We start from the raw sequence: 144,179 nt of genomic DNA, 5'->3' as shown, positions 1-144,179 counted from the left end.
GTACTGCAACTGAACTGTAACTGTACTGAAACGTAGCTGTACTGAAACGTAGCTGCACTGAAACTTAGCTGTACTGAAAAGTAGCTGTACTGAAACGTAGCTGCACTGTAACGTAGCTGCACTGTAACGTAGCTGCACTGTAACGTAGCTGCACTGAAACGTAGCTGTACTGAAACGTAGCTGTACTGAAACGTAGCTGTACTGAAACGTAGCTGTACCATAGCTGTACTGAAAAGTAGCTGTACTGTAACGTAGCTGTACTGTAACTGAACTGTAGCTGTACTGTAACGTAGCTGTACTGAAAAGTAGCTGTACTGTAACGTAGCTGTACTGTAACTGAACTGTAGCTGTACTGTACCATAGCTGTACTGAAAAGTAGCTGTACTGTAACGTAGCTGTACTGTAACTGAACTGTAGCTGTACTGTAACGTAGCTGTACTGTAACTGAACTGTAGCTGTACTGTACCGTAGCTGTACTGTAACGTAGCTGTACTGTAACGTAGCTGTACTGTAACGTAGCTGTACCGTAATTTTACTGTATCTGTACAGTAGCGGAGAGCCGGGGGGAAACAGGAAGACACTACTGTAATAAACATTTTATAGAGCATCTGAACAGTCCGCCCACACAGGTCTCTCTTGCATGGAGAGGTATACATCCCTCTCTGTGTGTGTGTGTGTGTGTGTGTGTGTGTGTGTGTGTGTGTGTGTGTGTGTGTGTGTGTGTGTGTGTGTGTGTGTGTGTGTGTGTGTGTGTGTGTGTGTGTGTGTGTGTGTGGTGCCTGCGAGCCAGTGGCAGCAGCAGCCTGTTTCACCATGACTAAACACAGAGCTGTGCAGTGGGAGAGGGAGAGAGATGTGAGTAGTGAATAATTCACTCTAGTCCTGTGGAATAATTCACTCTAGTCCTGTGGACACAAACCCATATGGCAGGCCGTGGAGTCACACACGGTCAGTGTCATTATGTTTTATAGTATGTGTCCTCATTCAAAGACCATTTACATACAAATGTATGGTGCCAGCTAACAGTTGATAAATGAGGCGTGGGTACGTCTCTCTCTCCCTCCCTCCGTCCGTCTCTCTCTCCCCCTGTCTGTCTGTCCGTCCGTGTCTCTCTCCCCCCCCCCCCCCCCGTCTGTCCGTCCGTCCGTCTCTCTCCCCCCCGTCCGTCCGTCTCTCTCTCTAGGACACACTCGGCAAGAAATTCCTTCATATCACACACACACACACACACACACACACACACACACACACACACACACACACACACACACACACACACACACACACACACACACACACACACACAGCAGAAGAAGTTAATTAACAGTTGAGGTTAAATAGACGTGTCTGAAATGTGTCTACTCTAGTAAGAAGCATGTTAATCCTGGGAGAGAACAATTACCTGCAACGGCTGAGGGGAATCTCAAACATAAAATACATTTAGATTTTTTTTACACTTTTTTGGTTACTACATGATTCAATATGTGTTATTTCATAGGTTTGATGTCTTCACTATTATTCTACAATGTGGAAAACAGTAAAAATAAAAGAAAAACCCTTGAATAAGTAGGTGTCCAAACTTCTGTAATAAGTATTCAGACCCTTTACTCAGTACTTTGTTGAGGAACATTTGGCAGCGATTACAGCCTCGAGTCTTCTTGGGTATGACGCTACAAGCTTGGCACACCTGTATTTGGGGCAATGCACAGCTATTTTTAGGTCTCTCCAGAGATGTTTGATCAGGTTCAAGTCCGGGCTCTGGCTTGGCCACTCAGGACATTCAGAGACTTGTCCCAAAGGCCATTCCTGTGTTGTCTTGGCTGTATGCTTAGGGGCGTTGTCGTGTTGGAAGGTGAACCTTCACCCCAGTCTGAGGTCGTGAGCACTCTGGAGAAGGTTTTCATCAAAGATCTCTCTGTACTTTGCTCCATCCATCTTTCCCTCAAGCTTGACTAGCCTCCCAGTCCCTGCTGCTGAAAAACATCCCCACAGCATGATGCTGCCACCACCACCATGCTTCACCATAAAGATGGTGCCAGGTTTCCTCCAGACTGAATCTTGGTCACCTCCCTGACCAAGGCCCTTCTCTTCTCCCCCGATTGCTCAGTTTGGCCAAGCGGCAAGCTCTAGGAAGAGTCTTGGTGGTTCCAAACTTCTTCCATTTAAGAATGATGTTCTTGGGGACCTTCAATGCTGCAGACATTTTTTGGTACCCTTCCCCAGATCTGTGGCTCGACACAATCCTGTCTTGGAATTCTACGGACAATTCCTTTGACCTTGTGGCTTGGTTTTTGTTCTGACATGCACTGTCAACTGTAGGAACTTATATAGACATGTGTGTGCCTTTCCAAATCACGTCCAATCAATAGAATTGACCAAAGGTGGACTCCAATGCAGAAACATCTCAAGGACGATCAATGGAAACAGGATACACCTTTTCTCAATTTCAAGTCTCATAGCAAAGGGTCTGCATACTTATGTAAATAAGGTATTTCTGTTAAAAGATTTGAATACATTTGCAAACATTTCTAAAAACCTGTTTTCGCTTTTTCATTATGGGGAATTGTGTGTAGATTGTAAATTTTTTTAAATATCCATTTTAGAATAAGGCTTTAACTTATCAAAATGTGGAAAAAGGGAAGGCGTCTGAATACTTTCAGTTCAAAAGTTTGTGGTCACTTAGAAATTTCCTTGCTTCTGAAAGAAAAGCAAATTTTTGGGCCATTAAAATAACATAAAATTGATCAGAAATACAGTGTAGACATTGTTAATGTTGTAAATGACTATTGTGACTGGAAACGTCTCATTATCAGCAACCATCACTCCTGTGTTCCAATGGCACGTTGTGTTGGCTAATCCAAGTTTATAATTTTAAAAAGGCTAATTGATCATTAGAAAACCCTTTTGCAATTATTTAGCACAGCTGAAAACTGTTGTACTGATTAAAGAAGCAATAAAACTGGCCTTCTTTACATGCTGACCAGACCGGACACGTCGCGTGCATCGCAAAATACATTTAGAAATCCATGTTATTCAATTATTGCACCAACGAGCGTCTGCGTTGCCAAGGGCTAAAATAGAACCTCTTTCTATTTCTGACAGATCACGCTAAAACTGCCTCTCCCATCTCCTCATTGGTTTATAGATGCAGGTACCCACGTGCCATCTCCTCATTGGTTATACCCACGTGGGTGATTGAAAGACGAACTGTTTTGCCGGTAGACGTGGTAATACAATGAAAGTTTAGATGCCGATCACCATATAAGTTCAACGATGAAAAAGCCTGGAAAGAGGAGAGATGACTAGAAACGATTTGGTTGGCCATTTTGTGTGTGGATTAATTTGTCGGAGTAGAGGACCTTGTGCAGTTCAGGTAAAATAACAACTCAATGTTTATATCCCAGGACAAATTAGCTAGCAACAACAAGCAAGCTAAATAGGACAAATTAGCTAGCAAGTGCAAGCTAACTAGCTAAATTGCCATACATGTTTAATGCTTTTCGACCTGTCCCCAAATTAACATCATTGGTTCAGAGTTTGTTTTGATATTTTAACCTGCGTATCGTGATCGCGTTTGGTGTGGGGGGACAAAATGAATTTATGCACGATGGCGCACGAGCACAGCCGGTTTGGGTTCCGTGTCAGACTAGTTGAGTATCTGGAGCATCAGCATTTGTGAGCGGCAGGTAGTCTAGTGGTTAGAGTGTTGGGCCAATAACCGAAAGGTTGCTAGACCGAATCCCCGAGCTGCTAAGGTAAAAATATGCCGTTCTGCCCCTGAACAAGGCAGCTAACCCACTGTTCCTAGGCTGTCATTGTAAATAAGAATTTGTTCTTAACTGACTTTCCTAGTTACATAACAAACAAAAAAAACATTTGTGGGTTCAATTACAGGCTGAAAATGGCCAGAAACAAAGAACTTTCTTCTGAAACTCATCAGTCTATTCTTGTTCTGAGAAATTAAGGCTATTCCATGCGAGAAATAGCCAAGAAACTGAAGATCTCGTACAACGCTGTGTACTACTCCCTTCACAGAACAGTGTAAACTGGCTCTAACCAGAATAGAAAGAGGAGTGGGAGGCCCCGATGCACAACTGAGCAAGAAGACAAGTACATTAGTGTCTAGTTTGAGAAACAGACGCCTCACAAGTCCTCAACTGGCAGCTTCATTAAATAGTACCCGCAAAACATCCGTCTCAACGTCAACAATGAAGAGGCGACTCCGGGATGCTGGCCTTCTAGGCAGAGTTGCAAAGAAAAATCCATATCTCAGACTGGCCAATAAAAATAAAATATGAAGATGGGCAAAAGAACACAGTCACTGGATAGAGGAACTCTGCCTAGAAGGCCAGCATCCCAGAGTCGCCTCTTCACTGTTGACGTGATTAACACGATGCATGCTTTGGAATCTTTTTATTCTGTGCAGGCTTCCTTTTTTCACTCTGTCATTTAGGTTAGTATTGTGGAGTAACTACAATTTTGTTGATCCATCCTCAGTTGTTTTCTCGTATCACAGCCATTTAAATCTGTAACTGGTTTAAAATCACCACTGGCCTCATGGTGAAATCCAGAGCAGTTTCCTTCCTCTCCGTCAACTGAGTTAGGAAGGATGCCTGTATCTTTGTAGTGACTGGGGTGTATTGATACACCATCCAAAGTGTAATTAATAACTTCACCATGCTCAAAGTGAAATTCAATGTCTACCAACAGGTGCCCTTCTTTACGAGGCATTAGAAAACCTCCCTGGTCTTTGTCATTGAATCTGTTCTTGAAATTCACTGCTCGGCTGAGGGACCTTAAAGATAATTGTATGTGTGGGTTACAGAGATTGGGTAGTCATTCAAACATAATTTCAAACACCATTATTGTGCAGAGTTAGTACATGGAACTTATCTGACTTGTTAAGGACATTTTTACTCCTGAACTTAATTATGCTTGCCATAACAAAGGGGTTGAATACTTATTGACTGAAGACATTTCAACTTTACATTTTTTATATTAAATTTGTAAAAAATAAAAAATAAATTCTAAAAAAATAATTCCAGTTTGACATTATGGGGTGTAATTCAGGCAGTAACAACAAAATGTGAAAAAATTCAATGGGGGTGTGAATACTTTCTGAAGACACTGTGTGTTCCAGAGACAGTGGTTTAGAACGCTGGACCAACCCATGCCACATTCTGTTGGTAGTCTTATCAGTTGGTGTTGTGTTAGGCAGGCAGGTTGTTTGTGCACAGTAGCTAGGCCTTAATTTCACTCCTAGCTGGCCCTCAGGCCACAGGCAGATTAACATATACTCCGCTGGCCCTCAGGCCACAGGCAAATTAACATATACTCCGCTGGCCCTGGAGCAATAACGCCGCCGGTCACCACCTGCGCACTGACCTCACTCACTCACACACGTGCACATACACTTGCAGACACAGTTGTCGGATGGAAAATAATCCTGCAGCATGAGGATCTGAATTAATATTTAGAATCGCCACCAGGGTGCAGCTGGAAGCAGTGTTTGTAGGCTATATTAGACTGCAGGTCCACTGGGCATCAGTTTAAGTAGCCTATGTAGCGCGTCTTGTGTGAATCCTTATGTGGATTATAATAAATGAACAGGGGGTAGATCAATTGTTTTACTACATGTTCAAAGCAATTGTCAGAGTAAATGCATGGCTACCTCAGTGCCTGTGTGGTCCAGTGGATACAGCCGCGGACCCCGGCACATGCATCCCAAAGTCGTCATTGGTTGGAATCCGGCCCACTATTGCCCTTTGAATTTTTAGGAGGAATTAATACTTTTCTAGTTCCTCTCTGTTGGTAATTTCTGAAGGAATTAACTTAAGTTTTACTCCGTTACATTTTACATTTTTACATGAATCAATACTATTGGTTCCCTTTAAAACGCCTGTATGAACATTTCACAACACCTTGCCCAATTAAACGTATTCAGAATAGCTTGTCATCAACACTTAAGTCCATTGGCTCTCAAAGTTGTCCCTCAAATCCTGTGTCTCCACCACAGCTCATGAAGTGAAGCTCATATCTTCACTCCTGAGGATATTTTTGTTTGTGGGTTCTTAGCTAGACGCAAGAGGTAAGGAGCACTAATTACCTTCTGCCTATGTAATATTATATATTTCTGGAGTCAGAAAGTGCAAAGCAAAGCAAATGGCTAGGTAGCTAATTAGATGGCTATTTAGCCAGCTTTGGCTAACCCAGAATCAGACAAAGTATAATCTCGTTTTTAGCTCCCAATATGATTTCTGCTTGTTTGTCCCATAGGAGTGGTGCACAATTGGCCCAGTGTTGTCCGAGTTAGGGGAGGGTCTGGCCGGGGTAGGCCATCATTGTAAATAATAATTAGTTCTTAACTGACTTGCCTAGTTAAATAAAATAATATGAAAAAAAGCTATTAGGTTGCCACTAGATAAGCTAGCTAGTGTCAACCATGTGTATGTGTGTATGTGTGTGTGTGTATATGTGTGTGTGTGTGTGTGTGTGTGTGTGTGTGTGTGTGTGTGTGTGTGTGTGTGTGTGTGTGTGTGTGTGTGTGTGTGTGTGTGTGTGTGTGTGTGTGTGTGTGTATATTCAGAAGAGGAAGGTAAATCCGGTTGTCTATAAGGGATACAGCTTTTGTCAAAAATGTACTTTTCATAGCAGGTTATAAAAACTTAAAAATCAGCAGTGGGTGGGGAGTGGCTCAAGGTTAGGAAAATGGTTAGCTAAAATACCCCCCAAAAATCTACTTAACAAAAGCTGCATCCCATCTAGACATGACTGGTAAATCCTACTTTAGCAGGAAAAAGATGATTGAGTTGACTATGGCAATTGATATCTGCACTGTTTGAATATTTATTACTTATATGATTCTTACCTGAATACCTACCTTGATGTTTAATTCCATGCTGAAATGTATCTGATTTGCATATTAGATAGTGAAATGTCGATATTGATTGTTGTTTGACTGTTGTAACACTTACAGTGGCTTGCGAAAGTATTCACCCCCCTTGGCATTTTTCCTATTTTGTTGCCTTACAACCTGGAATTAAAATAGTATTTTGGGGGGCTTGTATCATTTGATTTACACAACATGCCTACCACTTTGAAGATGCAAAATATTTTTTGTGAAACAAACAAGAAATAAGACAAAAAAAAGCATCACTTGAGCGTGCATAACTATTCACCCCCCCAATGTCAATACTTTGTAGAGCGACCTTTTGCAGCAATTACAGCCGCAAGTCTCTTGGGGTATGTCTCTATAAGCTTGGCATATCTAGCCACTGGGATTTTCGCCCATTCTTCAAGGCAAAACTGCTCCAGCTCCTTCAAGATGGATGGGCTCCGCTGATGTACAGCAATCTTTAAGTCATACCACAGATTCTCAATTGGATTGAAGTCTGGACTTTGACTAGGCCATTCAAAGACATTTAAATGTTTCCCCTTAAACCACTCGAGTGTTGCTTTAGCAGTATGCTCAGTATGCTCATTGTCCTGCTGGCAGGTGAACCTCCGTCCCAGTCTCAAATCTCTGGAAGACAAACAGGTTTCCCTCAAGAATTTTCCTGTATTTAGCGCCATCCATCATTCCTTCAATTCTGACCAGTTTCCCAGTCCCTGTCGATGAAAAACATCCCCACAGCATGATGCTGCCACCACCATGCTTCACTGTGGGGTTCGTGTTCTCGGGGTGATGAGAGGTGTTGGATTTACGCCAGACATAGTGTTTTCCTTGATGGCCAAAAAGCTACATTTTAGACTCATCTGACCAGAGTACCTTCTTCCATATGTTTAGGGAGTCTCCCACATGCCTTTTGGCAAACACGTTTGCTTATTTTTTTCTGGCCACTCTTCCGTAAAGCCCAGCTCTGTGAAGTGTACGGCTTAAAGTGGTCCTATGGACAGATACTCCAATCTCCGCTGTGGAGCTTTGCAGCTCCTTCAGGGTTATCTTTGGTCTCTTTGTTACCTCTCTGATTAGTGCCCTCCTTTCCTGGTCTGTGAGTTTTGGTGTGCAGTCCTCTCTTGGCAGGTTTGTTGTGGTGAAATATTCTTTCCATTTTTTAGTAATGGATATAAATGGTGCTCTGTGGGATGTTCAAAGTTTTGTATATCTTTTGATAACCCAACCCTGATCTGTAATTCTCCACAACTTTGTCCCTGACCTGTTTGGAGAGATCCTTGGTCTTCATAGTGCCGCTTGCTTGGTGGTTCCCCTTGCTTAGTGGTGTTGCAGACCCTGGAGCCTTTCAGAACAGGTGTATATATACTGAGATCATGTGACACTTAAATAAAGTCCACCTGTGTGCAAGCTAACGAATTATGTAACTTCTGAAGGTAATTGGATGCACCAGATCTTAATTAGAGGCTTCATAGCAAAGGGGGTAAATACATATGCACGCACCACTTTTCCGTTTTATATTTTTGGGGAATATTTTGAAACAAGTCATTTTTTTCATTTCACTTCACCAATTTTGACTTTTGTTTATGTTCATTACATGAAATCCAAATAAAAACCCATTTAAAAACTACAGGTTGTAATGCAACAAAATAGGAAAAACGCCAAGGGGGTGAATACTGTTGCAAGGCACTGTACCTGATCCTCCTTGATATTTCATTCTGAGTAAAAAAAAAAAAAAGAATCATCACACTTGGTGTAAATCTTTTTAGTACGCATTCTCAATCACATGTACTTGAAATGATATAGTGAAATTAAAATGTTCTTTAACGCTATTGAAATTGTAAAATTATTCCAATGTTTCGATTACCATTTTGTCCATCTACGTAACATTGCAAAAATCAGAAACTTTGCCCAAAAATGCAGAAAAATTCATCCATGCTTTTGTCACTTCTAGGTTAGATTACTGCAATGCTCTACTTTCCGGCTAAAGCACTAAATAAACTTCAGTTAGTGCTAAATATGGCTGCTAGAATCTTGACTAGAACCCAAAATTTTTATCATATTACTCCATTGCTAGCCTCTCTACACTGGCTTCCCGTTAAGGCAAAGGCTGATTTCAAGGTTTTACTGCTAACTTACAAAGCATTACATGAGCTTGCTCCTACCTATCTTTCCGATTTGGTTCTGCCGTACATACCTACATGTACGCTACGGTCACAAGACGCAGGCCTCCTTACTGTCCCTAGAATTTCTAAGCAAACAGCTGGAGGCAAGGCTTTCCCCTATAGAGCAAAATTTTTATGGAAAGGTCTGCCTACCCATGTGAGAGACGCAGACTCGGTCTCAACCTTTTAAGTCTTTACTGAAGACTCATCTCTTCAGTAGGTCCTATGATTGAGTGTAGTCTGGCCCAGGAGTGTGAAGGTGAACGGAAAGGCACTGGAGCAACGAACCGCCCTTGCCGTCTCTGCCTGGCCGGTTCCCCTCTCCACTGGGATTCACTGCCTCTAACCCTATTACAGGGGCTGAGTCACTGGCTTACTGGTGCTCTTCCATGCCGTCCCTAGGAGGGGTGCGTCACTTGAGTGGGTTGAGTCACTGGCGTGATCTTCCTGTCCGGGTTGGCGCCGCCCCTTGGGTTGTGCCGTGGCGGAGATCTTTGTGGGCTATACTCGGCCTTGTCTCAGGATGGTAAGTTGGTGGTTGAAGATATCCCTCTAGTGGTGTGGGGGCTGTGCTTTGGCCCACAGCAAAGTGGGTGGGGTTATACCCTGCCTGTTTGGCCTTGTCCGGGTGTATCGTCGGACGGGGCCACAGTGTCTCCCGACCTCTCCTGTCTCAGCCTCCAGTATTTATGCTGCAGTAGTTTGTGTCGGGGGCTAGGGTCAGTCTGTTATATCTGGAGTATTTCTCCTGTCTTATCTGGTGTCCTGTGTGAATTTAAGTATGCTCTCTCTAGTTCTCTCTTTCTCTCTTTCTTTCTCTCTCTCAGGACCTGAGCCATAGGACCATGCCTCAGGACTACCTGGCCTGATGACTCCTTGCTGTCCCCAGTCCACCTGGCCGTGCTGCTGCTCCAGTTTCAACTGTTCTGCCTGTGGATATGGAACCCTGACCTGTTCACCGGACGTGCTACCTGTCCCAGACCTGCTGTTTTCAACTCTCTAGAGACAGCAGGAGCAGTAGAGATACTCTCAATGATCAGCTATGAAAAGCCAACTGACATTTACTCCTGAGGTGCTGACCTGTTGCACCCTCGACAACCACTGTGATTATTATTATTTGACCCTGCTGGTCATTTATGAACATTTGAACATCTTGGTCATGTTCTGTGATAATCTCCACCCGGCACAGCGAGAAGAGGACTGGCCATCCCTCATAGCCTGGTTCCTCCCTAGGTTCTGGCCTTTCTAGGGAGTTTTTCCTAGCCACCGTGCTTCTACACCTGCATTGCTTGCTGTTTGGGGTTTTTAGGCTGGGTTTCTGTACAGCACTTTGTGACATCAGCTGATGTAAGAAGGGCTTTATAAATAAATTTGATTGATAGATATTAAGTAGACTTTGAATAAGACCGTAATTGAAAATGTACAGCCTACAGACTTTGTTTGATGCCAGTCTTCATTGGAGAATACCTTTGCAAGATGGTGCAGACAGGCTTAAATAATAAGTGAATGTAAAATCAAGTTATTTTTTTATTTTTTTGCCGTCACAGTTTACCATAAGGTGTAAAACAAATTAACTAAATTTGTAACTTGTACTTAAGTAGTTTTCTAAAATCTGATACTTTTTTTACTCCTACTTTAGTAGTTCCTTAAGAGGGCTACTTCTACTCGAGTAAATTATAATCTAAGTAACAGTATTTGTACCTAAGTACTGATTTTCAGTACACTACCCACCTCTGCAAACTACACATAGCCTAACTATAAAACAACTAATGAAAAACATATGGAAATGTCTGCTCTACCCAAAAGTATAACCAACTAATTGGGGCATTACAGCAAAAATGGAAAAGGAAGGTGGAATGGGGAAAAGGTAAGGAAGTTGTCTGTCGGCCCTGCATTAGACCATATTTGGTTAAAGAAAATTGTGATAAATAAAAAAGTATACCAGTTTCATTTAAGGACCAAATGTTTTTTTACAGCCATGCCATATAGATTGCAAAATAGTTGGGCAGAGATATTTGACGTACCGATTCCATGGCACATGGTTTATGAACTGATACGCAAAACGACGCCGGATTCAAAATCTTTGAATTATTCGATTTAAATTATTATACAAAATTCTTGCAACCAAATAGAATGTTATTTATATGGGGGGTGAAACCTTCCCAGTTCTGCAGAATTTGCTGCGAAGAGACAGAATTTGATTTGATCCTGTCCATATGTAGCTTGTTTTTGGTCACAGATCCAGGAATGGCTGAAGAATTGCAACCTTTACCTGGAGCTAACCCTGCAAAAAGCACTACTGGGTGATCTGAAAAGTCATAGTCAAATCGATCAATAATCTAATAATACTATTAGCAAAAAATATATATATTTTCAATTTACAATCTGTAGAAACAAATGAGAATAGAAAGGTTCAGAACTTTAGTGAAGCATCACAGCACAGTGGAAATATATATATATACGGATGGTGTTAAGAGATATATGAGAAGGGTTGAATGGAGCTGAATGTTGGGACTAATGACAAGATAACTAATGTAAAACGGATATGGGCTAAGAACTTTTGTGAAAGAGCACAGTTTGAAGGATATGGCAAATAGAAATCAAACCGGATGGACATCAGAAATAGATGGGATAGGTTGAGGGTAGAGGAAGGACAGGAGTAAAAACAAACAAAATATAACTATTGTAAAATAGATTGTGTGCATAAAATATAGTATGTATAAGCAGGAAGTAGAGGCCTAAGCGTTGTTTACTAGTTTACTCCAACACACACAGTAACAGTTCAGACACCTACTCATTCAAGGGTTTTTCTTTATTTTTACTATTTTCTACATTATAGAATAATAGTGAAGACATCAAAACTATGAAATAACACATATGGAATCATGTAGTACCCCAAAAAAAGTGTTAAACAAATCAAAATATATTTTATATTTGAGATTCTTCAAAGTAGCCACCCTTTGCCTTGATGAAAGAGAACTGCTCATTTTGAATTTCCTGATCCAGCAGGAATATTCTCCACGACAAATGAGTGATCAAGTTAAGATCCGACATCTGTACACTCAAATGTGTGTACACAAACACTTGCAGAAACATTCAGACCTTTACATATGCATGCACGCATACACTCACAGGTACACACACGTGGAGTTGAGTCAGTATGTTAAACAGCCACCACTAACATTTAGTGGCCGCTGCCAACATACTGACTCAACTCCAGCCACTTTAATAATGGGAATTGATGGAAATTATGTAAAAATGTATCACTAGCCACTTTAAACAATGCCACTTAATATAATGTTGACATACCCTACATTACTCATCTCATATGTATATGTATATACTGTACTCTATATCATCTACTGCATCTTGCCATCTTTATGTAATACATGTATCACTAGCCACTTTAAACTATACCACTTTATGTTTACATACCCTACATTACTCATCTCATATGTATATACTGTACACTATACCATCTACTGCATCTTGCCTATGCCGTTCTGTACCATCACTCATTCATATATCTTTATGTACATATTCTTTATCCCTTTACACTTGTGTGTATAAGGTAGTAGTTGTGGAATTGTTAGGTTAGATTACTCGTTGGTTATTACTGCATTGTCGGAACTAGAAGCATAAGCATTTCGCTACACTCGCATTAACATCTGCTAATCATGTGTATGTGACAAATAAAAATTTGATTTGATTTGATTTGTCTCTGTCCATCATAACTAGTAGCATGACACCTGATCTAGCTGTACTCAGTCAGTAGTCAACATGACTTGTCCTGTATGGGTTAAGATGTCTAAAGACAACTGCTGTGAGTGGATCGGCAGCTGTGCTGTCCAATGCAATGACCTGTCCCAAATTGAAAATGGGTTTTGTCCCAGGTTGTCTTTTTTGCAGTCAAGCTATGCATCTCTAAAAAGATAACTAGATCATATTTATGGGGTTCCTGAGACATAATAATCAGTGCAGCAAGACAACAACCTGGAACAGGTGAGAAGTTGAAAATGGACCCTTCTAATGGACTAATATGGTGACTGTGTCACGAACCATAAACGTGGACAAGATGTCACCGCAGCGGTTTGGCCTTGCACTTTCACTGCTTACCGTCTTGAGGGTTTGGCTTGAAACCAACCACACAGTTCAGGACAGTTCAATTTGACTTTCTCTTATTGGATTGACACTGGCAATAGCTGGCTGGGGTTTCAGTTGTTGAAACTAGTGATGCACCGATATGACATTATTTGGCCGATACCGATATTCAATATTTTCCTTGCCAAAAAAAACGAAATAAATTGTGGCCTTAAGCATTCTAGTACAGTTATAGAGCTAACACACACACAGCGGTCTAAGGCACTGCATCTCAGTGCAAGAGGTGTCACTACAGTCCCTGGTTCGAATCCAGGCTGTATCACATCCGGCCGTGATTGGGAGTCCCATAGGGCGACGCACGTTTGGCCCAGTATCTTCCGGGTTTGGCCAGTAAAAGCCGTCACTGTAAATAAGAATTTGTTCTCAACTGACTTGCCTAGTTAAATAAAGGTTACATACATTTTTTAAATTATAAAACACATAAGTGCAGTCTGTGGTCCAACAGTAACACTCCCAGTTCTAGACACAGAACACACTATGAGGCTTCAATCCTTGTTCACCCTTACTTGCCCGTCTCATTTCATATCCGTCTAAATAAAGTGTTAAAAAATCCTGAGGGAACCTAGCATTTGTTCCACCACGGTATATTACCAGCACCATACATAAAATATAAAGTTCAGCTGAACTCATTTACCTAGTTTATTTGGGCTACTACCAGCTTTATTTTGGTCTGAATTGGGCGTCTGTTGGTCGAGATGCTGGTGTTTTCTAGTGTCACCCCTCTGGTTTGAAGTGGCCTAGCTTCAGTGGGAAATAACAAGATCCTAGGGAAATATGACTACCGTCGAGCACATCACAAATATCTCCACATGCCAGGGAGGTGGCCCTAAGGACAATGTAATAAAAGGAAAAATAAAAACATTTGGGTATTGTTTTAGTCAGATTGCTCATATGAATCCTAGCAGGCAATTCATTTCAGTGAGGCGGGTATAGTCACACAACCCCCTGAAATTAGCTTATTCCAGGCCATCCTCGGGTATGGATGATAAACGCCCTTAGCGCCGGGTGGTGACTCATCGCTTCACAAACAGGGCCCGGGAGGAAGGAAGCAGGCTGGCTCGGTGGTGTGGGTGTGGGAGCGAGGATTGCCTGGGTCTGCCTGGGGTCATGAAGGGACAGGTTGCTGGAGAGATTTAACACAGCCACAGCCCCGCCCTCAGCCTCTGACCATTGCCTGGCCCCTCAAATACGACCTAGACATGAGCATCTGAGGTCAAATGTATGACAGAGAATTATGAGGAAAGAAGATAATATGTGCAGTGCGACAGCCACTCTGCCGTGCCAACCAAAAAATAAAACAAAAGGACTCCCATTACAATACGGAGTACTGCCTGGAAAGCTGCGGTGATGACGGGACGGCATGTCCAGTATTTCGGGATTGCGTAAACAGTGCAAAAGGTTCCGCGAGGTGGTTTGAGAGGAAGGACCAGGGTTCGTATTCTAACGCTGCACTATGGAGTGGAAATGGGGAGAATAAAAAAAATATATATATATATATATATATTGCACAGGGAAAACAAATCTCACTCTCCTGGAGAAAGAAAAGCAGAAATAAATGTTCCAGAAACATTTGATGGCAGTGTGCCTCTAGAGTACCAGAGAGGGAGAGTCCAGGCCGAGAGGAATCACTTACGGTTCCCCCATGGAGGGCGTGTCCCCCTGTATCCTCCACAACAACAAGGTCTGGGGGAGTAGACATCAGCTGAGGCAGACTAATGCCCTGCAGCGACGTTTACATCCATAGGGGTTGAAGTCTCAGTGTCTCGTGACTCTAACCAGGACTGAACTCCACATCAGCCAACACATTTAGGACTAGTTATTTCCTTTCACAGTCATTCAAAGCTATTAAAACAGAATTGGTGAATTTTGTGTCTGGGGGGAAAAAAAATGTTTTTGGTGTGCCCCAAAATCAGTTCTCTCTCCACCTCTACTCCTCTAGCACGTGCCCTCCCGATAGAAGAACACTCTGCAGCCCACACCGTGATACATAACGCCTGGTGACTCGGTCTGCAGAAGACATCGGCAAGGAACACAGAGGAAATGTAGTAATGGTGGGGATACAAAGAGTCAGACAATCAATCTTCCCAGAGGCCGTGGATGATGGGCGTCTGTGATCTCTTAAAGATAAAGGGTGTGAGGGATGTCATACGACACATCACTGTAGACACTTGTTTCTTTATAAAATGGTAGCAGAGGTGTATAGTTCATTTGGTTGGCTCCTCATCCTAACATCCTATGAAAGCATTCCTTATTTTGAATCTGAATGACCCCCCCAACCCACAAAATAGAGTGTGCTATGCAAAAGCCAGACAGCCCCCTCAGACGTTATGAAAAATCAGGTCGAGCCCAGACACAATAGCTCAACAGATGAGTAAACAAATGGAGCGGCACAGACATAACAGCAACAGTCCCTTTCTGCTACTGATGTCGACGCCAATGAATGAGGTCACTGCTTTGCCAGAAGCAAAAAAAGGGGACTGGCCAACATAGCTAAGGGCCACCAGACAACCCTGATTGCTCCGGCGCACACATTCCTGAGGCGTCGCTAACTGTAGTCCCAGTCCCAAAACTGTGAGTTACACCTACAAAAACACATAGTACCTGCTCACCCTTCTGCTTCCACAATAAGGTCATTGCTATATGAGGAGGAGTTAGAAACTCAATGTTGTTATTCAATCAAAAGCGGTAACTGGAAGTTTCCCCGAGTCTTCCCCTACTGTGAGAAAGATGAATGACCACCATAATTGGGGATCTTTTTTTCCCCTCACACATGAATCATTCTCTTCCTGATTATATTCATCCAAACATGCAGCACAATACAGGCAGACCATTGTTTCGTCTTTCCCCAGAAATTCACTGTGGCCAGCTTGGATTGAATATGGCCTCAGACTAGTGGAATAATAGAGATTATTGTGTAGACACTCATTTCAATCCATAAACACAAAAGTGTGAAAACATTTCGAATGTGAAATCGCTATGTTGATACAGAGCCGACAAAATACAACGATAGCCATGAGAATACAAAAGTGTGTGTATGGCACTAACATTTAGAGGTAAAAATCAACTGATGTCATCTAACAAAGCTGAAAACTATTCTCCTGCTCTACATCTCACCTCCTCCTTCCAACCCCACACATCCTATGGCTGACTAGCATGGCTCACGACGCCCAGGTAAAGGTGACGTCACCTCTAGCAGAGCCATTGATGTGTTTGAAGGGTTTTAATAGTATACTTCAGACTCATCCTCCGCTACTTGTATTCACATCCCGGTGCCCTGACCTCGGGTCTTAATAAATCCACTCGCTTCTAAAAGCAGGAAGATTGACTCGACAGTGGGGCTCTCCTCCCACTCCCACCAATTACATAAGAGGTCACACGTCACACCACAGCAAATAAAAATAGCTGCAGCGAACGAGTCTGTGAAAACAAACCGATGAGCGCAAGAGGGGATGTAAAGAAGGCTGGAGGGATGAAAAATGTTTTAGCTGTACAAAAGGTGCCCATTGTCTGAATGAGGTCCTGAGATGTGTTGGTGGGCCAGTGTATTTTAAATCTAAGATGCCCTGATGGGCTTTAAACAAAAAATAAAATAATAGAAAACAAAATGTAAAATTAAAAAAGTCCGGTGGTCATACTCTTCAACTGTGATGTTCTCAGACGTCATGTGTTGTTTTGCTCACTACTTCTGAGCATAATCCATCTCATCATTGGGTGGCTTTAAAAAAAAATCCACACATCCAAAATAAAAACTTTCCACCTAAATTAGGTCATGTTTAAAGATGACATGAGAGTGAATGACAGATACATTTAACAGCAGGGAAGATAGACCACTTGAATATAGTTCCCATTAGGGGTATTCCGATGAGTTTAACATTCAAAACGATTTACCACTACAGCATTTCCTGTCTGTGTTACCATTCATATCCTTCAAGTCAAGATCAACTAACTTCGTCCCAAAGCTGCCATAGTAATTCAGTTGAACAGACTGAGCAGACCTTTCAACATGGACCCAGAGGTCTTACAGATAAAAATTCCTCAGTGACCAGTAATGGGTTGAAGGGTCAGACAATAGAGACTATGACTTAACAAACAATAAAGCGCTGTGTGGACAATAAAGCGCTGTGAGGAGGTAAAGCGCTGTGAGGAGGTAAAGCGCTGTGTGGAGGTAAAGCGCTGTGAGGAGGTAAAGCGCTGTGAGGAGGTAAAGCGCTGTGTGGAGGTAAAGCGCTGTGTGGAGGTAAAGCGCTGTGAGGAGGTAAAGCGCTGTGAGGAGGTAAAGCGCTGTGAGGAGGTAAAGCGCTGTGAGGAGGTAAAGCGCTGTGAGGAGGTAAAGCGCTGTGAGGAGGTAAAGCGCTGTGAGGAGGTAAAGCGCTGTGAGGAGGTAAAGCGCTGTGTGGAGGTAAAGCGCTGTGAGGAGGTAAAGCGCTGTGTGGAGGTAAAGCGCTGTGTGGAGGTAAAGCGCTGTGTGGAAGTAAAGCGCTGTGAGGAGGTAAAGCGCTGTGAGGAGGTAAAGCGCTGTGAGGAGGTAAAGCGCTGTGTGGAGGTAAAGCGCTGTGAGGAGGTAAAGCGCTGTGAGGAGGTAAAGCGCTGTGAGGAGGTAAAGCGCTGTGAGGAGGTAAAGCGCTGTGTGGAGGTAAAGCGCTGTGAGGAGGTAAAGCGCTGTGTGGAGGTAAAGCGCTGTGTGGAGGTAAAGCGCTGTGAGGAGGTAAAGCGCTGTGAGGAGGTAAAGCGCTGTGAGGAGGTAAAGCGCTGTGAGGAGGTAAAGCGCTGTGTGGAGGTAAAGCCTGTGTGGAGGTAAAGCGCTGTGAGGACACATCAAGCTTGTTCAAGCTATCCGGCTCTGTTGGACGCCCACTGGAGGCTCAGTTACGCAATGGCGCAGAACCAGGAGTTGTTTTAGACCACTTCATCATGCAGATGCCTGTTGGCTTTGCCTGCCGACCCAGAAAGCAGTGGGCTCCTGGTGAAGAGCTAAGCACCTGGGTGGAGAGTGAGACGCGAGAGAGAGAGCAAATAGAGAGAGCAGCATGACGCTCGCCCGCTCTCCTCTCCTTCATCGTCCTTGTGTCCATCCCCTCCTCTCCTCCCTCTCTCTCTCTCTCTCTCTCTCTACCTACCTACCACCAACCATCCTGTATATCCACAGTTCAAGCCATGGGCTGTCGATTGGCCAGCGAATGGAAAGCAAACCGAATCGATGGCCTGGAAAAACAAGTGCTGGCTAATTATAGGAGTTGGTGGGGTGGAGGGGGGGGATGAACATCATCAGTCTCCACCGACCCCAATGTGACAGTCTGATCTATATAGCTAAAGGAAGGGGGGCAGACAGGACAGGGCAGTAGCCGCAGTCTGGTAAATTGCCACCCTGGTCAATTGCACCGTAGCAACGTCTACTACAGTTTCAAGTGGGTCTCAGAAAATATTGGGGGGGTTGGTGAAATATAAATATATGATATTACTAGTTGGCACGTGTCCTAATTTTAGGTTAGGGTTACTCTGCCACAAAACATTATTGGTGGAAAAGGTCCTAATGTCCAAGTTACGGCACTCAAAATGGTATTTCAAATAAAAAGTCCAGAAAGACATCACCTCATTTGTTACCTTTAACTATATTTGGGCCAGCTGGCATGTTTAAGCGTCGGATCATTTCAGCTTTCATCAGAGCATAATAATAAACAGGCCTTGGAAGAAGACAGTCTAGATCCTCTGTACTTCAACCCTCCAACGGGTCAATGGCCCCCTCTCCCCGTCCTTTTCCCCACTACAGCCCAAACCCCAGTTGCTGCATCTCTTTCCTTGTTGGCAGGGCCAGCGCTGTTCTTTCACCAGCCTCCCATTCTGATATCTCCTCCGAGGGTATTATTAGCAGCCTCTGAAATCCAAGTCCGCTGAGGTTTCCTCTACCAGCCGCCACTTTACCCCATGCCTCCCGCCATGCAGTGCAGTAAAATGACTTAGACCTTTAAGGGAGTCTGGACTCTGCGCCTCTGCTCAAACTAATGCTGAGTCTGCTGTGAAGTTAGTGAGTTACACACACTGAAATTAAGCTAGTTGTGCTTCCAAGACACGTACTGAAGCACCCAGAATCACAGCATGTCAAAATCCCATGGGGGAATCGTATTAGTTAGCTATAATTGTGCAATTCGGTACAAAACTAGTTTCAAGAGCTACTTGATGAAGGGAAGTCCCATACACTCACAGGCCACCTCCATCAAAATAAAAAAAGACAGATTTTATAATACATCATGGAAATAGGGCATGAAGTGTTACTAATGTACTAACACTTTTCACCGCATACAGCTTTCAAAGTAGGAATATTATATACAGTTGAGGTCGGAAGTTTACATACACTTAGGTTGGAGTCATTAAAACTCGTTTTTAAACCACTCTACAAATTTCTTGTTAACAAACTATAGTTTTGGCAAGTCAGTTAGGACATCTACTTTGTGCATGACACAAGTAATTTTTCCAACAATTGTTTACAGACAGATTATTTCACTTATGATTCACTGTATCACAAATCCAGTGGGTCAGAAGTTTACATACACTAAGTTGACTGTGCCTTTAAACAGCTTGGAAAATTCCAGAAAATGATGTCATGGCTTTAGAAGCTTCTGATAGGCTAATTGACATAATTTGAGTCAATTAGAGGTGTACCTGTGGATGTATTTCAAGGCCTACCTTCAAACTCAGTGCTTTTTTTGCTTGACATCATGGGGAAATCAAAAGAAATCAACCAAGACTTCAGAAAATAAATGTAGACCTCCACAAGTCGGGTTCATCCTTGGGAGCAATTTTCAAACTCCTGAAGGTACCACGTTCATCTGTACAAACGGTAGTACGCAAGTATAAACACCATGGGACCACGCAGCCATCATACTGCTCAGGAAGGAGACGTGTTCTGTCTCCTAGAGATGCACGTACTTTGTTGCGAAAAGTGAAAATCAAACAGCAAAGGACCTTGTGATGATGCTGGAGGAAACAGGTACAAAAGTATCTATATCCACAGTAAAACGAGTCCTATATCAACATAACCTGAACGGCCGCTCAGCAAGGAAGAAGTAACTGCTCCAAAACCGCCATAAAAAAGCCAGACTACGGTTTGCAACTGCACATGGGGACAAAGATCGTACATTTTGCAGAAATGTCCTCTCGTCTGATGAAACAAAAATAGAACTGTTTGGCCATAATGACCATCGTTATGTTTGGAGGAAAAAGGAGGAGGCTTGCAAGCCGAAAAACACCATCCCAACCGTGAAGCACGGGGTGGCAGCATCATGTTGTGGGGGTACTTTGCTGCAGGAGGGACTGGTGCACTTCACAAAATAGATGGCATCATGAGGGAGGAAAATGATGTGGATATATTGAAGCGACATCTCAAGACATCAGTCAGGAAGTTAAAGCTTGGTCGCAAATGGGTCTTCCAAATGGACAACGACCCCAAGCATACTTCCAAAGTTGTGGCAAAATGGCTTAAGGACATCAAAGTCAAGGTATTGGAATGGCCATCACAAAGCCCGGACCTTAAAACTATTGAAAATGTGTGGGCAGAACAGAAAAAGCGTGTGCGAGCAAGGAGGCCTACAAACCGGACTCAGTTACACCAGCTGTCAGGAGGAATGGGCCAAAATTCCCCCAACTTATTGTGGGAAGCTTGTGGAAGGCTACCCAAAACGTTTGACCCAAGTTAAACAATTCAAAGGCAATGCTACCAAATACTAATTGAGTGTATGTAAACTTCTTTCCCACTGGGAATGTGATGAAAGAAATAAATCATTTTCTCCAATATTATTCTGACATTTCACATTCTTAAAATAAAGTGGTGATCCTAAGTGACCTAAAACAGGAAATTTTTACTAGGATTAAACGTCAGGAATTGTGAAAAACTGAGTTTAAATCTATTTGGCTAAGGTGTATGTAAACTTCTGACTTCAACTGTACACTGCAGTGCAGGCCTAATGATATCCCAGTCCTCTACAACCAGAGAATGCACATGGAAAAGGATGTGCAGTGTCCAATAGGGAGACAAGACAGGTTTTTCTTTTACCTTTTGAAGACTGGTAGGATTCAGCTGTGTCTTGTCAATGATTTTGATGGCAACCTGTCAAGAGAGTAAAGGGGGGAAGAAAAGAAAAAAAATCACTTCCTGCTGAAACTACTCCTAACAACTCAACATAGGAATTGGCATGCCTATCAGCTGGCCACTCAATAATAACAAACTTGTTTCTCAGATTGCCAAGGTGCCATTTTAGAGTGTGTAAAGCACTGCTGCCTCTCGGAGAACTGAGGGCTAGAGGGGGTCTCAATACAATTAGCCTCTAGTTTGTTGCTTCAGTAAGTTTAGTACATTTAATACAATTTCCCCAAATTGCATTTTGTTTGTTTCGCCAACAAACAAAATGCAATTACAGTGACTATTGTTACGATTGGTGCAGCGCGTTGCCCCTTGACTTGTCAAGTACAGCAAGGGTGAGGTGGCTGGCATCAGCTAAATCTACTAACAAACATTTGTTAAAAAATATATATATATTTTGAGTACAAACAATTATTGTAATATTTTCTACTTTAGTCTATTCTACTCTAGTCAAACAAATGAGAAAATGTTCCTGCTGTGTCTCACCTCTCGGCCCGTGAGGATGTGGCGCGCCAGCTTGACCTTGGCGAAGTTGCCCTTTCCGATGGTCTTGAGCAGCCGGTAGTTGCCGATGTGCGGCTGCTCGTCGGCGCATGAGGCAATGGAGTTCCGGCAGCGAGCGCCTGAGCGGACGGGCCGCGTGGTGACCTCGTTGCGCCCATCGGTGTGCGAGGTGTGCTGTGGGGAGGAAATTAGAAGAATGGCAAAAGTCATTTGAAGTTGCATGTCAGAGAATATTGACTAAAAAGGACATTGATCTTGTGTAGACACGCAGCATCATGGCACCTAATAGCTTGACAATCAAAAGCCAATGCTAGAAAAGGTACATTTCCTGAAGAATATTTGTGAGCTTGCTTCAGCAGTCTAAAAGTATGTTTTATGGTAGTGGAAGAAGCACACCAGCACAATAACTCGATTCTTGGGACATATAAATTTTGTCTCACAACACGTGAAAAGCAAAGACTAGACAAATAATGAGGTAAATCATTGATTTGAGTTTAATCCTGATTTAATGGAACCGGTTGAAACAAATGACCGGTTTATAAAAGGTTAATGGAGCTACGGCCTTTCCTAAACTCTTTCCAAGAAGGAACAAGACTGTCTCTCCTACTGGGATAACCAATGTTCCTGGCCTGGAGGGCATCGATCAGAGCTCAACTTGTCAATAGACATTAAAACAATCACCGGGGACTGGGGTTCAATCCCCGTGACCAACCTCGCCAATTTCTCCCCCACTTGCCTGTCTTGCCATCTCATTTCCTAACTGTTTGAATAAAGTGTCAAAACAATTGCCCGTCTTGTTCATCGAGCTGATGTTTTGGGGAAAAATGTCCTGGTGGCATTATATCACCATTGGTAAAGATGGGAAAGGATACAAACGATTGGTGAATGTTTGACAAATGTTGTACAGCCATTAGCATGAGTTGATGTTCTGAGGGGAATAAAGTGCTGGTCATGAATAATGATATCAGCACTGCCTGGTAATGAGAGGGTATAGTAGAGATTGCTAAATGTTTGAACAACGCTGTAAAGTCATTAGCATTAGGTGAAAAGATTGAGCAAAGCACTTGAGTGAGCGTGCGGCTTCACTCAGACAAACCTTCCACCGGTGTAATAACTCAACTGGAACAGACACTTCTTTTAGAATGTAGACCTTGAACAGACTCAAAATAGCTTAAGAGCCAATGTCTTTAAAAATGGGACACTTGTTTCAACCGGTTTGTTTCAACCGGTCCCAATTGACTGTATAAATATATTTCAGTAAAACATACAGTTGAAGTCGGAAGTTTACATACACTTAGGTTGGAGTCATTAAAAAACTCGTTTTTAAACCGCTCCACAAATTTTTTGTTAACAAACTATAGTTTTGGCAAGTCGGTTAGGACATCTACTTTGTGGATGACAAGTAATTTTTCCAAAATTTGTTTACAGACAGATTATTTCACTGTATCACAGTTCCAGTGTCAGAAGTTTACATACACTAAGTTGACTGTGCCTTTAAACAGCTTGGAAAATTCCAGAAAATGATGTCATGGCTTTAGAAGCTTCTGATAGGCTAATTGACATAATTTGAGTCAATTGAAGTTGTACCTGTGGATGTATTTCAAGGCCTACCTTCAAACTCAATGCCTCTTTGCTTGACATCATGGGAAAATCAAAAGAAATCAGCCAAGACCTCAGAAAAATAATTGTAGACCTCCACAAGTCGGGTTCATCCGTGGGAGCAATTTCCAAACACCTGAAGGTACCACGTTCATCTGTACAAACAATAGTACGCAAGTATAAACACCATGGGACCGCAGAGCCATCATACTGCTCAGGAAGGAGACGTGTTCTGTCTCCTAGAGATGCATGTACTTTGTTGCGAAAAGTGAAAATCAAACAGCAAAGGACCTTGTGATGATGCTGGAGGAAACAGGTACAAAAGTATCTATATCCACAGTAAAACGAGTCCTATATCAACATAACCTGAACGGCCGCTCAGCAAGGAAGAAGTAACTGCTCCAAAACCGCCATAAAAAAGCCAGACTACGGTTTGCAACTGCACATGGGGACAAAGATCGTACATTTTGGAGAAATGTCCTCTGGTCTGATGAAACAAAAATATAACTGTTTGGCCATAACGACCATCGTTATGTTTGGAGGAAAAAGGGGGATGCTTGAAAGCCGAAGAACACCATCCCAACCGTGAAGCACGGGGTGACAGCATCATGTTGTGGGGGTGCTTTGCTGCAGGAGGGACTGGTGCACTTCACAAACTAGATGGCATCATGAGGGAGGAAAATTATGTCGATATATTGAAGCAACATCTCAAGACATCAGTCAGGAAGTTAAAGCTTGGTCGCAAATGGGTCTTCCAAATGGACAATGACCCCAAGCATACTTCCCAAGTTGTTGCAAAATGGCTTAAGGTCAACAAAGTCAAGGTATTGGAGTGGCCATCACAAAGCCCCGACCCCCATCCTATAGAAAATGTGTGGGCAGAACTGAAAAAGCAAGGAGACCTACAAACCTGACTCTGTCAGGAGGAATGGGCCAAAATTCACCCAACTTATTGTGGGAAGCTTGTGGAAGGCTACCGAAACAATTGACCCAAATTAAACAATTCAAAGGCAATGCTACCAAATACACTCAATTAGTATGTAAACTTCTGACCCACTGGGAATGTGATGAAAGAAATAAAAGCTGAAGTAAATCCTTCTCTACTATTATTCTGACATTTCACATTCTTAAAATAAAGTGGTGATCCTAACTGACCTAATACAGGGATTTTACTAGGATTAAATGTCAGGAATTGTGAAAAACTGAGTTTAAATGTATTTGGCTAAGGTGTATGTAAACTTCCGACTTCAACTTATATATATATATTTTTTTAAGACCAGGTTAAAATACTGTATCATGAAGTAAGGAATGTATAGATGTGGATACCTATACCATCACCCAACAACAGTCTCAGAATCAATTCCATTTTCACAGCAATCAATCCAGGTATACATTGTCTTTCAAATGAGTTGTATCTTCACATACGCTCAAAATCAATCCATTTATAGACTGACTGACTAACTACTGTGCTGTTTTGCACTGCTATCAACGATAAGGTCCTGATACAAAGATAAGCTTCAAACACAATGAATGTAAGATTGAGCCTCACTGTGATGTTAAATTTTTCTCAGAAAGTCATAATTACAGCCATTTCTAACTGAAAAGTTGTTACAGAAATCCCTCACTTGTTTAGGAAAAACATTCCCTATTCCCTCAACCCTTGTTCTCTTTACGTGACACATGTATCCATCGCATGCACGTGACCAATAGGGCCTGACCTATAGCATATCATAATCATATCAATAAATTGATTATAACATACTCCAAATGCCTTAACACGTGACAGCAAAATGGATGCAGAGGATGTGACAAATGAACTTGAAACGGGGGAATGTTTTCTGGTTGCTCAGGAGGTAAGGGGAAGTCAGATGTGTGGAATACATTTGTCTAGTTGTGGAAAATACTGGGAGATCAAGAAAAAGACAGTAAGTAGCAAGCGCTGCGTGGATATTGTGTTTGTCAAACAGGTGCTGTTAAATTACAATTTCTGAGCATTTGGAACAATGTAAACAACACTAAATAATTAAAAGCGTACCAGAGAGTCAATTGTCTTCTTTTTTTTTCTTCTTTTTTTTCATTTTTGTAAAGCCTTTATCACAGCAAAGACTAAAAACAGTCACATTTATTTGTGAATGCAATTGCCGAAATGGAACGATTTATTTATTGTTTACGCTAATTATTTAAGGCTTGCTGTGTTATTTTAAAACTAAAATGCTTGATTGTATTTCAAATGATGAAGGACTCGTATGCTGTGTGATGACATGAACAAATGAATGATACAGTAGCCTATATAAATATTGAAAAATAGGCTAAAGTAAGTTATGGTATTAAGACTAAACAGCATAAGCTCTTAGGCCTACAGCTCAATGGGAGTTATACAAGGCTGCTATAGGCTACTAAGTTTACTAATGATAATGATATTACTTATTATAATGATGATAGTAATAATAACAATAAGAAAGAGATCAAGAATAAGGAGGGTTATTTTTATTAGAAATATTATTTGACAATTTGGAACAGCATAAATAACACTAAATAAATAAGCAATACCAGAGGCTGTTCTAATGAAAAGATAAAGTGTAAAGCTTTTATTACAGCATAGCAAAGATTAAAAACATGTTTATCCGACATGAGTTGCGTGAGGCTTGCTGCTCACGGAATCAGTAGGCTATTTAACAAACACTCAAGCAAGCAGGATCCGTCTAATTTATGTAGATATACAGTGCATTCGGAAAAGTTTTCAAACCCCTTGACTTAACCACAATTTGTTACATTACAGCCTTATTCTAAAATTGTTTTTTTCCCCCTCATCAATCTACACACAATAACACATAGTGACAAAGGAAAAACAGGTTTTTAAATTTTTTGCATAATAATATCACATTTACATTAGTATTCAGACACTACTCAGTACTTTGTTGAAGCCCCTTTGGCAGCGATTACAGCCTCAAGTCTTCCTGGGTATGACGCTAAAAGCTTGGCACACCTGTATTTGGGGAGTTATTCCTATTCTTCTCTGCAGATCCTCTCAAGAGCCTCACTGCACAGCTATTTTCAGGTCTCTCCAGAGATGTTCGATCGGGTTCAAGTCCGGGCTCTGGCTGGGCCACTCAAGGACATTCAGAGACTTGGCTGTGTGCTTAGGGTTGTTGTCCTGTTGGAAGGTGAACCTTTGCGCTGAGGCCCTGAGCACTCTGGAGCAGGTTATCATCAAGGATCTATCGTTCCCTCGATCCTGACTAGTCTCCCAGTCCCTGCCACCAAAAAACAACCCCAAAGCATGATGCTGCCACCACCATGTTTCACCGTAGGGATGGTGCCAGGTTTCCTCCAGAAGGTGACGCTTGGCATTCAGGCTAAACAGTTCAATATTGATTTCATCAGAGCAGAGAATCTTGTTTCTCATGGTCTGAGAGTCTTTAGGTGCCTTTTGGCAAACTCATAGTGGCTACCGTCTGGCCACTCTACCATAAAGGCCTGATTGGTGGAGTGCTGCAGAGATGGTTGTCCTTCTGGAAGGTTCTCCCATCTTCACAGAGGAACTGTAGAGCTCTGTCAGAGTGACCATCAGGTTCTTGGTCACCTCCCTGACCAAGGCCCTTCTCCCACGATTGTCTTGGTGGTTCCAAACTTCTTCTATTTAAGAATGATGGAGGCCACTGTGTTCTTGGGGACCTTGAATGCTGCAGACATTTGTTGGTACCCTTCCACAGATCTGTGCCTCGACACCATTCTGTCTGAGCTCTAGGGACAATTCCTTCGACCTCATGGCTTGGTTTTTCTCTGATATGCACTGTCAACTGTCGGACCATATTTAGACAGGTGTGTGCCTTTCCAAATCATGCCATTCAATTGAATTTACCACAGGTGGACTCCAAGTTGTAGAAACATGATCGATGATCAATGGAAACAGGTGCACCTGAGCTCAATTGTGTCTCATAGCAAAGGGTCTGAATACTTATTTAAATAAGTTATTTCTGTGTTTTTTATACATTTGCAAAAATGTCTAAAAACCTGTTTTTGCTTCATTTTTATAGGGTATGGTGTGTAAATTGATTTAAAATTATTATTTTTTTAATTCATTTTAGAATGAGGCTGTAACGTAACAAAATGTATAAAAAGTGAAGGGGTCTGAGAACTTTCCGAAGGCGCTGTATATGGATGATTTATGAAGACGGGCACATTTAACAGTTACAGACATAATTAAGTTTGGGTTTCCTCACTTTTCTTAGACAATTAAGGCAAGGGCTGTTTTCTCATCTCTTAACTCCGCTGCTGCCTCCGCTGCATTGTTCTCAACACCAATACGCTGGTTAACGTGGCTATTATGCACATAGCAACATGGTCTAGGAAAAGGCGTCAATTCAACAGAGCACTGATGTTTGAGAACCATGACCACTATCACATCTGGGAGAAAGAGCATTTGATATAAAATATTTTTTTAGTGTTGCACAATTGTCCTTAACCTTATACAATTTCAGCAGCACATGCTTTTGAGTGATGGACTGTCCCCACAGCCTTCATAATGGATTAGTCCACTCAGACAGGCGCGAATCAGACAGGTGTCTTGTACACCATGAATAATATAAAAAAAATGTTGCTACTGATCAACTAAAGAAATCTCAGTCGACCAACAGCCTATCGACCAAACAATCGACCATTCTACTAAATGAGGTCAGCCCTACAAACAATAAAAGGGAAGGGGTTAATGACCTGAATAGCAATAGTGTGTGTATGGTGAGAGGAGGGTTGGTAGTGGAGTGGTATCTATCCAACATCGATGTCCTAGCCTGGCAAAGTATCCATCAGCCCGAAGGGCTGTGACGCAGGTCCAGTTAGTCAAATGGGGCACAGCTGTACTATCCTGACAAGCACTTGAGATGGGTCAACCAAAACCAAGCACCTTTCTCAACCTCAACGTCCGTCAACAGTTAATGAATTCTTGCAGGGTAACTCTATATACCCATATACGCATGTACCTAAACAGTATTAACTATGGTAACATTGACATTTCCCATGTAACCACATGTTAATACAATCTGTTTAGTTCGGAGATACAGACATACAATTGGTTTCCAAGTTGTCATTGGTTTCAGTGAGTGAGATTAGCACGATCATTGGAACAAAATAAGATAATGCAACAACAAAAAACGTCACTTCAGTGTCGGTCTACATTTAAGGAAACACGTCTAGAAACCATCGCAATTGTCTAAAGGGCATTACTGTAACATTGTGCCAACGTTTTAGACACATTGCTGGGATGTTACCACAACGCTGTGAAAACACCCCCTCAGTTTGTGGTGTCTTCTTTACAGTGAGCACTTTCTATTTGTCTATAGCCAAGAGTTTCATAAGACACAGTGACTGTTCAAAAAAAAAAATCTAACAAAACACTTTGTTCATGGAGGAGCATTTTTTGCTACTAGCGTGCACAGCAAGTTCTGTTTCTACAACTACAGTGTTGAACAATTTGCTTGTTTTTACCCCTCCCCCCCTTCACAGACTAGCTTAAACGCAAAGGACACCAACAAACTGGTCTACCTTTTATAGACGCTAGTTCCAAAAGCCCTGAAGCTCAAACTGACAGCAAACTTGATTATTCAAACCTTTCAAAAGATCATCCAAAAGGCAACTATGAAATATAATCCTACAAATGTGCAGTACAATGAGACCATAACAATTGACCTCTATGGAATAAGACCCCAAGAATCGAAGCGTACTAATTTCTAAGGACCATTATAGCATGTAAACCCAGTATTGAGATGGACACAGTAGCAAACTTGATAAATATGCTGATCCCTCTTTGATAGCGTCAGAAGGCCCATCTGTGGGTTTATCATCCTGTCTAACCACTCACAGTTCCAAGCCTTTAACGGTAAAGCACACAGACAATGACACTTACTGTATTTCATCAGCATGCTGCCTAGAGCTGTTACTGTATTTCATCAGCGTGCTGTCTATCGCTGTTACTGTATTTCATCAGCGTGCTGTCTATCGCTGAATCAACAATGTGTCCCAAAATAACAGACCAAGGTTGCAATCGTAGAGTGTCAAAGACTTGGTCAGGGATGGAATCGGATTGTGTCACGTAATGTCTCCATTGTGAAAGGTGCTTCAACTCATGTCGTCATGGGTCAGATGTAGCCTAATTATGTGCCGTGTGATCAAGGGGACTAATTTGAAATCACCACAGCACCAGTTTATCAACCCAAACTTGAATGTGACAACAGTTTGAGTAGCAGAATACAGGTTGTTTCTGTTAGTTGCTTACTCTCTAAAAGTGAGAGAGTAGGACCATTGACCATAAACGTGTCATCAAGGTTGGCATACAGTGGCCACTACGGGAAAAACATTCCTAAGCCTTGTGACCCCTCGACACAAATTACTGATAAGGCACAATGGAGGTCTTTATAAAATAGGACGCACAGAAATTCACAAAAATAGCCAATTTGCACACATAATTCGTATGTCTCCAAACACCAAAACCTTACAGCAAAACTAGTACAAACTCGGAGACACTTAAATAACCCTATTGATACTTTTGCAATTGAGTTCAATTGAATAACTTTGTTATCTTCGCCTTGACTAGAAAAATGCTCTCTCGCATACTGTGGCGCATATTGAAAACTTCAAAATACAATCAAATGGGTCACTTCAGGAAGAAAACTAATACTTACTATGGTGATGCGGTGCCTTTTTACAGAGTGTGAGCCCTTCATCCTAGCATTGGCGATCTGAATGGCATCGGAACAGACTGCCTGTCCGGTTTTGTGCTGGTGACAGTTCATTGATCCAAATTGCGCTCACTGATGCTCAGAGGCGTGTGAGCACATTTTGGGCACCTGTCGCTCAACTCCAAGGGGGTGGGCACACAGAGCTTGTCCTAATTATAGTGTGTGCTGGTTGACCTATATACCCCAGAATGCCATGCCAACCAGTAACAAAGCAGGCATCTTTGTAATGTAAAGATTCCACCTTGCGCTAGCAGGTAAGCTCACCTGTAGTTTCCATGCTTAAAAGTTATGACGTGATGTATATAAATGATGACAGGTGTGTGTCTTTCCAAATCATGTCCAATCAATTGAATTTACCACAGGTGGACTCCCAACAAGTTGTAGAAACACCTCAAGGATAATCAATGCAAACAGGATGCACCTGAGTTCAATTACGAGTCTCATAGCAAAGGGTCTGAATACTTATGTAAATATGGTATGTTTGTTTTTTATGAATTTGCTCAAATTTATAAAAACCTGTTTTTGCTTTGTCATTCTGGGGTATTGTGATGTCATTATTGGGTATTGTGAGTAGATTGCTGATGATTTTTTATTTTTATTTAATCAATTTTAGAATAAGGCTGTAACGTAACAACATTTGGAAAAAGTCAAGGGGTCTGAATACTTTCCGAGCGCACTGTATATTAGAGCTTTCTGGCCTGACTGGTGTCGCGTTCAAAACAACGGGGAACTTGAAAATCTCGGACTTCCGAGGGTTCAAAACAACTGGGAACTCAGAGCTCAGAAATCTGACTTCAGTGTGTTCAAGAAACCTGGAAACTCTAGAGAAAATTCAAACGAGCTTCTACTGGGAAAAATCATTTTTTACAGTCAACCAACCTGGAATTCCAAGATGGAAACTGAGGCATCTTTCTAGAGCTCCAACGATGAGACAGCCTACAGGGATGCGGTCAGAGACCTGGCAGTGTGGTGCTAGGACAGCAACCTCTCCCTCAATATCAGCAAGACAAGGAGCTGATCATGGACTACAGGAAACAGAGGGCAGAGCACAGGGATGTTGTGGAGCAGGTCGAGAGCTTCAAGTTCTTCGGTGTCCACATTACTAAGGAACTATCATGGTCCACACACACCAACAGTCGTAAAGAAGGCACGACAACGCCTCTTCCTCTTCAGGAGGCTGAAAAGACTTGGCATGGGCCTTCAGATCTTCAAAACGTTCTACAGCGGCACCATTGAGAGCATCTTGACTGGCTGCATCATCTTGGTATAGCAACTGCTTGGCATCCGACCACAAGGCACTGCAGAGGGTAGTGCGTATGGCCCAGCACATCACTGGGCCGAGCTCCCTGCCTTCCAGGACCTCTATACCAGGATGTGTAAGAGGAAGGTTCTAAATATGTTTTGAAAGACTCCAGCCTCCCAAGTCATTGACTGTTCTCTCTGCTATCACTCGGCAAGCAATTCCGATGCACCAAGTCAGGAACCAACAGGACCCTAAACAGCTTCTACCCCCAAGCTATATGACTGCTAAATAGTGAAATAAATAGTTAACCAATAGCTACCCAGAATATCTGCATGACCCTTTTTACACTAACTCTTGACTCATCACATACACTGCTGTTACTCTTTATTATCTATCCTGTTGCATAGTCATTTTATCCCTACCTATATGTACATACTCGATCTACCTCAATCACCTCGTACCCCTCCCTGCACATCGACTCGGTACTGGTACACCGTGTATATAGACAAGTTATCATTAATTAATTGTGTTATTATTTTTCTAAATATTTCTGGTGTTATTATTTTTCTACCATTTCACTTTTTTCCCCCTTTCTGCATTGTTTGGGTGGGCCGGTAAGCAAGCATTTCGCTGTTGTTTACGAAGCAGATGACAAATAATAATTTATTTGACTTTCCGACCTGAAGTTCACTGACGTCATGTTTTGACCTCTTTTTTTCTCAATTCCCAGTTGTCTTGAAAGTACCATAACATGTAGACTATGACACCAAAATTGGCACAAACATAATTCTTTAAAAAAAGTTGGTCAATACCAATTTTAGAGCTGAAAGGATTAACGTTAAAGCCTAACTTACTTGAACAAATACTTACATTTTCAGTATCACGCTCATTGACAGTAGGTAGTGGCGTTCTGGTTGACATTTTAATGTCTTGTTCGGCGTTCTGGGTCTCCTTTTTTATTTTGTTGCACCTTAGCCCAACAGGAGGAATGCAGGTCTACAAATGTTATTGAAGAACATGGATTTAACGCAACGCCGAAATTCCAGCAAACACACGCTGGAAGATGTCTAGACCACAGATTAATTAGGTAAATTGTCGAACCGCATTACTGTACAGAGGTGGGACAGATTGCGAAAAACACAACAACCCACAAAAGGTTGTCCAACAACAAACCATAACCCCGAGCTCCAAAATGTTCCAATACGTTTTTAGGGAACTAAAACTCAATAAACTGTATTCCAATAGTTCACGGGCTCTCTACAAATGCACAGAATGTCTAGTCAAGGAAAAAGGGGAGGGGAAGGGAAGTTAACGTAAAACCGGTCTCAGAATTTGCAGCCAGTTTTGGCGGCTTGGGTTACTATTGATTTTCAGCTTCCGACGCGCGCTGCCCCGCTTTCCGATGGTGCTGGTACCCTGAAAGACCCAAGTTCGGTTAAAGTCCTCCCCATCCCAAAAGTAAGGGTAGTTTGCTTGATTGCTATATCCAAGATGGCCGCCTGCTAACTGGAGAGTGCCAAACCAAACCCAATGCGTTGAGAGGAAGTGAGGAAAGACATGGCTTTAAAGCTTATTGGAGCTTCGGTTGGGGCAGAGCTGTTTGTTGTTGCTAGGGTGATTACTGGAGAGAAAAATCTACCTGCTGCACAATACATTAAATACCCTGCCTACCGTGCCTAAAGGCATTTAGGTTGCCCCTACTGTCCCGTGCATGCATTGTCAGTGAAACAACTGAAAGCACAGATTGATTTGACTTTTTATTTTTAGTGCCACTCCATCTCTCTGATTCTGAACTCTCAAATCTATTCTCCTAAACAAAAAACTTTTAAAAAACAACTAAAAAACACATTTTCAGTTAATTGCTTGCTGGATGGAGATTGGGGGTCTAATCTGAGACAAGTTCCATCTATATTGTAACAACAGTCATTCGGTCTCACATGCTTACACACACACACACACACTGCATCCTGTCTTGTGTTTCTCACATGAGCCGCACCTCTAGCAGTGCACTTCCTGTGTGGCCAGCACACACCATCAAAGGGTCTATTCACAGAGAGACACAGAGAAAATTAAGAAACACAGAGAGAGAGAGAAAACAGTCTGCGTGACAAAGTGGTGGAGGCGGAGCAAACAAGAAAGACAGGAAAAGATATTGGGAAAAAAACAATTCTAAAGGAAGACTGATTTATTTCTAAAACACAGTTGGATATTGGCTTGAAATCCAAGTCTCTCTCTTTCTCTCTTCTCCCTTTCTCTCTCTCTCTCGCCCTCTCTCTCTCACGTGAGAAAAACAGCTGTCTTCTTCTCTCACCATGAGATGGTCTCCAGGGCAACAACGTGCAGTTTCACCATGGCTGTCACAGAGAGGGTACGCGACCAGCAGAGAGGAGCCTGGGAGTTCACTCACATGTCACACTGACCCTACCTCATTAGCACAAAGGTATCTTTGTACGTTCCCAGGGTGATCACACAGACACTTGCACACACAATATCATATTGTCTCTCTGTCTCACACACACACACAAACACAGAGACACACACACACACACAACAAGCCTATCGAAAAGTTTAAGGAACATTTGACAGCAAAACACATGTATCACTCACCATGTTGCGTCATTGTGAATCAATCAATCACACTGACTCTGGTCCTGCATCTCATGTGAGTAGATTATAACATTCAAGGCCCTGTCAACCTGAATAGGATTTAAAAAGCCTAAGATTAGTATGATCCAAGTTACATTTCATTCAAGTTAGATTTCTATAAATCTACAAGTGTAAAGTGGTTTCTATCCACCAGTGTTGAAGGACTCCAACCTACTGTATAGTACAACCATTTCTCTTGACAAAGTGTATTCTAGACAATGAAAAGCATTCCTTTTGGTAAGTATGTATTGTTGATGTCCACAATCTCTGTACATTGCATGGGTAAGACATATCTACCAATACTGGTATTAAATACATATCTACTGATTTGAAGTATGCAAAACCCCTTATATATGTCGAGGGCATAACCTTCAGGTGTTTAACAACTTCTTTAATATCAAATGACAGCTACAGTATTATTATTATTTAAAAAAAATATTTAACATTTATTTAACTAGGCAAGCAAATTAAGAACAAATTCTTATTTACAAAAAATGGCCTACACCGGTCAAACCCGGACGACGCTGGGCCAATTGTGCGCCGCACTATGGGACTCCCAATCACGTCCGGTTGTGATACAGCCTAGATTGTTCCATTTAGTCTGACGGTAATGTTGCCATACCTCCAAAATCACGTCATTGTGCCTGGTTCGCGACGAGGCTAGTCTGGCGGTAACATCAATTTTGACATTCAGTTCTCTATTTGCACTCAGGCATTGATTAATAAATTATTTTGAGCTGTCATTCTTATTGTCATAGGATAGTAGAATGTCTAACTATGTTGAGTATAATGACTTACTTGAGTCGAGTACTGACCTACTATGTATTTACATCTGTGCTTGATAAAATCTTAAAATGTCTAATTTGTAGTCTTTTTGTTGTTGTTGCTGGATTAAAGTTGAAATTGTAGGTAATATCGCCCTCTAGTGGTTTACGTTGGAACATGACAACTGGTATGCACTTATTAGCCTTGTTGTACGAACCATCGTGTTTCGCTACACGGATAGAAAATACTTTTCAATAACTACAAACAAGGAGGTGGGCAGAGCCACGAGCTAGTGAGAGCCTATTGGCGCATTCTAACACGCCTACTCTGTGAGGTGCGCGTGTGCAATAACTAAATTGCGCTACACATTTTAATATCTATGCACTACATTTTTTTTTTTTTTACTTTGGCAAAGGATAAAGTCTACAAAACTTTGTCCACTCTGTTCGTAACAGATTCTTGTTTTGGAAACATAAAACTGTATTAAGAACAAATGTTTAATCGACGAGAAACTTAGCAATGTCGCCCAAAGTCGATCTCCCTCTATCTTCTCCCACTCCCATATTTGGTAGTGAGTGGAAACGCCAACCGGATGCTTCACATTTATACATCCGGTGAAATATTTATACATCTGGTGAGATCAATATTTATAGATCATGGTTCGTAGGCTATGCACTTTTAGTACAGATAGAACAATGAGACAGATATTTCCCCGGATAAATGTCATGCATCCGGTTAGTGTTGCCACTCAATACCAAATATGGCGATGAGAGGAAGCTCAGTGGCCGGCAGTGGGAGAAGTTGGAGCGAGATGGATTTTGGCAGACATTCTGTAAATTTTCTCATTGATGAAACATTTGATCTCCATACAGTTTTCAATTTCCAATGCTACAATCTGTAACAAATAGAGTGGACTGCGTTTTTGTAGACTTTACCCTTTGCCAAAGTTTCTTTTTTTTTAAATGTCTAGAAGGAGTGCAAGGGCGAATTGAGTTATTGCACAGCGCACTTCACAGAGTAGGCGTCCCCTAAGTGAAATATGCAAATTATTGCCCATTATGATTAACTTTCTCCCAATGGAAACGACAGGCTCTGGTCTATCTTGGGTTAGTTATACAAATCTTTGCTTTTAGCAGGTCATGAAATCTTCCTTTCAATAGCAGTCAATGGCGCCATCTTGTGGATATAGTTGAAACCTGTTTATTCCATAGTCCATGACATCAAACCTTGTCCTAAAATTGCAATTGTCAGCCTGCTTAATTAGCGTGGTCATTTACTCATAATCCCTTTGTTCTCATAAACGAAAACACATACTCAAACCCACATGATGTAGGAACCAAGCACCGTACCGAAAGCTAAACATGTTTTTGATCAGATAAGAGCATGAGAAAATTCTTTGATTTTATCTTCAGGAAATATCATCTATACTTCCTGATGGAATCATGTGATCACAGATGAGCAGTTCTGTGAAATCACTGCTGTTTTGTAGATTTAGGGGCGGTTTCCCAGACAGATTTTAATTTAAATCAGGACTAGGTTTATTATACTTAAATGAATCCAGATTTAAAACATTTATTTCTGAGACGTTGCTTAACTTCAGATTAATTAGTTCTAGACTAGGGAGTTCCATGCTAAAGTAAGTAAGTGTAACCGATGTGAAATGGCTATCTAGTTAGCGGTGGTGCGCGCTAATAGCCTTTCAATCGGTGACGTCACTTGCTCTGAGACCTTGAAGTAGTGGTTCCCCTTGCTCTGCAAGGGCCAAGGCTTTTGTGGAGCGATGGGTAACGATGCTTCGTGGGTGACTGTTGTTGATGTGTGCAGAGGGTCCCTGGTTCGCGCCCGGGTCGGGGCGAGGGACGGACTAAAGTTAAACTGTTACATAAAATGTTACTGGTGTAAACTGTTACACCAGTTCATCTTTGTGTAGCCTAATTAGATTAATGATGTGCACTTGGTGCTGACCTGAGGATGCTCCCAAAACCAGGGATGGGACACCAATACATAAGCATTGTGTGGAATTGGAGCAAGTTACCTAAACCAAACAATGTAAACATTTTCTCGAGGCAGATGATCACCATAGCTTGGAGGGGATAAGACAGGATGAAGGTCAGCCCGCTAGATCTGCAGCAGCCAGGAGCGAAGACTGTGTCACTAAGCCAGCTTGGAGGGGGCTGGAGGACAAAGACAAAGCATTTTCCCATCCTGGAGTCAGAGACCATTTTGGAGATCTCTGAGACCTTATAGGAGGTCTCTGACTCCAGGGTGTGAAAATTCTTAACAAGAGAGAAACAGATGAAGACACAGAAGGGGACCATGAGACCCTATGTTGTATTTTAAATAGTTAATCTGTTGTCAATTTCTATTCTGACTTGTAATGTTAAAAAGGGGAGAAAAATACCCCCCCCCCCCTGCGCTTTTTATGTGAATAAGCTAGCCTACCCACTATACCAATGATAGGCTACAGATTTGAGTCACTGCAATTAAAATTAAATTGCTTTACCAATGTATCTTTCTATTAAATTGCATGTCCCTTACTATGTATTGCATATTTGAGGAGATTATATGCTTTTATAAATGTTTGCATCTCATGAATAAATGGCAAGAAGTTTTCCACTTTCTTTTAAGGTACAGTATATTTTGATAAGTTATATTGGTAGGCCTAACTCATTAGTAAATGGTCAGTAGGTTTCCACTGTCTTGAAAGGTATCTTTTCAGCAGTTATAAATGTTGGTAACTCATTTGTTAATGGTTAGTGGATTGCCACTTTAAAATAATGTATAATTTTAGCAGTTATAAATGTGGGTAAATCATTTTATAGATGATTTGGGAGTTCACTCAAAGTTTAGACATACTTATAGGCAGTGGTGGAAAAAGTACTTAATTGTCATACTTGACTAAAAGTAAAGATACCTGAATAGAAATTGGCTTAAGTAAAAGTGAAAGTAATACAGTAAAATCCTACTTGAGTAAAAGTCTAAAAGTATTTAGTTTTAAATATACGTAAGTATCAAAGTAAATGTAATTGCTCAAATATATTTAAGTTTCAAAAGTATACATCATTTCAAATTCCTTATATTATTAAGTAAAACAGACGGCACCATTTTCTTGTTTTTTTTATTTACTGATAGCAAGGGCACGCTCCAACACTCAGACATCATTTACAAGCAAAGCAAGTGTTTAGTGAGTCCACTAGATCAGAGGAAGTAGAGATGACCAGGGATGTTCTCTTGATAAGTGTGTGAATTAGACCATTTTCCTGTCATGCATTCAAAATGTAATGAGTACTTTTGGGTGTCAAGAAAAATGTATGGAATAAAAAGTACATCATTTTCTTTAGGAATGGAGTGAAGTAAAAGTACTCAAAAATATAAATAGTAAAGTACAGATACACCAAAAAACTACTTTAATACTTTCAAGTATTTTTACTTAATTACTTTACACCCCTGCTTATAGGCAGTACTAGGTACTCATCACTACATACATGAGAGAAGATTCAACACTTTGTTAAACATGTTCAGTCAGTGAATGTTGTGTATGAAGACCAAAACATTCAACATTGTGAGAGGAAACCTCCTCTACTGCTTCACCAACCAAAGATTTTACAGTTACCATTTCACACCAGAGCATTTTACCATACTTGGACTATCACAGAGAAGTGGTAAGTGTGTTGATATAATCTGGTAAGGAGTAATATGTTAGGAATGATGATTGAATAATGTCCTGCATGGAAATTTGTCCAGGGCATCAGGGTTAGAAAGGTGGGTCAAGACACATCATGGAAACCAACCTCTACTGTTCCTGGGGCAGGGCACCAACGCATCACACCCAAAAGTGAGGAAATAACTATTGCTCAACTGTGCAACTATTTGAAAATAAGGTTGCATGATTATACATAAAGGGTCATCTTATAAGCATTTGTAAGTGCATTTATAAATGGTTAATAACTGGAGGTAAATATTGGCTCACTATTTGGCAAACACTGACATTGCACTATTTTGACCAATGCGATATAACCATTTATAAATGGTTTACAATGCATTTACAAATGATTAAATAATCATTATTATTGTAATTATAACCCCTTTATAAACACTTTACAAAAGGAACCTTATTGTAAAGTGTTACCTCTTTTTGTTATCAATCCATGGCTATTGTTCGCTTCAATCACTTGAGCTACAGTATCTTTGTAAGAAGTGCTGCAGAGCAAAATAATCTCTTCAGGCTAGTCCATTTCTGTCATTGTCTGCCTCAACCATGGGAACATCCGGGTACTCATCTTCAAATCTTCAATGTGAGGATCTGGGCAGCCATGCTGTTTGAGGTCATTGTGAAGCACTACTGTTACAATTATTGCAATGCAGCATCTTCTTGGTTGAAAGCGCAATGTGGAAACGACTCTTCCATAAACCAAACATGCACTACACTACACCTTTGGTGTGGATATGTGCTGGGTCGTACTGTTGTTGCTCACGTCCTATTGCATGAAGATGGGGGGAGGGGGGGGGGGGGGGGGTGAACAAGAAGTTGGTCTGTGCATACCCACTGTCACCAGGTATGATTCCACTATGTTGTCCTCCTTGAAGCTGAGCAGGCAAAGAGGAGTTTTGGAAGAATCCTTGAGTCTTGAGATGCATCTTTCCAACCTACAACAATGTTGGAGTCTTGGAGAACTGAAAATTGGGAGTGCAATCACTTTGTACATTTATTGAAAGCCATTTTTTCAAGATTCCTGTACTCCTTAGCATCTGCTGTACAGGGAGACTCAATGGGAATATGACATCCATCTATACAACCAATGACTCCAGGGAAGCTCCCATATTCATAGAACTCAACCTTGTAGTTGGCTTGGGCAGCAGCATCAAGGAACTTGATGTACACTGAACACAAACATAAAACGCAACATGTAAAGCGTTAAAAGATCCCAAAAATATTCCATATGCACAAAAAGCTTATTTCTCTCAATTTGTTTGCACAAATTTGTTTATATCCCTGTAAGTGAGAATTTCTCCTTTGCCAAGATAATCCACACACAGGTGTGGCATATCAAGAAGCTAATTAAACAGCATGATCATTACACAGGTCCACCTGGTGCTGAGGACAATAAAAGGCCACTAAAATGTGCAGATTTATCACACAACACAATGCCGCAGATATCTCAAATTGAGGGAGCGTACAATTGGCATGCAGACTGCAGGAATGTCCACCAGAGCTGTTGCCAGAGAATTGAAAGTTAATTTCTCTACCTTAAGCCACCTCCAACATTGTTTTAGAGAATTTGGCCGTACTTTCAACTGGCCTCAACAGCAGACCACATTTTATTTATTTATTTTATTTCACCTTTATTTAACCAGGTAGGCAAGTTGAGAACAAATTCTCATTTACAATTGCGACCTGGCCAAGATAAAGCAAAGCAGTTCGACACATACAACAACACAGAGTTACACATGGAGTAAAACAAACATACAGTCAATAATACAGTAGAAAAATAAGTCTATATACAATGTGAGCAAGTGAGGTGAGATAAGGGAGGTGAAGGCATAAAAAAAATATACATAGCAAGTAAAACACTGGAATGGTAGATTTGCAGTGGAGGAATGTGCAAAGTAGAGAGAGAAATAATGGGCTGTACATACAGTGCCGTCGGAAAGTATTCAGACCCCTTGACTTTTTCTACATTTTGTTACATTACAGCCATATTCTAAAATTGCTTAAATCATTTTTCCCCCATCATCAATCTACACATAATACTCCATAACGACAAAGCAAAAACGGTTTTTTATACATTTTAAAACATTTATATTTAACAAAAACTGAAATAATACATTTACATAAGTATTCAGACCCTTTACTCAGTACTTTGTTGAAGCACCTTTGGCAGCGATTACAGCCTTGAGTCTTCTTGGGTATGACGCTACAAGCTTGGCACACCTGTATTTGGGGAGTTTCTCCCATTCTTCTCTGCAGATCCTCTCAAGCTCTGTCAGGTTAGATGGGGAGCATCGCTGCACAGCTATTTTCAGGTCTCGCCAGAGATGTTCGATCGGGTTCAAGTCCATGCTCTGGCTGGGCCACTCAAGGACATTCAAAGACCTGTCCCGAAGCCACTCCTGCGTTGTCTTGGCTGTGTGCTTATGCTTTGATCACACCGACAGCATCGTTACGCAAAATAGTACGCAGCCTCATCTGCATATGTATGTAACAAAAGTTCAACATTCACCTTCTGCTATCATTTCTGTCAAGCCGTCTACGCATACAGTTTGATGTATAGGTTCTATAAAACCAACGTTCTATAAATCCTACGTTCTCTAAATCCAACGTTCTATAAATCCAACGTTCTATAAATCCAACGTTCTATAAATCCAACGTATGCACCACACCGAAGGCACTGCCACTGCCTCAGTAATGCAATGCTGCAAGGAAAACACAGGGTTCCATTGGAAATTAATGTAATTCTGGTGTACCAAAATGCAATGACGCTGTCGGTGTGATAGAAGCGTCAGGGTTGTTGTCCTGTTGGAAGATGAAACTTCTCCCCAGTCTGAGGTCCAGAGCACTCTGGAGCAGGTTTTCATCAAGGATCTCGCTGTACTCTGCTCCGTTCATCTTTGCCTCGATCCTGACAAGTCTGAGAGTCCGTGCCACAAAAAAAACATGACCACAGCATGATGCTGCAACCACCATGCTTCAACGTAGGGATGGTGCCAGGTTTCCTCCAGACGTGACGCTTTGCATTCAGGCCAAAGAGTTCAATCTTGATTTCATAAGACCAGAGAATCTTGTTTCTCATGGTGAGAGTCTTTAGGTGCCTTTTGGCAAACTCATAGTGGCTACCGTCTGGCCACTCTACCATACAGGCCTGATTGGTGGAGTTCTGCAGAGATGGTTGTCTTTCTGGAAGGTTCTCCCATCTCCACAAAGGAACTCTAGAGCTCTGTCAGAGTGACCATCGGGTTCTTGGTCACCTCCCTGACCAAGGCCCTTCTCCCCCGCTTGCTCAGTTTTGCCTGGGCGCCCAGCTCTACAGTCGTGGCCAAAAGTTTTGAGAATGACAAAAATATTAATTATCACAAAGTCTGCTGGCTCAGTTTGTATGATGGCAATTTGCATTTTTCCAGAATGTTACGAAGAGTGATCAGATGAATTGCAATTAATTGCAAAGTCCCTCTTTGCCATGCAAATGAAGTGAATCCCCAAAAAACATTTCCACTGCATTTCAGCCTTGCCACAAAAGGACCAGCTGACATCATGTCAGCAATTCTCTCGTTAACACAGGTGTGAGTGTTGACGAGGACAAGGCTGGAGATCACTCTGTCATGCTGATTGAGTTTGAATAACAGACTGGAAGCTGCAAAAGGAGGGTGGTGCTTGGAATCATTGTTCTTCCTCTGTCAACCTTTGTTACCTGCAAGGAAATACATGCCGTCATCATTGCTTTGCACAGAAAGGGCTTCACAGGCAAGGATATTGCTGCCAGTAAGATTGTACCTAAATCAACCATTTATCAGATCATCAAGAACTTCAAGGAACCTGCAAGGAAATACATGCCGTCATCATTGCTTTGCACAGAAAGGGCTTCACAGGCAAGGATATTGCTGCCAGTAAGATTGTACCTAAATCAACCATTTATCAGATCATCAAGAACTTCAAGGAGAGCGGTTCAATTGTTTTGAAGAAGGCTTGGGGTGAAGTCATTTTCTCTGATGAATCCCCTTTCCGATTGTTTGGGGCATCCGGAAAAAAGCTTGTCCGGAGAAGACAAGGTGAGCGCTACCATCAGTCCTGTGTTATGCCAACAGTGAAGTATCCTGAGACCATTCATGTGTGGGGTTGCTTCTCAGCCAAGGGAGTGGGCTCACTCACAATTTTTCCTAAGAACACAGCCATGAATAAAGAATGGTACCAACACATCCTCCGAGAGCAACTTCTCCCAACCATCCAGGAACAGTTTGGTGACGAACAATACCTTTTCCAGCATGATGGAGAACCTTGCCATAAGGCAAAAGTAAAAGCTAAATGGCTCAGGGAACAAAACATCAATATTTTGGGTCCATGGCCAGGAAACTCCCCAGACCTTAATCCCATTGAGAACTTGTGGTCAATCCTCAAGAGGCGGTGGACAAACAAATACCCACAAATTCTGACAAACTCCAAGCATTGATTATGCAAGAATGGGCTGTCATCAGTCAGGATGTGCCCAGAAGTTAATTGACAGCATGCCAGGGCAGATTGCAGAGGTCTTGAAAAAGAAGGGTCAACACTGCAAATATTGACTCTTTGCATCAACTTCATGTAATTGTCAATTAAAGCCTTTGACACTTATGAAATGCTTGTAATTATACTTCAGTATTCCATAGTAACATCTGACAAAAATATCTAAAGACACTGAGGCAGCAGACTTTGTGAAAATTTATATTTGTGTCATTCTCAAAACTTTTGGCCACGACTGTAGAGTCTTGGTGGTTCCAAACTTCTTCCATTTAAGAATAATGGAGGCCACTGTGTTCTTGGGGACCTTCAACGCTGCAGAAAAGTTTTGCTTTTCTTTCCAGATCTGTGCCTCAACACAATCCTGTCTTGGAGCTCTACGGACAATTCCTTCGACCTCATGGCTTGGTTTATTTTTCTCTGACATGCACTGTCAACTGTGGGACCTTATATAGACAGGTGTGTGCCTTTCCAAATCATGTCCCATCAATTGAATTTACCACAGGTGGACTGCAATCAAGTTGTAGGAACATCCCAAGGATGATCAATGGAAACAGGATGCACCTGAGCTCAATTTCAAGTCTCATAGCAAAGGGTCTGAATACTTAGGTAAATAAGGTTTTTGTTTTTAAATTTACAAGCATTTCCGAAAAACCTGTTTTCATTTTGTTATGGGGTATTGTGTGTAGATTGCTGAGGAAGTTGTATAATTTAATCAATTTTAGAATAAGGATTTAACATAACATGTGGAAAATGTCAAGTGGTCTAAATATTGTCTTAAGTCACTGTCTGCAGACATCACGTTTCTGCATGAAAATGCACTGCCCCATGTCACAACGATCTGTACACAATTCCTGGAAGCTGAAAACGTCCGTTTTTTTTCATGGCCTGCATACTCACCAGACATGTCACCCGTTGAGCATGTTTGGGATGCTCTGGATCGACATGTACGGCAGCATGTTCCAGTTCCTGCCAATACCCAGCAACTTCGTGTGGGACAACATTCCACAGCCTGATCTACTCTATGCGAAGGAGAGGTTGCGCTGCATGAGGCAAACGGTAGACGCACCAGAAGATCAGAAAACCAGTGAGTCATGCCCCTACCTTAAGGTATCTGTGACCAACAGTTGCATATCTGTATTACCAGTCAATTGACTGATTTCCTTACATGAACTGTAACTCCGTAAAATCCTTGAAATTGTTGCACACATTCTTTTTGTTCAGTATAACTCTCAGTACACATACAGCATTGCAGACTTTGTGGACTATTATGCACAGTCGGCTCACTTATACAAATATCCTGTTTCACGAAGGTTCCAGATGCCAAAAACTTCAAGGTGATCAGTACATGTAGGGAAGGAGGGATCCGCTAAGAGTCAGATGAAAGCCTTGGCTCGAGCAAAACAATGGTCAGCTCCATTTTCTTTGTAGTCACAGAAATTAATGTACTAAAAAAAATCTGTGGGTTGCTCCTGTCTGGTCTTGGTGGTTCTCTTTGGTCATCATTGAAATAGTCCAGGTTATCAATTTGTCCATCGTCAAGGTCAACATCCATTAATCTAGTTAAACCTGCCTTTGGCCAGGTTATTTAAACTGTCACTTCTTAAATCTAGATTATCATCCTCCTGGAAATCACTTCTTAAATCTAGATTTAGGCAAATCCAAGACTATTTTAAACCATGTCTGAGAAATGCCATTTCAGTTAAAAATATAAAAAGTGCAATTTAGTCTAGGATTAATCTGTGTCCATGAAACCTCCCCTTAGAGCCTAGTTCCATTGTCATTTATGTTCCATTTTCATTCTCACATTGCCTAAGAATATCCAAGACGGTTTAGAGACTTTACAGCTCAAGATCATAACCTGAACTGTAAACTACAGTAGCAGCCATTTTATGCCACTATGCCCATACTCATCATATTGGTGTGATAACTACAGGCCTTGAAGAGGAAATGGCACCAGTCAAATTCATGGTCAGCTTTGGTCCTAAATTCAGTACGCCAACACCATACTGTTTAACTTCAGAAATGACAATCTATATGCAGCAAACATTCTTTAATTGATTGGAGGCAAAATACACAGAAAACAAATGCAGTGCATTTAGTGCTCTAGTATAAACCACAAAATACTCTCCACCCATATAGAAACATCACTCCATCTAGCGATCTTGATAAAACAGGTGCAAAGTAAATAGATTCATCTGGTAAAGCTGGAAGGTAGTGGGAGGGGGGGGCATGCAAAATTGATGCTCCAAAACTGGTTGGTGGAGGCTTGTCTTGTTTCTAGATGGCGTCGATGTCAAGGTCGTCCTCTTCCTCAGCGGGCTTCTCTGGTGTCACAGTCTCCACTTTCAGCTCACGGGCTGAGGGCGAGTAGACCACCTGGGAAAGCGACGTGGGGGGGGGGAGGGGTTGAGGGAAATGTTAATTGGGTGAAATCAAAACACTCCAGCACCACTCATTTCTCACCAGGATGCACAATAAACAGAACGGTTAGATGGAAATGTATTGAGTAGAAAAGACAAGTGCTCTGCCATGCAGAGTAGGGCATCGTGTCAGCTCTACACCTTTCTATCTGAATAGATCCATGCAGAGTAGGGCATCGTGTCAGCTCTACACCTTTCTATCTGAATAGATCCATGCAGAGTAGGGCATCGTGTCAGCTCTACACCTTTCTATCTGAATAGATCCATGCAGAGTAGGGCATCGTGTCAGCTCTACACCTTTCTATCTGAATAGATCCATGCAGAGTAGGGCATCGTGTCAGCTCTACACCTTTCTATCTGAATAGATCCATGGAGAGTAGGGCATCGTGTCAGCTCTACACCTTTCTATCTGAATAGATCCATGGAGAGTAGGGCATCGTGTCAGCTCTACACCTTTCTATCTGAATAGATCCATGCAGAGTAGGGCATCGTGTCAGCTCTACACCTTTCTATCTGAATAGATCCATGCAGAGTAGGGCATCGTGTCAGCTCTACACCTTTCTATCTGAATAGATCCATGCAGAGTAGGGCATCGTGTCAGCTCTACACCTTTCTATCTGAATAGATCCATGCAGAGTAGGGCATCGTGTCAGCTCTACACCTTTCTATCTGAATAGATCCATGGAGAGTAGGGCATCGTGTCAGCTCTACACCTTTCTATCTGAATAGATCCATGGAGAGCTGAACGCTTGTGACAGGGATCATTTGCATTTCAAACCTATGTCTTTGTGTATGACGGGGAATGACTGTCTTCAGGTAAATCAGCTGTAGCAATAAGTCATTACCTCCACGTTATCATCTTCCTCCTCATCTGCGCCGCTGCCCTCGCTCTCCTCTTCCGCCTCCTTAAGCCACTTGACGAAGGGCGCAGCCTTGGCGTGGATCTCTTTGGCCAGCTCTTTGGACACGTACTTCTTGGACACCTGACACACAGGGTTGATGTGTTAGAGGTAGCATGTGAGATTACTTGTAAGTCTCAGGTTCTAGTGTAGATTACCGGCTTTAAAAATATTGGTTTAATATGTAAAATATCTTGGATGAGGCTTGTCTAACAAAATACATTCTCTCAAATGACACTGACCTAAATGAATAACAAAATGTGTCATCCTATTCTCAGTTACCCCCTTTAACCCGGATGGTCATCCCAGTTACCTTCTCAGCCCAGGCCAGGATGACGTCCTCCTCCAGCAGGTCGGCGTCGTACAGGTCTTTGAGGACGATGGGCACGCGGGGCAGAAGCTGGGCCTGGTGCAGTTTCACCAGACACTCAAAGCCCCCCAGGAGGTACTTCTGGGCCTTCTTGTTGTTGTGGGTAAACTGGACACCAGAGAGGAAAAATACTGGAGATTGAGCAAAAATCTATTGCCACAATCATTTTTGTTGAGGTTACGCCAAACAATTAGTGTGACAGCACTGACCGTCATGACCAGTTTGGGTTACGGCACAGAGCTAAGAGAATAAGGAGCCAAAACGGACACAGTAAAGCGAAGTGGGACTCACTCTGAGGAAGTGGCGTTTGTACTTCTTGATCTGGTCACGGATGTTCTCGTCCATCAGCAGCTCTGTCAGGATCAGCGGGGCCGTGTCCTTCACGTCCAGACGCTCAGCCTCCGCAAGGATCTCTTTATCCGAGGAGTCGACGGCACCGTCCTCCTTCTTTTGCTGTGGAGGGAGTGATAGAGGTGAGAACCATCCAGAGACATCTCACACAAACAGTTACGTGGACCTCTTCATTTCCCCCTCATTTTCTTTATTCATTCTTATACAACTGATGAGTCAAATCTATTTTTAATCAACAGAGACTTGTCCAAAGGCAGTAACAGTGCATTTGCACTCTACTTAGTGCATGTGTATTTCCTTGTGGAGTCTATCAAACCCATTTGGATACATCAATAAATTATTTTCACTCATGTAAGCGAGCAATAAGCAAAGCAGTGCGTTGTGTAGTTGACATGGCCCAGGCAAAACAAAATGGCCATAATACCTGGACATAGCAAAAAGTATTTGGGATGAGAATAGTCTCCAGTTTATAGGTGGAACACAAGACTTGGGTGAGCAAGGCATCCGTCACCTTCGTAACACTCCTAAGGTCACTACTGTGACCGCAGTAAGTAGAATTGGTATGACGCGAGCAGAGGAAAATCTGAACTTCGGCAGTGGGGGTTGTTTCCATTGCAAGGCCCAGGGTCCTCAAATACGCAAGCGAGCAATAAGCAAGGCAGAGCGTGTTGACAGGGCCCAGGTAAAACAGAAATGGGGTTGTTTCTGTACAGGGTCCTCCTGAGTCTGACCTTGACAAAGTTGTAGAAGAGGTTGACCCTCTCCTCCAGGGGTTTCTCCAGGTCCTCGCTGAGGGTGAGGTTCTTAGCATGCGCGCTGATCTCCTCCATCCGACGCTGCTGGGCCTCCTCTGTCGTCTCCTCCCCCCAGTCCTGGTCATCATCGTCACCGTCCTACAGCAAATCCATCACATTTAATTTATACAAGTGCTTTTGAAAATAAGACAGTCAGCGCTACAAAGTGGAAACTATTCCCATGAGGCTGTACGCTACAGAGAAACAAGAACAAAGAGATAGAATGGAGAATGGAGACTGGTTGCGTTTCATTCCAGAAAGCTGTCCATTCAATACCCTTCATGGATCAAAGACAACTGGGTAAGAAAGAAATAGCTCTACCTAGACATAGCTCTACCTAGACATAGCTCTACCTAGACATACTACCTAGACATAGCTCTACCTAGACATAGCTCTACCTAGACATAGCTCTACCTAGACATAGCTCTACCTAGACATAGCTCTACCTAGACATAGCTCTACCTAGACATAGCTCTACCTAGACATAGCTCTACCTAGACATAGCTCTACCTAGATAGCTCTACCTAGACATAGCTCTACCTAGACATAGCTCTACCTAGACCCTGCTTTCACCTATCCAGTTCATTCAGAAGTGTGAAGGATGATACTGAAACTTCTCCAGGTCAAGGTAACCGTCACGTCGGTCAAGGTAAATCAAGCACCCCTCAGGTTCCTGCCGATGCTTTTGACCGAGGTCTGGCTGGCCACTGGGGCGATGAAGTGCTGGTACTCACCACAGCATCGGGGGCGTCTATGTCATTGTGGTTGGAGGCTTCTCCATCACTGGAGCCGTTCTCCTTGTCCTTCTTCTTGCTTTTCTTCTCCTTCTTCTTGACAGACCCAGTGTCCTCTATGTGCAGAGAGAGAAAGAGGTGGTAAGTTATTACAGACAACTTGACATTACACTCGCAATCATTTCTTGATGCCTTGTGTTTCTGACATTTACCCGACTGGAGAAGAATGGTTCTTTAGTGTAATAAATTCAACAACAAAAAAAATCACTGACTTGAGACAGTGCCAAGAACTGCTGTGAGAACAGGTGCCACAGCAGACACTGCCCTCTGAGGATACCGCAATGATCACTGCTGCTCATCTTTGACTCATGACGATGACTCACGTTTAAAAAGGTGCATTGCGTAAGATTTCAGCAGCAAAACACCACCCAACATGACTCATCTAGTGCTCTAAGTTACTTGTGACCCACCAGACAAACAAATCCTGTGTCTAGTAGCAAAATAATGGCTGTGTTCACATGGGTTTCAAAAATGAAGGACATAGCATGTCTGGCATTGTTTTTAAACCAAGCCCACATTGAACAAGCCTCAGCCTGAACAACCCTGTACAGTACATTCTGAAATTCCCAGATTTTCAAAGAACAAATTAAATGAATGGAATTTCCAGAATGGCAATGCTGGGAAAGTATGCATGTCTGACAAAGCAGTGTTCCTGAAAGCGCTAAATAAGAGTGAATAAGAGTTGTAGCTTCCGTCAGGATGCATTGGAACACGTCTGGCTCACCTGGTGGGTTCCTGAGGATGAACGTGCAGAGCTTGTGTCGCGTGTCCAGCATACCCCTGTAGCCGCAGGCCTTGCAGGAGTTCCCGATGGTTTGTTTCTTGGCGTTGATGTGCTGAGGGACAGAGAGAGAAAGAATTCAATCTTCAGTATGGCCTTATTAGTGCTCAAGTCTCATATCCTAAGCGGTAGCCAAAGCAACAATTAGCTACGGGGGGAAAAATGGCAATCTTGTGAAGTTGGGTAGCAAAACATATGCAGATGTGTGCATAACGAACGCAGGATGGCCAGTTTGAGAAGCTAATTGTGTTCTTGCTGTTAACACCTTTATGACCCAATATTCTGTTTAATATCATCCCTGAAAAAGAATGGTGCTCAAGTACCCTTGCTCTATGGGCCAGCTGCACAGACCTAGATCAAGCATGGCCTGGGACAAAAAGAAAAAGGAAGCTCAATGGAGTCTTGTCTTAATCTAGGTCTATGCAACCACCCCAAAATATACCAAGATTTTTTTTTCGGACTTGATAATTGAGCAGACAGTTAACGACATTGTTCTAGACAGTGTAATACAGTATGATGTCTTGGTCGGCAAACACTGTCCTCTACTATAGTGCTTGAGGGCAAGGCCTACTGTAGAAAACCAATGAATAATGCAAGCGGTTCGTTCCTGTTCTTAGAATAGACTGCATTCACTCCATTCCAAAGGGACACGGCCAGTCTGCGACAGGCGTATGAATAAGCCCAGTGTGGCCAGGAAAGATGTTGCACGGATCCTGTGTCAGTTCATGATTGGTTTAGTGGGATGGATACTTCGCTAGTCGCGTTATTCTCAACATCTGAACCTAATCGAGCATCTGACGCAAGATTTTACTTCTAGGTTTTCGAGGTGAATCAAAGTTCAACTGACCTATTCTATACATTGGGATTGTTTCAGACCCTGATGAACAAGCACCTTGCCGCCTCCACAGATACGTAAGGTGTCAGCAGGCACCAGACTGACTGCAGCATCCTGAGCCCCACGGAGAGATCACGTGACACCTTCAGGAAGTGCCTGGATCGCTGCAGTGCAGGGGAATAGGGGATGAAAAAAAAAAAAACCTGCACCGCCGCTTTGAAGGAGAAACACTGATTTTCTATCAAATTAGGGCCATCCATAGACAAGCTATACTAGTCAATCTAATTCTGTGCTAATCCTCTATGCGGACAACTTAAACATATTATAGGAGATATGCATGTATCAAACAGCAATACCCCTCATTGCAAGGTTTAGAACCTGACAATTCGATATCAATACATTGGATTTCTATTCAGCTCTGACATAAGAACCCCTGCCAACGAAACAGTGTCAACCAGCCACAGTTAACCACTGAAAGCTGTGGAATGAGTCACTGTGCACATTCCATCCGGTCATCTGTAACAGCACTGGAGTTCTCTCGGAAAGCATCCGTGCATCGACACGTGATGCAGGCCCTGCCTAGACATGCCTCGCTGCAGAACAGAACCCCCATGGCTGCGCAGACTGGTGACAGTGCTGACCTAATTACAATAGAAACCTGTCCTGTCAGCAAAAACACAGCACAGAGGCGTGTGGTGGGACCATCGAGTTCACCCCTCCCTCCTTGTTGGGACAACACAGCACAGAGGGTTGTGGTGGGACCATCGAGTTCACCCCTCCTCCTTGTTGGGACAACACAGCAGAGAGGATACCAAGTCTAGCAGACAAGGCTGTTTGGATAAAAAAAAAAAAAAATGCAAATACCAAAAAGGAAGCTCCAGCATGTCACACTCCACCTGCAAAACCGCAGATTTGGTATCAAAAAGGAAGGGAGCCCGTTCGGTCCTGGTTGGATCTAGGAAAAGAGTACTGTCAAAAGCTAAAATGGAGTGATAGTGAAGTGGCGGGTGTGCCACCCCCCCTTCCTTCATTCGATAGCAGAGGGCCGGTCAGTTTCAATGAGTTCTTTTCCAGGATCTGACAAATGCGAGGAAATGGAAAAGCTTTCTGGACTATTTACCAGGTCGGTTTCAGGATTGTCACATTCGGGACACAGCACAAACTTGCGGATGAATCCGTCCAGCATGTCCTGCAGCTTGTTCGCTTCGTGCGACCCGTTAACGATGAAGCGGTCATTCTTGGCGTCAAACTGGGTCTGGGCACCCAACTCACAACCAAAGAACTTGGTGGGATCTGGACAGGGAGAACAAGAAATAAATGTCAGTTTACTTTGTCCAAATATTATCAGATTAAAGCTTTACCTTCCCTCCTCATAGGTTGGAGAGCTTGGCTTATTGTATTTTGTGCTGACGTTCATAGCCTCACTCTTTCCTACAGATGAAAGGGGTTCCACCATATTGCCATGTCAAAATGAGTCCACATTCCACAACATCAGTTGTGTAGATCTGGCCACATTCCACAATCCAAAATGAATGGAAAAGATAAGCAGCATATAACTTCCAGATTTGCTGTGCTCATCTTCCCCATTCATTTTGTGTTGATGCATAGGCCTATAGCCCAATCTATCGAACACCATATTGTGGGACGTGGACTCATGTTGATGTCATGACTACATCCAAAAAACATCCAACAAACTTTAAAATGTGGAGTGCGATGTCCCCTTTTAACCTATCGTTACAAATGACTGGGCACAATGGAGGGAACAGAGAGAGGCATTTACAACAACAAACTGTTCACAACCTTGTGAAATAGATGTCAATCTAGTGGGTCAGACCAGTGCCCAAAAGGCTGGGGTGTGTTCAGCAGGACAATGTTGTGGAACATTCAGATAGAAAATGGCCTGTTATAAATAAACATGCCTCTACACATGGCATTTCTACCTGCAAAGTTGGACAACATTTGGCTACTGAAGGTGTCCCTGGGAACAAAGGTGGTGGGGATTATACTTACAGGTGGGAGGCCTATTCAGAGACTTGGCAACGTCAGTCATGTTGACTATAACAGTCTTTATACCATTCCCCTTGCCTTCCACCTGGAGGATGAGACATGAGAAACAACGTTTGTTGAAGACATTTTTTTATTTTACCTTTAACTAGGCAAGTCAGTTAAGAACAAATTCTTATTTTCAATGGCCTAGGAACAGTGGGTTAACTGCCTTGTTCAGAGGCAGAACGACATATTTTTACCTTGTCAGCTCAGGGATTCGATCTTGCAACTTTCCGGTTACTAGATCAACGCTCTAACCACTAGGCTACCTGCCGCCCCTTCCAACTGGATCACATTCTAACAGCGTAAAATACCTTTGAACTTGCACCACCAATCAAGATGCTCCTCACGTGCGAGGGGACATTTAAGTAACATTTTGTAAATGTAACCGTTTTACTTAACTAGGCAAGTCACTTAAGAACAAATTCTTATTAACAATGACGGCCTACACTGGCCAAACCCAGACGACGCTGGGCCAATTAAGTGTCACCCTACGGGACTCCCAATCATGGCCGAATGTGATGCAGCCTGAAATGCTGTCTTTCAGAGGAAACATCTCCTGTGTCTTAAGAACAAGTTAACCCGCAGTTAAGCTATGTGTGGCCTTATGCTCTTGCCTCGAGCACTAAAATGGATTGGTTAGGTTTCCACCATATTGATTTCCTTTATTTCATTGCGGGAAACAAGGGAATTAAGCTTTGACTATTGGGAACATCCCTAGGTCACTGGACTAGTTGTGCTCTGGTCACTGACCAAACCGTCATGGGAACAACTAAGCTGTTCAAGGTAGACATTTCCCCTAACCACAGGTCTAGAATCAGATCCTGACCTCCAAACCATTAGGGATGACAGTGACTTCAGTCAACTATGACCCCGTACTCACCTTGGCGATTATACGGGGCATCTTGTATCGGTAGAACTGATCCAACACGCTGCGGTTGACGTTGACGGACATGATGGCTGGCCGCAGGCTTTATCAGTATGATAGAAAGATCTTGGACTGCAAATTTTTGGTATCCTCTGTCTGGCGAAGATGGGATGACATAAACAACTGGAAGAGGGATCGGGCTCGGACATGAAAAAGGTCTTGCCAATGAGGCTGCAAGCTCCGCGCTTGTAGGTTAAGTTCACCCCACACAGGTTCCAACAGCTGCGCAACAGCTCTGAGAAGAAAGGGGGAAGACTGTTGATCGATGGAAGACATCACAGCAAAGAATGATTGTTAGTATAAAGTATGAATGTACCCTGCTATCTTGTGTGAGACTGGTACAAGACATGATCCCCTATTGGCTTCCCACCCTTGCCCAAGTTCACTTATCTGTGGTGAACACCTGCCAAAAGGCGTACCCAATGCATTTGCTCATATTAGGGCTGGGTGATATCAAATTAATTCAACCATGTTTCTGCGCGATATTCCAAATGTCTGTATCGCAAGAATAATTTTTATATATGAGCGTTCAGGTCCGCTTGTTTCCCTGTCTTTTTGGTCTCGTCTCCTTTGCTCCTTCCCATTTACACCAGAGATCTGTATATAATGACGAGATGCTCATGTCTCCGCCCTAACAATTGGAGTCATTGTCCCAAAGGCAAGCGACAATAGAAACACATTGGGGCTTATTTAGGACAGACTTCAAGCGAGTGAAACCTCTTGCGTCGCATCTTCTTCCACACACTAACACAACAAAAATATATCACTTCCACCTCACCCTTTGCATTTGAGGTTTGGTCCAACAGAGACAAAAACAGAAATAAAGATTTGTCAAAATGGACACATTTTACTGTAAAAGAGAAGTTAACCTTCCTTCTAACAATACTCTTATTGTGTCTCAACTCTTCAATTAGTGCACAGAGCAGACACTACAAAAAAATGAACATTGATTCTGGAAAATGCCGTTTGTCACACCTGGCATTGTGGTACCACATACTACTAAGCAGCATTTTAACCCAAAACCATTATTCTAGCGGTCTAGTCAGTGATTTATAAAAATATGTCCAATAAGCATAAAAAAAAACAAGGAACTTTCAACTTCTTATTCTGAGAAATGTAGGCCACTTGATTTCAACATCTGAACAAAGTGGAGAGGCTGTTCAAACAGTTGGAGACAGAAGGGAGCGTTGACAACAATTCCACAGTTCTTCCTTGTTAGCTAGCTAATAGATCCAACTTGGTTAATCTTGAAATATAAAAGATTAGCTGGCTACTCACTAGCATGTAGGCTTGTGCTGAGTGTTTATGAGACCAGTGCTCATGTTATATAAGTGCACAGTACAAAAGGTTATTAATTAGTTCTGGTTAAATTAACAAAATAAGCATTTTAATAGACAGACTTGAATGCCAGATCTGTTTTTTGCCATCACTGGTTACACTTTGGATAAAATAGTTAAATTAGTGAGTCTTGATGTGGAAGGCTTATATTTATCCATGGTATAATTTCACAAGCCCTGAATTCATTAGACTATTGCTGACTGTTTGTAATTAAGTTTAATAGTACAACGCTTATTTAGAGAAATAAATACATTGTGAATCGCCCTGAAGTTTGAAAAAAAAACGAGTAGATTTTTAGGCCATATCGCCCGCCGTAGGTTATATCCCATCATTTTGGATAGTCCTGAAGTAGCCATTCTTTTTTTTACATGAAAAGTACGAATATAGCTTATTTTTCTTATCTTCTTGGAAAGGAAAAACTGGCCTACAAACAGTAGTATCATATGGTTAGCTATGCCATTGCAGCTTGCTAACTATAACACTAACCATAGGAAAATGCACACAACTATTACTCAAACATATGGCATATGAATCATATAACGTATAGCTCGTGCACTACAGTGGGTTTCAATATAAACCTAACATGTCAATTCCACTATTGGTACGAAAAGATCAAATTGCCAATATAGCTAACGTTATCACTACTAATCATGGCACATGTAACAGGCTAAATGGGGTTTGAGAAGCACGCCAGGCCTCGATTGAGCAATGTGCTGCAGAGTGCGTCATTCAGAGGAACAGTACGCGAGGGAAGAAAGGCGCCATCTTGGTCCACCTAGGAGGCGCATTCACCATACGAACATGCTGTAAATAAATGCAATACGAAATGCCACACAGTAATTAAAGTATAATTGAGTTAAAAATACCTTTCCCATCCGTCGCTCCTGTCGTCCGGGTACTCACCGTTTTCGCAAAACAAAGACATAAACACACCGCTGGTCGCCCAGAGACGCAATAAAGTGTTGTGTGGATGAGCAGTAACGTTAGGGTTGTGGAGACCAAGCGGCACTGCAACAGTGCCGAAAGAGCAGTCCGACCTTACGGTGGAGGGTACTAGAGCCCGCAGAGAAAACTCGAGACGCCCAAAAATGGGGTATCTGGAATAAACCAAAGGGGACACTCAAATCAGTACAGTATGACAGGTGTCAGCTTATAGTAATAACTAGTTAACATTAGCCAATGACTATGATGACATATGGAAGCCACAGAAACGCTAGCTAACCTAGTTATAGTGTTGGCCTAATTTTTTTTTAATACAAGTTGATCTGCTCTGTTACCCTTGAATATTTGCTGAATAATTAACATGAATAATAAAAAATAAAACGATCCTTTAGCTTAGTCACCATTGCTCGTCAAACTTGCTTCGACTCACCTCCAGAACGTTCTCACTAGGTTCTTGCAACGCCACTGTAATGTAGCTGTCAACGTGCTGTCAATCTACACCAGCTCCGTCACTACTTACGCCCATTTGAATGACGTCACGCAAATGGCAACTTCTTACTCGTTTATTTTGGTGCCAATCATTGTTGGCTGAGAAGCAATCTCACGAGCTCGTGACTGTAACATTTATGGGGAAAAAATATGAATGAAAAATGAGGACACTGTTCAATTCGATGAGATCCCTACATTTTGAGGACAGGTTCATTTCTATTATGCGGTAGCTTTTCTGTCTCCAGGAAATATCAGTTCTTATTAAGTGTAAAATGTGGATTCCAACAGGCTTTACATATAATGTCAGGTGTCCTTTACCTTAACAACATCAAAATATGGATACTGAAAAGGAATTTTATGCATTTTAAACACTTTTTGTCACTGGATGTAGGCGTTTTTGCCATGACCCCAGGTGTTATTTATCAACTTCCACAATAAATATACAATTAAATAATCAAAGTTTAAAAATATTTCTTAATTGTTTTTAGTCCTATTTAAAGTATATTTCATAAATTACGTTTTTTTCTCATCATTATTGTGTTTTTTATTTTTATTTAAGATGTTCTGTGTGTCCCTGATATCCCTTTCCACCTTGTTAGCTTGTTGTAATTCTCCATTTAATAAGAAAACAACCTCTTGCTGCAATGACAGCACATTCAGGAAGTGTCATAATGTCTTTGGTGGGAAAGCTATGGTGCTAAGCTAAATACATATAAACACTCAGTTGTATCTATTTGTCATGTTGTTAGTCTGTATGTCCCACTCATAAATGTCCATCCTGTTAGGCTAAATTATATATACAATAAAAAATCTAGATGTTAAAATATGTTTGATAGAGAAGTTAAAATCCTGTTCCAAGTGTTCACCGTTTTACTAGGTCAGTCTTGCTCACTCACAGAGCTATGGCTAATTTATGCTCAAAATGTCCACCCTGTTAGGTTCCACCCTCTTAGGGTTATGCACCTAACAAATTGGAAAATGCACCCAAAATGTGTTTATAGTGCCTGAGCTTGACCAATATGTTTTTCTGAAAATCAAGCATGTCCTTTTTCTGATAGAATACTAAAAAAAGACATTACCATTCATTCCTACAGAAATACTTTGGTAGAGAACTAGCTTTGATGCACCTAAGTGCACCTTGTGCTGAACTCTGTAAAAAAAAAACACTGTAAAAACTCTCTTGGTTGCTTTGAAGCTAGGAGAGAGCATGCACATGTTAAAGTATAACATATGAGAGAGTGCTTACGCGGTGGCTCAGTTACTTCTTTTAAACTGTATGTAAACTGCAATACATCTCTTTGTGGTGGCACGTATAATGCTCAGTTGGCCTGGGCAGAGAGGGCTGCATACAGGCCGAAGTCTCTGGACGTGTTTTCAGTCACTGTAGTAAAAAACAAATACAGCTCTGGCAGGGTGTGAGGCCAGTGGACGGATTGCTAAAGCATGTGGAATGCTGGTATGAATAGAGTGGGCCACTGGCAACCTTCCTGGATTACCTGTGGAATTATTGTTGGGGGTGGAGAGTGGAGGCTGAGGGGGGAGTTGTTGTTGACCACTGAAATCTGGGGCAACCTAGTTAAGCATTTAACCCTTACTGACCACCAAATTAAGATTATAGCCCCCCTCAAGTGTAGTGTATATAAGAATAATATGCTATGCTTCATAGTTACAATTCATCTTACTTCCTTTTCAGGGTACAGTATACCCACAGGCACAGTCCACACCACAGCTTTGTTGACAGGACCTGGTTCACTTTGAAAATATGAATTTACTGAGTGTGGTGCTCAGTTATGCCATTGTGCACTTTAACAAAAATATTGCCTGTTCAACAACATGTTGACGGAATAGTCCGGCGGACACTCCACCAAGTCAAGCATTCACACTGTGCCATCATGTGAGCTTCATTGAAATTTCAAACTGTTCCACAATCCACAGTGGTTGGGTTCAGCAACTTCACTAAAAAGCAAACTGGGGTCATTCATTTGATTGCATGCTGCTACTGGCTCTATGAAAAAAGCTGACTTGACTACTTTTAAAACCTGCCAGACTTACAGTTCATCTACTCTATGCCAATCAGATCCTCCCTTCAGGGTTGGAATTGGTGTGACCTCAGTTTAACCTTTCACCTCACCTCATGTCAGAAATAGACTTGCAACCCAAAATGGAAACTCAAGAGTGTGAAGGCAAAGCTACACTCAAAAGATGAACAGCTGGGACAATCAAATGAGATTTCAATTAACATGACAAAATCAAACTGTGAATAGTAATAAACACATTTTATTTGGCTAATGGATTGAAAACAATGAAGAAAGTCAGTCTTTCCAACTGATAGCTATATAGTTACATGTCAAATCTGTCTGATTTACAAGAATACATTTGTCAGGCCACACCTCTATGCACATTAATTGGTTCGTAGTGGCCACGTTCGAGCTTAAAATCTTATCATATTTATCTACTCCTTGGACCATAGATGCTATTGTCTACCAGCTACAACAACAACATCTTCTTTCACTAAAATGAAAAATACTTTTACTAACATAGCTTACATACATTTGACTTATATAGTCTACTAAAGAAATCAGACCTATCCATACTAGGCTATTATTACACTGCTTCAGTTTCTGTTTATCTTAAATTCTACATCTAAACACATCTCCCACTTCCATAAAAACATATTTTTAGACGGCTGAAGCAAGCACACACATTTTCTTTAGGACATTTAACCTTTCTAGTTGTAAAGTATATATTTTTTCAGATCATTACATATGTAGGATCTTAATTTGATCCCTCTGTTGCAGGATAACTTTCCTGCAATGGCGGCAATTTAACTTGCATTGTACTTGAGGTTTAAAAAAGGCTTCTGAAGTTTGAAATTTCCATTTACAAATTTCAGACTTGATTTTCCCTTACGAAAAATTGATCAACCCGAACAAAAATCTCCATTATTTAATCCACATAAAAATTCAAATTTCCTGTTGCTGCAGGTTTTTCCTGGTGTAGCAAACTGGGCTCAAATTAAGATCTTACATCTGTATGCAATTACTGTAATCATGTCTACATATATTCATATCAAAGTTCCTTTCTGTGTCAATGAAAGTATCTTAACAGATGGTCCAAAACCAAAATGGATCCCATGCTGAAATCCAAGCCCAGGATAGAGGGGCTTTGTGAATTTGGTCTGGACTCTGTGGAGGAGGATCATTGTATCAGAGACGTTGTAAAAGGACAGAGTCCCTGCCTTGTGGTCTAGGTACACTCCTACTCTGGAGGAGTAGGGGACACGTATGGCAGTCTTTTTATCATTGTGGTAGAAAGAACAGCCCAAGTGAGAGCAGATTAAACACCAGGATTGATCATTCTGTCCAAACAAACACTCCTCTCTGCATTTCCTGCTGATGCCTTTATATGAGACAGCTATATAAACCCCAAACCCTCTCCACTCAACCTCCCAGTAGCAGGCTCCAGACAGACCCTTGCTACATAGCACCTGTGGGTGTGAGGTAAACCTGTCTGGATGGTCAGGATAGGACTGGAACCTAGAGCTCCATGTCACCTTTCTATTCCCCTCAGATAGACACAGACGGTTATGTACTGTGTTGGGATCCAATGTAAGCTGATCCAGTCCAGGTACCTTGGTCATTTCCTTCTTAAATAGATCTTCTAGTTGCTTTTTCAGCCCAGAGAGTAATTTCTTTACACCCTCAAAGGAGATGCATTGGTTGACGGTGATGACGGTCTCAGATCGAGGAGGGACAGAGAGAGACTGGAAACACTGGAGGAAATGGATATTATCCTCTGTGTTTGAGAGCTGCTCAAATTCAGCTTCTCTCCTCCTCAACTCAGCGACCTCCTGCTTCAATTGCTCCATGAGTTCTTCAGCCAGAATCACTTCAATCTTCTCCTGGGCTCTGATCAGCTCCTTCACCTCAGAGCAACTTCGTTCAATGGAGCGCATCAGCTCAGTAAAGATCCTCTCAGTGTCCTCCATCGCTGCCTGAACAGAGAGCTTGAGTGACTTCATAGACTGTCTTACCTCCTGCATCTCCCTCTCTCTCTTCTGGATTCTCTGCTGAGATTTCTGCCTTTTGTTCTCCAACTGCCTTTGTTTCTCAGTCCTTTCTGCTGCAACTGAGACTGTATCATGGCCTTTATGTTCATCTAATAAACACTGATAACAGATCAACTGCTGATCGGTGCGGCAGTAAACCTCTAACAGTTTGTCATGACGAGAGCAGATCTTCTCTTGTAGTTGTGTGGAGGCTTTGATCAGCTTGTGCTTCTTGAAAGCAGGAGATTCATGGTGAGGCTGAAGGTGAGTCTCACAGTAAGAGGCCAGACACCCCAGACAGGACATGACGGCTTTGAGTTTTCTCCCAGTGCAGAAGTCACACTCCACATCTCCAGATCCAGCATAATAGTGAGCTGGAGAAGAAACTACAAGTCCTTCCTTAAGTTTTTCCATTAATTCAGCCAGCAGAGTGTTTTTCTTCAGAACTGGCCGAGGAATAAAGCTTTCCTTGCACAGTGGGCAGCTGTAGACACCCTTCTGATTATCCTGATCCCAGTAACCCTTCATACAGCCCATACAGTAGCTGTGCCCACAGGGAATAGTCACTGGATCCTTCTGTGTATCCAGACAAATCGAACAACTGATCGAGTCCATAGCTTCTGCCATTTTGCCACACTCACTTCCTGGTTCTGTGTGTGAGCATGTGCACTCTGAACCTCTAGAGGGTGTGGTGTTGGATAGAGGCCAAGAAGAGATTAGCTCTGATTGGAGAGACAAAATTCCACACCCCTTATAATACATTCAAAATTGCATCTTCTTATCTATGGTAACAGAATATTTTTTTTATTATTTTAAGCAAATACGGTACATCTTAGTTAGGGTGCTGAGTCAAGGCCTCAGGCCTAAGTCAATTAATGTCCCTGGAATGTAAGCTACTTTTCAGCTGACTTGGGGATTCAGCTGAGGTCTAGAACCTAGGGAATGATTTGTATCAAATACAGAGATGTTTATGACCAGTTTATTACTGGCCACCCATTCCAAAAAAGACAGCAACTCTTAAGGGATTCAGCGACTTCATTAGCTGTGGTTGCTGACACGTATATGGTTGAATCATCAGCATACATGGACACACAGGCTTTGTTTAATGCCAGTGACAGGTCATAGGTAAAAATAGAAAAGAGTATGTATTTGTATACATAAAAGCCCCGCAAACAATTTGATGACATTCGGATGTTATAACATTATAATCAATAGACATTTTATCATAGTTCCAATAAATTCCAAAAGAACAACAAAAAATACCGTACTATAACATCCCAAATAACATTATGCAAATAGATTTTGTTATTGGTCAACATGGCATGTTCACAATAGAATTGAAGGCTATTTGTAGAATAATTTTACAAGAAATCAAAATGATTACACTCAAAATATAAGCCTACTCCTTTTCAAATTATAACCACTAGGGGGGAGCAGAGTTTAAAATATGAAATTTATGAATGTGTCTCGGAATGATCTGTTCACTAAGAACACCTTTGAACAAAGCAATGTAAATGAAATTATAATTTGACATTTCTTTTTCATATAGTCATTTTCTATACATATCTGTCACAATCCATCCTCTGCTGTTGCTAAATCCATCTATCAAGAGAAAGCCTTTAATGAACATTTAGAGAAATACTAATTTGACATGTTATTCATTAGGGTTAGTCTGGAAACGCTTGAGCTGAGGTAATGGAAATGTCAGCATTGCTGTACAAAAATCACGTAAATAATTCTGCCAGTCCTTTCTCCTCAAATAAGTAGACGAATACGTTTTATCCCCAGAATTGACCAACAACTTCACAGAGGAAGGAGATTGGCCTGTACTCTGTTTCCTATTATTCTAATGGTATGTATTGAAATGTTGTGATACAAAGTCACTATGGCATTTTGGCTTGACCATTATCAAGGTTTCCCAAACTCGGTCCTGCGGCTCCACCTGGGTGCATATTTTTGTTTTTGCCCTAGCACACCACAGCTGATTCAAATAATCAAAGCTTAATGAGTTATTTGAATCAGCTGTGTAGTGCTAGGGCAAAAACCAAAATGTGAGCCACAGGTCAGAGTTTTGGAAACCCCGCCCTCTTCCTGAGGTGTGGCACGGTGAGAACAGATCATTGGCACCGGTTTGTAAATGTTGGTCCCACGTTAATCTAATGTTGGATTATGATCTAATGGTAATCAGTCACTTTGGAGGGAGAAATGTATATGATTGCAAAGGTGGGGGGGGGGTTAAGCCAGACTGTGACTCTCAACCCTAGCGAAATGTAGTTTCAATTTGATCACAGCTTAGTCCGATTTTTTTCTAGAACACTCATGACATGTTATGACATTGGCTCCATAACCAAGGAGCATCCTTCATTGATTTTGATGGGTTTCATCATTCTACAGTAGTTGACCCCAACCCATAAAAAAAAAATAAGAATACAAGCGTTTTAAGTAAGAATACAAAATAAAATACTTTAGGCCGGTTTCCCACACAGATTCATTCTAGTCCTGGACTAAACATTATTCTAAAAGGAGAATCTCCATTAAACATGTTTTTTAGTGCACGACTAGGCCTAATCTGTGTCTGAGGAAACTGGCACTTTTTTTGTCTGATCTGATAATACAAGCTAGTTATCTCAAAGCAAAACTTCTCTCCGCACTTCTCTCCGCAATCAAATATAATCAAATAAAATAAAATGTTATTAGTCACATGCGTCGAATACAACAGGTGTAGACCTTACAGTAAAATGCTTACTTACGAACCCCTAACCAATAATGCAGTTAAAAAAAATATGGATAAGAATAAGAAATAAAAGTAACACGTAATTAAAGAGCAGCAGTAAAATAACAATAACGAGACTATATACAGGGGGATACCGGTACAGGGCACCGGTTAGTTGAGGTAATATGTACATGTAGGTAGAGTTATTAACTATGCATAGATGATAACAACAGAGTGCAGCAGTGGTGTAAAAGGGGGGGGGGGGGCAATGTACATAGTCTGGGAAGCCATTTGATTAGATGTTCAGGAGTCTCATGGCTTGGGGGTAGAAACTGTTTAGAAGCCTCTTGGACCTAGACTTGGCGCTCCGGTACTGCTTGCCATGCGGTAGTAGAGAGAACAGCCTATGACTAGGGTGGCTGGAGTCTTTGACAATTTTTTGGGCCTTCCTCTGACACCGCCTGGTATAGAGGTCCTGGATGGCAGGAAGCTTGGCCCCTGTGATGTACTGGGCTGTACGGACTACCCTCTGTAGTGCCTTGTGGTCGGAGGCCGAGCAGTTGCCATACCAGGTAGTGATGCAACCCGCCAGGATGCTCTCGATGTTGCAGCTGCAGAACCTTTTGAGGATCTGAGGACCCATGCCAAATCTTTTCAGTCTCCTGAGGGGGAATAGGTTTTGTCATGCCCTCTTCACGACTGTCTTGGTGTGCTTGGACCATGTTAGTTTGTTGGTGATGTGGATACCAAGGAACTTGAAGCTCTCAACCTGCTCCACTACAGCCCCGTCGATGAGAATGGGGGCGTGCTCGCTCCTCCTTTTCCTGTAGCCCACAATCATCTCATCTTATTGATGGTGTTGGAGTTGTGCCTGGCCGTGCAGTCATGAGTGAACAGGGAGTACCGGAAGGGACTGAGAACGCACCCCTGAGGGGCCCCTGTGTTGAGGATCAGCGTGGCAGATGTGTTAGTTACCTACCCTTACCACCTGGGGGCAGCCCGTCAGGAAGTACAGGGTCCAGTTGCGGAGGGAGGTGTTTAGTCCCAGGGTCCTTAGCTTATTGGTCACATACACGTGTTTAGCAGATATTATTGCGGGTGTAGCGAAATGATTGTGTTTCTAGCTCCGACAGTGCAGTAATATCTCCCAATTTCACAACATATACCCAATACACACAAATCTAAATAAAGGAATGGAATTAAGAATATATAAATATATGGACGAGCAATGTCAGAGTGGCATAGACTGAGATATAGTAGAATAGAATAGAATACAGTATATACATATGAGATGAGTAATGTAAAATATGTAAACATTATTAAAGTGACTAGTGTTCCATTTATTAAAGTGGCCAGTGATTTAAAGTATATGTATATAGGCAGCAGCCTCTAATGTACTGGTGGTTATTAAACAATCTGATGGCCTTGAGATAGAAGCTGTTTTTCAGTCTCTCGGTCCCAGCTTTGATGCACCTGTACTGACCTCACCTTCTGAATGATAGCGGGGTGAACAGGCAGTGGCTCCGGTGGTTGTTGCCCTTGATGATCTTTTTGGCCTTTCTCTGACATCGGGTGATGTAGGTGTCCTGGAAGGCTGGTATTTCCCCCCGGTGATGCGTTGGGCAGACTGCACCACCTGTCGGGCTGTATCTGGAGAGCAGGGGGGGGGGGTGCAGTTGCCGTACCAGGCGGTGATACAGCCCGACAGGATGCTCTCAATTGTGCATCTGTAAAAGTATGTGAGGGTTTTAGGTGCCAAGCCAAATTTCTTCAGCCTCCTGAGGTTGAAGAGCTGCTGTTGCACACTGTGTGTTGGTGGACCAATTCAGATTGCCAGCGATTAGTACACCGAGGAACTTGAAGCTTTCCACCTTCTCCACTGCGGTCCCATCGATGTGGATAGGGGTTTTCTCCCTCTACTGTTTCCTGAAGTCCACGATCAGCTCCTTCGTTATGTTGAAATTGAGAGAGAGGTTATTTTCCTGGCACAACTCCGCCAGGACCCTCACCTCCTCCCTTTAGGCTGTCTCGTCATTGTTGGTAATCAGGCCTATTACTGTTGTGTCGTCTGCAAACTTGATGATTGAGTTGGAGGCGTGCGTGGCCACACAGTCATGGGTGAACAGGGGGTACAAGGAGGGGGCTGAGCACGCACCCTTGTGGGGCCAATGTGTTGAGGATCAGCAAAGTGGAGGTGTTGTTTCCTAACTTTACAACCTGGGGGCAGACCGTCAAGAAGTCCTGGACCCAGTTGCACAGGGCGGGGTTTAGACCCAGGGCCCCGAGTTTAATGATGTGCTTGGAGGGTACTATGGTGTTGAGGGCTGAGCTATAGTCAATGAACAGCATTCTGACGTAGGTATTCCTCTTGTCCAGATGGGATAGGGTAGTTTTCAGTGCGATTGCATCGTCTGTGGATCTATTGTGGCGGTAAGCAAATTTAAGTGGGTCTAGGGTGTCGGTAAGGTAGAGGTGATATGATCCTTGACTCGCCTCTCAAAGCACTTCTTGATGACAGAAGTGAGTGCTACGGGGCGATAGTCATTTTCTTCAGTTACCTTTGCTTTCTTGGGTACAGGAACAATGGTGGACATCTTGAAACAAGTGGGGACAGCAGACTGGTATAGGGAGAGATTGAATATGTCCGTAAACCAGCCAGCTGGTCTGCGCATGCTCTGAGGACGCGGCTATGGATGCCGTCTGGGCAGGCAGCCTTACGAGGGTTAACACACTTAAATGTCTTACTCACGTTGGCTATGGAGAACGAGAGCCCACAGTCCTTGGGAACGGGCCGCGTCGGTGGCACTGTGTTATCCTCAAAGCGGGAGAACGTGTTGGGAGCAAGACGTCGGTGTCCACGACGTGGTTGGTTTTCCCTTTGTAACCGTGATTGTCTGTAGACCCTGCCACATACATCTCGTGTCTGAGCCGTTGAATTGCGACTCCACTTTGTCTCTGTACTGACGTTTTACGTTTGATTGCTTTACGGAGGGAATAACTACACTGTTTGTATTTAACCATATTCCCAGTCACCTTTCCATGGTTAAATGCGCTGGGGTGAGCTTTCAATTTTTTGTGAATTCTGACATCTATCCACGGTTTCTGGTTTGGGAAGGTTTTAGTCACCATGGGAACAACATCCCCTATACACTTCCTGATTAACTCATTCACCGTGTCCATGTAAGCGTAAATTTTATTCTCAGAAGCTATCTGGAACATATCCCAGTCTGCGTGATCAAAACAATCTTGAAGCATGGATTCCGATTGGTCAGACCAGTGTTGAATAGACCTTAGCATGGGTACTTTCTGTTTGAGTTCCTGCCTACAGGAAGGGAGGAGCAAAATGGAGTTGTGATCTGAATTGCCGAAGGGAGGGTGGGGAAGGGTCTTGTAGGCATTTCGAAAAGGCGAGTAGCAGTGATCTAGTGTTTTTCCTAAGCGAGAACAGTACTTCGGTTGCATTTTCCTCAAATTTGCTTTGTTAAAATCCACAGCTACAATAAATGCGGCCTCAGGATATGTCGTTTCCAGTTTGCATAAAGTCTAGTGGGCTGTTGTGGTATCGGCTTGAGGGGGAATATAAATGTCTGTGACTATAACCAAAGTTCATTTTCTTGGGAGGTAATACGGTCGGCATTTGATTGTGAGGTATTCTAGGTCGGGTGAACAAAAGGACTTGAGTTTCTGTATGTTATCACAATCCTACCATGAGTGGTTAATCATGAAGCATACACCCCCGCCTTTCTTCTTCCCGGAGACTTCTTTATTCCAGTCTGCGCGATGAACTGAGAACCCAGCTGGCTGTATGGACGGGGACAGTATATCCCGAGAGAGCCATGAATCTGTGAAACAGAGTATGTTACAGTCCCTGATGCCTCGTTGGAAAGAGATCCTCGCTCTGAGCTCGTCCACTTTACTGTCCAGAGAATGAACATTAGCGAGTAATATACTCGGAAGCGGTTGATGGTGTGCCCGCCTCCTGATATGGACTAGAAGTCCACTCCGAATACCTTTTCTTCGCCGGCAGCATCTTGGAGCAGCTTCTTGGATAAGTTAAATTGCCCTAGGGCCTCCCGGGTGGCGCAGTGGTCTAGAGCACTGCATCGCAGTGCTATGCTGCGCCACCAGAGTCTGGGTTCGCGCCCAGGCTCTGTCGCAGCCGGCCGCGACCGGGAGGTCCGTGGGGCGACGCACAATTGGCTTAGCGTCGTCCGGGTTAGGGAGGGTTTGGCCGGTAGGGATATCCTTGTCTCATCGCGCTCCAGCGACTCCTGTGGCGGGCCGGGCGCAGTGCGCGCTAACCGAGGGGGCGGGTGCACGGTGTTTCCTCCGACACATTGGTGCGGCTGGCTTCCGGGTTGGAGGCGCGCTGTGTTAAGAAGCAGTGCGGCTAGGTTGGGTTGTGCTTCGGAGGACGCATGACTTTCGACCTTCGTCTCTCCCGAGCCCGTACGGGAGTTGTAGCGATGAGACAAGATAGTAATTACTAGCGATTGGATACCACGAAAAATTGGGGAGAAAAGGGGATAAAATTTAAAAAAAAAAAAAAAAGTTAAATTGCCCTGGGGGGTAATGGCGGACTGAAGGAAGTTATGTAGAGCACCTCAAGATAAAACATAATATTCGAAATATCTGCTAAATTAGACTAAAATATTAGCACTACATAATCTTCAATCTGGATAATAACACAAAACAAATCCTAAAACTAGAGACATTTATCGACAAATATTACGAAAACAGGCAACAACCAAACATGACAGAGTAAGACAGGGGAACCGATTCCAAAACGAAAACGTGACTCTTCTACAGACACTGATGATTTAATATTCTCACCACCGGGAATGGTAAAGGTCGAAACCGATCTGTTAAAATCAATAAATGACAAACTGGGTATACTTGAATTAGTTAGTAAGGATATAAAAGAGTTGAAGGCAAGCCTAGAGATGAGTGATGAAAAAGCTGCGACATTGGAGAAGGAAACACACAAGCTAAAAGGGACAGTCAATAAGATTGAAACCGAAATGAATGAAATGAAAAAGGAGAACACCGTTCTGAAGGAAGCCTTACTGGACATACAAACTAGATCCATGAGAGAGAATTTGGTACTTACAGGTATCCAAGAAAAAGAAGGAGAAGTTCCTGAATCTATAGTTAGAGAGTTCCTCCTTACAGCGCTTCAGATTCCACGCGAAGTTATCGACAAAATCCAACTTGAACGTGTACACCGCTTCGGGCAGAGAGGGCAGAGGTACGAACGCGTGGGGACATGGTCATGACGGGTGGCCGTTTTGTGGGTGTTTCAGGAATAAGGTGTACATTTGACCTCCATCATCTAGGATGTGACAATGGTAAATAAATCTCTAAATTTTTGCTCATTTTTTTAGCGGTCTTGCAGGCCTTCTCATGCAGCTGCAACTGCGAGTGCATTTGTAAATTGTGACCCATCTTGAGTTGGGCTCTGGGATGGTGCAATTGTTGAGAAAGTGAGCTTATGGTTGTGTGGGGGTAAGGGCTGAGTGTGTGTGGGTGTATGTGTGTATCCCACAACTGTTGCGAAGGAAGAAGTAAAAGATGTTAGGGACAATAGAGGATGATCCACAGCTATATATAATACAAATCGAGGTGAGGGCGATGGAAATGCATATGGCAATTGATCTACTTCAATTCGGTAAATAGCACTGTGTGCTCTTTTCAAAGAATGGATCCCAGTCGGTTCAGGGCTATGGGATACAGGGGGTCGAGGGTGGTCTGCCGGGCATTGGGATGAGGTGAGGGCTTTTAGCGGGTGGAATAGCAGGGACCAATTGGAGGTTTACTTAGTAGAAATGCAAATATCATGGTACAACTATATAGACACTCAATCATTATTACTTTTTAATAGTACGTTTACAAAAATATATTTTGATAAAAAGAATTGAAAGGTGTGTCTCATTATGGTAAGTGGTGAAATAAGTATAGCCAGTTACAATTGTAATGGCTTAGCAGATAATAAGAAAAGACGATCAGTATTTACCTGGCTAAAAGAGAAGGATTATAATATCTATTGTTTACAGGAAACCCATTCAACAGTTGAAGTTTTGTGGAAAAAGAACTGGGGAGGCAAAATATATTTCTCCCATGGGCAAAGAAATTCAAAAGGGGTGATGGTTTTAATTAACAATAATTTTGATCCAAATGTGCAAATTGTCCAAACAGATCCTCAAGGTAGATGGATTATTTTAAATATGTTATTGGACAATAAACAGATATGGCTTATTAACCTATACGGTCCGAATAATGATGATCCAAGCTTCTTTGAAAATATATATAAGAATTTATCAACTCTACAAGCAACACTAGACTCTATTATTATAGTGGGAGATTTTAATACCTCTATGGACCGGAAAGGAAATCACACTACAAACTATCACCCTCAGGCACTTAAGGAAATCATGAATGTCATGGATATATTGGAATTAGTGGATATATGGAGACTTAAATACCCTGACTTAGTGAGATATACATGGCGGAGGCTTAATCAAGCTAGACGTCTTGACTACTTTCTTATACCATTCTCTCTGGCACCAAAAGTTTAAAAAGTGTTGATAGGTGACAGAATGCGGTCGGATCATCACATAATTGGCATATATATTTCTCTTACAGAATTTCCACGTGGGCGAGGATATTGGAAATTTAATCAAAGTCTACTAGATGATAAATTGTTTAAAACTAGGACAGAAGATTTTATAACTGACTTTTTCAGACATAACATAGGTACAGCAGATCCCCTTATTGTATGGGACACACTTAAGTGTGCCTTTAGAGGCCATGCAATTCAGTACTCATCTATAAAACAAAAGCAATTTAGATCAAAAGAGTCCATATTAAAACTTCTTGGAACTATAGGGGGTGCTGTTCCGCATTAGCATATTTTGGTCTCCAAATTAAACTGCCTCGTGCTAAATTCTTGATCGTACAATATGCATATTATTGTTATTATTGGATAGAAAACACTTTCTAGTTTCTATAGCCGTTGGAATTTTGTCTCTGAGTGGTACAGAACTATATCTACAGCACTTTTCATGACAGGGGTCAGATTTCAGAAATTTTTACCCCTGATCTGGAGTCTGTTTTTAAGGTGACAGTGAATGCTATGAAGAAACCGACACTGCCTACGTCTTCCTCTGGGTGTCTGTACGTCATCACGTTTTGAATGGAATCGATTGCACAATCACAGCCACTATAAAAGAACAAAACGTAGAGGTACCTCCCTTTCTCGTTGCGCGCCTGAAGCGTGAAGGACATCGGACTTGCCTCATTCCAAATCGTTGTCTAACCAGCAATATTTCTCTGGTCATGTTTTTACTCGTTATAGTTGTTAAAAACATCATAATGTAGTTAATTTGAACCGTTTTATAGCAATTTATATCCGTTTAGTGCGATTCTGAGGAATTTATTTGTCGTGCACTTTCTAGCTTTGGGAACGTTTCAGGGTCTCGGTCGTTGTTAGTGGACATTTCGAAGGACAGAGGACATCTATCGACCAAAAGAAGATTACAACATAGAAAGGATACATTGCCCAAGAATCTGATGGAAGAACAGCTCAAAGTAAGCAATATTTAATATGATAAATCGTTGTTCTGTCGAAATATTTTAAACGCATATTTCGCCATTTTGTTTGTTATCGCGTCACTTGGCGAACCCTGTATTGAAAAGTAAGGATAATTTTAAAAATGTAAGTCAGCGGTTGCATTAAGAACTAATTTGTCTTTCGATTCCTGTCAACCCTGTATTTTTTAGTCAAGTATATGATTAGCTTTCAATTAAACTAGATCACTCTGAAAGATGACGTCAGACATTTTGAGGCTTGATTTCCTAGTATTTTCATTGTGTAACCACGGTTTTGTATGGCTAAATATGCACCTTTTCGAACAAACTGTATATGTATGTTGTAAAATGATGTTACAGGAGTGTCATCGGAAGAATTCTGAGAAGGTTAGTGAAAAAATTAATATATTTTGGCGGTGATTACGTTATAGCGCTCTTTGGCTGGAATCGATGCTCTGGTAACGTTTTCACATGTGGTATGCTAACTTATCGATTTATTGTGTTTTCGCTGTAAAACGCTTAGAAAATCTGAAATATTGTCTGGAATCACAAGATCTGGGTCTTTCCATTGCTATGCTTTGTCTATTCTTATGAAATGTTTTATTAAGAGTAAATTTGTCATACACGTTGCTCTCTATAGTAATTCTAGTCGTCTTGTGATGGTCGGTGCAATTGTAAACTGTGATTTCTACCTGAAATATGCACTTTTTTCTAACAAAACCTATCCTATACCATAAATATGTTATCAGACTGTCATCTGATGAGGTTTTTTATAGGTTATTGGCTATCAATATCTTAGTTTAGCCGAATTGGTGATAGCTACTGGTGGAGAGAAAAAATGGTGGACAAAGAAATTGTGTATTTTGCTAACGTGTTTAGCTAATAGATTTACATATTTTGTCTTCCCTGTAAAACATTTTAAAAATCTGAAATGGTGGCTTTATTCACAAGATCTGTATCTTTCATCTGGTGTCTTGGACTTGTGATTTAATGATATTTAGATGCTACTATCTACTTGTGAAGCTATGCTAGCTATGCTAATCAGTGTGTGGGGGGATGGGGGGTGATCCCGGACCCGGGGTAGAGGCTCGTTATTAACAAAGGAAATTGAAGGACTAACAGTACAGTTAGATAGCAATAAAAACGGTACCATAGAGGCACAGAATAAGTTAGAGGAAAAACAAAAAGAAATGGAGGAACTTATTCAAGAAAGATCCAGTGTAATATATTATAAAAATAAAGCGAACTGGATGGAATATGGGGAAAAATGCACCAAATTCTTTTTCAATCTTCAATATAGAAATGCTACCAAAAAAAATGTATTAAAACTTGTTACAAATGATGGAGTCACGCATGATTCACCAAATGATATTTTGAAAGAGGAAGTAAAGTACTTTAAGAATATGTTTTCGTTTCAGGCTCCTCCAGCTCCACTAACTGAAACTAATTGTATGGATTTTTTTCCTATTAATAATGTAAAATTAACATCTGTACAGAAAGACTCATGTGAAGGCCAAATTACAGAGGAGGAACTGCTTGATGCAATTGGGGCCTTTAAGGATGGGGAAACTCCAGGGCTGGATGGCATACCAGTGGAAGTATACAAAACTTTTTTTGATATACTCAAAGGACCATTATTAGCTTGTTTTAACCACTCCTATATAAATGGTAGATTATCAGACACGCAACAAGAAGGTCTGATATCATTATTACTGAAACAGGACCCAAGTGGTATATATAAAGATCCAGTCCATTTAAAAAAATTGGAGACCTCTTACACTTCAGTGTTGTGATGCAAAAATCCTAGCAAAATGCTTGGTGCATAGAATAAAAAAAGTTGTCTCAGATATTATTCATCCTAATCAGACAGGTTTTTTACATGGACGTTACATTGGAGATAATATAAGGCAAGTACTGGAAACAATAGAACACTATGAAATATCGGGGACACCAGGCCTGGTTTTCATAGCTGATTTTGAGAAGGCTTTTGATAAAGTACGACTGGAGTTTATATATAAATGTAACGTCCTGACCAGAGTTCTTATGTGTTTTGCTTGTTTAGTGTTGGTCAGGACGTGAGCTGGGTGGGAATTCTATGTTGTGTGTCTAGTTCGTCTGTTTCTGTGTCCAGCCTAATATGGTTCTCAATCAGAGGCAGCTGTCAATCGTTGTCCCTGATTGAGAATCATATATAGGTGGCTTGTTTTGTGTTGGGGATGGTGGGTGGTTGTTTCCTGTCTCTGTGTTTGTGTTCTGCACCAGATAGGACTGTCTCGGTTTTCACGTTTGTTGTTTTGTATTGTTGTAAGTGTTCACAGTTCGTTAAATTATACACTAACTGCGCTGCATTTTGGTCCTCTCCTTCATCCCAGGAAGAAAGCCGTTACAATAAATGCATAGAATATTTCAATTTTGGGGAATCTCTTATAAAATGGGTTAAAATTATGTATAGTAACCTTAGGTGTAAAATAGTAAATAATGGCTACATCTCAGAAAGTTTTAAACTATCTAGAGGAGTAAAACAAGGTTGTCCACTATCGGCATATCTATTTATTATTGCCATCGAAATGTTAGCTGTTAAAATTAGATCAAACATTAATATTAAGGGATTAGAAATCCGTGGCTTAAAAACTAAGGTGTCATTGTACGCTGATGATTCATGTTTTCTTTTAAAACCACAACTAGAGTCTCTCCACAGCCTCTTAGAGGATCTAGATACCTTTGCTATCCTCTCTGGATTAAAACCAAATTATGATAAATGTACCATATTACGTATTGGATCACTAAAAAATACACATTTTATATTGCCATGTAGTTTACCAATTAAATGGTCTGGCGGAGATGTGGACATACTCGGTATAAAAATCCCAAAAGAAAGAAATGATCTCACTCCAATAAATTTTTATAGAAAGTTAGCAAAAATAGATAAGATCTTGCTACCATGGAAAGGAAAATACCTGTCTATTTGTGGAAAAATCACCCTGATTAACTCTTTAGTCATATCACAGTTTACCTATTTGCTTATGGTTTTGCCTACACCTAGTGACCTGCTTTTTAAATTATATGAACAAAAAATATTCCATTTTATTTGGAACGGCAAGCCAGATAAAATTAAAAGGGCCTATTTATATAACGAATATGAATTCGGAGGGCAGAAATGATTAAATATTAAAGCATTAGACCTCTCACTAAAGGCATCAGTCATACAAAAGTTATACTTAAATCCAAACTGGTTCTCTAGTAAATTGGTACGAATGTCTCATCCTATGTTCAAGAAGGGCCTTTTTCCCTTTATTCAGATTACACCTCCTCACTTTCGGTTGTTTGAAAAGGAAATAATCTCCAAAATATCCTTATTTTTTAAACAAGCCTTAGAAAGTTGGTTGCAATTTCAGTTTAATCCACCTGAAAGGACGGAACAAATAGTACAACAAATATTGTGGTTAAATTCAAATATAGTAATTGATAAAAAAAAAATATTTATCGAAGAAATGTTTAAAAAATGTATAATTTTGGGCCTCCCGGGTGGCGCAGTGGTCTAGGGCTGCGCCACCAGAGTCTCTGGGTTCGCGCCCAGGCTCTGTCGCAGCCGGCCGCGACCGGGAGGTCCGTGGGGTGACGCACAATTGGCATAGCTTCGTCCGGGATAGGGAGGGTTTGGCCGGTAGGGATATCCTTGTCTCATCGCGCTCCAGCGACTCCAGTGGCAGGCCGGGCGCAGTGCGCGCTAACCAAGGGGACCAGGTACACGGTGTTTCCTCCGACACATTGGTGCGGCTGGCTTCTGGGTTGGAGTCGCGCTGTGTTAAGAAGCAGTGCGGCTTGGTTGGGTTGTGCTTCGGAGGACGCATGGCTTTCGACCTTCGTCTCTCCCGAGCCCGAATGGGAGTTGTAGCGATGAGACAAGATAGTAATTACTAGCGATTGGATACCACGAAAATTGGGGAGAAAATGGGATAAAAATATAAATAAAAAAAAAGGTATAATTTTTGTGAATGATATCATAAATAGGACTGGTGGAGTTGTCATACATGCAGCTAACACAGACATATGGAAATGTCTGCTCTACCCAAAATTACAACCAATTAATTGCAGCATTACCACAAAAATGGAAGAGGCAAGCAGAAGGGGAAAAAAAGTAAGGAACTTGTATGTCGGCCCTATATTAAAGAACATAATTGGTTAAAGAAAAGTGTGATAAATAAAAACATATACCAATTTCATTTAAGGACCAAAAAACTGACAGCTGTGCCATATAAATTGCAAAATAGTTGAAGAGATTTTCGATGTACCCATTCCATGGCACATGGTTTATGAATTGATACGCAAAACAACGCCGGATTCAAAACTTCGAATTTTTCAATTTAAATTACTGTACAAAATTCTTGCAACTAATAGAATGTTATATATATGGGGGATACAATCTTCCCAGCTCTGCAGATTCTGCTGTGAGGAGGCAGAGTCATTAGATCATTTATTTTGGTATTGTCCATATGTAGCTCGTTTTTGGTCACAGGTCCAGGAATGGCTGAAGAATTGCAACATTTGCCTAGAACTAACGCTACAGATAGCAATACTGGGGGATTTGAAAAGCCATAGTCAATCAATCAATAATATAATAATTATTTTAGCAAAAATGTTTATTTTTAATTTACAATCTGTAGAAGCTATGAGAATAGGAAGGTTCAAATCTTTTGTGAAGCATCACAGCACAGTTGAAAAATATATGGCAAATAAAAATCCGAAATGGATGATGTTGGAAGATAGATGGGAAGGGTTGAGTGGAACTGAAGGGTGGGACTAATAACAAGATAAACAATGTAGGGCATATGGGATCTGTGAAATGTGTATAAGTGCGGAGCTTTTGTGAAATAGCACAGTTACAAGTGGAAATAAAACTGGATGGACAACAGAAATAGAGGAAGGACTAAGAACAAACAAGAGAGAACTATTATAAAGTAGACTGTGTCTGTAAAATGGGTATAAGATGTATAAATTGAAGGTAAAAGCAGAAGTGTTTATCAGTTTACTCCAATTGGGGGATCGGTGGTAGGGTTGCGGGGAATAATAATAAAGGTATATTCTTTAAAAAAGTATGTATGTCTATATAGGTATGTGTATGTATATATGTGTATATGTATGCATGCGTGTATGGATATATATATTTACCCCAAAAAATATGGGGGATTGGAAATGATGCAGACAATTACATTGGAAGCAACATTCTTTCCGCAATATTAAGCTGATCCACCCCTAAAGAAAAAATAAATAATAATTGCCCTGGGGGGTGCGAACAAAGGATCCAATTTGAGAAAGTCGTATTCCTGGTCATAATGCTGGTGAATTACTGCCGCTCTGATATCCAAAAGTTATTTCCGGCTGTATGTAATAACACAAAAAACGTTCTGGCCTAATAATGTAAGAAATAACACACACAAAAACAAAATACTGCAAAGTTGCTTATGAGCTAGAAGCAAAGCTGCCATGTCTGTCAGCGCCATTTTACATGTGAGACGTGGTGCCATAAAAAATGTATCATATCTTAGCTAGCTATAAATATATAGCTAGCTAAGATATGATTTATATTTTAGGGCACCATGTCTCATCTCACGAACAATTGCTAAGGCAAACAGCAAATTCCACTATTGTGGCTAATCCGTATTGTGGCTAGCTTGACATAGGTGACTTATTCCATCATGACAACATGCTCCTCCTTATTTGACTGTAGTTAGCTAGCTGCTAGCCTATTAATTCAGTATCCACTCTATTGCTTGATAAGTGGTCTATTTAACATGAGCTAGCCAAAATGCATTGCTTCTGACATGCCACGATCCTGCTTGCTTTACATCTGACAGATATTTACCTACCGTAGCTAGCTAGATAATAATGGTTTATGACAATTGCAGTTTAGTTCATTATCTAGCTAGCTAGGTAAGTGTAAAACTGAGAGTTTGACTGTAAAACGCAGCAAGCTGGCCAACTCAACTTTATCAGGTGTAGCCAAGCTAGCTAGTTTGACACTCAGAAACATTAGCTTACAATGATTTTCTGGCAAATGACTTGAAACAAACCTTCACTGAGCTTCTTCTGACTGGAATTATCCTTAGAATTAAATTTTCCCTAAATGGCAGCAAAAAATGTAAACCTTTTTTATTTTACCAATACAATACAATATATATATATATATATATACACACACATTGCGAAATATTTGACAAAATATACCAGCATATGATGATGACAACAGAGTACGCTGCCCAGCTTTACATAATTAGAAAGCGGAGATTATCCTGATTAAAATGGTGTCTGACTTGAAAAAAATCTAAATATACACATTGCGAGATATTTTGTGAAATTAACAGACATACCTATATTTCCCCTATAGGAAACAATGGGACGAACTCAGAGTTCCATGAGTATTATTATATTTTTTTTAACATTTTAACTACCAGCAATTGGTAACAGCATTGTAAGCTGCCCAAATTTACATCATTAGAAATAATAGATTATCCCGATTAAAATCATGTAGAACTTCAAACCATTAAAATAATACATTTTGAGATATTTGTCGAAATAGACAGACATGTCCCCATTTCCCCAAAACAATGGCAGTCTGAAAGTTATAACAGCAGTCTTTCATTTAACCAGTTTACCATTTATAAACTACCATTTTGTGTTGAACTTTTTGTTGGTTGTAATCTAGCGGTTAAGAGCGTTGGGCAATAACTGAAAGGTGGCTGGTTCGAATCCCCGAACCGACTAGGTGAAAAATCTGATGATGTGCCCTTGAGCAAGGCATTTACTCTAGTCGATCTGGATAAGAGTGTCTGCTAAATGACTAAAATGTAAACTAGGCCTCTTTGTGAAAGCGTGGCAATAACGTATTCACTTTTCATTATTCAAATATCTACCTCTGATGACAGGCAGGCAGCACATTCCTGAAAACAAACTGCTCAGCAAATTAAAGGCTCTTTTGAGAGCTACCAGATTTATATATTTTTAAAAAGCTACTTTTCAGTGTGCATGTTATTATGTTAAGTGGGTGTTACTTTGGCAGAAAATATCACCCATCTAAATAAATATTTTTTTATTTTGAATTAACTAACTGTATGTCAGATTCATTGTTATGCTATAAATTGTTATTTTAGTGATAAAATGAACTAGACAATTTTAAATGGTGCAATTCTGAGTAATTACTACTTTAGTAAGGATATACACTTTATTCAGTACTGCTGCAGTTGCTAAACAATTCCAATATATGGCAGCATATGACCACGAATGGCATTTCAGAAGATTAGTTTTCTCCCTGGATACACCACTCCCCCTCAAAGGAAAACTCCTGCGCGATCTGTCCCTTTCCACACTGCAAATGCAAGAGGAAGGACTGAAAAGGCATCTAACATATTACTGTGAAGTAATATAATGAGGATTCATGTTTATTACCTGTTTTTATGCTCATGTTTTGAAATTATACTTCGTTACTATAACGATTATCAAAAAGTCTGAATATTAATTCAGTCACCTCTGGTCGACAAAAACATAATTTCCTAGTACATTCATTGTCAAAATCTTCAACCAGTCACAACTCTCTGCCTTCTCGCAAAAGTAGTCAACTCAACAAGCCCGCCAAAAGCTTGTGTAGTAAGCAGCAGCGAGCACTCTGCCTTCCCACGAGGTAAATTTGCTAACCTCGAAGGTTGCATGATGTAACTTATTGGCGGGCTGGAAGATGTGCTCTTTGTCTTTTCTATTCCGAGGCTGTTTACTCCCAATTTGGTATGCAGAGTTTTTTTTATTATGCATGTCTACTAGGGTTGAGGTTGAGTGCATCTGATTAGTGATTATTTTTGCCGGGGTTCAATACCTACTCACAATTTCTTTGCTCTCCCAAAAGCAACACAGGCCTAAAAAGAGATAACCCTAAAGTAATGAGTGACCATTTTAGAAAATTGTTGGACATATACTCTTTGGTTGCATGCTATTTTATGTCAATCATATTGCTTCTATAGCCTATAACTGATACTCCGTGGTCTTATGCTGCCGTCTATTGGAAATATTAATTAATATTGGAAATATTAATGAATGAATTAATTCACATTACAACATCGGTGAGGCAGCTGAGAAATAAAGTGTATGTTTCTTACTAATTCTTGAGATCAGTCTCAAACACACCTATCGCAGCCAATTGCTGGACTTTCACAGAGGTTATTAGGGATGTATTTGTAAATTCCCTCTGGCTATCTACTCCGATTTCAGAGCACTCTAGTCTGAGTGTGCCAGAGTGCAGAATAACTCAATAATGTTTTACGCTCAACACCCGTTGAATATGGCCGGTGTCAGTAAACATCAGCAAAAAAAGTGTAATTCAATTGTTGCCAGCAGCACAGTTAGTCACCAATGCTCTGGATAACATACAAACAGCCTAACCAGCTCTGCTAGGGCGAGTAAAATGGTCAGAGTGAGGTGTTCTCTCATTTGTGTCTGGAAGTAGCTAGCAAGCTAGCCAATGTTAGCCACTTAGCTTGGGTGCTTGACTGCCGTTGTGACGTCAGAACGCTCTGGTCAACCCTACTCCTCTGCCAGAGCATCCAGTGTGCGCTCTGAACCTGACCTGTTCACCGGACAAGCTACCTGTCCCAAACCTGCTGTTTTCAACTCTCTAGAGACAGCAGGAGAGGCTATGAAAAGCCAACTGACATTTACTCCTGAAGTGCTGACCTGTTGCACCCTCTACAACCACTGTGATTATTATTATTTGACCCTGCTGGTCATCTATGAACATTTGAACATCTTGGCCATGTTCTGTTATCTCCACCTAGCACAGCCAAAACAGGACTGGCCACCCTTCGTAGCCTGGTTCCTCTCTAGTTTTCTTCCTAGGTTCTGGCCTTTCTAGGGAGTTTTTCCTAGCCACCGTGCTTCTACACCTGCATTGCTTGCTGTTTCGGGTTTTGGGCTGGGTTTCTGTACAGCACTTTGATATATCAGCTGATGTAAGACGGGCTTTATAAATGCATTTGATTGATTGAACACTCCAAGAGCGAAACGCTCTGAATTTAAGAACGGACAATCTGACAAAGCTCTGAGTTTACGAACGCCCAGAGCAAACTGAGCGCTCTCTGGCACTCCAGAGTGAATTTACGTCTCTGGCACTCCAGAGTGAATTAAGGTCACACCCAATTCAAACTACATGTGGCTTGTTTAGCAAGTGTTCTGCCTTGCAATAATAAATATGATATTAGATAAAATAACTAATAATAACAACAAAAAAACAGCAAAATGCTTACATAGCATTTAGGGGGGAAAAAATCAAAAGCTATTTAGTACTATAATGGTATTTACTAACATAATATTATTACTAAAATAGTTTCTAAAAGTGTTCTAGGCTACCCTACCCAAGAATTAGGGTTAGGGTTAAGGCTAAAATAGGTTATACCTATTGTTAGGGGTTAGGGCTAAAATAGGTTATATGTCAGTTTAGGGTTTTTAAGGCAAAAAGCAGTATGGGTTTATAGATCTCTTGCCCCATCCTGTGGGTATGACATAACTCATTCGTGACACTATTGGCCTTCCTAGTGTTTAAATATATTTTTAAATATATATTTTTTTATCTATTCATTTGTTCACAGTGCGGACCGAACCGAGGTCTCCGAACCGTTCTGTACGAATACGTGTACCGTTACACCCCTACACAGTACAGTATGGCACAGTAAAGTAACATACGGTACATACAGGACAGCAGAGTTTTATTCAGTAGAGTACAGTAGACTACAGTATGGCATGCTACAGTATAGTAGAGTTTAATACAGTAGAGTACAGAACAGTCAAGTTTAATTCAGCAGCGTAGAGTATAGTTTAATTAATATGAACACTGACATTGAGTCACCAACCACTCCTGGACATGATTCCAAAACCAAGCCACCGAAGGAGAGTACCAAAAGAGATGATCTATTGATTCTGTTTCTTTGTTGCAGTCCGCACATGCAGGGCTGACTGTTCAACACCCCATATATTGAGGATTCTTTTTTTATTGGCAAGAATTTTATATAATAGTTCAAACTGAAAATAACAGAATGATGTGTCTTGTTGATTTGCATATCAGTTCATAATCCCGATGCCATGGTATTGGGACATCAAAAATCAGCGGTATAGTTCTCAAAGCTCTCAACCTTTTATACAAGTTATTTTAAGCTATGCATGCTTTTGGATTGGCTGCAGACAAACTAATTAATTTCTTTCTCTTTTGAGTATTTGCCTCTTCCATTTTTGTGGCAGAGTTGTGATTGAGTTGGTTATATTTTTGTATTGAGCATACATCTCCATACACCTTTGTCAATTGCTTGGGTGACACCATTTTGGCGTCCTTGTTTACAATGTCATTCATAAACATGATACCGTCCTTATATATTTGAAATTTTATTAATTTTCATTTAACCTTTTTAACTAGAAAAGTCAGTTAAGAACAGGTTCTTGTTTACAATGAGGGCCTAGATGCGCTACATCGATTCATCATCAAGTAGTATATTCAAGGCAATCCAGCTTCCTAGAGGATCTATTTTAACAGATTGCAACTAAAGATCTAGATTGTTTTTTAGTAGGATCATAACACCTTTTGACTTCCTTAGCCTATGACAGAAATAGATTTTTACCATCCTACCCATTTTCCCAGGCTACTTTATCAGAAGATATTGAAAGTGTTTCCTGTAAACAATAAATATGGTAATCCTTTTCCTTTAGCCATGTAAACACTGCCCTTCTTTAGCTTATTATCAGCCAAACCACTGCTATTATAGTCAGCTATATTCAATTCACCAATTACCATGATAAGGTTGAAGTCGGAAGTTTACATACACTTAGGTTGGAGTCATTAAAACTCGTTTTTCAAACACTCCACAAATTTCTTGTTAACAAACTATAGTTTTGGCTAGTCGGTTAGGACATCTACTTTGTGGACGACACAAGGATTTTTCCAACAACTGTTTACAGAGATTATTTCACTGTATCACAATCCCAGTGAGTCAGAAGTTTACATACACTAAGTTGACTGTGCCTTTAAACAGCTTGGAAAATTCCAGAAAAATATGTCATGGCTTTAGAAGCTTCTGATAGGCTAATTGACATCATTTGAGGTGTACCTGTGGATGTATTTCAAGGCCTACCTTCAAACTCAGTGCCTCTTTGCTTGACATCATGGGAAAATCGAAAGAAATCAGCCAAGACCTCGGAAAAATAATTGTAGAGCTCCACAAGTCTGGTTCATCCTTGGGAGCAATTTCCAAACGCCTGAAGGTACCACGTTCATCTGTACAAACAATAGTACTCAAGTATAAACACCATGGGACCACGCAGCCATCACACTGCTCAGGAAGGAGTCGTGTTGTCTCCTAGAGATGAACGTACTTTGGTGCGAAAAGTGCAAATCAATCCCAGAACAGCAGCAAAGGACCTTGTGAAGATGCTGGAGGAAACAGGTACAAAAGTATCTATATCCACAGTAAAATGAGTCCTTTATTGACATAACCTGAAAGGCCGCTCAGCATGGAAAAAGCCACTGCTCCAAAACCGCCATAAAAAAGCCAGACTACGGTTTGCAACTGCACATGGGGACAAAGATCATACTTTTTGGAGAAATGTCTTCTGGTCTGATGAAACAAAAATAGAACTGTTTGGCCATAATGACCATCGTTATGTTTGGAGGAAAAAGGGGGAGGCTTGCAAGCCGTAGAACACCATCCCAACCGTGAAGCACGGGGGTGGCAGCATCATGTTGTGGCGGTGCTTTGCTGCAGGAGGGACTGGTGCACTTCACAAAATAGATGGCATCATGAGGGAGGAAAATTATGTCGATATATTGAAGCAACATCTCAAGACATCAGTCAGGAAGTTAAAGCTTGGTCGCAAATGGGACTTCCAAATGGACAATGACCCCAAGCATACTTCCAAAGTTGTGGCAAAATGGCTTAAGGACAACAAAGTCAAGGTATTGGAGTGGCCATCACAAAGCACTGACCTCAATCCTATAGAAAATTTGTGGGCAGAACTGAAAAAGCGTGTGCGAGCAAGGAGGCCTACAAACCTGACTCAGTTACACCAGCTCTGTCAGAAGGAATGGGCCAAAATTCACCCAACTTATTGTGGGAAGCTTGTGGAAGGCTACCTGAAACCTTTGACTGAAGTTAAACAATTTAAATGCTACCAAATACTAATTGAGTGTATGCAAAATTCTGACCCACTGGGAATGTGATGAAAGAAATAAAAGCTGAAATAAATCATTCTCTACTATTATTCTGACTTTTCACATTCTTAAAATTAAAGTGGTGATCCTAACGGACCTAAGACAGGGAATTTTCTACTAGGATTAAATGTCAGGAATTGTGAAAAACTGAGTTTAAATGTATTTGGCTAAGATGTACATAAACTTCCGACTTCAACTGTAGGTTATATTTTGAGACACCACTATCCTTACCACCATTTTGACATACTTACCAGTACCACCATAATCAATGCCTGTCCATTATCCACGTAGATGTACCATGATAGATACCCTGCTACACATACTGCTCCATCTCCCTCTAAGTAGATCTCCAGTTGTCTTCCATTTTTCCTCCCGGGAAAAAAACATCCCCATCCCAGGTAGGGAAATTTTCCCTGTCACTAGAAGACCACCCCCGTACACATGGATCCATACGAAGTTGGGACCTGTCCATTGAGGAGCATAAAGTGTCACTTGCAGCAGGAAATTATTTCCACATGTTGTTACCTTCCAGCCGTATTCTAAAATGGATTCAATTGTTTTTTCCCCTCTCATCAGTCTACACACAATACCCCATAATGACAAAGGAAAAACAGGTTTTAATCAATTTTAGCAAATGTATAAAAAACTAAAACAGAAATATCACATTTACATAAGTATTAAGACCCTTTACTAAGTACTTTGTTGAAGCACCTTTGGCAGTGATTACAACCTCAGGTCCTTTTTGGTTATTGAGTTCAATCTTGTTTCTCATGGTCTGAGAGTCTTTAGGTGCCTTTTGGCAAACTCCAAGCAGGCTGTCATGTGTCTTTTACTGAGGATTGAATTCTGTCTGGCCACTCTACCATAAAGGCCTGATTGGTGGAGTGCTGCAGAGATGGTTGTCCTTCTGGAAGGTTCTCCCATCTCCACAGAGGAACTCTAGAGCTCTGACAGAATGACCATTGGGTTCTTGGTCACCTCCCAGACCAAGCCCCTTCTCCCCTGATTGCTCAGTTTGGCCGGGTGGTCAGCTCTAGGAAGAGTCTTGGTGGTTCCAAACTTCTTCCATTTAAGAATCATGGCCACTGTGTTGTTGGGGACCTTCAACGCTGCAGAATGTTTTTGGTACCCTTCCCCAGGTCTGTGCCTCGACACAATCCTGTCTCGGAGCTCTACCAACAATTGCTTCGACCTCATGGCTTGGTTTTTGCTCTGACATGAACTGTCAACTGTGGCACCTTATATAGACAGGTGTGTGCCTTTCCAAATCATGTCCAATCAATTGGATTTACCACAGGTGGACTCCAATCAAGTTGTAGAAACATCTCGAGGATGATCAATGGAAACAGGATGCACCCGAATTCAATTTTGAGTCTCATAGCAAAGGGTCTGAATAGTTACGTAAATAAGCTATTTCTGTTTTTATTTTTAATACATTTGCAAAAATGTCTGAACCTGTTTTCGTTTTGTCATTATAGGGTATTGTGTGTGATGAGGAAAACATTTAATTCAATCAATTTTAGAGTAAGGCTGTAACGTAACAAAATTTAGAAAAAGTCAAGGGGTCTGAATACTTTCCGAAGGCACTGTATATATATTTTATCTAATGCCTTAATTCCTTTCACATTAGATTGATAGAACTTCCTCCAAAAGGATAGCGACCTTTGACAAAGGAACCGCTAATAGAGAACCAACATTTAGGCAAGCAGATATTATTTCATCACAATTGTGGGATGCACATGTCCCCACCCACACAGACATCTATCCCCTTCCACTTGTACACTCACCTACACAAGAGTAGACTTGCTAAGTGAATGTGCATACAGTACCATTGTAGCCATTCGAGAGGAGCGCCAAAATGGGTAGATTGCCCAATGTCTAATCTTGGCTTGAAAACCCCCTTCCCCCATAACAGATGCACGCTGGTCTGCACATGTACCAAGTTTTGCCCGCTGGGACCTTGGAGAAGAATGGTGGGATGGTATTGAAGGTGGTGACCGTGGGCCGGTTCTCTACCAGGCTCTCTTTGATACCTCGGACATCAGCCGGGGATAGGTTGGCTTTGAGGGAAAGCAGAGCCGAAATATGTCTCCAACTGAGAAAGATGGAAGAGCAAAAAAACACAGTCATCAACAGAGTTCAAAACACTCAATTTTAGTCCATTATAGTTCATCAACATACAGTCATGTGAAAAAGTAAGCACAACTCCTGGAAAGTGGTATTTTTTTGTAAATATTTGGACAGATGGATATGTAATCTTCACTTCAACACTGACAGATGAAGGTAACCTAATTTTTAACAAATGAAACTTTAAGATTATACTTTGTAATAATTTATTCATCAAAAAGTAACAAAAATGCAATTACATAGTGCACCCCTAGCTTCAATAGCTGGTGTTGCCCCCTTTGGCTGAAATAACTTAATGCAGTCGTTTCTAGTAACTGTCTATCGACTGGGAGGAATTTTTCCCACGCTTCTTTATAGTACTGCTTCAACTGTGTCATGTTCGAGGGATTTCTTGCATGCACGACCCGCTTCAAGTCCCCCCACAGCATTGACAGGATTCAGATCTGGGCTTTGACTCGGCCATTCCATAACCCTCCATTTCTTCTTATTGAGCCATTCTGTTATAGCTTTGCTTGTGTGTTTTGGATCATTGTCCCGTTGCAAGATCCATGTTCGGTTTAGCTTCAGCTTTTTGACAGATGGCCTCACATTCTCCTCAAGAATTCTCTGGTACCATATGGAATTCATTGCTGACTAAATGATGGCAAGTTGGCCCTCAGGCAGCAAAGCAGCCCCAAACCATGCTTTACGGTTGGTATGAGGTTCTTCTGTTCAACAGCAGTTTCGTTTTTGCCAAAGAATGGCATCTGGCATTGCGGCCAAATAACTCCACCTTTGACTCATCTGTCCAGAGCACATTGTTCCAGTAGTTTTGGTCTTTACCCAGGTGTTGTCTGGCAAACGCCAGTCTTGTTTTGATATTCATTTTTGAGTGCAGAGACTTCTTCCTTCTTGACCTCCTATGTGGGCTAAGTTTGTGCAGTCTCTTTCTGACAGTTGACTGTCATTGATTGTGGTAAGAGAGGCCTGTAGATCCCTTGATGTTACCTTTGGGTTCTTAGAGACTTTTATGAGCATCTTTCGGTCAGCTCTTGGGCTGAATTTGGTGGGACGACCTGTCCTAGGTAGATTGCCATTGGTCTGAAATGATCCGTCGGACACTGGAATGATGTACTTCGAATTGGATTTGTAACACCTCCCAGACATCAATTATCTTTCTTCTGAGGGCCTCGGAGGTCTTTTGATCTTTGCATGATGTGTTACCACACAGCCATATGTTTACGACCAAACCAGACCAAGTTTCTAATCTTTATGGAAGGCTGGGCCCTCCAAGGTACTCTTTGATGATTCCTTAATCATTTGCACCTGATCCTAATTTTAGGTGATGGTAAAGTTAGGGGTGTACACATGTTGTCTACATAAGGACATTTCTGTTAATTTGAATTGCATTTTCAAATATTTTTCTGTTTGTGTGTGATTTGTTAAATTGGGTTACTTTTATCAATGAATGTGGTTGGAATATAGCTCAAATATTAATTTGTCCAAATATGTATACATTTTGTTTTACTTACTTTCACATGCCTGTGGTTCAAAACAGTCCATTGTAGTCCATTATGGTTCATCAACATAGTTCCAAATGTCTAAGTCATGCTAAACTTGAGTGAAGTTGCTGTACAGAGTGCAGGTCTTGACATTAACTTTTTTTAGCCAGTTGTCCTTCATTCAAAAGCTCTATTCACTTGTCCCAAAATGTATTGCTAAAAATACATATCCGAGACCGAAAATTCTGTACTACTAATTGATTATTATATATTTTTAAAATAAATAATATATAGTCAGATGCGATTTGATTATTAATGTTATTTTAGTAACAGTGCACAACCCCTTGCTCTCCAACATTATGGAAAGATAACAAACTGAATCTGCATACGATACAATAAATGGCATCAGTGAATTCATTGACATTTTCCCATGTGGGGCAGAATTGATTGAATACTGAATAGAATAATAACCTGTCAACCTATGCCAGGCTACTTAAAGCTACTTAACGTCTGTTTACCTCACAATAGCAACATACATGTATAATCTCGAAAACGCAGAGATCAAAATGTCACAGGACCCAATGACTCACACAATGAAGTTCAAGTCCACATGTTGGTGAATAACACACAAATATAAATTTTATAAAAAGATACTTTACTGATGAATTATGTATGACTATATGCATGTGCAGTACTTACAGGAAGTCAGACATGGTGTATACCTACTTACTACTTTAAATGAGGCTCACATTCCTGTATATGATTTTAGCAGGCAGGCAGACATAGACAGAGACACATAGACACGCGTGGGTCTGTGTGATGAGTCGTCCTCAAGCTCCTCCGGCTCATCTCCGTCTTAACTCTCCCCCTTACTAATCGTCTCACCTCTGTCGCTGTTGTCTAGACAACCAGGAGTTGATCCCTGGTCTATGTTTTCTCAGACTTGAAGACCACTGTCAGCATCAAAGTCTTCCAAGAGAGGAACCTCCACCAACAGAAACATGAGCGTCTGCAGTTGTAATTTTGACGTCATGGTTTGGTTTTTGCTCTGACATGGACTGTCAACGGTGGGACCGTATATAGACAGGTGTGTGCCTTTCCAAATCATGCCCAATCATTTTAATTTACCACAGGTGGACTCCAATCAAGTTGTAGAAATCTCAAGGATGATCAATGGAAACAGGATGCACCGGACCTCAATTTTGACTCTCATAGCAAAGGGTCTGAATACCGATTTAAATAAGGTATTTCTGTTTTTTATTTTTTAATACATTTGCAAACATTTCTGAACCTGTTTTCATTTTGTCATTATGAAGTATTGTGTGTAGATAGATTAAATAAATAAAAAATGTATCAATTTTAGAGTAAGGCTGTAACGTAACAAAAATTGGAAAACTCAAGGGGTATGAATACTTTCCAAATGCACTGTATATACAAAAGCATGTGGGACACCCCTTCAAATGAGTGGATTCGGATATTTCAGCCATACTCATTGCTGACAGGTGTATAGAATCGAGCACACAGCCATGCATTCTCCATAGACAAACATTGGCAGTAGAATGGCCTTACTGAATAGCTCAGTAACTTTTAATGTGGCACCGTCATAGGATGCCACCTTTCCAACATGTCAGTTGGTAAAATTTCTGCCCTACTAGAGCTGCCCCGGTCAAGTGCTGTTATTGTGAAGTGGAAATGTCTAGGAGCAACAACAGCTGAGCCGTGAAGTGGTAGGCCACAGAAGCTCAGACCGGGTCCGCCGAGTGCGTAGCACATACAAATCATCTCTCCTCAGCTGTAACACTCACTACCGAGTTCCAAACTACATCTGGAAGCAACGTCAGCAAACTAAATGTTTGTTTGAAGCTTCATAAAACGGGTTTCTATGGCCGAGCACACAAGCCTAAGATCTCCATGTGCAATGCCAAGCGTCGGCTAGAGTGATGTAACGCTCTCTGGAGTGATGAATCACTATTCATCATCTGCCAGTCCGATGGAAGAATCTGGGTTTGATGGATGCCAGGAGAAAGCTACCTGCCCTAATGCATAGTGCCAACTATAAAGTTTAGTGGAGGAGGAATAATAATCTGGGGCTACAGCATTCAATGACATTCTAGATGATTCTGTGCTTCCAACGGTGTGGCAACAGTTTGGGGAAAGCTCTTTCCTGTTTCAGCATGACAATGCCCCTTTGCACAAAGCAAGGTCCATATAGAAATGGTTTGTCGAGATCAGTGTGGAAGAACTTGACTGGCCTGCACAGAGCCCTGACCTCAAACAACTTTAGAATGAACTGGAATGCCGACTGCAAGCCAGACTTAATCACCCCCCAAAATCTGTGCCTGACCTCACTAATGCTCTTGTGGCTGAATGGAAGCAAGTCACCGCAGCAATGTTCCAACGTCTAGTAGAAAGCCTTCCCAGAAGAGTGCAGGCTGTTATAGCAGCAAAGAGGGGACCAACTCCATATTAATGCCCATGATTTTGGGATGAGATGTTCGACGAGCAGTGACCAAAGGTATGTGGACATGTAGTGTATCAAAGGGATGCAAAAGGCACTCTTTTCATGGATCAACCCTCTGCTTATATGAGGCACACGCAGATCTGGCTTTTACACTTGGCAAACTCCACATTTAATCTGAGGGACCCATTTTGTTAGTCTTGCGTCTTGTGATTGGGGTACTGTGAAAGCAGTACCTGGTCTTGTGATTGGGGTACTGTGAAAGCAGTACCTGGTCTTGTGATTGGGGTACTGTGAAAGTAGTACTAGGCAGTGTTGTAGCACTCGAGTCCAGGATTTTCATGACTCCTGATTCGACTTGGACTCGACCATTGGTGACTCGGACTCGCCTTCTTGACCATTGGTTACTCGGACTCACCTTCTCGACCATTGGTTACTCGGACTCACCTTCTCCTGACTTGTATTTGCACTGGATAGGCGACGATGATAAGCAGAATATTAGTATCACTGTGTGCGCAGAGCAGCGATGGTTCTGTTCTCTAGCAGTGGGAACAATGCGCCACACCCGGCACACACAGCCTACATCAGCTGGTGATCTGTGGGGGAGCATGCAATGAGTGTGGGCAGACAGGCTCTGCCTCCAATCATAGGCTACACATCGCTCAAGCGACTCTCTTCCCTGTAACCACCAGTCACCAGCCTACTTTTTAGCTTTTGCTGGTTAAGAAACACAAACTGCTTTACGAAATTGAAAACAATAGTTATTAATAGTAAAACTATAGTCTAGCTATTTGTCTCTCTAGCCCCTTCAGTATAGAAAAGTAGTCTGTCTTTGAGTTTGTCGTCTCACTCTACCCTTCCAATTTCCACCCTGCATCCCATAGCCAGGTTCTGACAAGTCTCCCTTTAAATGTCAGTGGGCAATTACAAAAAGTATTGCAAATAATAACGAGTGCCCGGTTTCCCAAAAGCATCTTAAGACAACGTCCATTTTCTTTTAAACCTTTGTAGGAGCATCGTTAGATCTCTGAGCTGTTTCCCAAAACCATTGTTACTAAAGTTGCTCTTGAAAATGCTCGTTAATTATCATCGACTGCCACTCGTAGAACAGCTAAGTATGTCGTTAGTAGCTTTTTGGCCCTTCGTACACAGTAGATCTGTCTTTCTGTGACCGGCCGATAACTTCAGAACTAATGTGACAGTGACTACAAATATAGAAAGTTGCCCATTTCTTTGCATAACAAGCGAAGGATAAAAAGACACTTCAAACGAAATGACTGTATTAAAAGATACTGTACATTATAGGCTACATAGACCTTTATAGTGTAATTTTAATGATTTTGAAATCAAGGTCATGTTAATTCAATTGAGTTCTATTTAGCTATTTGTATGCTACAGTCTGTAATTTTTTATCTCCAATATATATGTAATTATGTGTATTGTGTAACGTGCACAATGATGTGCCAAATCTTGATCAGATTCAGTACATCATTACAGGGTAAACATTAGAACAACCCGCATCAATATTTGTAGCCATAGGTGATACTATTTCTCTAGGAGCTGATCCGTGGTCAGTATTGTGCAATAATGATAATGTTAAGGGTAGAATTAGAAAGAGAGCACTGATCCGAGAACAGTTAGCTAACGTTCTCTGTGCGTGGTGTTTTGGGAAACGCATGTTACACCTTTAGGCTGTTGTAGGTAAGCCTAAATTCCATTGCTCTCAGGAAACCGGGTCCTGGTCAATCTGATAGGAGCTAATTTAATCTAGAGACCATTCATCCTGACTTGCCTAGTTAAATAAAGGTTAAATCCCCTGAAAACATCATGATTGATTTGACATAACTATTGAACATTATATAAAAAATAAAATGTGTGTGAGCCTGTGTATGAATTACCTTGTTTCATAGGCTACTGTATATTGCAGGCAATTATGACCATTGGGCAACAGGAGGAAAATCTTTGCGTTACTTCAACGCTCACATGAAAATCTTTCCGCCAGCCCTCCACTAGTTGTAGCTGGGCAGATTTAATCTACCATATCCGAGCCAAATCAAGAGGCGCGAATCTAGCAATAGACAAGCACAGAGCCAGCAAGCCGGCAGTACGAGCAAGCAAAAAAACTTCAGTAACCAAAATACCAAATATGTCTAAACAACCCTGAATCATTTGTTTTGCTTTCAAACGTTTTTTTTCAGCAGATGGTGCAAAGAGCGTAGTGCCATGTCAAATATGTATCAGAAATATAGAGGAGAAGACCAGAACCGTGTCGAACTTCAAAACTCCGACCCAGTGACTCAGACTTGAGCACTGAGAGTAGAATTTCAGCCATAGACCATCGGTGACTCGGACTTAGACTAGACTCGGATTTAGCCATAGGTACTCGAGCACAGGGGACTTAGTGATTTAGTGACTCGACTACAACACTGGTACCAGGTCATGTGACTGGGGTTCTGTGATTATGTGAATGTAAACTCTCCATCTGTCTTCAGCCTGTGGAGGATCTGTCTGTCTGTCTCACCTAAGGTCTGGGAAGTCCCTAGCCAGGGTGACGATCTCCAGCTGGATGCTTCCTGGGTCCTGCAGTCTGACCACCTCCGCGATTTTAGGGAGGACCTCACTCAGCCAGCTTATTTTGGACCCCTGTGGACAGTGGATAGGTAAGATTATGCATACTTTCATATATTTAATGTCTTCCATTTACTGTATTATGGCATTAAAATGTATAATTTACTGTATTGGGATGTTTACATTCACTTTAAATAAAGTTGCATTTGATTTGATACTAATATCTATTGAGAGTGTCTAAATAAATAGAAGTTTAGATTTGATACTACACTGAACAAAAATATAAACGCAACATGTAAAGTGTTGGTCCCATGTTTCATGAGCTGAAATGAAAGATCCCTGAAATTTTCCAAACATACAATAAAAGCTTATTTCTCTAAAACGTGGACAGACCTCTCCCCATCTTTACAACCTTTGAATCTATATTCTTTGACCATGACAGTTTACAATCTAAGGTAACGCCAAGTAAATTAGTATACTCAACTTGTTCAACAGCCACACCATTCATTACCAGATTCAGCCGAGGTCTATAACTTAGGGAATGATTTGTACCAAATACAATGCTCTTAGTTATAGAGATGTTCAGGACCAGTTTATTACTGGCCACCTATTTCCAAAACAGACTGCAACTCTTTGTTAAGGGTTTCAGTGACTTCATTAGCTGTGGTTGCTGATGCGTGTATGGTTGAATCATCAGCATTAAAATAATTAGTTGCAACATCAAATGGTTTTGTGATGAATAAGCCATCTGATTCAATGAAAGATGGAGTTGAATTAGTCTTTCTGACCATAATTTCATTTAAAGTACTCCAAAAGTTATGAAAGAAGTTGAATTCATTTGTTATCATCTTGTGTTAGAAATACATAGGCTTGCTAACACTCATATTCTTTATTTTATAGATAGCCTATATCTTACAGAACATTCATTATGGAGGGGTGGAGTGATGAGGTTGGCCTGCTATAGAGCAGCGAGAGAGAAAGCTGGAGGAAGGTTCTGACAGACAGGTTGTAACGGTTTTGACTTGAGGTTATTTATAGGGGTGCCAGGTAGGTTGTGCCTACCAGAGAAAACATTGGTTTCTCCTTTTGGTTTGGGAGGTAATGAGTCCCATCTGGTCCGTCAAGTCACACCAATACAAAGGACTTATGTAAAAGTCAGGATGGAAATATACTTTTCATAAACCCCTTAAAACATCGGAAAGAACTTCAAACAAGTGTATTCTTTTGCGTGGTTGTATTAACAACATAAATGATCACACACACACACCACACACACACACACACACAACAACAATATAACAATTAATGCGCTTATGTTCATTTAGAAATGTCCTGTACCTCATGCATAAAAATAGTCCAGCCCGGTAAATAAGTTCAGGGACTCCAGTGACCTTAGTCACGCAACGTTGGTCCGTAGCGTAAACGCAGTATATTCATACACTCAAAATAACACTTATTTTACAACACAACAATAAAGCGTATCAAAGACTAATCAAAGACTAATACGTCCTCACAAGTACATAAATCACAGTATACATCACCCAAAACAAATGAAATACCGTGTACAAAAAGTTGTAGTCAGTCGGTCAGTCACACAATCCAATCCGCCAACATATCTCCAGCGGAGAAAAGGCCACTTTAAACAACGGAGAGGTGTAGTCCACAGACGCACAGAGTGGATCCAATCCTGGGTAAACTCGCTTTAAGGCTACCAAACACACGTTAAGGCAACAAAACAAACGGAATAGCGAAGCTTCATGAACTGAGGGTTGCACACATCCTCATTCATGTCTCAATCACAACTTCACCTTTGCGCAGCTGATGCTGGCTATTTAATGGGGAATTAAAGGGGAAGCGCCCTATTAGAAGGAGAAGCACTATTTAATGGGGAATTAAAGGGGAAGCGCCCTATTGGAAGGAGAAGCACTGAGACGGTTCAGAAATATTCAGGGCCGTCACAAGGTGATGAGGAAAGTGTAGCTCAAGATGAAGCTCCTCATGAAAGGCATGAAGAGGGATGGAGAGAAAGGTTGAGAAAAGGGGAATGACAGACTGGAGAAAGAAAGAAAACAGAAACATGAGCAAGCAGAGAGACGGAGACCGAATGAGAGGAGAAAAAGAAGGCTGGAGGACATAGTGGGAAAAAAAGAAAAAGAACGGGAGGTTTGGATGGCGAGAGAGCGAGTGCATATTTCCCCGGAGGAGAGAAAAAGAGAGATGGAAAGACATGAGAAGAGAATGGAAGAGGACAGAGAATGAGGAGAGAAATAAAAAGGAGAAACAGGCTGAGGACATGCAAATTAGAAAGGAGGAGAAGAAATAGAGCAAACACACTGCAGAGCAAGAGGAAGACCTAGAAAGGAATGCAGAATGGTCAGAGACTAAAGAAAGTGAAAGTGATGATGAAGAACAATACAGTACATAGAAAGTCAAAGCTTTGAAGTGTTTGTGTAGTTTATGGGTCAAAGCAAGAACAATGCTGTTACTTTCATGTGTTTGTGTACACACATGCTCAAGCTATATTAACTGCAATATGAGGTGTGTGTGTGTGTGCGTCTTCAGTGCTTACCGCTTCAGTAAAGTAGGTGCTCAGATTGCTGCTGTCTTCAGCCAGTAAATTGGCTGCTGCCTCCTGCTGCTCCTTGTTCTTCAGCGTCATCTTCCTCTTCATCATCCTCTTCACATACTCCACCATCATCTCCATGTGGAGCCGGCCCAGCAGCTCCTACACACACACAAATGTCCCTATGTGTGTAATGTTACTATGTGTGTAAGGTCAATGTGTGTGTGAGTGTAACCTTACCTCCATACAGATGGGTTTGAGGTCTGTGAATTGCTGCATGTGTCTGTCCAGTGTCCCCAGAACTTCATCCAGTACCATCTGACCCCCAGTAAACCAGGCCTGCGTCCACAGCCTATGGTACTGCACCTGAGGAGACAGGAAGTCATGGAGAGGTCAATATCTGACCTTGAAGCAGTTGATACCAGTGGTCAGAACATGCTGCAGAGGCACAGACTCATTAGCATTTTTTTTCTTCTTTCTGTTATTTCACTGTTATTTCATAAAATTGTAGAAATGAGCGCCACTTGGTTTCTGCCTAGAAATGACCCAGAGTATTTTTGACCCAGTTTGCTAGAAATTTAGGGGAGACCATTGATAGGATATTGGACCGGTTTGAATGGCGATGTCCACTGCTCTCAGGGAGTGACTCGACACAGGGCAAGACCCCCACCCAGCTGCCCGCTCCGAGGTCTCCACCCTTAACACCGGGCAGAGTCGACACCCCTCTGCTGTTACACGGGGCCTCGATGAAAGAACCACCTGTTCCGGGTGCAGAGAAGAATCAGCCCTCACTGAACCTCCTGTGTGCCTACTGTAGACATCCTGACATCTCAGGCACTGGAGCCCATTGTGGCAGAAAAGTGCAGACCAGCTACGAGCCGTCTGCTGACAGTATTTTTTTTATTCCACTTGTAGTTAGTGAAGTTAGCTAGCTAGCTAGTTCGTGCTAACAAATCAAATCAAGTTTATTTTATATAGCCCTTCGTACATCAGCTAATATCTCGAAGTGCTGTACAGAAACCCAGCCTAAAACCCCAAACAGCAGATTGCTAGCAGGATAGCTAGCCATCGTTAGGCTAACAAAATGTTATAATTGCAACATCAACTATCTAGCTTCTCAGTACGTGATTAACTAGCCATTGGTAAATACTATAGCTGTCATTGTTACTGTAGCCTGCACATCTTGCTTTTTTCAAAGCCTTCACAAATCCTGTTGTGCCCCAGCAGTGTTGATTTTGTTGTCAAATTCTATTTGCTTCCATTTCGCTTCAATGTTGTTGTTTTTTTGGAAAATTGTTGGTGGGTCCTTTTTTGGGTCCTTTTTTAAAATAAATAAAAAAGTACATCTGTGCTCCCATTTGACCATGTTTCTTGGAGATCCTTTGAATGGTAAAGTTTTGTGATACTCTCAACTCATCCTGTGGTATAAGCACATTCATAACTGACACTTCAAATTAAGGTCACTTTATTTAAGGCATCTATGCACACTCTATAAGGGCTGTTAGGTTCTAATTCTCAGAGAAAATAACTCAACGAACACTATGAAAGCTGAACCAAGTTAAATTCCTCCCAGAGGACCAATACAGCTGCATTAGACAAAACATGTTTCCACCACCACAAGTGTATATAGACTCCAATTTAGGCACAACTCCTTCTCTCCAATCCTTACATCTATTATGGTTCGACAGGGAGACGAAGTGATTGGGTAATAAACCATTGTTTCTCCCTTAAGGGGATCTGACCTCAACCCCCTTGATGCCTAATCCAAAGACCGCCACTTGTATCCCCTATAGAAATCCTGTGACTTCCTCCCCTCCACCCAACACATTCCAAAGCCATCGGGCTCCTACAGATAACCATTAACTTCTGATGTAAAAAAAACAGTCTCTATCACTCCTCAGATACTATACTTCTGAGTATAACAATGTTCCAAGTTTAACCCAGAATCTAACAGGGCATATGACATTCTATATACACAGAGGTTGGTAAATTACACAACATCCTGTTACTACATTTGGTATGTAGAATCTAATGTAGCATGTAATAACACATGACATAAGATGTCAAGAAGACTATAATAGTAGTTGTTATTAACAGTTGACATTAGAGCATGACAACAGGATGAACAGTCATTTATAACACCCATTATAATCGGTTTCATAACATCTCATGCCGTGACTCATAAGTCTTGAACATTACTTACGACAGCTTATGACAAATGTTATAATGTGTTATATAGCTGTTATAAGGGCATATGAATGCATGCATAAGGACAGTAAACTGTTACCTAGATTTTAACTATGCTGCTATCCAGAGGCCATTTAACTCGTTGGTAAGGCAAAATCATCTAATTTGAGAAAGGCTGTCTGGGATTTTGAACTAGATGCCAAAAGTTAACCAAATTAACGGTGCAGATGTGACGTTGTACATTGGAGTATTGCTAGACTATTATGTTTGGTGTCTCTGCTGTCACGTGTAGCCTACCCTGAGCTCCTCATGTATGGGGCCGGTGAAGTATCCGTAGCCACAGTCTCTCAGGTCTGCCAATGTGGACATACAGCTTGTCTTGGTCTCTTCTGGGATTGACTCCTCTCTTCTCACTATGAAGTCTCTGTAAAGGAGGATTCAATGTCATTACATCAATGTTGGATTTATGAAGTCAAATAAGAGGTTGGGAGGATTGGAGGGATAGAATGACAATGGCAGTTCAAAGGTACTTTCAATCACCAAGCTGACAAGGTCAAAATCTGTTGTTCTGCCCCTGAGCAAGGCAGTTAACCCACTGTTCCCCCGGGCGCCGATGACATGGATGTCGATTAAGGCAGCCCGCAGGGGTTGGGTTAAATGCAGTGGTGTAAAGTACTTAACTTCTTATGGCTGCAGGGGCAGTATTGAGTAGCTTGGTTGAAAAGGTGCCCAGAGGTGCCCAGAGTAAACTGCCTGCTCCTCAGTCCCAGTTGCTAATATATGCATATTATTATTAGTATTGGATAGAAAACACTCCGAAGTTTCTAAAACTGTTTGAATGATGTCTGTGAGTATAACAGAACTCATATGACAGGCAAAAACCTGAGAAAAAAATCCAACCAGGAAGTGGGAAATCTGAGGTTTGTAGGTTTTCAACTCAACGGTCGTTAGCCTACCTGAATTGTTCGATGCTAACCAGATTAGCTTTCACGACTGCCTGAGTGCTCTCCCCTGTTCTCTTCACAAATTCTTCAAGAGAGCTCTTATAGCTGCAAATATACATTGTACAAAATGTCAACAGGCATTTCCAGGTTCTTCTGGTAAAATGTTGAATAGTAACAATGCAGTGCATATTACTCATTTGTAGCATGCATATCCATTATAAACTAAACAAGGTCAAAGACAGTCTGCAACAAGACAGTGTAGATAGAACACCAAGGTTGAATTACCAACTTTTCCCAGGAAAAAGGTCATGTAGAATTATGCTATTTGTCTGTGTGGCTTTGAAACCAGAACACAGTAAGCTAATTGAATGGCTTTGAGCATGATGCTGGATATCAACGTGCATGTTCATCAGTAAAATATTATTTTGCCCAGTGTGGACAGGCCTAAGCCAAACCATTCAAACTTAATGGAAAAAGTGATTTGTTTTTCAATAGAAACTTGGTGATTAAGTTCAGAAGAACAATGGAAAAGCAAACGTTCAACTACGACAGGATGTGTTCATTAAGGCACATAACCAAAATGTTTTGCATTGGAAAAGGAAAATCAGTGTTACTTATTGGACAAGTCCAGGTAGTCTCTCTCTGTTTCAGTCTGTTTTCTTCCATTTGGTGCGTAAGGAACACAACCCAGTGGCCAGAGCTATAAGGAATGGGTACACTACCTTATCAGGAAGCTGTCCAGCTGACGCAGGATTCTCTGGGCTTTAGCCTCACTGCCCAGAATAGTCCTGGCCTCTCTCATGGCCCCATCAACAGCCTAGTAAACAGAACAACATACAGTATTAGCACATACAACCTGACCCTGTACAGTCAACATAGCTTAGAGCAGGGATGTGATTAATTCCATGAAAACTCAATTCAGTGTAGTGTTAGGTTCTAATTCTCAGAGTAAAAAAACTCTACGGACACTATGACACTATGAAAGCTTAACCAAGTTTATTCTGCCCAGAGGATCAATACAGCTGCATTAGACAAACCATGTTTCCACCACCACTTAATTTTTTATTTTATTTATCTGTTATTTTACCAGGTAAGTTGACTGAGAACACGTTCTCATTTACAGCAAGGACCTGGGGAATAGTTACAGGGGAGAGGAGGGGATGAATGAGCCAATTGTAAACTGTGGATTATTAGGTGACCGTGATGGTTTGAGGGCCAGATTGGGAATTTAGCCAGGACACCCTACTCTTACGATAAGTGCCATGGGATCTTTAATGACCTCAGAGAGTCAGGACTCCCGTTTAACGTCCCATCCGAAAGACGGCACCCTACACAGGGCAGTGTCCCCAATCACTGCCCTGGGGCATTGGGATACTTTTTAGACCAGAGGAAAGAGTGCCTCCTACTGGCCCTCCAACACCACTTCCAGCAGCATCTGGTCTCACATCCAGGGACTGACTAGAACCAACCCTGCTTAGCTTCAGAAGCAAGCCAGCAGTGGTATGCAGGGTGGTATGCTGCTGGTATGCTGCTGGCACCACAAGTATATAGACTCCAATTTAGGCACAACTCCTTCTCTCTAATCCTTACATCTATTATGGTTTGACAGGAAGACGAAGTAATAAACCATAATTTCTCCCTTAAGATCTGACCTCAACCCCCTTGATGCCTAATCCACAGATGTCCATCCGTCTCCCCTGTAGCAATCCTGTGACTTCCTCCCATCCAACCAGCACATTCCAAAGCCATCTGGCTCCTACGGATAACCATTAACTTCTGATGTAAAAACCCTCTAAACTTCAGCACTCCATCAGTGACATGAATAAGTATATTTTCATATTCTCAGAACCCAACAGTAGAAATGTATGACATTCAGTGCATTTATTAAATATTTCTGATTTGTGGTGCTCATTGTTTTGAAAATATCAGACAAACTTTGGTTTTGGAGGGTAATGTCAGTTTAAATAGAATTATGTCAAAGTTGACATGTTAATATGAAGCTTGTATAAAACCATGCGGGAGAAAAAGCTACTTCATATCTGTAGTATGAAAACAAAGAAGAACATGTTCAGGTCAAAGACAGAGTAGGGCTGAACGCAGAAAAGTACTAGAAGAAGTAGTAGTAATCCAATAGGTTTCAACCTGTATGATGTCAATGGCCAGAGGACAGAAGCAGTACCCGTCAATGAGTTCTGGACTCTTTCCACTGAGCCAACCCTCCTCCTCCTTACTGAGAGCATTGGAGAACCAGGTCCTGAGTTTACACTGAAAACAACATAGCACAGGTCCTCACGAGTCTGTAAGCTTGACACTACGGTTCTGAAAGACAGTCCATGCAACATTATAAAATAGTACATTATTTCTAATTCTAAAGCACTCTGAAAGTAGACTGGTCCCAGATCTTTTTTTGCTATCTTGCCAAACCCTACACTCTTAGAAAAAAGGGTTCCGAAAGGGTTCTTTGGCTGTTCCCATAGGAGAACCCTTTTTGGTTCCAGGTAGAACTCTTTTGGGTTCCATGTAGAACCCTCTGTGGAAAGGGTTCTACATGGAACTCAAAAGGGTTCTACCTGGAGCCAAAAAGGGTTCTTCAAAGGGTTATCCTATGGGGAGCGCTGAATAACCCTTTTGGAACCCTTTTTTCTAAGAGTGTAGGGATTGGAAAGATAGCACAAACATCTTGGACCAGGCTACTTTCAGAGTGCTCTAGAATTGGAAATAATGTTTTTCTTTTCTAAGAGTGTATGGTCATTGTCACACCATAGGAGTTGGCAAGACAGCACAAACAGATCTGGGACCAGGCTACTCTGAAAGGATGGTCTAGAAGTCTACAATTGGATTTAGCCTGTTCATTAGATTTAGCTGTTTCTGGCATCCTGTTTACCTCTTTTTGTAGTAGATACTGCTCCTCCAATGTTGTGAGATCCTTCTCAGATAAAAGAGTTCCCAAAGACTCCATGTTGATGTGCCCCTCAAGGTCTTTGTGTTTTAAGATGTCACTGAAACAGATATAAAAAGGGTATAACATGTTGTAAATGACCTCATGTCATTGATAGAAACCATACGAGACATCTCAGAAACACAAAGACAAAGACTGTACAAGGCAGGAGGATAATGTAGAAAAACTTCAGCAATCAGCTATGCAAAATATGCAACATTTATGTTAGAAGACTTTCTAAAAAGGGGAACTAGCCTTTTTTTAAAGGGGAAGGTCAGGATTTTATAACTTTGTTAAATTATTCATCATCATGTAAATAGTCTATGGGCCAAGAGAAACTATAACCCATGGTTCAGTTCTTTAAACAGCCACTATATACTTCAGCTAAGTTTATCCACCGCTAGCTAACAATCAATGGAAGTGATAGGAGAAATTGTGCAATTTTCTAAATGTAATGGCCCAATCAACTACATATGACATCACTTAAATGTGATTTATTTTTATTTTTAAAGAAGATTGCACAATTGCCCCTATCACTTCCACTGATTGTTAACAAGCCCTTCAAGAATCCAGGGCAACTGCCCTCCCATTTCCCACTTACTTTGGATAGTAATTATTCACCCAGCAGAGGAGGTAGTTACAGTCATCCACATCGAGCCCAGAGCGGGCCAGTTCCGTTAACCTTGCTGAGAACTTCTGATGGTAAAGTCTCACGTACAAGTTGCACACGTCAAAGTCTAGGGGGTAGCAGTCCCTCACATCACTTGCAATCCTGAGAACGTCCTCCTTCAGACACTTGCCCATCCTACATACCTCCCTTTTCATGGACGTTGACAGGCTGTCCACACTGCTAACGCTAATATTGTCCTCCTCCACTGCCGCATTCCTCATTCGAGATTCCACCATTTTTTCAAGCAGGGTGTCGTGGGTGCGCCGGGACTGGTGTGGCCGCCACACGGGGGCCTCGCTGCTGCCCTCGGGCCGCCCTTCCCATTGCTGGTCCTTCTCTTCCAGCAGCGTTATGGTTTCCACCGCACTCCGAAGTATCTCTAGGTGTTCTCCTGAGGGTGTGGAACTAAAGGTGGTGTGAACTGCCATCCATAAGTGGAGCAGCAGGGTTTCATAGTCTTTTTGGAGCGTGTCTTTATCGTCCTCGTTGCAAACCTGACCCAACCCCTCTACCGTCATGGTTTCTTGGCCAAAGAGCTTGTCCTCTCGCAAGAGCAACTGCTGGCATGCCTCCACCAAGAGATTTTCCTTCAGGTTCTCCATAAAGTCCAAAAGCACATCTGAAAAAAAAAACAAGTAGAATTCAGGTGAATGTTTATGACAATCACAGTCTGTACGTGACAATGAACGGTGACACACACACACATATATATATATATATATTGTGGCAATAATTTCTCATGGTGAAAGAAAATATAATATGACTGATTTCTTTCATTTAGAGTTCCTCTTAATAATTAAGGATGATAAATATGACAAATCAATATATTGAGCTAGTAGGCTAGTACTTCATACAGGCTACTTCATAGTATATGCACATTGATTAACCTTAAAGTAGGCAGCTTAGTCTATATACTTCACACCCTTGTCTTTTTCCACATTTTGTTGTGTTACAGCCTGAATTTTAAATGGTTTAAATAGAGATGGTAGTCACTGGCCTACACACAATACCGCATAATGTCAAAGTGGAATTATGTTTTTAGACATGGACTATTTATGTTATGGGTATACTTGTAATTGTTAAGGACTGGGGAGTTTTCAGTATAAAAAACTAACGGAATGGAGCTAAGCACAGGCAAAATCCTAGAGGAAAACCTGGTTCAGTCTGCTTTCCACCAGACTAGGAGATGAATTCCAGCAGGACAATCACCTAAAACACAAGGCCAAATCTACATTGGAGTTGCTTCAGTGAATGTTCCTGAGTGAATGTTCCTGAGTGGCCGAGTTACAGTTTTGACTTAAATCTACTTGAAAATCTATGGCAAGACCTGAAAATGGTTGTCTAGCAATGATCAACAACCAATTTGACAGAGCTTGAAGAATTTTGAAAAAGATAAATGGGGAAATGTTGCACAGTCCAGGAGTGGAAAGCTGTTGATGGAATTTATATGTTTAAATTAATGATTAGAATATTCCACCCCGAAACTATATAATTGGATGTAATTGATTAGAATCATCAATGAAATACATTAGAATCATCAAGTTATTATTAATTATGTGTGTAGTTTTAGTCAGAATTAGGGTAAAAAATATATATGTACAATATGTCTCTATAGTATCTTAAACACAGACTGTCTGAGCAAGATTTGGTGCCGACCTTGGCTAGGGGCCACAGAGATTTGAGGGAGGACAGGGAGTGCTTCTCACGGTCCCCAATCTTTGTCGGCTGGGTATTGATACAGTATGTGCGTAGGATACCTACTGTTTGTGTGCAAATGTATGTGCGTATGAATTCTGTTTATGTGCAATAGTATGTGTGTAAGGAGCTAGTATAAAATGAATGGTTTTGTACAACGAACTAGCGCTCTCGTAAATAAGCTTTCTGACTATCGTAGCTGGGCCTCCGTCTGTTTCGTTCAACCAGTAGCTTACAGATTCTGGGTTGCAGACTGAGTAGTTTAATTGAATTGGGTTATGAACACTGAGAACATAATTCTCATGACACAAGCGCTTAGAGATTTACCCAGAAAGACTCACAGCTGTAATTGCTGCCAATGGTGCTTCTACAAACTGTTGACTCAGGGTTGTGAATACTTATGTAAATTAGATATTTCTGTATTTAATATTCAATAAATGTGAATTTTTTTTTCTAAAAACATGATTCCATTTTGTAATTATGGGGTAATGTGTGAGAAATAAATACATATTTAGGCAATTTTGAATTCAGGCAGGAACACAACAAAATGTGGAATAAGTCAAGGAGTATGAATAGTTTCTGAAACGCTGTAAATTATACACACATCAGATAGAATGCTGGAGACAAATTCTGACCAATTAATACTGTAGCTAAATGTACCTGTTTGAGGAGGATTGCTCTCCCCTATGGGTTTGGGGCTCCGTTTACGTCGCACAAAGCCTGGTATTTTTGGTAATTTCAGTTTATGCCTAAACCTCTCATGTACTGTTTTGGGACTGCCCTCCATTGCAGGTGATAGATTAACCATTGTTGCCTCCAGGTCGGGTCCAAGCGCACCCACTTCCTCTGTAAAAAAATAATCATATTTTGTACAGTCGTCAATATTTTCTCTTTATAAAACCTATCATGGCATTGCACAATTTTTTTCTATCGCCTATTATCAATCCGCAACCTCTTACCATTACAATACCATCTTACCATTCATTGTTGCACAGGTAAAGGTCGGTATACAAACTGGATATGAAGTTATAGGCTACAATAGTGGGTTAAACATAATAACAAAAGGCAACACTATTAACACACAGCGTGGGAACGATATCACCGCAGGCGCGCATATTGCGCAAGAGAGCCAGCGTTATGTCATGTTATGTCAGCGTTATGTCATGATTTTAGTTAGTCACTCCCACTCAGATATCAGCCTTATGCGTATAAGGCTAAAATCAATGGGGGCCCCCTGGAGGTCAGGGTTCCTGGGAACATACCCTGCATGGCCGATCGCTATTCGGCCATGATTACTACAAGTTTAGATTGCTGGCTAGATTCATTTACCAATTAAAAAATTGTTAGGCGACATGCTAATCAAATCAAATAATATTGTATTTGTCACATGCTCCGAATACAACAGGTGTAAACCTTACCGTGAAATGCTTACTTACAAGCCCTTAATAACCAACAATACAGTTCAAGAAAGAGTGAAAAAAATATGTACTAAATAAACTAAAGTACAAATAGTCAAATAAAAATAACAATAACGAGGCTATATACAGGGGGTACCGGTACCGAGTCAATGTGCGGGGGTACAGGTTAGTCTAGTTATTTTGTACATGTAGGTAGGGGTAAAGTGACTATGCATAGATAATAAACAGCGAGTAGCAGCAGTGTAAAAACAAAGGGGGGTCAATGCAAATAGTCCAGGTGGTCATTTGATTAATTGTTCAGCAGTCTTATGGCTTGGGGGTAGAAGCTGTTAAGGAGCCTTTTGGTCCTAGACTTGGCGCTCCGGTACTGCTTGCCGTGTGGTAGCAGAGAGAACAGTCTATGACTTGGGTGACTGGAGTCTTTGACATTTTTTTGGGCCTTCATCTGACACCGCCTAGCATATACAGTTGAAGTTGGAAGTTTACATACACCTTAGCCAAATACATTTAAACTCAGTTTTTCACAATTCCTGATATTTAATCCAAGTAAAAATTCACTGTCTTAGGTCAGTTAGGATCACCACTTTATTTTAAGAATATGAAATGTCAGAATAATAGTAGAGAATTATTTATTTCAGCTTTTATTTCTTTCATCACATTCCCAGTGGGTCAGAAGTTTACATACACTCAATTAGTATTTGGTAGCATTGCCTTTAAATTGTTTAACTTGGGTCAAACATTTCAGGTAGCCTTCCACAAGCATCCCATAATAAATTGGGTGAATTTTGGCACATTCCCCCTGACAGAGCTGGTGTAACTGAGTCAGGCCTCCTTGCTCGTACACGCTTTTTCAGTTCTGCCCACAAATTTTCTATGGGATTGAGGTCAGGGCTTTGTGATGGCCACTCCAATACCTTGACTTTGATGTCCTTAAGCCATTTTGCCACAACTTTGGAAGTATGCTTGGAGTCATTGTCCATTTGGAAGATCCATTTGCAACCAAGCTTTAACTTCCTGACTGATGTCTTGAGATGTTGCTTCAATATACAGTGGGGAGAACAAGTATTTGATACACTGCCGATTTTGCAGGTTTTCCTACTTACAAAGCATGTAGAGGTCTGTAATTTGTATCATAGGTACACTTCAACTGTGAGAGACGGAATCTAAAACAAAAATCCAGAATATCACATTGTATGATTTTTAAGTAATTAATTAGCATTTTATTGCATGACATAAGTATTTGATCACCTACCAACCAGTAAGAATTCAGGGTCTCACAGACCTGTTAGTTCTTCTTTAAGAAGCCCTCATGTTCTCCACTCATTACCTGTATTAACTGCACTTGTTTGAACTCGTTACCTGTATAAAAGACACCTGTCCACACACTCAATCAAACAGACTCCAACCTCTCCACAATGGCCAAGACCAGATTTGTATCAAATACTTGTTCTCCCCACTGTATCCACATCATTTTCCTCCCTCTTGATGCCATCTATTTTGTGAAGTGCACCAGTCCCTCCTGCAGCAAAGCACCCCCACAACATGATGCTGCCACCCCTGTGCTTCACGGTTGGGATGGTGTTCTACGGCTTTCAAGCCTCCCCCTTTATCCTCCAAACATGTGCAGTTGCAAACCGTAGTTTGGCTTTTTTTATGGCGGTTTTGGAGCAGTGGCTTCTTCCTTGCTGAGCGGCCTTTCAGGTTATGTCGTTGTAGGACTCGTTTTACTGTGGATATAGATACTTTTGTACTTGTTTCCTCCACCATCTTCACAAGGTCCTTTGCTGTTGTTCTGGGATTGATTTGAACTTTTCGCACCAAGTACGTTCATCTCTAGGAGACAGAACGCGTCTCCTTCCTGAGTGGTATGACGGCTGCGTGGTCCCTTGGTGTTTATACTGGCATACTTGTGGAGGTCTACATGTTTTTTCGGAGGTCTTGGCTGATTTCTTTTGATTTTCCCATGATGTCAAGCAAAGAGGTACTGAGTTTGAAGGTAGGCCTTGAAATACATCCACAGGTACACCTCCAATTGACTCAAATTATGTCAATTAGCCTATCAGAAGCTTCTATAGCCAAAACATAATTTTCTGAAATTTTCCAAGCTGTTTAAAGGCACAGTCAACTTAGTGTATGTAAACTTCTGACCCACTGGAATTGTGATACAGTGAATTATAAGTGAAATAATCTGTCTGTAAACAATTGTTGGAAAAATTACTTGTGTCATGCACAAAGTAGATGTCCTAACAAACTTGCCAAAACTATAGTTTGTTAACAAGAAATTTGTGGAGTGGTTGAAAAATGTATTTTAATTACTTCAACTGTAGGTCCTGGATGTCAGGAAGCTTGGCCCCAATGATGTACTGGGCCGTACACACCACCCTCTGTAGCGCCTTATGGTTAGATGCCGAGCAGTTGCCATACCAGGCATTGATGCAACCGGTCAGGATGCTCTTGATGGTGCAGTTGCAGAACTTTTTGAGGATCTGGGGACCCATGCCAAATCTTTTCAGTCTCCTGAGGGGGAAAGGGTGTTGTCGTGCCCTCTTTGCGACTGTCTTGGTGTGTTTGGACCATGATAGTTCATTGGTGATGTGTACACCAAGGAACTTGAAACTCTTTACCCGCTCCACTACAGCCCTGTCGATGTGAATGGGACTTCTTCAGGATAGGTGTCCTGTCCGCGGGATGGTTGAGCTAACGTAGGCTAATGTGATTAGCCTGAGGTTGTAAGAAACAATAGAAAATCCCAGAACATAGACATGTCTGATATGGGCAGAAATCTTAAATTCTTGTCATCTAACTGCACTGTTCAATTTACAGTAGCTATTACAGTGAAAGAATAACATGCTATTGTTTGAGGAGAGTGCACAGTTATGAACCTGAAATGTATGAATAAACCAATTAGGCACATTTGGGCAGTCTTGATACAACATTTTGAATAGATATGCAATGGTTCATTGGATCACCAAAACTTTGCACATACAGTGCTGCCATCTAGTGGCCAAAGTCTAAATTGCGCATGGGCAAGAATAAATCATTTTGGCCTTTCTCTTGCATTTCAAAGATGATTGTTCAAAAAATAAAAAATATACAGTTTTTTTCCCCTTTGTATTATCTTTTATCAGCTCTAATGTGTTATAATCTCCTATATTCCTTTCACATTTCCACAAACTTCAAAAGTGTTTACTTTCAAATGGTGTCAAGAATATGCAAATCCTTGCTTCAGGTCCTGAGCTACAGGCAGTTAGATTTGGGTATGTCATTTTAGGCTAAAATTGAACCCGCCTTTTCCTGTAGTCCACGATCAGCTCCTTTGTCTTGCTCACATTGTGGAAGAGGTTGTTGTCCTGCCAGTCTTTGAGTGACTGTCAGTGACTGACATAACAGGAGAGAAACTGTTGATGCACAACCAAATTTCGAAATTGCACCTTGTGTATTCTACTATTCTAATGCCCCGTACACATCGATGTATTTTGGGAGATTACAAAAAAAACTTCCATTCATTATAGGAAAAACATTTTGTTCAGGTTACAATAAAACATGATTTGTTTAGTAACTTTTTCCTCAACTTGTTTCTCTAACTTTCTAGCAAGTCAAACTAGCTTACAGAGCATTACCATCACAATAAACTAAAACAGGAGGCAACATTCATATAATTGGCTTAAATCACCCATGCAGTCTATTTAATTTAATCTTTACATCATCACTGTGTCTAATAAATCACTGTGTGTGTATATTTCATGAATATACACTACCGTTCAAAAGTTTAGGGTCACTTAGAAATGTCCTTGTTTTTTAAAGAAAAGCAATTTTTTTGTCCTTTAAAATAACATCAAATTGATCAGAAATACAGTGTAGACATTTTATTTATTTATTTTTATTTCACCTTTATTTAACCAGTGTAGACATTGTTAATATTGTAAATGATTACTGTAGATGGAAACAGAATATTTTTTATGGAATACCTGCATAGGAGTACAGAGGCCCAATATCAGCAACCATCACTCCTGTGTTCCAATGGCACGTTGTGTTAGCTAATCCAAGTTTCTCATTTTAAAAGGCTAATTGATCATTAGAAAACCCCTTTACAATTATTTAGCACAGCTGAAAACTGTTGTACTGATTAAAGAAGCAATAAAACTGGCCTTTAGTCTAGTTGAGAATCTGGAGCATCAGCATTTGTGGGTTCGATTACAGGCTCAAAATGGCCAGAAACAAATAACTTTCTTCTGAAACTCGTTAGTCTATTCTTGTTCTGAGAAATGAAGGCTATTCCATGAGAGAAATTGCCAAGAAACTGAAGATCTCGTACAACGCTGTGTACTACTCCCTTCACAGAACAGCGCAAACTGGCTCTAACCAGAATAGAAAGACTTCAATCGCAAGGAGCGCTGCGATACCACTCCGTTGCGGAGGGTCCCGGTTGAAATGAATGACATCCGGTGAAATGCAACAGACTGCTCAGATGTCATGTGAATAAGGCATAATGTGAATGAGGTATAAGGCTATTTACCTGGGTTATCAACCCCAGTTTGAATGACATCACCCACTGTAAATCCACTTGGAGTTTCCTTGTCCCGCAAGTTGGCGTACATCTCTGGAGTGAGCACCTTGGCCATGTGGTTGTTATGCTGGCTCAGGTCGGGGTACTCCTGCTCCGCAGAGTAGTTCATCTTCAGCTTGTTGTGGGTGTTACCGAAAGGCATGATTTCTTTCACCTGTGAGCAAGGATGAAACAATGTAATGTTAGTGGACGAAATACAGCAAATCAAATACCTTACATAGTTTAATAGGAAAAGGTAGAAATACTTTTTTATACTGCATGAATTGTGACGCAGTGGTAGGCTATTTAGGTGTCACAGTATTTCTTCCGCACCTCTCCTCGCCCCTACCTGGGCTCGAACCAGGGTCCCTCTGCACACATCAACAACAGCCACCCACGAAGCATCGTTACCCATCGCACCACAAAAGCAGCGGCCCTTGCAGAGCAAGGGGAACAACTACTTCAAGGTCTCAGAGCGAGTGACGTCACCAATTGAAACGCTATTAGCGCGCACCACCGCTAACTAGCTAGCCATTTCCCATCGGTTACATAGGCACCCCCAGTTTAAAGAAATAGCAAAAATTACAGCATTTGCATCCCCATTCCTCAAGCCTCATGTCCACCAGATGCATCAAACTCAGTCATTCATTGTCATTGGAGCAGTCTGCAATGGTACGTTGGGGATGCTGCGTTCTGTGTATGCACATGTTCAACTTGTGCGTTGCTTTACCTTGTGGTGATACAAACAGTAGTACACACAGAGAATCCAACTAGCTAGATTTGAGCTAGTTGAAAAGCGAAGCTTTTCATTTGAATATTTATTTCACAGTTTGCAGAGGATGATTGTAGAGGAAGTGGCACAAACTGAGAGACAACCACATCAAGGGGCAGAGAAGGAGAGCAGTATGAGTGAGGCAGCAGCTACAAACCATAGGCCATAGCGGTTTAGCCATATCATTTATTTTAATAAGCCATTCGTTAAGGTGATGGCAAGAAGCTTTCTCAGTTTCGGTCTCATTGTAGAATGAAAGATAACTTGTCATCCACCAGCAGAGTTGGGTAGGTTACTTTCTAAATGTAATCCATTAGTTACTAGTTAACGGTCCAACATTGTAATTGTTACTTTTAGATTACTTTCCCCTTAAGAGGCGTTAGAAGAATACTAAAACGTATGTTACCAATTGAAGGACATCTATTGCAGGATAAATCAATGTTAAAGTTTACATAGCTGGCCATATATGGATGTTAAATTTTACTTTATGGGTTGGTTATGTAGGCTTCTTCTAACTCATCGCTTTCTACTACATATTATAAATACGATTAAATTAGATCTTTACATAAAAAAAAACAAAGTCTATCAGAATACCAGACATTCCAATAAATGTTATACCCCTTGATCTTCAAGAATAGGACTTGGAGATATGGAAGTATAGATTAGCCAAATTGTTTTACCTGAGCATAACCCCAAACCTAAGGACTTATTAGCCAGCCCTACTCTGTTGTTTATGATTTTGTTGTCATGGAGGACTGATTGGGCTCATTGATTCGATTTGAAAAATAAATGCTGTGCTCATGGAATGGCATGCTTTGAGCACTACTGAAAAGTGCTATTTACATGTGAACAATGAATGTCACATGCTGCATTTTCTATAGGCCTATTGTCACGTGTGCACCCTCTCCAGCCTCTTGGTCACCAGGCTGCTCGTTATGACGCACACCTGTCACCATCTTTACGCGTCATCAGACTCATTTGGATTCCATCACCTCCCTTATATATGTCATTCCCTTTGGTTCCTTATACAGACCTTATTATTGCTTGTCTGTGTGCTGTTAGTGTTTCTTGCTTTGTATTATGTTCCGTTTATGTTATTAAAACACTCACTCCCTGAACTTGCTGACCGACTCTCAGCGCACTCGTTACAGAATAACGCCTCACCTAGGAGAAGCATCAGGGAGTGTTTATCGCCAGGCTCCCGTGCCTCAATCGGTCTGTCAGGTTCCTGCGAACCAGCCAGCGACAGGTTCCTGCGCATCAGCAGGGGTGACCGGTCCGCTCCTGATCCCCGGGATCGTCCCTTTGGTTGGCGTCCTGCGGCTGGAACCGAACGTGCCGGGTAGGGGGTACCATTATGTATGCTATCTCTGCGGCGCTCTAGATCGCCATCCTCCTGCGTGTCAGCCGGTTTGACTGGTTTCCTGCACCTCTGCAGAGGTGACCGGTCCGCTCCTGATCTCCGGGATCGTCATTTTGGTCGGCGTACTGTGGCAAAAGCCGCGCTTCGAGGAGGGGATACTGTCACGTGTGCTCCCTCTCGCCTCAAAGTCACCAGGCTGCTCGTTGTGGCGCACACCTGTCACCATCGTTACACACAACTGCGTGTCATCAGACTCACCTGGACTACATCGCCTCCCTGGTTCCTTCCCCAGGCATTATTGTTTCTGTTTCATGTCTGTGTGCTGTTAGTGTTTCTTGTTTTGTATTATGTTCCGTTTAGCTTATTAAAACACTCACTCCCTGAACTTGCTTCCCGACCCTCCGTGCACTCGTTAAACCTATTGTTTATTTTTTTGTTGGTGATACTTTGATATCTTGATAATATGCAGCTGTTTAAAGGGCAAATCTACAGATGAAACAACAAAACGTCACCCCGCCTCTTTTGGTAAAAAGCTGAGTTGGGGCTGGAGAAATGTAAACACTATCAGATTAATAGATAAAGCTATGGATGCAAGGACTGACCATCCATGATATCAACATTTTCGTTTTAACCATGTTATGACGCTATACAGTGTTTGTTTACAAACATTGGACAAAAACAAGCTTATTTTGGGTTCTCATGTAGTGTGACAGTTGAAGTACGCTCATCAGGCATTTCTAAGGTATATTCAATGGATATTTATATATACAGAACCAGTCAAATGTTTGGACACCTACTCCTTCAAGGTTTTTTTTTTTTTTTACTATTTTCTACATTGGTGAATAATAGTGAAGACAAAACTATCATAACACATGGAATCATGTATTAAGCAAAAGTGTTAAAGAAATCTAAATATATTTTAGATTCTTTAAAGCCTTAACAGCTTTGCACACGCTTGATATTCTCTCAACCAGCTTCACCTGGAATGCTTTTCCAACAGTCTTGAAGGAGTTCCCACATAAGCTGAGCACCTGTTGGCTGCTTTTCCTTCACACTGTGGTCCAACTCATCCCAAACCATCTCAATTGGGTTGAGGTCAGGTGATTGTGGAGGCCAGGTGATCTGATGCAGCACTCCATAACTCTAGGTCAAATAGCCCTTACAGCCTGGAGGTGTGTTGAGTCATTGTCCTGTTAAAAAAACAAATTATACTCCCACTAAGCGCAAACCAGAAGAGATGGTGTATCGCTGCATAATGCTGTGGTAGGCATGCTGGTTAAGTGTTCCTTGAATTCTAAATAAATCACTGACAGTGACACCAGCAAAGCACACCCACACCATTACACCTCATCCTCCATGCTTCACGGTGGGAACCATATATACGGATATCATCCATTCACCTACTCTGCGTCTCACAAAGACACGGCGGTTGGAACCAAAAATCTCAAATTTGGACTCATCAGACCAAAGGACAGATTTCCACCGGTCTAATGTCCATTGCTCGTGTTCCCTGGCCCAAGCAAGTCTCTTATTATTGGTGTCCTTTAGTAGTGGTTTCTTTGCAGCAATTCAACCATGAAGGCCTGATTCACGTCTCCTCTGAACAATTGATGAGATGTGTCTGTTACATGAACTCTGTGAAGCATTTATTTGGGCTGCAATCTGAGGTGCAGATAACTCTAATGAACTTATCCTCTGCAGCAGAGGTAAATCTTGGTTTTCCTTTCCTGTGGCGGTCCTCATGAGGGCCAGTTTCATCACAGCGCTTGATAGTTTTTGCGACTGCACTTGAAGAAACTTTCAAAGTTCTTAAAAATGTCCGCATTGACTGACCTTCATGTCTTAAAGTAATGATGGACTGTCATTTTTCTTTGCTTATTTGACCTGTTCTTGCTATAATATGAATTTAGCCCTATTTGGCAAAAGACCATCTTCTGTATACCACCCCTGCCTTGTCACAACACAACTGATTGGCTCAAACACATTGAGGAAATAAATTCCACAAATTGACATTTAACAAGGCGCACCGTTTAATTGAAATGCAGGTGACTACCTCATGAAGCTGGTTGAGAGAATGCCAAGAGTGTGCAAAGCTGTCATCAAGGCAAAGGCAAAGGGTGGCTACTTTGAAGAATCTAAAATATATTTTGATTTCTTTAACACTTTTTTGGTTACTACATGATTCCATATGTGTTATTTCATAGTTTTGATGGCTTCACTATTACTCTACAACGTAGAAAATAGAAAAAATAAGAAAAACCCTGGAATGAGTAGGGGTGTCCAAACTTTTGACTGGTACTGTATATGTATAATTTATATGTCCTAAAATGGATGCAGCAACTACAGCTTCTAAGTCTATCAAAAGTGTGTGTGTTAATGGACTTCCGCCGGAACGGAAACAATTGGTGGGAGTCTGTCTGTACGAGGCTTCATCACCGAGATGGGACACACCCACACCCATCCGAGATGGGACACACCCACACCCATCCGAGATAAGATACAGCCACGCCCATCCGAGATAAGATACACCCACGCCCATCCGAGATGGGACACACCCACACCCATCCGAGATAAGATACAGCCACGCCCATCTGAGATAAGATACAGCCACACCCATCCGAGATGGGACACACCCACACCCATCCGAGATAAGATACAGCCACGCCCATCCGAGATAAGACACACCCACACCCATCCGAGATGGGACACACCCACACCCATCCGAGATAGGACACACCCACGCCCATCCGACATAGGATACAGCCACGCCCATCCGAGATAAGATACACCCACGCCCATCCGAGATGGGACACACCCACGCCCATCCGAGATAAGATACACCCACGCCCATCCGAGATAAGATACACCCACACCCATCCGAGATAAGATACAGCCACACCCATCCGAGATGGGACACACCCACACCCATCCGAGATAGGATACACCCACGCCCATCGAGATAGGATACACCCACGCCCATCCGAGATGGGATACATCCACACCCATCCGAGAAGGGATACACCCACGCCCATCCGAGATAAGATACATCCACACCCATCCGAGAAGGGATACACCCACGCCCATCCGAGATAAGATACACCCACGCCCATCCGAGATGGGACACACCCACGCCCATCCGAGATGGGATATACCCACGCCCATCGAGATGGGATACACCCACGCCCATCGAGATGGGATACACCCACACCCATCCGAGAAGGGATACACCCACGCCCATCCGAGATAAGATACACCCACGCCCATCCGAAATGGGACACACCCACGCCCATCCGAGATGGGATATACCCACGCCCATCGAGATGGGATACACCCACGCCCATCGAGATGGGATACACCCACGCCCATCCGAGATGGGATACACCCAACCCATCTAGATAGGATACAGCCACACCCATCGAGATAGGATACAGCCACACCCATCGAGATAGGATAAAGCCACACCCATCGAGATAGGACACACCCACACCCATCGAGATAGGATACAGCCACACCCATCGAGATAGAATACAGCCACACCCATCGAGATAGGATACAGCCACACCCATCGAGATAGGATACAGCCACACCCATCGAGATAGGACACACCCACACCCATCTAGATAGGATACAGCCACACCCATCGAGATAGGATACAGCCACACCCATCGAGATAGGATACAGCCACACCCATCGAGATAGGATACACCCAACCCATCGAGATAGGACACACCCAACCCATCGAGATAGGATACAGCCACACCCATCGAGATAGGATACACCCACACCCATCGAGATAGGATACACCCAACCTACCCTCGTGTCCAAATCTAGCAACTGTTATTTTCTCTTGAATATCAAAAATCTACAACATATAAACGGAATGCTTTATTTAAAATGCATGCATTCAAATGTAGGCTGTGGTTGAAACCCTCGACTGCGTAGTCCTCACCTCCATACAATACCTTGCAAATTGGACAGGCTGCATGGTCATTGTCGATGTAAACTGCTATGGCAAACGTTAAATACAACCCTTGTTCACACTAGATTGAGTCTGTTTTAACCAGGATGAAATATTTGACATGTCAGTTTGATTTAATCATCCAACATTTTGGAAACAAAATCACTGACATCTACAACTCTCTAGGGTAGATGCGCTTTCTCGAGATATTGTCTAAAATACTTATTTCAACCTCAATTCCAAATGTCTAGCCATTGTCATCATATATGTACTAAATACAAAGCACATTCGATGCATTAAAACAATGACACAAATTATGCATTTACGTATTTCAACGAGTAAAATATATATATATATATATCCTACCTATGACGTTTTTCTTTGGGGAAAACACAAACAGTTTTTTTTCGACCAGGAACGAACACACCGAAGCTAATTCTGGTGTTCAGAATTAAGCGGCTTTGCTACTTTTTTCTATTAATTCTATCGGAGAGGGAATATGCAATTGCATATAGCGACAGCGCAATTTAACAGCCGAGACCTCTGATCGCGCACTTGTTCTTGTAAGTGCGTCATGGCCTCTCCCAAGTCCGTACGAGAGTTGTAGCGATGGTACAAGACTAACTACCAATTAGATACCACGAAATTGGGGAGAAACAAAGGTACAAAAAAATAAAACCTGGTGCTTTTCTTGAACGCTCTCACGATTGACAGTAGTTGGAGATAATAGTATGGTATCAGTGACTACAGTACATTTATCCGCCCTGGAATGCATAGTGATATGCTCCTAGTAAGCCTGAATGTCTCCACACACAGAACAACAAAAACCGTGGTAAAGACAGATTCAGGTTGGATATTCGGCTGTAGTTTTCCTTACAACCATCAACACAGTGACAAATCACATTTTAAAAATTTCAACTTTTTTCAAATGTCAGCTCTTTACCCATTACTCCTAAAACTTTAAAAACTGTCGATTTACATCTCACACTATTTTAAATGATTTATTGAAATGTTTGAAATTCAATAGCACCTTGGTCATGTCACCCACACACCTCAAACAAGGTTCAGAATGTACACTCAGTGGGCCTACACGTTAAACACTCTTTAGTTTGTACATTTGCATCTCATGAGATTTTACATGAATTTGTAAAAGTTTCAAATGTCAATAGCTCCTTAGTCTTATGACCTATGTAGCAGTGTGATGTTGTTCCCCTAGATTACGCACCAAATTGCACACAAGGACCAATTCAAATAGGCCAGGTCAAGAGGGGATGTTAGTAATTTGATAATAATAATAATAATTCAGTGTATTTTTTTTATTTAATTACAGCCGCATAGCTAATGTTTTTATTTGGTGTACAAACACTTTTTCATACCAATATTGTACATACAAGTGATGGTAAAAGTTTTGTATATTTTGGTTTGGCCCATCGCGGGTTATCTGTATTCACATACCACTTTATCGTTCTCTTTTGCCTGACCCTCGGCTAGCAAGGTATGTTGTCCTTGGCTCCGAAACTGTTTAATATAAAACCGTCATAAGGTTATACAATGTACTGTTTTGCAACCATACGTTTGTTATAGTGTGGACAGTGTAGGAATTTATGTTAACAAGTCTCACAGAGCTCACTGACTGGGGTATCTGTTGTAACTTCTGAGTACTTGTGACAGTGGTTGAGTGAGTGTCCATGTGCTCGCGCAGGTGCCGGAGAGCTGTGACTGCACCAAGGGTAACGTTTGTGTTGTCTCTTCGTGTGCAGGTATGTCTTTTATTTTGTCAGAATTATGTTCTGTATAGTTTTACTTGTATATGCTGTTGTGCAGCGAGTGTGTGCACGCAGCACCTGTTAATTCCTTTTGGCGCTCTTTTGCCTGACCCTCGGCTAGCAAGGTGCCGGAGAGCTGTGACTGCACCAAGGGTAACGTTTGTGTTGTCTCTTCGTGTGCAGGGCAAATAAAAAGATTTCAACGAGCAGACCATCAGTTGTGGCAGCGTCCTAATTAAAAATACACAACGCAGAATGAACCACGCTACAAACTGGTGCCGCGACCTGCCGACTGGTTAGCTCAAGCTGACCACCGGAGCTGTGCATGTGGAGGAGATGCGCGATCCGCGCATGCGCACTTGTTGATGGTTTGCTATAAGTGAATGTATACTGTAAATAGTGAAGGTGAATGTAGCATATTCACTAGATAATTGTATTGGTGTTTATTTGTATGTTTTGAGGGAATTTGTTTATTGCATTTTTTTTTGTATTTGTATGCAGTAAATTACATTGTAGCTTAGTTCTCTATTGAGCCATGGAAGACTCTCAAGTCCATAAGATGAGTTATGCTGGGGATTTTGGTGTGGTTAGTGTGGGTAGAGGGAGGGGTGTCCATGCATTTACACCATTTGTACAGTCAGCTCCTGGGAGTAGAGTGTTTGCTAGTCCTAAGTTTACAAGCACTGGGAGGGGTAGGCTGTTTACTCCACCTGACCAGGGTATCCCACCTCTGTCTCTTGATGTACCATTGTCCCCAGTCCTCAGTAATAATGGGACACCGAGTCAGCTTAGTGACCTTATTAAGCAGATTGGTTCAGAGATAGGAGAATCTATCAGAGCGAGTTTACTGCAGCCTGGGGCTTCAAGTCTTTCTCCTGCCCATTCCCCTGACCAATCCCAGCAGTTTCCCCTGCCTGAACAATGTGGGTCAACTTTTATTGATGCGTCCAAGCTGAATCTGGTTGTGAAGTCAGAGGTTAGTGCTCCACCTTTCTTCAGGGGTGATGGCTCAGATGAGTACTCTGTCCTGGAGTGGGAGGAGCTAATGGGAGTCTACCTAGAGAAGAGGGGTTACACTGGGTCTGAGAATGTTGGGGAGGTGATGTCTAGGCTCATGGGGAGGGCACGGGATGTGACCAAAGTCTGGATGCGTAACAACCCTGTTGTCACAGATGTTAAGGCAGTGTTCAGTGTTCTCAAGCAACACTTTGGGGATACTGTCTACTCAGGTATGCCATTAGCTGATTTCTATTCAATGAAACCATATGCTAATGAGGGTCCACTAGATTTCTGGATTAGGCTTAACAAAGCTGCAGACGCAGCTGAACAGTATCTTGTAGGTGAGGGTAGAACTTTGCCCAATCAGCGCTCAGAGTTGGCAGTCATGTTCGTACGCAACTGTCCTGATAAAGAGTTGGCCCAAGTGTTCAAATGCAAACCCCTTCGTGACTGGACAGCCAGTGAGGTACAGGATCGTTTGGATGAACTGTTAAGGGAGCGTAAAGCATGTAGAATACAACTTTCACAGCAGGTGGCTGCTGTCTTCAACTCCCCCCAGGAGGAAGTGGATCCTGAGAGCAGACCTAATGTGTCATCTTTTTCTCGATGTGGCCGTGAACCAGAACAGGCCCAATCTGTATCTGAGGGTGGGACATTAGAGAAAGTTTTGAGTATGCTAGAGAAGGCTCTTGTCAGCAATACTCAGTCTGTGAACAGAGGGCCCCATAAACAGTTCCCCAAACGTGAGCGTGAGTGCGCTGTCTGTGGAAGCACTAATCACTGGACCAAAGCTCACTGTCAGATGCACCAGCTGTGTTTCAAGTGCTTCTCTCCTGGCCACATGAGCTTTGACTGTAGTGAGACTGGGCAGCGACAGAGCCCTGGATGTGGACAGACTGGCAGGTCTGGAAAACTAGAAAGCCTCCATTCTGAGGAGGGCAATGTGGGGCAGGCTAATTTTTCCTCCACTGATGATGATGATATCCAATCTGTTTATTCTTATTTTTGTGAGTCAGTACCCAAGAACAACACAGTAATTTTTCAGAACACAATGAGAATTTCTCAGAATGACAGTTTGTTTTACACCACCGTGCTAGTACAGGATAAAGTTGAGCTGAAGGGGATGTTAGATAGTGGGTCCATGGCTACTACTCTGCGCGCAGATATTGTACCTCGGTTGAGGGAGGCAGGAGTGGTAGAGGGGAACTTTGTAGCTCCTTCAGACATCATACTGGTGGGTTGTGGTGGGACGCAAACTAGCCCAGTGGGCATGTGTGACTTGAAACTACAGCTTTATGGCTTCAGTTATGTAGTCCCAGTGCTTATTGTAGATGGGCAGGTTGATGAACTCATTGTTGGCACTAACGTGTTGAAGTCTCTGATTAGACAGTTCAAATCAAATGACAGCTACTGGCGGGTGGTGGGTACGCCAGGTCCTTCTGGCCAGTGTGAGGACAGCCGGTTCCTGCGTTTCCTATCAAATCTGGAGAGATGGAGAGGAGACTCCATCCCAGATAAAGTGGGCACCATTAAGTTGAAGAGGGCAGTAACGCTCCAACCCATGAGTGAGCATCTGGTGTGGGGCCGCTTACCCCCAAAGACAAAACTCTCTGTGGGCAGTACTGTTGTTGTCGAGCCCAGCACGTCTCGTTGTGTGAATCGACACATACTAGTAGGGAGAGTAGTTACGCCTCTGTGGGGGGATGGATGGCTCCCTGTGAAGATTGTGAATCCAACAACTTCGCCAGTTACCCTGAGACGAAATGCTAAAGTGGCAGATGTGTACCCTTGTATTGCATTGGAGGATTTTGATGATGTCAAGCAGCAAGCTGCTTACCAGAACGTGGCAAAAGTACAATGTGACAGCTCACATGGCAGTCTTACAGCTAAGAGTTCAGTTGGTGGCAGTGTAGTTAATGACAACAGTACACTGAGCAATCTTGGACTTCAAGGCCTGTCTGTTGAGGAGTGTCCAGTTTCACAGTTCTGGAAAGACAAACTTGTCGGCTTAATTGAGAAGTATGACACGGTGTTCTCTAGACATAGCCTGGATTGTGGAGAGGCAAAAGAGTTCTGCCATCGCATACGGCTGACTGATGACCGCCCATTTCGATTACCTTATCGTAGGCTTTCTCCAGCTGATTACCAAAAACTCAGGGAAACACTGGATGATATGGAGGAAAAGGAAATCGTCAGAAAATCCAGCAGCGAGTATGCCTCACCATTGGTGCTGGTATGGAAAAAGAATGGGGACTTGCGTCTATGTACTGACTTTAGGTGGTTAAACGCCCGCACAGTGAAGGATGCTCATCCACTGCCTCATCAGGCTGATGTACTGGCGGCGCTGGGAGGTAATGCCTTCTTCAGCACAATGGACTTGACATCTGGGTACTACAATGTGCCACTGCATGAAGAGGATAAGAAATACACTGCCTTTTCCTCTCCTTTAGGTCTGCACGAGTACAATCGTTTGCCTCAGGGCCTTTGCAACAGCCCAGCTACTTTTATGAGAATGATGCTGACCATCTTTGGGGACCAAAACTTTCTAAGTCTCCTTTGCTATTTGGATGATCTGATGGTTTTTGCTAAGACGGAGGAAGAGAGTCTGCAGAGACTTGAGATGGTTTTCCAGCGGTTGCAGGAGCACAATCTTAAACTGTCTCCGTCTAAGTGCAAGTTTTTGAGGAGGTCTGTTAAGTTTTTGGGCCACATCATTTCTCAGGAGGGCGTAGCCACTGATCCTGCTAAGGTTCAAACCATTTTGAATGTGACTGAGAGTGAGATGATGGAAGCTGATGGTGTCACTCCGTCTCCTAGCAAAATCCGTTCTTTCCTTGGTATGGTAGTATACTATCAACACTACATTGAGAATTGTTCCATGGTTGCTAGGCCATTGTTTCAGCTGACTACAGGTCAGAAGAAGCCTAGGAGAGGCAAGGGCAGAAAGAGGCCTGGTCCCTCTCGCAGGCTCACTGCTGCAGACTGGACTGCTGAATGTCAACTCGCGTTTGAAGCTTTGAAAGCAGCACTAGTTGACCAGGCACTGCTGGCTCATCCAGATTTTTCTCAGCCATTTTTGCTTTCTGTTGATGCATCTACTAGTGGTTTGGGAGCTGTACTATCCCAAGTGCAAGATGGGAAGGCCATAGCCAGGCCAATAGCTTTTGCTAGTAAATCTCTTAATCATGCACAATCCAAGTATCCTGCTCACCGGCTGGAATTTCTAGCCATGAAATGGGCCATTCATGATAAGTTCAGCCATTGGCTGCGAGGGCATAAGTTTACGGTGTGGACCGACAACAATCCACTCAAATATATTCTTACAAAGCCGAGACTTGATGCATGTGAGCAGAGATGGGTTGCAAAGCTGGCACCTTTTGATTTTGATATCCAGTACATACCAGGGCCCAAGAATGTCGTTGCTGATGCTTTGAGCAGAGAGCCATTTGTCCGCTCCAAAGTTCTGCACCGACTGACAAGAATTCCATATGATGTCCTGCTGGAGGAAGCCAGAGGTCTTCGACTGGATGATGTACAAGACATGTTCCGTCTCTCCTGTGAGCAGCCCGAGGCTGGCTGTGGAACGTCTATGGCTCCTGGGAGTGAGTTGAGTAGAGCTGGAGACGATGTCAGTGGGTTGGTTTCCTGTGAAGAGGTGTCTGCTGTCCTCCAGGCCCATCGCCGATGGGATGATGGTGCCACAGTGAGGGCCGTTTCACATGTGCAGCACCTTGAGAAGTTGATGTCCATGGGTCAGAGCCCTTTACCTGTCCTTACACACAAGGAGCTGTATGATAACCAGTCACTGGATCCTATCATCAGCAGAGTAATGTTCTTTGTAGATAGAGGCCGGCGCCCATCTAGGAGAGAGCGAGTCTTTGAAGCTAAAGAAACAGTTTATACTCTAAGACAGTGGGGGAAACTCACCACGCGGTTAGGGATTCTGTATCGTGTCTCAAAACACCCAGTGAGTAAGAAGAAAATATTCCAGTATGTTGTACCTGTGTCTTTGAGAGGCCTTGTGTTGAAGGGAGTTCATGATGATGCTGGTCATCAGGGTCAGCAGCGCACATTGTGGCTCACGAGACAGCGGTTTTACTGGGAATCTATGGAGAAGGATGTCAAGGAATACGTGGCCCACTGTAAGAGATGTGTGTTGAGTAAAGCACCTGAGCCTGAAGCAAGAGCTCCACTTGTCTCCATTGTGACAACGGCACCTTTAGAACTTGTGTGTATTGATTTCTGGACTGCCGAAGATTCAAACAACAAGTCTATTGATGTGTTAGTAGTGACTGATCACTTTACTAAGCTGGCCTGTGCGTATCCATGTCCAAACCAGTCTGCTAAGACTGTTGCTCGTGTTCTCTGGAATAATTTCTTCTGCATTTATGGGTTCGCTGATTGCATCCATTCTGACAGGGGTGCTAACTTTGAGAGTTTACTTATTGCAGAATTACTTCAGTTATCTGGTGTTGAAAAGTCCCACACCACACCTTATCATCCCATGGGTAACGGTCAAGCAGAACGTCTGAATCGCACACTGGGTGGGATGATTAGAGCTCTGCCAGCTAGGTCTAAGGCTAAATGGCCTCAGATGTTGAACACATTGACATTCTCCTATAACTGCACTGTTCATGAGACTACTGGGTTTCCACCCTTCTTCTTGATGTTCGGACGCACCCCTAGGTTGCCGGTAGATGTTATGTTTGAAAGTGTGCTGTTGGATGGGGACACAGTAGATGTGGATAAGTATGTCCAGTCTCTGGGTGAGGATCTGAGAGAGGCCATGACATTGGCCCAGCAGCATGCCAGTAAGCAACAAAAGAGACAAGCCGAGGTCTACAACAGACGGTCTAAGGGTCACTCGGTGCAGAAGGGAGATAGAGTTCTACTTGCTAACAAGGGGGAGAGGGGCAAGAAGAAACTGGCTGATCGCTGGGAGAGTGTGGTGTACATAGTGGTTGCAAAGAACAGCTCACTGAACACATATCGTATCCAACACCCTACCACTGGACGCATCAAAACTGTGCATAGGAACCTGATTATGCCAGTCAACTTTCTGCCTTTACCTTCGTGGGAGGAACCTGAGGGTCACGGATCTCTATCGAGTGGTGACGTGATCTCTGAGATGTCTGCAAAGTCCAGCCAAATGGATGGGAGTGACGCCAGGACTGTCCACTGGGTAGCAGGCCTTCCTGAGTCTTCTGGGAGGATACTCCAAGAGGATGGTGAAGTCCCGGCTGATGGAAGTGAGGTGGAACAACCGTATGAAGTCCCCTTAAGTGAGGTGTGCTCAGCAGAAGTGGACCAGAGAGATATCCCCGAAGCCTACAAGAGTTCTGATTGCGAAACTCCATTCAGTGTGGATGATGTTACCTTGGTTGAAGATGCTTCGTCAGTGTGGTCTGTGACAATCTACCAGGATTCTGATCAGTCGTCTGACACTACTAGTGTTGAGTCGGTAACTGAAAGTGTGCTGGCTCCGGAGATGCGGATCTGTAGTACTCTCCATCCTGAGGTTAGACCTCTGAGCAGGGTTAGTGCTGTCTGTGACATTCCTGCTAGGTTTGTGGGTGAGGGTGTTCGGACTAGACTAGGTAGACTTATTAAGCCAGTGGATAGGCTAATCCAAACTATGTCTACACAGGAAATGAAACAGTTCTTGGTTTCTCAGTGACGGTAGGATATTGCCTACCTTTTCTTTTGTAGGAATGTAGGAATCTAAGCATGTCTTAGAATGATTTGTGGGTTTGTCTAATATATTTGACAATTCATGTAACTTTGTGTGTAGTCCATCGGCATAAAATGTATATGGCATTTTTCGTATACGGTTGAATAAGGGATTAGCTACCCCTTATTTTTCCTAATCCTTCGCGGGATAGCTTTTCAGCTGATCGACCATTTGTGGGTCTAGAATTAAGGAACTACACTGGGTTACTCTGTCGCCCTGTGGGTGTGAATTTTATTTTTTCTTTCTTTGCTTTGTTACCTTTGAGGTAATGTGTTTTGTTTTGGGCCTATAATCTAGTGTAAAACAGTGGGGGTGAATGTAGCAGTGTGATGTTGTTCCCCTAGATTACGCACCAAATTGCACACAAGGACCAATTCAAATAGGCCAGGTCAAGAGGGGATGTTAGTAATTTGATAATAATAATAATAATTCAGTGTATTTTTTTTATTTAATTACAGCCGCATAGCTAATGTTTTTATTTGGTGTACAAACACTTTTTCATACCAATATTGTACATACAAGTGATGGTAAAAGTTTTGTATATTTTGGTTTGGCCCATCGCGGGTTATCTGTATTCACATACCACTTTATCGTTCTCTTTTGCCTGACCCTCGGCTAGCAAGGTATGTTGTCCTTGGCTCCGAAACTGTTTAATATAAAACCGTCATAAGGTTATACAATGTACTGTTTTGCAACCATACGTTTGTTATAGTGTGGACAGTGTAGGAATTTATGTTAACAAGTCTCACAGAGCTCACTGACTGGGGTATCTGTTGTAACTTCTGAGTACTTGTGACAGTGGTTGAGTGAGTGTCCATGTGCTCGCGCAGGTGCCGGAGAGCTGTGACTGCACCAAGGGTAACGTTTGTGTTGTCTCTTCGTGTGCAGGTATGTCTTTTATTTTGTCAGAATTATGTTCTGTATAGTTTTACTTGTATATGCTGTTGTGCAGCGAGTGTGTGCACGCAGCACCTGTTAATTCCTTTTGGCGCTCTTTTGCCTGACCCTCGGCTAGCAAGGTGCCGGAGAGCTGTGACTGCACCAAGGGTAACGTTTGTGTTGTCTCTTCGTGTGCAGGGCAAATAAAAAGATTTCAACGAGCAGACCATCAGTTGTGGCAGCGTCCTAATTAAAAATACACAACGCAGAATGAACCACGCTACACCTACAACCCTCAACCTACTTTCAGAATATCCACTGAGGAGCCTTACATGTAGCACAACCTTTTGTTTGTCCATTTTCATCTCACACGATTTTACATAAATTATCTATGTTTTTCAGTGATTCTAATTTCAATAGCTCCTTGGTCATGTGTCCTACAACCCTCAAACTACTTACAGAACATCCACTCACGAGCACTATATATTGCACACCCTTTAGTTAGTCCATTTCATCTCTGGTGATTTTACATAAATGTTTCTGTTTTTCATTGTTTTGATTTTCAAGAGCTCTCTGTTCATGTGACCTAAAACCCTTAAACTGCTGTCAGAATATCCACTGACAAGTCTTATATATTGCACACCCTTTAGTTTGTCAATTTTCATCTCACACGATTTTACATACATTTTGTCAACTTTATAATTTCAATAGCTCCCTCAAACAAGGTTCAGAATGTACACTGACTACGCTTCTATATTGCAACCACCTAGGCCCCTACCTATCCAGAGCCCAATGTCAATGTCTTATGCCTTCCCGCCTGCCTGGGCTCTCTCACACTCTGTGTCTGGCCTCTGGCCCATTCTGCGTGCACCTGGTAACCCGTAAGTAAAGAAGGAGGATGGTGGAGGAAGACACCTTCCGTCCCGACAAAAGCTTGGATCGAGGGCTGACTTTCAATAGATCGCAGCGAGTGAGCTGCTCTGCTACGTACGAAACCTTGACTCAGAATCAGGTCGTCTATGAGTGATTTAGCACCAGGTTCCCCACAAACATGCGGTGCACATCAGGAGAGGGGCGGCAACTCATCTGGCCGCACCCCAAACCCCGTCACGAACTGCTCTACTCACCTGCCAAAAGAGGCAGGCTATCCCGGGCCAACCGAAGATCTGCTGCACTATGGTATTGTTACGTTTAGGGGGGATTCTGACTTAGAGGCGTTCAGTCATAATCCCACAGATGGTAGCTTCGCACCATTGGCTCTTCAACCAAGCACATACACCAAATGTCTGAACCTGCGGTTCCTCTCGTACTGAGCAGGATTACTACAGGTGGGTACGCTCCTTTGAATTTCATCAAGTTGACATTCAGTGATCCGTGCCCAGTGGGAACCTAGGCTTCTTCCATCCATTTTATGGGTCCGCAGCAAATCAATGGGCGTGGATGGTACTACCCACATCAGATATAGGCCTCCCTCCCCAGACAAGCTGGAGATACCTCTCCCCACTTCGTAGGGCATGATCCAGATCCATGCAATGCCCTATCACTGCAGGGCCAATGGGTTTAGTCTCCGCCTCGAGTCTAGTGAGCGTGGAGGATTCCATCACCACCTACAATGTGTGGTGTCCCACACTCAGGCAAGCCTGAGGCCTGGTAGTGTCAGCTAATGGTAAGGCACATGCCATCTCCACTACATGCTCCAAGGAGCGTGGAGGAGAGCTCCCACATAGAATGTGTAGAGTCCCGCACCCAGGCGGACCTGAGACCTGGCAGTATCCACAACCGCTAACCACATTCCATCTCCATTTAGTGCTCCACTGTTAGCGGGTCGAGCCGAAGCCAGCATTCGATTCAAACCTTTGCGGTTTAGAGTTAGCTAAGTATACGGGGGACGCGTGTTTATACGTTTCACCACAGCCGCTCTGTGATCAGACTGATGCCAGTAGTACACCTTCATCAGCTGTCTCCCAGGACTTTGAGCCATCATTCTCAGATTGGCTTCCTGTTAAGGTCAGGTTTACAAGAGCCCCGCAGCAAATCATTGAGTCTGGTGGAACCGCCCTCACATTTTCATGCTTGACTGAAAGCTCCATATTCCAGAACCGACTACCACCTTCCGTAAACGATCAACAGCCATCACCATCTGCAGGTAACTCCCGTTTGGTTTGTATCATTAGCGACACCTGAACACAGGTGACATACAGGGAGGGATTGGAAGAGCCCTGCTAGAGGGCTACCTCGTTGTCTCCCTTACCCCCCCCCCCCCTGTACTAACATGCTAGAGACAGTTTGTCTCCTAGCCGTTGGAGAGACTCCCTCAAACAGGTAACACACAGAGTAAGGGTTGGAAGAGCCCTCCAAGGGCTATGGTACTATTTATCCTGAAGTTATGGATCTGACTTTGCCGTCTTCCCATACCTCCCCTGTAGTCACTCTCAGTCAGACCAGGGTTTCATTCGACCTTCGACGAGATGTAAATGGACAAACTAGAGGGTGTGCAATGTGTAGGCCCACCGATTGTACATTCTGAACCTTGTTTGAGGTCAGTAGATCACATGACCAAGGAGCTATTGAAATTATAAAGTTTACAAAATGTATGTAAAATCATGTGAGATGAAAATGGACACACTAAAGGCTGAGATGAAAATGGACAAACTAAAGGGTGTGCAATATAGAAGGGTAGTCAGTGGACATTCTGAATCTTGTTTGAGTCCAGTAGGTCACATGACCAAGAATTTATTAAAATGCTAAAGTTTACAAAATTATTGTAAAATCGTGTGAGATGAAAAAGGACACACTAGAGGGTGTGCAATATAGAAGGGTAGTCAGTGGACATTCTGAACCTTGTTTGAGTCCAGTAGGTCACATGACCAAGAATTTATTAAAATGCTAAAGTTTACAAAATTATTGTAAAATCGTGTGAGATGAAAAAGGACACACTAGAGGGTGTGCAATATAGAAGGGTAGTCAGTGGACATTCTGAACCTTGTTTGAGTCCAGTAGGTCACATGACCAAGGAGCTATTGAAATTTGAATGTAAAAAAAGTTGGTACTTTGTTTACGCTCCCTAACTAATTCAACTTGGAATACAAAATGCTGCTCACATTTCCACATGTTTATTAGCTTTTGAAAGCAAATTAATGTCCAAATCGTGAAAATAAGACCTGTGCAATTTTTCCAACATCATGACACTTATTTGGAGTCTGTGGCTCAAGAGGTTTGAAAGCTATTGAGGTTTGAAAGCTTGAAAATCCTTTGAATATCCAACCTGAAACTTTCTTTACCTTAGTGAACAACCAACACTGCCTTGCTCAGGTAGCAATGTCAAACGTGTTCATAATGGTCAAATCGGCTTCAGGTAACCTATACATACCTAGGCTAAAATGTCAGGTTATTTCAGGGGAGATGTTGTTCTCGATGATGATATTAAGTATCTTATTGATTTCATATTCCAGTTAGTGATTTTGTGTGGCTCGTTTGAGATTACATTTTAAACGGGCAGTGGAGTCAAAAACGTGATTTTCCTATGTTTTATATATATCCACAAGGTTGGAATAATACTGTGAAATTATGATAATGCACTTTTGGTTTAAGAGCTGTTTTAAAAGGCAGCCTGACATTTCAGCTTGTTTGGCTGGGTGGGGTTTTTGTAAAAAGTTAATAAGCCAATAACAAAGACAGTTTGTCCCCCTCTCTGCCAATAACAGCTAGTTTTCAGGTTACACATCCCTTCCATAGATTACCACAGTATCAGTATGAGAGTCAAAATACCCATAAAACCTAGCAGTCAAACAAGGAAATGGTTCCAATCGTTTTCCCACCATTCATTTTTTTCATAGGGGGTTTTAGAACACTTAAAACAAGGACTGTGTTTTGTGTCGGCTTGATAACTGTGTGAATCTCTCAAGTACAAGGTGACTTTTATCAATATGTTTGCCAATATTTACAGGCAAAAAAATGAAATGCTAATTAGCTGCTAACTACAAATACCATGGTGAGCTGGATGAGACTTGAGGCAAAGGTAAGAATCTCTGGAATAACTATCTAATGTTAGCTAAATGTAGTAATGAATACATTGGAAACATTTCTTTAAATTGGCAATTCTGTGAACTGTCTTGTGCAAGTTTTAAATTGGCAAATTGAAAAACTTATTGCAAGAGAAATTGCATTTAGCTAAGAAGCTATTGACAACAATCAAAGTAAGGTACTTAATTGTTAGCCAGAAATTATTTGACATTGAGATAAAAATGGTTGCATTTGACCTAAAAATAACGATTAAGCCTAATTCTATGTAATAAAATAATAATAGAATTCTCAGAATGTTCAGAGAACGTTAATTAAGAAACAACGTTCTTCTGTGGGAATTTCAGTCCTTCAGCATGACGTTTTCTGCAGGTTTCCTCATGGTTCTATTTAAAGTTATGTTCTCAGAACATTAAGAACACTTTCCATAAAAACCACAAGAAAACATAAGTAACGTTCTAAGAATATTATTTAAAAACATACATTCCATTCTCAGCATAAACAAAACACTCTCTATCCTCTTTCTTGTTAAGTGGTCACGTTGTGTTGGCCACGCCCGCTAATTGGCCACACTTCATCTTAATGAGTGTTTGTTTCCTTTGAAATAGGGTCTGTTTGAATAGACTAAAATGAACGGCTTTATGAGTTAAAAAAAAAACATGGCATTGTAACGCCAATCTGGTGGCCCATTGGACTAATTCCATGGCTAGAGATCAGATGATCATAGCTTTGAATCTCATTGACGTCATGCCGCATTTAAAAAAAAAATGTGTTTGCATGATTAATGCATAATCACATGAATTTACATGTCATCCCAATTGTGATATTTTTTTACTAATTGGTCTTTTGACCAATCAAATCAGCTCTGAAAAAGATCTGACGTGAAAAGATCTGCTTTCCATGTGTTTAATGCCATTCCATTCACTCCGTTCCTGACATTCTTTTGAGTCGTCCGCCCCTCAGAAGCCTCCACTGGGAAACGTATGGCTTCGTTTCCAGAACCAATGGGAAACAAAAACATACGTTCCCACAACTTCCAAGGAACCAAATGTGCTCGCCTGGAATAGCATGTCCAACTAAATGGCCAAACAGATGAACTATGCATATGACTGAATGCAATCCTACCTTAACATCAAATCAAATTTTATTGGTCACATACACATATTTAGCAGATTTGTTATTGCGGGTGTAGCAAAATGCTTGTGTTCCTAGCTAAAACAGTGCAGTAGTATCTAACAATTCACAACAATAAACACACATTTAAATTTAAAGGAATTAAAAAATATATAAATGTTAGGACAAGCAATGTAGGAGTGATATTGACTAAAATACAGTAGAATACAGTGTATACACATCAGTAGTTCCATAATGGTTGATGTTGTTTTGCATCATTCAACTGACTACAATACTATAATACTGGCGTGAGCACATCTGTGTTTACCTGTCAGCTTAAACAAAGCTAACGGAACGGAGGATGCCCTATTGATGTATAATGAACAACAATGTAAACACAGCATGTAAAATGTTGGTCCCAGGATTCATGAGGTGAAATAAAAGATCCTATACGCAGAGAAAGCTTATTGCTCTAAAATGTTGTGCACACATTTGTTTACATCCCTGTTAGTGATCATTTCTCCTTTGCCATGATAATCCATCCACCTGACAGGTGTAGCATATCAAGAAGCTGATTAAACACCATGATCATTACACAGGTGCACCTTGTGCTGGGGGGGAAATAAAAGGCCACTCTAAAATGTGCAGTTTTGTCACACGACACAATGCCACAGGTGTCTGAAGTTTTGAGGGAGCGTCCATTTGGCATGCTGACTGCAGGAATGTCCACCAGAGCTGTGGCCAGAGAATTGATGTTGATTTCTCTACCATAAACTGCCTCCAACGTCATTTTAGAGAATTTGGCAGTCACAACCACTGGCCACGAGTAACCATGCCAACCATGCCGTCCCAGGACCACTTCACCTGCAGATGAAATTGAGGAGTATTTCTGTCTGTAATATAGCCCTTTTGTGAGGAAAAACAAATTCTGATTGGCGGGGCCTGGCTCCCCAGTGGGTGGACCTTGCTCCCAGCTGGGTGGGCCTATGCCCCTCCCAGGCCCACCCATGGCTGCGCCACTTCCCAGTCATGTGAAATCCATAGATTAGGGCCTAATGAATTTATTTCAATTGACAGATTTCCTTATATGAACTGTAACTCAGTAAAATCGTTGAAATTGTTGCATGTTGCGTTTATATATTTGTTCAGTATAATTAGAAAAGGCCTTCTTTGATCTCTCCTAATTTCTTGGTTGGTTGGTGTTGTTGTTGTAGCCTGTACATACATGTGGACACCTACTCGTCGAATATCTCATTCCAAAATCATGGGCATTAATGTGGAGTTGGTCCCCCCCTTTGCTGCTATAACGGCAAGGCTTTCTTCTGGGCGTTCCAATTCATCCCAAAGGTGATCGATGGGGTTGAGGTCAGGGCTCTGTGCAGGCCAGTCAAGTTCTTCCACACCGATCTCAACAAACCATTTCTGTATGGACCTCACTTTGTGCACGCTGAAACAGGAAACGGCCTTCCCCAAACTGTTGCCACAAAGTTGGACACAGAATCATCTAGAATGTCATTGTATGCTGAAGTGCCACCACCAACAATGGCTGAGATACTACAACTTCGAGGAGACGTGGCCACGCAACACAGGGTGCAGTAAGCACACCTTTGAACTGGAGCTTTCCTTGTTGTCAGACTGGTGGTTCCTGGGAATTGTGAGCCTACAGAGTACTCAGAATTGTTGTTGAAAGAGGTGGTCATACAGCCAAACATGTAAATCATATAGATAAGGGAAGTTTGTGTGGGTGTAAGGGACTTAATACAGTGGTATTCTAGCCATAGGGGGCACTCGGGTGAAGTCCATGGGAAATAAGTCTGTTAGAGGAACAAAACGAACAAAAATACTGTAAACTGCTGTTACATCATATTGACATGATTAAAAAGTCAAGTAAACAGTATCTTTCGCTTTGGAGTTTATATTATAAGCTCATAGAAACGGTAAAAAAAATGTGGTGGCACCGCTGAGATTTATTTCGATGTGAGCACCGGCCCATATTCCTTGAACAGACAACGAGTAAGAGACACTGGGAGAGTAGCTAGCTAGCTAATGTTAACGGGCAAACCAGCAGACAGATTTGAGTTTTTTTCTCCATTGCCTGCTTTGTCGTTGTTGCCACGTGAGAAGGACAATATGAGTTGAGAGGGAAACGTTGTTGGATGAAATCGAACAGAGTTTATGGACTTTAACTGAGGACAATTTACGGCACCTGTGTGTACATGGTGGAATAGGTGTACAGTCGTAGCCAAAAGTTTTGAGAATGACACAAATATAAATTTTCACAAAGTCTGCTGCCTCAGTTTGTATGATGGCAATTTGCATATACTCCAGAATGTTATGAAGAGTGATCAGATGAGCTGCAAATAATTGCAAAGTCCCTCTTTGCCATGCAAATGAACTGAATCCCCCCCAAAAACATTTCAGCCCTGCCACAAAAGGACCAGCTGACACCATGTCAGTGATTCTCTCATTAACACAGGTGTGAGTGTTGACGAGGACAAGGCTGGAGATCACTCTGTCATGCTGATTGAGTTCGAATAACCGACTGGAAGCTTCAAAAGGAGGGTGGTGCTTGGAATCGTTGTTCTTCCTCTGTCAATCATGGTTAACTGCAAGGAAACACGTGCCGTCATCATTGCTTTGCACAAAAAGGGCTTCACAGGCAAGGATATTGCTGCCAGTAAGATTGCACCTAAATCAACCATTTATCGGATCATCGAGAACTTCAAGGAGAGCGGTTCAATTGTTGTGAAGAAGGCGCGCCCAAGAAAATCCAGCAAGCGCCAGGACCGTCTCCTAAAGTTGATTCAGCTGCGGGATTGGGGCACCACCAGTAGCTTGCTCCGGAAAGGCAGCAGGCAGGTGTGAGTGCATCTGAATGCACAGTGAGGCGAAGACTTTTGGAGGATGGCCTGGTGTCAAGAAGGGCAGCAAAGAATCCACTTCTCTCCAGGAAAAACATCAGGGATAGACTGATATTCTGCAAAAGGTACAGGGATTGGACTGCTGAGGACTGGGGTAAAGTCATTTTCTCTGATGAATCCCCTTTCCAATTGTTTGGGGCATCTGTAAAAAAGCTTGTCCGGAGAAGACAAGGTGAGCGCTACCATCAGTCCTGTGTCATGCCAACAGTAAAACATCCTGAGACCATTCATGTGTTCGGTTGCTTCTCAGCCAGGGGAGTGGGCTCACTCACAGATTTGCCTAAGAACACAGCCATGAATAAAGAATGGTACCAACCTATCCTCCGAGAGCAACTTCTCCCAACCATCCAGCAACAGTTTGGTGATGAACAATGCATTTTCCAGCATGATGGAGCACCTTGACATAAGGCAAAAGTGATAACTAAGTTGCTCGGGGAACAAAACAAATATTTTGCTTCCATGGCAAGGAAACTCCCCAGACCTTAATCCCATTGAGAACTTGTGGTCAATCCTCAAGAGACGGGTGGACAAACAAAACCCCACAAATTCTGACAAACTCCAAGCATTGATTATGCAAGAATGGGCTGCCATCAGTCAGGATGTGGCCCAGGGGTTAATTGACAGCATGGCAGGGCAGATTGCAGAGGTCTTGAAAAAGAAGGGTCAACACTGCAAATATTGACTCTGCATCAACTTCATGTAATTGTCAATAAAAGCCTTTGACACTTATGAAATGCTTGTAATTATACTTCAGTATTCCATAGTAACATCTGACAAAAATATCTAAAGACACTGAAGCAGCAAACATTGTGGAAATTAATATTTGTGTCATTCTCAGAACTTTTGTCCACGACTGTAGATTCCTCTGAAGTGAAAGACAGGAGCCATCGTGCATTGTGGCGCAAACTGATTGAGAATTACTCTGAAGTACAAGACAGGAGCCATCGTGCATTGTGGCGCAAACTGATTGAGAATTACTCTGAGTGTCACGTTCTGACCTTAGTTCCTTGTTTATGTCTCTATTTTGGTTTGGTCACGGCGTGAGTTGGGGTGGGCATTCTATGTTTTGTTCTATGTTTTGTACTTCTATGTGTTTGGCCTGGTATGGTTCCCAATCAGAGGCAGCTTTCAATCATTGTCTCTGATTGAGAACCATACTTAGGTAGCCTGTTCCCACCTGTGTTTGTGGGTAGTTGTTTTCTGTCTCTGTGTCTGCACCAAACAGAACTCTTTCGTGTTGGTCTATTTTTGTTATTTTGTTTTAGTGTTCTGAGTTAAAATAAATATTAACATGGACACTTACCACGCTGCACCTTGGTCCACTCCTTCTTCCACCAACAGCCGTTACACTGAGAATAAAGATTTAATGGAATCAGAGGACGAGGGATGGCTGCTTCAACTGAAATCAAAGGAATATCGGAGGTTGCTGTGAAAAGTCTACCTACGTGTCCCAGTCACTCGGCGCCATTGTCGCAAGTGGACAGGGAACCCAGAGGAGAGGCAGGAGCGGCGGCAGGACAAAAAAGAGGAGGGAGGGTCTCCTCAACCCAGCAGAGAGGTGGGCCCAGCTCCAGAAAGGCACACACCACAGAGAGAGAGTGGAGTGAGTATGCCCAGCATGGACAGATCAAAATCAGAAAGATAAGCTCAGCTTCAGAACACCAAATTGAAAATGGACAGAGAAAAGGATACAGTGAATTAGACATCATAGAAGCAGTAAGCAGCGCTGTGAGCCCAGTAGTCCTGTGAAGTCATACAGTTACTGCATGAGTGGAACAGGTTCCATGTCTCACCAGAGGGATTACCACAAAGGAAACATTAAAAAAAGGACACAAGTTGTGGTACCAGGTCAGTACAGAACACTGATTTACAAGTACTGTACTTACACACAGAAGTGGCCCATCTACTTACTGTAGGTACAGAATGAGTGATAAACTTGGCACGAGAAAGATTTTATTGGCAGCGCCTGAATCATTACATTGAACAAATTAAGTGTGTCAAACAAAAGAAACCCAGTGTAGTGACTAGGGCTACACCTCCTTTCCAGATGATTTCAAATGACTGTGTATTTAGAGAAAAGCAGAGGGGGCTATTGAGTACATTTGAGTTATTTTAAGTAACTTTACAACATTTGTGCAACTCTACCCCACCAGAAATAAGTCAGGGGAAACTACAACAAAAAAGCTTTGACTTTTCCCCAAAGTTTGGCTTTGTGTAAATCCATCAACACGACCAGAACTTATGTCCTCGTTATGACACTAGTGAAACATTTGGGACAATATGTATTTCTTGTGGGAGGGGTGTAAGGGGCTTAGTACAGTACTATTCCTGCCACTAAGGGAAACTCAGGTGAAGCTCATTGGAAATAACACAAAAAAGTTTGAGTGGAGTGTGTTTTAAGGATGAAAACTAACAAAAATGCTGTAAACCACTGTTACATCGTTCTGACATGATTAAAAAGTAAAGTAAACAGTATCTTTCCTGTTGGAGTTTATATTATAAGCTCGTAGGAAGGATAACATGGGAAACAATAAACTTGTGAGAAACAATACTTTTATCGAGCATATAGTCATCATGATTGTACTTTTGGAATGGTTTTAGAATGATTTACTAAACTGTTCTCTTTTCCTGGATATCCATGCTCTTGGCGGTTTACATGTCACATTAGCATAGTTGGGTAGATATCCAGAAAGACCAATGGACTACCCTGGTGTAAAATACGGTAGAAAACAAGTCGGTCCGTATTACAAAGATCAGGTCAAATAGTTTTTTATTAGGGCGATAAACAAGAATGGAAGGTAGTCTCTGTAACTTTCCTCAAAATAACAAAAGCACAGTGTAAGGGAAACATTTTGATAAAGTACTGAACTGATATCACCTAGACCAAGGACAAATTCACAAAACAAAATGACTTAGAAAGATTTCACCAAATTAAGTATTTTTCCTAATTGGGATCCAAAATGAAGAATAAAGTACAGTGTTGTCATGGAAAGTGTTAACCTGTTATGTAAACATACTCGGTAATAAATAAATAGAATATTGCAGTGGTGAAATGGCAGCAGTCGGATTGTAAGGTGCTGGAGTCTCCCTGCAATGTAGGTGCACCAGAGCTGTTGAATGTTCTGCAGTCAGCATGCCAATTGCACGCTCCCTCAAAACGTCAGACATCTGTGGCATTGTGGTGTGTCACACAACTGTACATTTGAGTGCCCTTTTATTTTCCCCAGCACAAGGTGCACCTGTGTAATGATCATGCTGCTCAATCTTTTTGATATGCTACACCTGTCTGGTGGATGGACTATCTTGGCAAAGGAGAAATGCTCACTAACAGGGATGTAAACAAATTTGTGCCAAAAATTTGAGATAAATGATTTAACCTTTATTTAACATTTTTGGGATCTTTTATTTCATCTCATGTAACATGCGACCAACACTTTACATGTTGCATTCATATTTTTGTTTAGTGTATCTTCAATCTTGTCTGTAACTGTTATCGCATCAGCATCCACAGTCTCAAATTTCCTGACATTATTAGGTTGTTACTAGTTACCCCAACCACAAAGTCAACATTTGCTACACTGGGTTTACAGTAGATAACACAGCCACAAAGTCTCAGAGCGGATGTTGATGCTAAGTCATCACAGTAGCGACCATCAATGAGAGCTGGGGTTTCTGGGATATCGTGTTCAAATCTAGAAAAAAATATTGCATACTTGCCAGAGGGGACACCTGTACACACATAGTTAACGCAGGGATCTCCAAAAACACCTGTACACACAACTCCACAGAGTTGGGTAAAGCTGCTTTAAGTTTTTTTGAGCCCTTTGTGGAATAACTAACAGAGAAAGCTCTCTGAAATTAGATGTTCTGGTCCCCCTTGGTCAGTTCAGAGTAATGACTGGAGACCTCTATGTTGATAAATGTGTCTGTTTTTCTTCATATGTTTTGTATATTGTGTATATTTGTTTGACTGTGTTGATACAGGGCTCATCTGTGAAAGAGACCCTAGTCTCAATAACAAATAGATTGCTGATGACTGTGGTAGGCCTGATCACAGACGATAATGAGACTGCCTATAGGGAGGAGGTCAGAGACCTGGCAGTGTGGTGCCAGGACAAACAACCACTCCCTCAACGTCTGCTGATTGTGGACTACAGGAAACAGAGGGCCGAGCACGCCCCATTCACATCGACAGGGCTGTAGTGGAGCAGGTTGAGAGCTTCAAGTACCTCGGTGTCTACATCACTTAGAATCAATCATGGTCCACACACACAAATACAGTCATGAGGAAGTGTTAGGTTCTAATTCTCAGAGTAAAAAACTCTATGGACACTATGAAAGCTTAACCAAGTTTATTCTGCCCAGAGGATCAATACAGCTGTATTAGACAAAACATGTTTCCACCACCACAAGTATATAGACTCCAATTTAGGCACAACTCCTTCTCTCCAATCCTTACATCTATTATGGTTCGACAGGAAGATGAAGTAATAGAGTAATAAACCATAATTTCTCCCTTAAGATCTGACCTCAACCTCTCATTGATGCCTAATCCAACGACCGCCACTGATCCCCTATAGCAATCCTGTGACTCTCCTATCTACACATTCCATAGTCATTGGGCTCCTACAGATAAACATTCACTTCTGATGTAAAAACAGTCTCTATCACTCCCCAGATACTATACTTCTGAGTATAACAATGTTCCAAGTTTAACCCAGAATCTAACAGGGGGCACGACATCACCTCTTCCCCCTCAGTAGGCTGAAAAGGTTTGGCATGGGCCCTCAGATCCTCAAAACGTTCTCCAGCTGCATCATTGAGAGCATCTTGACTGGCTGCATCACCGCTTGGTACGGCAACTGCTTGGCATCCGACCTCAAGGCCCATATAGAGGGTACTCCAGTACATCACTGGGGCCGTGCTCCCTGCCATCCAGGACCTCTATACCAGGCGGTGTCAGAGGAAGTCCTTATAAATTGTCTAAAGTCACCTAGACTGTTCTCTCTGCTACCGCACGGCAAGCGGTACCAATGCACTTTTTTTTTTAATCATTGCAAATTCTGCTGCAACTGTTTATCTATTCTGTTGCCAAGTCACTTTATTTCTAGTTATTTGTACATTCTTACCTCAATCACCTCATACCCTGCATATCGACTCGGTACTGATACCCCGTCTATGTAGCCAAGTTATGGTTAATCATGTATCACTTTTATTATTCTGTGCTTTTATTCTTCTATTATCTTTGTCTCTGCATTGTGAGACCCAAAAATGTTCAAAATCCAGTTTGATTTAGCCAGTGTAAGTATCTGTGCTACATTAGGTTTTCAAGGGAGAGCATGCGTTTTTTGGCAACTTATTCCAATGGGCTGCAATACCTGAATGCAATACGCTGGATCTTCAAGTCTTCAGAGACACCCCAAACCCTGGTCCTCTGGAGGAGACAGACCCTATACACAATGAAGCTGTGGTGGAAGAATACGGAGAGGGGACCTAATCAAAGGAAGTGCTGTTCCAATCCGTGTTAAGTTCTGGGTGTGAAAGCAGAGCCTTCACTCTGGTGAGCCACAGAGGACTGTATATAGTCCAGCTCTGTGACACCAGGAGTGAGGACTGTATATAGTCCAGCTCTGTGACACCAGGAGTGTGAGCGTTTATTTGAGCTATTTCGTACTGTAGGTCTTAACAAAAATTGAGTGAACATCACAAGTTTGCTGATAACTGCTTTATTGAGGGAAAATGCACTTGATATGTGGTTGTCTAACCCAGCTATCTTAAGATGAATGCACTGTAAGTCACTCTGGATAAGACTTGTCTGCTAAAATGACTAAATCTAAACAACATGGTGACAACATACAGTGGCTTAGCTGCAGAGTGGAACACAAAGACCGATGACAATGCAACACTGTCTATATCTATTCATAAAAGCACCGCAAACAATTTGATGACGTTCGGATGTTATAATAACATAATCAATAGACATTTTATCATAGTTCCAATAAATGCCAAAAGAACAACAACAAATACTGTACTATAACATCCCAAATTACATTATGCAAATGACATGTTCACAATAGAATTGAAGGCTATTAGTAGAATAATTCTACTAGAAATATAAAATGATTACATAAAAAAATATAATCCTACTCCTTTTCAAGTAACATCCACTAGGGGGCAGCATAGTTTCAAATAGGACATTTATGAATGTGTCTAGGAATGGTCTGCTCACCAAGGACACACTGGAACAAGGCAATGTAAATAAAATTGATAATTTGACATTTATTTTTCATTTAGTCATTTTTTACACATTTGTGTTTATAAGTGTCACAATCCATTGTCTGCTGTTGCTAAATCCATCTATCAAGAGAAAGCCTTTAATGAACATTTAGAGAAATACTAATTTGACATGTTATTCATTAGGGTTAGTCTGGAAACGCTTGAGCTGAGGTAATGGAAATGTCAGCATTGTTCTACAAAATCAGGAAAATAATTCTGCCAGTCCTTTCTCCTCTATCAGCAATCATCACAGTCATAAGAACGTATTTCCCTCAACATCAACAACACATTTCCTTTTTCACTATATGTTAATTTCCCCCCTCAGAGTCTGAGAAACCATTCTGTTGAGTGAGTTCTCTTTAGAGGGCTATTGTCATTTCCATTTCCTAGTTTTGATTAAATCAAATAAGTAGACGAATACGTTTTATCCCCAGAATTGACCAACAACTTCACAGAGGAAGGAGATTGGCCTGTACTCTGTTTCCTATTATTCTAATGGTATGTATTGAAATGTTGTGATACAAAGTCACTAATGGCATTTTGGCTTGACCACAAAACACCACCACCCTCTTCCTGAGGTGTGACACAGTGAGAACAGATCATTGGCACCTATGGTCTTAATCTAATGTTAGATTGATTGATTGATGTGGCTCAATTGGTAGAGTATTGCGTTTGTGGGGTTATGGGTTTGATTCCCACTGGGGACTAGTATGAAAATGTATGCACTCGCTACTGTAAGTCGATTTTTTTTCTTTTTCTGTGAACCTTCGTTCTTCTTATCTAACCTAATGGTACTAAGGAAGTAGAATAAATATAAGCCTTCAGGAGAATTCCCTCCTAAATGGTTTCCGACCATCATTATCAAGGCCACAATATTTGAGGTGCAAAGTGTGATTGTAGGTTACAATGGTACAATGTGGTCATCCAAGTGACCACTCAAATCACATGGCCTGGACCATCTTTGTGGGTTACAGATTGTCTATGTTATTCTCCAAAATGTTTTTACTTTGCTCTTCAGTTGTGATGAAACAGTTGATGCATATTATTAATAAAACAAATTTGTTTTATTCAAAGTTTTTACAAATTAGTGGAATAGAGAGGGAACTGATTTTAACTTGAACTAATATGAAGTTGTTATGGCAGTACACCTGCAAAGTTTTCGCATCCGTGTCACCGACCATGTTCTGACCCACTGGTGTCAACTGCTTCAAGGTCAGATATTGACCTCTGCATGACTTCCTGTCTCCTCAGGTGCAGTACCATAGGCTGTGGACGCAGGCCTGGTTTACTGGGGGTCAGATGGTACTGGATGAAGTTCTGGGGACACTGGACAGACACATGCAGCAATTAACAGACCTCAAACCCATTTGTATGGAGGTACGTTTACACTCACACACACACACACCAACAGATGTGTGAAAACAAAGACACGTACACACACACACACACACACACACACACACACACACACACACACACACACACACACACACACACACACACAGTGACATTACACACTCTTGCTGCTGGTGAGTCTCTGATCCACCTCTACACAGACGACACCATTCTGTATACTTCTGGCCCTTCTTTTCACACCCTGATCAGTTTCCCCTGTCCTTGTTATTGTCTCCACGCCCTCCAGGTGTTGCTTGTTATCCCTGGTGTATAAATCCCTGTGTTTCCTGTCGTTCTGTGCCAGTTTGTCTTGTACGTTCCAAGTCAACCAGCTTGGTTTTCATGTGCGTCTGCTTTTTCTGGTATCTTTTACTAGTTCTCCCGGTTTGGACCCTTGCCTGTTTTCTGGACTCTGTACCTGCCTGCCTGACCATTCTACCTGCCCTGACCTCGAGCCTGCTTGCCACACTGTACCTCCTGGACTCTGAACTGGTTTTGACCTTTTGCCTGTCCACGACCATTCTCTTGCCTACCCTTTTTGGATGTATTAAATATCAAAGACTCAAACCATCTGCCTCTCGTGTCTGCATCTGAGTTTCGCCTTGTGCCGTCATAGTTAGATGATTATATAATGGTTATCGCTCACGCTGGAGGAGGGATATATAAGTATGATGAGTACGAAAGGTTTATGGAATGTACTTTCAACACATTTTCTTTCCATTTCATCATAGCTTTGTCTGCTTGAAAACCTCTTTTGGCCATTTCTGGAACACTCATGACATCTTATGACATTTGCTCCATAACCAAGGAGCTTTTTTTGATGGGTTTCATCATTCTACAGTAGATGACCCCCCCCCCCTCCTTTGGGCCGGTTTCACACACAGATTCATTCTAGTCCTGAACTAAAAATCATTCTAAAAGGAGATTCTCCATTAAACATGTTTTTTAGTGCACGACTACATTGCCCTCCAATAATATTCACACCTTCGGTAAATATGAGCAAAACTGGATGTGATTTTTTTTAATTTGCTGTTTATCCTCTTGGTCCTTCATTCAAAAATATTCACATAAATCGAGCCTTTAATTGAAAAGTAAATGAAATATTTTTCTCCGAAACATTTGTGCCACAATTGTCACCCCTGGAAATTCTTATGAGTAAAATCTAGCTGAAGGATATTCCCATTCATATTTAATGTTTTAAGTTCACCCGAGTGATTAGGAACACTTAAGTGGTAAGCCATGACTTCCTGTTTCACTGGGGTATAAATATGAGGAGACACACAGGCCAAGTTTCCTTAGTCATCCATCACTATGGGAAAGACCCGAGAATACAGTAATGATGTGTGACAAAAGGTTGTTGAGCTGCACAAATCAGGAAATGGCTATAAGAAAATAGCTCTGCGGTTGAAAATTCCCATTTCCACGATCAGGGCAATAATTAAGAAGTTTAAAGCAACTGGAGATGTTAACAATCGGCTTGGAAGTGTCACGATCATGTGGAGAGACGGACCAAGGCGCAGCGTGATAGTGATACATCTTCTCTTTATTAACGAAGATGAAAGAACACGACACGAAACACTTTAACAAACTAACAAAAAACAACAAACGATCGTGAAGCTAATACAAACTACGTGCACACATGCAACATAGACATAGACAATTACCCACAAACACCTAAAGCCTATGGCTACCTTAAATATGGCTCCCAATCAGAGACAACAATAACCAGCTGTCTCTGATTGAGAACCAAATCAGGCAACCATAGACTTTCCTAAACACCTACACTCAACCATAGACATACCTAGACACATACACTCAACACAAACCCATACACTACAACCAACTATACCATATAATCACCCAAAACACACACATACCCCATGTCACACCCTGACCTAACTAAAATAATAAAGAAAACAACTAATACTAAGGCCAGGGCGTGACAGGAAGAGGACGTGTGTCCTATATTGACCCCCCCCATGCACAGTGAGGAGGATGGTGGTCAAAAGATCTCCAAGGATCACAGCTGGAGAATTGCAGATGTTAGTTGTGTCAGATTCCCTTTGTCTGATAATACAGGCTAGTTCTCTCAAAGCAACACATGTCTCAGCACCCCTGTGCCATAGAGCGCTACTGTCATAGTATTTCCTGTAATACAAAATGTACAATGGAATGTGGGTGATGACACATTTTCCACTCCGCACAATGGCTAGTAGTGACAATGAGGTGCATTTTCACTGAATTTGCACATAAACCAATACATGAAATAGGCATGAGTTTAGCAGGCAGACATGATCAGGCTCTATACCAAATGACACAGTAATATATGCGGAACAAAATCGCCTCGTTGGATTTGCAACATTAAAATGTGACTCAGAAAGACCAGCTGCTATTGCTCATAACAGATTAAATTCATATGAAAATATTTTAATCAGAGACAACATTCAGGAAAATAGACAATAATTCTACGATAGAAACTAAAATGTTGCGGGATGAATCTGTTAATCAATTTGATGAATTCCAGTAGAAACATTTTTCCTGTGGCTCAATTGGTAGAGCATGACGTTTGTGGGGTTATGGGTTTGATTCCCACTGGGGACTAGTATGAAAATGTAACTACTCGCTACTGTAAGTCGATCTGGATAAGAGTGTCGAATACATGACGTAAATGTACATTTTCTCACTTCAGTTTGATGTTTCTCTGAATTTTCTTGTTTCAGCAAAATGTTTATCTGGATCTCAATGTTTTCAGGGGCAACGGGTGTAGTCTTGTTTGACAATCTTCTTCAGCAACAAAATAGCTCACTTGTACAATATATCCTGCACACACACACACACACACACGCACACACACACACACACACACACACACACACACACACACACACACACACACACACACTTCAGACATCTGCAAGATGCCAGTCCAGGAATCCACTAATTTCTGTACTACTCAGATACTTTTGCTACTCTTCCAGATAGATTTTTTATAAGTTACTCAATCTTATCATTGCTATGTGGACGACACTCAACCACTCGCTGTTGGCTGAGCTCCTCACTTCTGCCATCAAACCAGTGCAACTTATCCAGAACACCGCAGCCCGCCTGGCGTTCTACCTTCCAAAGTTCTCCCATGTCACCCCTCTCCTCCGCACACTCCACTGGCTTCCAGTCGAAGCTCGCATCCACTACAATGGTACTTGCCTACAGAGCAGCAACAGGAACTGTCCCTCCCGACCTTCAGGCTCTGCTCAAACCCTACACACCAAGTACTCTGTTCTGCCACCTCAGGTCTCTTGGCTCTCCCACCCCTACGGGAGGACAGTTCCTCTCAGCCCAGTCAAAACTCGTCTCTGTCCTGGCACCACAATGGAGGAACCAGCTTCCCCCTGAAGCTAGGACAGTAGATTCCCTGTCCATCTTCTGAAAACATCTGAAACCCCCTACCTCTTCAAAATTCCACAGCCCCCCCCCCCCCCTCCTCGTACCCCCCCCATCACCCCTCTCACCACCCAACATGTGTTTTGCCCTTTCATAAATTCACACTTGAGGGATATTCACCACGTCACTTACAGAACTGAGGGGAGGACAGAGAGCGGTTGTGTAACATTGGAGTCCATTAACAAAGTGCCTTTTGTAAGGGAGTATGGGAGGAAATCATATGGGAGGAAATCATATGGGAGGAAATCAAATGGGAGGAAATCAAATGGGAGGAAATCAAATGGGAGGAAATCAAATGGGAGGAAATCATATGGGAGGAAATCATATGGGAGGAAATCATATGGGAGGAAATCATATGGGAGGAAATCATATGGGTTCTATCTCAAATGACCCACTATTCCCTACATAGTGCACTACATTTGACCAGGGCTCAAAGGCTCACAAGTAGTGCACTATGTAGGGAATAGGATGCCATTTGGGACACAGATTTAGAGTAATAAAGAAGCATGGGGGAGTAGCTATTGTTAGTGCCCTGGTGACATTCACCAGGGATTGGCTGAGGCATCACTTTGCTGGGGTCAGTCATCGATTAATGTGAGGGTTGTGTGAGGAGTTTACTTGTTGCTTCAGACAACAACAATGAGGTCATTTTGAGAAAGTGTCGTGGACGGGGTGCAACACATTCACACATACATACTTTGACAATGGACCGTCTCATTTTACATGTCCAGGGGCTGGCACTCTAAATTAAGATGATGTCATCAGGGTTTTTGTTGTTTTGTTTTACTAGAAAACATGTGAGCCATGAGTCAAACTGAGTCATCAAACTGAGTCAAACTGAAACAGACTGAGTCATCCATTGAAACAATTTAATTTATTCCACATCTGATATACAGTACCAGTCAAAAGTTTGCAAACACCTACTCATTCCAGGGCTTGTATTTACAGTGGCTTGCAAAAGTATTCACCCCCTCTTGGCATTTTTCCTATTTTGTTGCCTTACAACCTGGAATTAAAATAGATTTTTGGGGGGGTTGTATCATTTGATTTACACAACATGCCTACCACTCTGAAAATGTAAAATATGTTTTATTGTGAAACAAACAAGAAATAAGACAAAAAAACGGAAAACTTGAGCGTGCATAACTGTTCACCCCCCCAAAGTCATTACTTTGTAGAGCTACCAGTCTCTTGGGGTATGTCTCTATAAGCTTGGCACATCTAGCCACTGGGATTTTTGCCCATTCTTCAAGGCAAAACTGCTCCAGATCCTTCAAGTTGGATGGGTTCCGCTGGTGTACAGCAATCTTTAAGTCATACCACAG

At 41.9% G+C, this 144,179-nt stretch overlaps 4 protein-coding genes and 1 long non-coding RNA gene across 22 annotated transcripts in view; 1 reads left to right on the top strand and 4 right to left on the bottom strand.

Moving 5' to 3' along the window:
• LOC139555996 (MAP/microtubule affinity-regulating kinase 3-like) overlaps positions 1-32,989 on the bottom strand; it is a 117,374-nt gene extending 84,385 nt beyond the window's left edge. For 13 of the 15 annotated variants that reach the window (XM_071369441.1, XM_071369444.1, XM_071369443.1 and 10 more), the window contains exons 1-3: positions 30,133-30,258; positions 21,839-22,030; positions 21,266-21,319 (exon numbers count right to left, since the gene is read on the bottom strand). In XM_071369441.1, the coding sequence (XP_071225542.1) occupies positions 21,266-21,319; positions 21,839-22,030; positions 30,133-30,243 (357 nt within the window). In that variant the 5' untranslated portion in view covers positions 30,244-30,258. Of the gene's footprint in view, positions 1-21,265; positions 21,320-21,838; positions 22,031-30,132; positions 30,259-32,302 lie in introns of those variants that run through there. The other 2 variants (XM_071369445.1, XM_071369456.1) reach the window with 2 other exon arrangements.
• Positions 32,990-45,090: 12,101 nt separating this feature from the next.
• On the bottom strand, positions 45,091-56,122 carry LOC139556026 (eukaryotic translation initiation factor 5-like). 4 transcript variants are annotated; one of them, XM_071369497.1, is made up of 12 exons: positions 55,984-56,122; positions 55,478-55,708; positions 53,229-53,528; positions 52,310-52,391; positions 51,420-51,592; positions 49,408-49,519; positions 48,624-48,739; positions 47,827-47,988; positions 47,036-47,197; positions 46,688-46,852; positions 46,321-46,458; positions 45,091-45,431 (listed from the first exon to the last, which is right to left on the bottom strand). In XM_071369497.1, exons 3-12 carry the CDS (start codon positions 53,298-53,300, stop codon positions 45,333-45,335), a joined length of 1,281 nt encoding a protein of 426 aa, XP_071225598.1. In that variant the 5' UTR covers positions 53,301-53,528; positions 55,478-55,708; positions 55,984-56,122; the 3' UTR covers positions 45,091-45,332. The 4 variants fall into 4 exon arrangements, with proteins under 4 accessions (XP_071225598.1, XP_071225595.1, XP_071225599.1 ...); XM_071369494.1 differs by having other exon boundaries at positions 53,229-53,508; XM_071369498.1 differs by having other exon boundaries at positions 53,229-53,508; positions 55,515-55,708.
• Positions 56,123-58,301: 2,179 nt separating this feature from the next.
• On the bottom strand, positions 58,302-60,983 carry LOC139556025 (tripartite motif-containing protein 16-like). The gene has a single exon (XM_071369493.1). The coding sequence runs from the start codon at positions 60,850-60,852 to the stop codon at positions 59,107-59,109; it is 1,746 nt and encodes a 581-aa protein (XP_071225594.1). The 5' UTR covers positions 60,853-60,983; the 3' UTR covers positions 58,302-59,106.
• A 19,136-nt stretch (positions 60,984-80,119) lies between these two features.
• LOC139556024 (tumor necrosis factor alpha-induced protein 2-like) lies at positions 80,120-108,426 on the bottom strand. Its single transcript, XM_071369492.1, has 13 exons — positions 108,191-108,426; positions 102,917-103,102; positions 100,493-101,180; positions 99,838-99,952; positions 99,096-99,218; positions 97,676-97,770; positions 96,966-97,058; positions 96,307-96,433; positions 94,063-94,188; positions 93,829-93,984; positions 91,213-91,334; positions 84,565-84,720; positions 80,120-83,089 (listed from the first exon to the last, which is right to left on the bottom strand). Exons 1-13 carry the CDS (start codon positions 108,381-108,383, stop codon positions 82,963-82,965), a joined length of 2,307 nt encoding a protein of 768 aa, XP_071225593.1. The 5' UTR covers positions 108,384-108,426; the 3' UTR covers positions 80,120-82,962.
• A 19,060-nt stretch (positions 108,427-127,486) lies between these two features.
• On the top strand, positions 127,487-139,980 carry LOC139555811 (uncharacterized). The gene is made up of 3 exons (XR_011671018.1): positions 127,487-127,706; positions 139,270-139,395; positions 139,790-139,980. It is a non-coding gene; the product is annotated as an uncharacterized lncRNA (long non-coding RNA).
• Positions 139,981-144,179: the final 4,199 nt, after the last annotated feature.

This window comes from Salvelinus alpinus, chromosome 27, assembly GCF_045679555.1.
Source record: "Salvelinus alpinus chromosome 27, SLU_Salpinus.1, whole genome shotgun sequence".
NCBI classification, from domain to species: domain Eukaryota; kingdom Metazoa; phylum Chordata; class Actinopteri; order Salmoniformes; family Salmonidae; genus Salvelinus; species Salvelinus alpinus.
This window is presented reverse-complemented; position numbering and strand designations above follow the sequence as displayed.

Coding starts and splice junctions, on each gene's coding strand:
- LOC139556026 (XM_071369497.1), bottom strand. CDS start 53,300: ATGTCCGTCAACGTCAACCGCAGCGTGTTGGATCAGTTCTACCGATAC. Junction 48,740..49,407: donor CATCCTCAGGAACCCACCAG/GTGAGCCAGACG, acceptor CTCTGCACATAG/AGGACACTGGGTCTGTCAAG. Junction 46,853..47,035: donor ACAAACGCCACTTCCTCAGA/GTGAGTCCCACT, acceptor TCTGGTGTCCAG/TTTACCCACAACAACAAGAA.
- LOC139556025 (XM_071369493.1), bottom strand. CDS start 60,852: ATGTATTATAAGGGGTGTGGAATTTTGTCTCTCCAATCAGAGCTAATC.
- LOC139556024 (XM_071369492.1), bottom strand. CDS start 108,383: ATGCCTTTCGGTAACACCCACAACAAGCTGAAGATGAACTACTCTGCG. Junction 103,103..108,190: donor AACTGGGGTTGATAACCCAG/GTAAATAGCCTT, acceptor ATTTTTTTACAG/AGGAAGTGGGTGCGCTTGGA. Junction 96,434..96,965: donor GTTAGCATCGAACAATTCAG/GTAGGCTAACGA, acceptor CCTCCTTTACAG/AGACTTCATAGTGAGAAGAG.